Source organism: Acomys russatus, chromosome 14, assembly GCF_903995435.1.
Source record: "Acomys russatus chromosome 14, mAcoRus1.1, whole genome shotgun sequence".
NCBI lineage: Eukaryota > Metazoa > Chordata > Mammalia > Rodentia > Muridae > Acomys > Acomys russatus.
The window spans coordinates 36,525,648-36,664,865 of record NC_067150.1 but is presented as its reverse complement, the minus strand read 5'-3'; the positions used below and the strand labels follow the sequence as shown (position 1 = coordinate 36,664,865).

The 139,218-nt window shown below is 45.1% G+C and overlaps 6 protein-coding genes, 1 non-coding gene and 1 pseudogene across 7 annotated transcripts; 5 read left to right on the top strand and 3 right to left on the bottom strand.

Moving 5' to 3' along the window:
• Positions 1 to 40,188: 40,188 nt before the first annotated feature.
• LOC127197883 (T-cell surface glycoprotein CD3 epsilon chain) lies at positions 40,189 to 43,703 on the top strand (the record flags this gene model as incomplete). The annotated part of the gene is made up of 4 exons (XM_051155721.1): positions 40,189 to 40,513; positions 41,582 to 41,749; positions 42,303 to 42,349; positions 43,142 to 43,703. Coding segments are annotated over 4 exons (597 nt in total), but the record flags the coding sequence as incomplete, so codon positions are not given.
• Positions 43,704 to 48,363: 4,660 nt separating this feature from the next.
• On the bottom strand, positions 48,364 to 52,208 carry LOC127198390 (T-cell surface glycoprotein CD3 delta chain). Its single transcript, XM_051156327.1, has 5 exons — positions 51,993 to 52,208; positions 49,669 to 49,887; positions 49,127 to 49,258; positions 48,680 to 48,723; positions 48,364 to 48,477 (listed from the first exon to the last, which is right to left on the bottom strand). Exons 1-5 carry the CDS (start codon positions 52,045 to 52,047, stop codon positions 48,412 to 48,414), a joined length of 516 nt encoding a protein of 171 aa, XP_051012284.1. The 5' UTR covers positions 52,048 to 52,208; the 3' UTR covers positions 48,364 to 48,411.
• Positions 52,209 to 53,242: 1,034 nt separating this feature from the next.
• LOC127198401 (T-cell surface glycoprotein CD3 gamma chain) lies at positions 53,243 to 61,709 on the top strand. Its single transcript, XM_051156337.1, has 7 exons — positions 53,243 to 53,414; positions 56,773 to 56,807; positions 57,830 to 58,052; positions 58,559 to 58,690; positions 60,095 to 60,138; positions 60,704 to 60,785; positions 61,528 to 61,709. The coding sequence occupies exons 1-6, from the start codon at positions 53,360 to 53,362 to the stop codon at positions 60,767 to 60,769; spliced, it is 555 nt and encodes a 184-aa protein (XP_051012294.1). The 5' UTR covers positions 53,243 to 53,359; the 3' UTR covers positions 60,770 to 60,785; positions 61,528 to 61,709.
• Positions 61,710 to 69,941: 8,232 nt separating this feature from the next.
• Ube4a (ubiquitination factor E4A) lies at positions 69,942 to 111,286 on the top strand. Its single transcript, XM_051156323.1, has 20 exons — positions 69,942 to 70,021; positions 74,991 to 75,152; positions 82,373 to 82,546; positions 83,152 to 83,264; positions 84,642 to 84,794; positions 85,908 to 86,067; positions 86,612 to 86,814; positions 87,303 to 87,494; positions 89,001 to 89,334; positions 91,205 to 91,325; positions 92,627 to 92,931; positions 94,272 to 94,404; positions 95,603 to 95,790; positions 99,419 to 99,519; positions 99,622 to 99,735; positions 102,426 to 102,600; positions 104,760 to 104,940; positions 105,963 to 106,110; positions 107,735 to 107,892; positions 111,117 to 111,286. The coding sequence occupies exons 2-20, from the start codon at positions 75,032 to 75,034 to the stop codon at positions 111,241 to 111,243; spliced, it is 3,201 nt and encodes a 1,066-aa protein (XP_051012280.1). The 5' UTR covers positions 69,942 to 70,021; positions 74,991 to 75,031; the 3' UTR covers positions 111,244 to 111,286.
• LOC127198387 (phosphatidylinositol N-acetylglucosaminyltransferase subunit A-like) lies at positions 77,844 to 79,963 on the bottom strand. The gene has a single exon (XM_051156324.1). It carries the CDS (start codon positions 79,588 to 79,590, stop codon positions 78,121 to 78,123), a length of 1,470 nt encoding a protein of 489 aa, XP_051012281.1. The 5' UTR covers positions 79,591 to 79,963; the 3' UTR covers positions 77,844 to 78,120.
• Positions 111,287 to 116,020: 4,734 nt separating the features above from the next.
• Positions 116,021 to 122,984, top strand: Atp5mg (ATP synthase membrane subunit g). Its single transcript, XM_051156330.1, has 3 exons — positions 116,021 to 116,181; positions 121,438 to 121,598; positions 122,791 to 122,984. Exons 1-3 carry the CDS (start codon positions 116,130 to 116,132, stop codon positions 122,887 to 122,889), a joined length of 312 nt encoding a protein of 103 aa, XP_051012287.1. The 5' UTR covers positions 116,021 to 116,129; the 3' UTR covers positions 122,890 to 122,984.
• Positions 119,440 to 119,546, top strand: LOC127198844 (U6 spliceosomal RNA). Its single transcript, XR_007831882.1, has one exon. It is a non-coding gene; the product is annotated as a U6 spliceosomal RNA (small nuclear RNA).
• An 11,011-nt stretch (positions 122,985 to 133,995) lies between the features above and the next one.
• LOC127198042 (60S ribosomal protein L37-like) lies at positions 133,996 to 134,255 on the bottom strand (annotated as a pseudogene).
• Positions 134,256 to 139,218: the final 4,963 nt, after the last annotated feature.

Here is a 139,218-nt window from a genome sequence, read left to right as displayed (position 1 = left end):
CAACAACAACAAAAAGAAATGAAGAAAAAAGAAAAGCATGAGCGAGAAATGGGACAAAAACTGGCAGACACTCACCCAAACCTACTCATTAAACTGGGGAGCCCAGGGGTTTGCCCCAAAGGGAGATCAGGAGCATGCGGACACCAATGTGTTGCTGTAATGAGTGTTTCTGGACAAAAGGGAGTCTGGCTCCTTCACCAGCCTCTAGAACTAAGAGTCTAGGTCATTCTGACCAGCCCAAACTGAAAATTCTGGGATGCTGAGTGACCTTTTCATGGTGGTAAAATGTAGCCTTTCCTGTATGTAGGTCAGAAGGGGTCAGCTTCAGAAATCGGAGCTAGGGGGGAGGGGTAGTTGAAGGAAACTTGATCTTGGTAGGCTTTCAACTTTTCAGACAAACGAAGTTCCAAAGGGAAAGACAGAGCCAGGGGGAGGTTAGGTTGAGAGCACATTGCAAAATTCAGTGAGAGCTGGAGTTAGCTGAAGGGACACTTTGGAACTCAGCAGGTGAAGAATGAGGGAGGGCAGGAGGAACAGAACAGGAAGCCTGTTGTCCATGCAGAGGAATCCCTCCCTGGTCACCAGAAGCCCTGAGAGCTGGCAGCTAGCCCTGCTCTGAGGGCCGCAGCTGCCCGGATCCCTTTCCTCAGCCCAGGTCAAGTTGTTGGCTTTGTGCTTGGGAACGCCCAGTTCCTTCCAGTTAGTAGGAGAGACTCCAAGTCACTCACTGTTCCCCACCCAAGGGCTGAACCTGTTATGAGAAAGTGACAAATAAGAAGCCTATGGCACCTTGGTATTTCCAAAGGTGCCAGGTGTACAGGACTTAGACCAATAGTTGAGGCTGAGGACAGCCTAAGGAATAGTTTATGTCTAGGCAAATGAGAGAGAGAGAGAGAGAGAGAGAGAGAGAGAGGTGATGCTTAGAAGGAAATGTCCAAAGATTCTGCTTTTCTTTAAACTTTTCCAGAGAAGAGTCTGACTGTCATTAAGGTTTGTAATGTGACCTCAGTTAAAGATGTCATCTGTTCCAAGTGTCAACACAGGTAACTGGAGAATATTTAGACCTCAGCATTCAGGAAATGCACTGGAGGCTTAGACGGCATAAAATAAAGACACTCTCAGCACCAATTATTTGTAAAAACTTAAAATTTCCAGAATCCTGGAGTGGCGAGGGGGGTGGGGGGTTGGCAAGCACAAACAAAAGCACCTGCTATTTTCAACATCAGACGAAGTCAGCATTCTGTGAAGCAAGGAAAAACGTATAATTTAGCTTTTAGGGTTGTCGAAGCAAAGTATTTGTTTACTCAGAGGTTTCTGTCAGAGTCCTACTAAGAGCAACAAACAAAGCATCGAGAGCTTCCTATGGGCTAGGGATGTAGCTCAGTTGGTAGATGCTTGCCTAGCATGTAGGAGGCCGTGGGTTCCATCCTCAACACTGCGTAAAACTGAACACGGAAGGACATACTGTAATCCCAGCTCTCAGGAGGTGGGAGCAGGAGCATCCGAAGGTCAAAGTCCGCCTTGGCTGTGTGTTTGGAACCAAGACTTTGAAGAGAAACTAGAGTTGAGTGAGATTCTGTCTATACATAGAGAGGGGGTCAAAGGAAGAGAGGAAGGAAAGGGGGTGTGGGCACTAAAATGCTTTTCATATGCTAATCTAGACATTCACAGTAGAATAAGGCATTTGGGCCTGGCACCATGGAATTTGGAAGAGTGTCTGGGTATAAACAATTACACTTGTGATTTTTGATTTGGTCCTTAAAAGATATGTAGGAATTCTGGAAAGAAGAAGAAACAGGGCTTTCCTGTTGGGACTGACGGATGGGTTGTGGTGGCAGAATTCTGGGAGAAGCCACATACCAGGGGAAAAGCTGGACATGCTTGGGCAGCATCCTTATTGGTCATCTAAGGAGTGTGGTCCTCATAATTGTCCCAGCTGAAGGTGGCTAACATGTAATGTCCTTGCACAGCCAGGGAGGGTATGGAAGCTCCCCAGGCTTTCCACTCACCTTGCCGTAAACATCTCGTCATTTGCACCATTTGTAGCATCCTTCACACTAAACCAGTAAGGTGTGTGTATGTGGCAGGGTGTGTGTGTGTGTGTGTGTGTGTGTGTGTGTGTGTGTGTGTGTGTGTGTGAAGAAGTCTCTCTAGAGTTGGATTACTTTGCTATTTCTTAGAACCATTCAAAACAAAAGTATTGGGGGTTGGAGAGATGGCTCAGTGGTTAGGACTGCTTGCTGTTTGTATAGAGGACCAGAGTTCTGTTCTAGCGCGCCCATCAAGTAGCTCACAACTACCTGTGACGCCAGCCGCAGGGGATGCAACATCTTCTAGCTTCTGCAGGCATTGCACTCGTGCACACAAAGCCACACGCAGACATATGTAAATAGGTATGTCATCCTTTTAAAAGACATTTAATTTTTTTAAAAATAAAAACCAGGCTCAGACTATGGCTTAGCGGTGGAGTACATGCCTCCCATGCTTGACACCCTGGTTCTGATCTCAACTCACAGGGAGTGAAAAGGGAAGAAGAATGGACTGAGGTGGGCAAGGAAGAAGGAAGCAGAGATGCCAACCAGCACTTAGTCTCCCAGCTTTCTCATGGACTCTGGCCTAGAAGCCAAGATGAAAGTACCTACTTTCAGAAAACTGGAGACTTCCCAGCCTTCCCTAACCAACTGCAAACTGCAGCTTTTTTTTTTTTTTTTTTTTGCCACTCCCTGCTTTAGAGAACATATTCAAGATAAGAAAGGGAGCTGAAACATTTGCTCAACCATGTTCATAGCAGCCTTATTCATAATAGCCAGAAGCTGGAAACAGCCTAAGTGTCCCTCGGTAGAAGAATGGATAAAGAAACTGTGGTACATTTACACTATGTAGTACTACTCAGCTATTAAAAACAAGGAATTTCTGAAATTTGTGGACAAATGGATTGAACTAGAAATGATCATAATGAATGAGTTAACCCAGAAACAGAAAGAGCCAAATGGTATATACTCACTTATATCTGGACACTAGCCCAAGGGGCATGTCCCATGAAAATCTTCACTTACCAGGAAACTGGGACAGAGGGGAGAACATCCGATTGGGACTCTAGGTGAAAGAAGCATGAAAGAATGGGGAAATAGAAGGATCCAGTGGATCCTAGGAACCTATAAGAAGAACATTATGCTAGGCAGATCTGGGCCAGGGGTCCTGCTCAAACTATGGCACCAGACAAGGATAATATGCGCAGTAAATTTCGAACCCCTACCCAAATCTATCCAATGGACAGGACATTCTCCACAACTGAGTGGTGCCCCATATTTGACCACGTCCCCTGGATGGGGAGGCCTGGTGGCACTCAGAGGAAGGATAGCAGGCTACCAAGAAGAGACTTGACACCCTATGAGCATATACAGGGGGAGGAGGTCCCCCTCAGTCACAGTCATAGGGGAGGGGAGTAAGGGGAAAATGGGAGAGAGGGAGGAATGGGAGGATACAAGGGATGGGATAACAATTGAGATGTAACATGAATAAATTAATAAACTATATTTTTTTTAAAAAAAGAAAGAAAGGGAGCTGAAGATGGCAGAGTACTAGCTGAGAGCTGGCCTCTGTGTCCCCAAACTATAGACGTGTCCCCTTTTGTCATCCTCTTCCTTGCCTTGCATATCCTAGACAAACTCCAAATAGAGTCTGAGGCTGAGGCTGGGCTCTATGGATCCATGGAAAGTGGAAGGAGGGACTCTCTCCTACATCCTTGTAGCACATAGTTTACTGCCTCTCCCCTAACCTCCTCTTTTAATTACAGAGTGGAGTCGCCATTCCCTTATTAGTCAGCCCAAGGAAGTGACTTGGAAATTTAACCTCTCACTTACTCCTGAGAGAAGCTAGACGGATGGGCAGCGTGGAGAGATGGGACATCGAAGATAACTTGGAAGCAGCTCGCTAAGCATTTGTCCATGCCCTGAGCCATCCATACTGCGTCAAAATGACAAGGGACAGACAGCTTACTGTCATTATGCCTTCACTAACACCATTTCTATTCTTCTTGTTAATTACTGTATTAAAAGGGCTTACTGTGCCGGGTGACAGTAGCGCATGCCTTTAATCCCAGCACTTGGGAGGCAGAGACAGGCAGATCTCTGAGTTCGAGGCCAGCCTAGTCTACAGAGTAAGTTCCAGGACAGCCAGAGCTACACAGAGAAACCCTATCTTGAAAAAAACAACAAAGAAACAAACAAACAAAGTGGTTACTGTGATCATCTTTCATTCTTAGGAAATCCGCTCATTTCCCATGGAAAGCGAGAGCTGCTTTTCATCCCCTACCGAACTGTAGGAGGCATGAGCCATCAAAGCTGGGGTCTAATCTGCACAGGTTCATCTCAAAGCTCAGCCATATATTCTCTGTGTGACTTCAAGTAGTTATTTAATTTTCTGTTCCTCATTTATCTCAGGTATAAAATGGAAAAAGACAATATGTGCCCACATAGGCAGGTCTAAGGGTAAAGAGGTATGTTCTGTGCTCAGTACACACAGAAAATGTTCAGAAATTTTTGGTTTTACTTGGGGAGAATGGTTAAGAAACTTCCCCATGGCCTTTTTGGGGAAACGCCTAACATTGTCTCATATAGCTAGACCAACAACCACCCCACCCCAGCAATTCTGTTCCAAGGTATTGACCCAAGAGAAATGGAATCTTATGTCAGAAGGAGATTTTCCAGGAGAATGTTCATGGCAGTTTTATCCATTAATATTCCAAACCAGAAACACCCAGGGGACCATCCACACTTCATGGCCCAGGAACTTGTCTGCTCTCTCAGAGCATGCCTTTTTTCCCCCTCTAACTAAATGCAGCCTTCTGCTTTCTACACCTCCTAACAGTAGTATCCAACTATGAATGCATCCATGGATTAATCCACCAAGTAGGCCAGAAGCTTTGTGAACTTATCACCCGCCACGGTACCACCAGGTGAGGACCACACCTTCGACACACAGACCTTCATCTTGGTTCTTGTCAAAACCGCAGTGGATATGCAGCATTATCCACTGGGTTAAAACTCTTTAAACCCTACACTTTTTGGTTGAATGTAACTCTAACATTCAAAAACAGATTCCAGCACTCAGGAGGCAGAGGCAGGAGGGTCTCTGAAAGTTTGAGGCCTGCCTCATCTACATAGTGAATTCCAGGCCAGCCAGGGTTACATAGTACAACTCTGTTAAAAACAACAACAAAAACAAAAAAAAATAAAACAGGATTATAAGAAAATACCAAGTTCTCATTTATTCTGTATCTAGGGGAAAATATGTTTATCTCTGTGTGTTAGTTTTAAAATCCATCCAAGAAAGGAGATGAATTGTTGGGGAATGATCTAATATATTTTGATGCTAGTTACTGCTTGCTGTCTCTATGACCCACCTTTTGATTAATAAAAACCATCCCACCTGGGTAAAGCAAAGGAGCTAGGTGGGCCTAGGAGAGAGAGGAATTCTGGGAAGAAAAAAAATAGAGGGCCATGAGGAGGAAGGAGAGAGACCTGAAGGGAAGAGAGGAGGCCACCATGGGTTAGATGGAGGAGAAACACATGGCTGGAATGGATGGAGAATCCCGCCCAGATGAAGAACATGAGCAAATATTTGGGATTATAGATGGAAGGTAGCTTGATAGAAGTTATTGGAAACAGATGGCATGGGATTGAGACAGGGATCCCATGCCTGCCCCACTATGGGAGGTAGTTTAGAGGATTGATATCAGCCCTGCCCCAGGTTAACTAAGGCTATTTTAAAATATAACAAGTGTCTGTGTCTTGATTGATTGCTAGCCAGGCCTACTGATAATACAAATACTACAGATAATTTAAAAACAATAATGGATGGGTAAATAGATTTGCGGTAAAGAAAACACAGCAGAATGTTATTTGAAGAACCTAGGTGGGATGAGCAGCTGTTCACTGTAAAATCCTCTTTTATGTGCATGTTTGAAATCTTTTTTCATAATAAAATATTGATGGGATTATCTCCTTCGTTCAGTGATTTTTTTTTTTTTTTTTGGTCATTAAATAAGTGTTTGAGGCTTGTTGTCTTACAACTAATAGAATGGTCATAGGTTTTGTTTTGGTTTTTTTTTTTTTTGGTTTTATGTTTGTTTGTTCTTGGGCTTTTTGTTTGTTTGTTTTGTTTTTTTAAGATAGGATCTCTGTGCGGCCTTGGCTGTTCCGGACTGGCTTTGTAGACCAGGCTGGCCTCAAACTCACAGAAATCCCCCTGCCTCTGCCTCCCAAGTGCTGGGATTAAAGGTGAGCACCACCACCACGCCCAGCTAGAACGATGATAGTTTTTAAACAGAAAATTATCACAAATGAAAACTACCAATTAGAAAGCACCTACCATGGACCCAGCACTGTGGCAAGCATTCTACAAATGCTGTGTCTTGTGTCCTAAACCATGAGGTGAGCAGGTCCTCCACATTTTATAGACAAGAAAATCAAGGCTCAGAGAGATTTATTCAAGTATCCGCTATTCTCTCTTGCCAGGCAAGTGTGCTAAGTGTTGTACAGGAGTTTGATTTGCCCTCAAGTTGATATCTGCTGGAAAACACAGTCAAATAAATAGGTGGTCGTAACGCAGTGAGACTAACAAGTTATGATGAGAGAATTGCAGAAGTCCTTAAGCCTCAGAGGCCAGAGGAAGGTTCCCCAGGAGAGGAAGCACCAGCAGAGTTGGCTAGCAGCCATGAGATCTGGAATCAGGTCAGCATAGAGGGGGAACCGCAAGCTTATGCCATTCATTCATTCACTAATAATCACTTCTTAACCACTATGACAAGTCAGGCTCTGTTCTTGGTACAAGAAACACAACCGCAAACAAAGGAGTCTGGGGGTGGTCATGGAAAACCTACTGAACACTTTGACACTTGAGAAGAGTCTGAAGAAAATGAGAAGGAAGAGCAGAGCCAGTCAAAAGCCTGGAATCCCATCACTCAGGAGGCAGAGACAGGTGAATCTCTGTGAGTTCGAGGCCAGCCTGGTCAATAAAGTGAGTCCAGGACAGCCAAGGCTACACAGAGAAACCCTGTGGAGGGGGAGAGAAAAAGAAAAAAGAGAAGGAAGTTTTGGGGAAGAGGAACTCATGAGCGCAGAAGATCGGAGGATGCTTAGACAGGTTAAAGAGAAGCAAGGAGGCCATGGAAACTGCGGCAGAGAAGAGCAGTGGCTCGGAAATCAGGGCAGAGGATAAGAGAAGAGTGGACCACACAGGAGTCCCGTGGACCACACACACACACACACACACACACACACAAACTGCCTTAAACTGGGCATGGCAGTACAAGCCTTTAATCCTGCCATTCGAGGGACAGAGGCAAGAAGATCTCTGTGACTCTGAAGCCAGCCTGGTCTTCATAGTGAGCTAGTTCCAGGCCAACAAGGGCCACACAGTTAACTTAGGCAACTATTAAAAGACCATGAGAAATATGTACAAGCCACATTAAATAAATTACAGACCACAAAGAAATGTTATCTAAAACATAAAAGCACTTTTATAGTGTGCAACAAAATGATTTTAAATGGTCATAGGACTCGGATAGACATCTCTCCAAATAATATATAAAATAACCCCTAAGCTTAGGAAATCATCAGAGAAATACAAACCAAAGCCTTAATTAAAGACCACACCCATTTAGATGGCTATTATTTTATGTTTTGTTTCAAGACAGGGTTTCTCTGTGTAGCCTTGGCTGTCCTGGACTCACTTTGTAGACCAGGCTGGCCTCGAATTCATAGGGATCCACCTGCCTCTGCCTCCCAAGTGCTGGGATTAAAGGTGTGCACCACCACCGCCTGGCTGGCTATTATTTTAAAAACAAAAAATTACTATTAACAAAAAGGTAAAGAAATTGAAATCCTTGCCTATATCTGATGGGACTGTAAAATTACTTCATCACTACAGAAAGCAGTTTGGCAATTAAAAAATTTTTTAAAAGCCCCACGGTGCTCTGGAGGGCTGCTTCAACTGGTAAGAGCCTGTCATGTCTGCACGAAGACCCAAAGAGCTTCAGTTCTCAGTAGCCTGTGCTTGCAGCTCTGGGCAGAAACGGTCCGATCCCAGGCTCCCTGGCCAGCCAGCCTAACTCAGTTGTGAGCGCGCAGTTTTATTGAGAGTCCCTATCTAAAACAAACAAGGGTGGAGAATGTCTGAGGAAAACACTCAGTGTTGACCTCTTTGGCTTATACACACACACACACACACACACACAGGAGCCGAGATTCCTGCAAGCTCATCACAAAAGGACAGAATCTGTATGTTTGATATATCAAGTTCACTGAGTAAACTGGGGCCACCAGAAGCTGTGGGGAGAGGGAGGTGCACAGCGAGCGTTTAATGGTCCGGGTGCTTCCGTTTGGAAGGGTGCACTAGCCCAGGAGGGGGGCAAAAGAGTCCAGCAGGTGACGGTTGCCAAGCAACGCGATTTAAACCTCCTGCTACTTGATGGTTATTGTTGTTGTTGGCATCTAGGGTGCACACTTGTCATGAGGCTCGTGTGAGAGGTCAGGGGACAACTTGCAATCAGTTCTCTCCTGCTACCATGTGAGTCCCAGGTCATCAGACTTGGTGGCCAGCACTTTTACCTGCTGAGCTATGCTACAGATTTTCACTACCTTCCCCAACCACCACCACCACTACCATCACCCTCATCCTCACCCCACCACACCACAACTCCCACCCCACCACACCACCCACCACCACCCCCACCGCACCACACCACACCCCCACCCCACCACCCCACCACCCCCACCCCCACCACCCACCACACCCACCACACCACCACACCACCACACCAACCACCCCCAACACCCACCACACCACCACACCCACCACACCACCACCCCACCCCCACCACACCCACCACACCCACACCCACCACCACCACCCCCACCCCACCACACCCACCACACCCACCACCACCACCACCCACCCCACCCCCACCACCCACCACACCACCCACCCACCACCCCACCCCCACCACAACCACACCCCACCAACCACCACACCACCACCACCACCACCACCACACACCCACCACCACCACCCACTCCACCACACCACCACCACCACACACCACCACACCCACTACCACCACACCACACACCCACCACACCAACCCACCACCCCAACCACCACACCACCCACCACCCACACCACCCACCACCACACCCCACCCACCACAAACCACCCCACCCCCACCCCACCCACCCACCACACCACCACACCCCACCACCCCCACACCCACCCCCCACCACCACCCACCCCACCCACCCACCACCCCCACCCACACCCACCACACCCCCACACCACCACCCCACCACCACCACCACCACCACCACCCTCCCACCCACCCACACACCCACCCCCACACCCACCACACCACCACACACCCCCACCACCCCCACACCCACCACACCCACCACCACCACCACCACCCACCACCACCACCACCCACCACCACCACCACCCACCACCACCACCCACTCCCACCACACCCACCACACCCCCACCACCAACCCCACCCCCACCACCAGCACCACCACACCCACCACTACCACCACCACCACCCACCACCACCACACCACCACCACACCCACCACCACCACCACCCCAAAAAAGAGAAGAAAGGAAAACAAGCAGGCACTGTAGTTTATTAGACAGGATAAAAGCAAGCAAACTCATGTATTAAACAATGGCTCTGGCTGCTACACGGGTCTCTGTGTCTTTTCAAGTATTTAGTGAGAGTAACGAGGGCTTCCTATGGAGAAAAGACCAAAGACAGCTCATCGTTAAGTCGCTTAACACAGAATCACAAATCAGTGCAGTTGTCCAACTGTCCAATTATAAGACAAGCACAAACTAAGCTGTGGAGGTGGGAACGTGGGAGGTGATCCCAAGTAGGGGATAGTATAGTGACAGGAAAGAAGGGCAGCAATTGAAAAGGTTGACTCTGGGTGGAGGACAAGGGATAAAGGTGAGTAGATGAGGAGAGATAAGGCTGGAAATCGAATCTGGAATCCACTCTGATAAGGTTCAGGAATTTGAATTTTATCTAGAGGCATCGGAATGCAAGGAAAAAGTTTAAGGTGTCGGATTTGTGAGTTAGAAAGATCGCTCGGCTGGAAGAGGGTAAGTGGCGGCAAGAGGCCGCTTCCAGCAGGCAGGGAGTGACTCCACCTGAACTGGGGGAGCTAAAAAAAACAAAAACAACAACAACAACAACAAAAAACAACCCGGCAAGGTACTAGGGAGCTAGGATTAGAGAGGCACAGCTGTGGGAAGCTGAAGGCTGATCCTCTGGCTGCCAGCACAGGTGAAAGGGAGCTGCCTCCTCCGAAATAAAGAGTCTAAGGGGTAGTTTGATGTTCCCAGAGGACAGGCAGGCAGAGGTGTTCAAACAAAGCTTACAAGAGGCAGTTGCTTTGAACTAGCCTCCTCCATCAGGCCTGGTGGACCAACAGAACAGACCAGACCAGAACGGAGCAGCCACTGCAAGCAGCCACTTAACCAATCTCAGATGTGCTACGGGCCAATTTAAACCACGGCAACAGCCAGGAGTCTGCACAACCAACTAGAAGAAATGCAACTAACCTGGGCAGGAGACACTGGGACCTCCCCCTCCATCCCTGCCCTATAAGGAAAGTACCTAAGAGTTAAACAGTCTGGCTTTCCTTTCCTGTTTCTAGTTCCTTCAGCCATTTTCTGCCTATAAAGGTCCCTCCTCTCTTTCGTGTGGGAAAGCCTCCAAAGATTGACTTCCATGTCGTAGATCAGTGACTACTAGAGATAGTGCACAGACGGTGCCCAGTAGATCCTGAGGTTGGTGAGCTGCGGAGAAGCCATTTCAATAGAAAAGTGGGGCTGGCCAGGCCACCTGGAGGCAGACTGGGAGGAACTGGAGATAAGCTTTGGTTCAAAGAACAGGACTTACAGAGGCAGCTCAGAGCAGGAGGTATCTGGAAGGGAACTTGAGCTAGAAAAAGCTTCCTAATTTGGGGGATCTGTTAATTCTGGGAACAAAAGACCTTACGGTTGTCAGCAACACACACTTGTAAGAGCTCAGGAAGCTGGGGAGTAGGAGGGTGGCTGAGGGTAGACAGAAAAAAGGAGGGAGGAAGGGGAGGAGAGAGGAGGAAGACTTGTCCAAAGGAGGCTTTAGCGTGTCCAAATGTTGACAGGGATGGGCCAGCAGTTGGAGAAAGTGTGGCCCTTCCACTGAAAGCAGTCAAAGATGTTCTGGTCGCTTAGGCTGTTCCTGGCTTATACCTGTGATCCCACTGTAATGACTGACATATTGCTTTCACCGCCCAGAAGGTAGTTCATACGGTCCATGCAGATGAAAGAAACCCCCCAATAGCTGTGAATATGGGTAACGTAGAAAGCAAGAAGGCCGAGACAGAAAAGTTTGGGTCCTCATTTGTGTTTGGGTAGGGGGGGGGCAGGGGGCAGGGAGCATCCTCCTAAATTAAAAAGTTCTCGCTTAATGGTTTCTATCCTGTTTGTTTTATTTGTATCACAGGAAGGAAAGGTCACTGTTCTAGAGTGAAGGAAGGAGACAAGAGACAGACAAACGTCTTCAGGACAGAGAGTCTAACACAGCTGCTGAGTGGAAAGGTGAGCAGAAGCTGGCCAAAGTAGAAACTTGGAGATCAAGCAGTGTAACCATGGTAACATAACTAATGAGCCAGTCAGATTCAAAACCAGATCTGCCTGACTGGCGGGTCAGCGCCTGAGCCAACTTTGCTTTCTACCACACCGACCTCCCTTCTTAGGATCCACCAGTCCTGTGTGCTGAGGAATTCCCCTCGCCCAACCTCCTCTGCCCTCTGGGGACTCTTCCGAGTTAAGGGAAATAAATATTAAACTCTTCCTCTTCTCAGCATCTCTCCCAAAAGAAAAGAGGCTGATGAGAAAACTCTTGGAAACCTGTGACCACTGGTCTTCTGTAACAAAAGCCAACCAACCACAAAAACAGCTTCGAGCAATGGCCAGGTGTCCTGTGTTCTCGGAATTCAGGGAGGAAGATGATAAGATCTTAGTCCCACAAGGAGAGAGAGAGAGGAGAGACAGAGACAGAGACAGAGAGAGAGATCACATTTCCAGGTGATGTGCATAGGTGCACAGGCAATGGACAACATGAGAATGTTGAGAGGTTAGGTACCTAGGAATCCTGGGAAATAAGGACCAGTTAAAAGAGCAGGGCTCCGAGCCAGGTGTGGTGGGACATGCCTTTAGTCCCAGCACGCAGGAGGCAGAGGCAGAAGGATCACTGTGAGTTGGAGGCCAGCCTGGTCTACAAAGCGAGTCCAGGACAGCCAGGACTACAAGAGAAACCCTGTCTCAGTAAAAACAAAAAAAAAACAGAAAAAAAAAAGAGCAGGGCTCCTTGGGCCAAGGTGAAGATAACTAGGCCCTGGCATTCCTGTCATGTACTCATGTACTAGACCAAGGGCACAGTTACATAAATTCCTTTCACTACCCTCATATTCCACAACCTCCTAAAGCACCTTATCAATCCTTTCACAGGAAGGGACGTGAGGAAATGAAACGACCTGCCTGGGATCACGCTGTAGCCGTGGAAACTGGCAGTTTAAGTCTGAGTCCCAAGACTCTCTCCTCTCCAAAGGAAGCTTAGGGCTAGAGACAGGGCCTAGGGGGCACTGCACGTGCCTGGCATAAGCAAAGACCTGGGTTCAATCCTCAGCTTTACAAACAAACAAACAAGCAAACAAACTTAAACCAAAGCGAAACCCCTACAAATTTAAGATACCAGAGGCAGAACGGCAAGAACACATCGAGCTGAGTCTCCGGTGTGTTCAAAGGCCCTCATCAAATTCTAGTAATTTTGGGGGCAGTCTAATAAGTAGTGGGAATTTTAGGTGAGTGTGAAAGGGAAAAGGAGTAGTGACTTATCAGTGGTACTGAGGGGTAGTGGACCTAAGCACAGTGCTTTGCACACACACAAGGGTTCAAGCAGAGCAAAACAAACACCGCTCCACGAAGCATTCACTGAACCCAAACAGTAGGCAAAGCAGAAGAGAACCTGTCTGTGATTGAAAGATGGATTCTCCTTGAGCACCTTACCTGGCTAGGTAAAATGGAAGAAAAGGTTTGCCCTTAAACATTATACTTTGCAGACACCACTGGGACAGGGCATTCGCCTTTGAAAACAGACATCAGCTTTTGGAAGAAAGCTGAACTCGAAATTAGAGGGCGTACAGAACCACGCAAGCCAAGGGAACTAAAGAAGCTCCCGGCAAGTCGGGTCTTGCCCATCTCATCAGCAAGTTGATGATGAGGTCGAGGTTGGCATCAGCGTCAGCAGCCTTCTGCCCCCCCCCCCCCCACTAGTCCGATGGTGTAATTTTTTTCCCAAGTAGTCATTTCTGGGGAGAAGGGGCTGCGGATACGCTGGCTCACAAGTGTCATGACAAGTGAGTCGTGGGTGGGAGAAGTGGGTGTCTGTAATTCAAACGATAAGAAAAGGCTTGTTGCCAGGGCATAGTTGGACAGAAGAGCCAGCATCAGTGGTCACTCCTATGACTGCAGAAACCCCAGAGGACTGACTCTACACACCTTGACTTCTCAGGCGGGGAGCAGAGATTACAGAAAACGAAAGAGCCTTAACACCTTCACTGTGGTTCTAGGATCCAAATTCTTAACACCTCGCTGTAACCAGCCTGGCAGGAATGAAGACACTCTGAAGAGACACTTGTGTCCCTCCCTCCCGCTGTCCAGCTAGCTGACTAAGGAAACAATGGTCTCCAAGAACCTGGAATTTCACCCAGGAATCTCCTGCTGGGAAGGAGAAGGCCTGAGTGCGCTGCCAGCCAAAGTGGGAACTGCTATCAGGAAAGAGATTTCCTGTGATTCTGATGACTCATCAGACCAACTCACAGGAGGGCCAGAGCCAAGGAAATGCTGGGTCCGTGATGCACAAGACCACATCTGGACCTTCTGGCCCACTTCTTAAACCTAAATCTCAGGACACATAGACAGGCCTGAGTGAGGGAGTGCAAGTGTGTCCAGATGAGGCCATATTGCATAGATGTTCTTTTCCTCACTTTTTCTACTAATTTACCTTTTTCATTGGCCTATTAAGGAAGGGTGCCTATGGTTCCAGAGCACAGGCTGTGATCCAAATAATTCTGATGACATTACCTATTGATCTTCCCAGAGTTCCTGTGTGTGTGTGTGTGTGTGTGTGTGTCTGTCTGTCTGTCTGTCTGTCTGTCTGTGTCTGTGTGTGTCTCTATGTGTGTGTCTGTCTGTCTCTGTGTGTGTGTGTCTGTCTGTCTGTGTCTGTGTGTGTCTCTATGTGTGTATCTGTCTGTCTGTCTGTGTCTCTGTGTGTGTGTGTCTGTCTGTCTGTCTGTGTCTGTGTGTGTCTCTATGTGTGTGTGTGTCTGTCTGTCTGTCTGTGTCTCTGTGTGTGTGTCTGTCTGTCTGTCTCTGTGTGTGTGTGTGTGTGTGTGTGTGTGTGTGTCTGTGTGTGTGTGTTGCACCTTATATAGAGGTCAGAATAGGTTCTCTCCTTTTATTGTGAGTTCCACAGATTGGATTTGAGCTGTCAGGCTCTCCCAACAAGTGCATTTACCCACTGAGCCACCTTGCCAACTCATCTTTCTAGAACTTTGTATTAAGTGTAAAGACTTGGAGAATTACATCCCAAAATATAGGCTGCAGAATATCCAGAAACAATTGCTGAACCTTAAGGAGATGGCCATAAAAATGGATAATTAAAGTTGTTATAATAAGTAGCTGGGTGTTGTGGTTCATGCCTACAATCCCAGCAATCAGAGGACTAAGCCGAGGTGGTCTCAAGTTCAAGGCCAGCCTGGGCTACATAGTAAGACAACATATCGAAAACAAAACAAAGGCCAGGCAGATGTGTCCCAAAGCTTGAACCACAGCACTGGAAAGGTAGATCTCTGCTCAAGGCCAGCCTGGTCTGCAGAGGGAGTTCAGGACAGCCAGGACTATACAGAGAAACCCTGTCTCAATAAACAAAACAAAACAAGCAAACAAACAAAGGAGCTCTGAGAAGGCTTAGTGGATCTCGTGTCTCCTCATCCTGAGCACTGGGGCTACAGGAAGGCCCAGTCAGCACCAACATAGGTTCCAGGGGGCCCAACTCAAGCCACTATATTTGCGGCCTGTGTAAAGGAAGTGCTTTACTTACGCCTAGTTTTGGGGGATTGTTTGTTTGTTTTTAATATGAGTTTTAATTTTCTTTCATTTTTTTATGAGTGTTCTGACTTCATGTATGTCTGTGAACTTTGTGCACTTCTGGTATCCACAGGGTCCAGAAGAGCCATCATGTGGGTGCTGGGAACTGAACTGGGTCCTCTGGAAGAGCACTCTTAACCATCTCTCCAGACTCAAAATCTGAATTATTATGAGAAGTAACCTCTACTACAAACAATGAATTCACAACATGGTTTAAAGCTTTTTTTTTTTTTTGCTTGCTTGCTTGCTTATTTGGAGGTAGGGGGTAAGACATGCCTAGAGGTCAGAGCACAGCTTTCAACAGTTGCTTCTTTCCTACCTTGTGGGTCTGGAGGCTCGAACCTGATGGCCAAGTTTGGTGGCAAGAGGCTTTACCTACTGAGCCATCTTGCTGTCCCAATTGATTTTAAAACCCCGTGGAGATATATATATATATATATATTGTTTGCTTGTTTGTTTTTCAAGACAGGTTCTCTCTGTGTAGCCCTGGCTGTCCTGGACTCACTTTTTAGACCAGGCTGGCCTCGAACTCACAGCGATCTGCCTGTCTCTGCCTCCTGAGTGCCGAGATTAAAGGTGTGCGCCACCATGCCCGGCAACCCTATGGATATTAATTGTGTAAGACCACATTGAATTTAGTGCAAGAAAAACTCATCTGTAGTGGTAGAAGGTAAAATAAGACCTGTCTTTGACAAGGACAGTGACTCCAGGGGGACGCACAGGGCACTGCTAGGTTCTGGAGCTATGCATGTTGGTCTTGGTGCCTCCCACATGGTAGGCCACACATTTCTGTTGCCTGTGTACTTTTCTGAAATAAACAAACAAAAACTGTGACTGAGAAAACAAAAACAGGGCAGAGGCCAGCTCTATAATCCCTTAAAATGTATTTCTTTTTATTTTAAATTATTTGTGTGAGCGAGTGAGAGAGAAAGAAGGATGGCAGAGAAGGGCTATGAGCAAATGAATGCAGCGGTCCTAGGAGGCCAGAGGCATCAGATCTCCCTGAGGCAGGAGTTAGGGGTGGTTATGAGCTACTGACGTGGGTGCTGGGAACTGAACCGAGGGCCTCAGAAAACGCAGTGTGTATTTTATGTGTGCGGGTGTTTGGTTTGCATGCATTCCTGTGCACTACATGCATTCCTGGTGCCCACAGAGGCCAGAGGAGGCCATCAGTTCCCCCTAGGACTGGAGTTACAGATGTTTGAGAGCCACCATGTAGGCACTAGGAATCGAACCTGGGTCTTAACAGCTGAGCCATCTCGCCAATCCCCGGTATGTGGCTATCTTACTGTAAAATACTCAAAGTCCTTCATGGAAGCAGTTGGTGAGATTGTTGCTCTCTCGAGGACTGAACACAGGACCTGACAGTGGTGAGTGTCCGGCTGAGCATCTGTGAGTGAGGACACGGAATCCCAGCCAGCAAAAGTGACAACGTGACAACTTGTAAGACAACAAAATAAGCATGCACTTCCTTCTCTGACAACACAGAGTCAAATTGCTTCATTGAAAAGCCACTGCTGTTTCTCTTTATCCCGATGCGCTTCCTCCGCATTTCCGTGTAAGTGGTCTGTAGCCACCAGTTCATAATAGCCAGACAGAATTTAAGCATAGCACGACAAACTAATGAAAAAAAAAATTTTTTTTGTTTTAATGACCAAGATTTTTTTAAGATGTATTTCTGTCTACAACAAAAACTTGTGAAACAAAAATGGAATTTAGTAATCAAACATCAGAAAGACGTCTGTCGTGTGAGACCCATTCCGGTTTTCATCATTTTTTCACTGTTTCTTTCTCACCTCCATGTCTCACAGTTTTCCACTGTTTTCACTTCTTCTTTTCCCTTATGGTAGGGTGTGAATGATCATATAATTTACTGTCCAACCCAAGACACTTTAAAAAGTAAAGTGGCATTTCTGGTATTTACACTGGAAAAACGAGAAGGACCAGGGCTGTCCCAGGCACACTGGGCTGCACTTACCCCATTTAAACTTTTTGGTCCTCTGGTCCAATTTTGTGAAATAATGGAATTGAACCAAGTGACTTCTAAGACCCTACCAGTCCTTCATTTTCTAAGAGTCTGTTGTTCTGACTGAAAATGTATCACACACTAGGAATCCTTAAACCCTTATCATCCTTTTTTAAAACACTTTTAATCCCAGCACTCGGGAGGCAGAGGCAGGTGGATCACTGTGAGTTCAAGGCCAGCCTGGTCTACAAAGAGAATCCAGGAAAGCCAAGGCTACACAGAGAAACCCTGTCTCAAAAATCCAAGAAAGAAAAAATAAAATAAAATAAAATTATTATTAAATATTTTATTTATTTATTATGTATATGTGTGGGGAGGTCCACATGACATTGCACACATGTGGAGGTCAGAGGACCACTTGTGGGGGTTGGATCTCTATTTTCTTCATCCTGTAGATCCTAGGTCTTTGGTTTGGCAACAGGCCCTGAGCTGGCTCTCCCGCCCCGCCCCTCCCTCCCGGCACCTCCCATCCTTAAAAGTCAGGCTTGATTGACTGTTGGGCTTCACTGTGGATCTGCTGAAGGCAGCAGGAAGCACACTGGTGCCATCTCAGCCAAGGCGTCTGGGCTGGCAGGCTCCCCTCCACTTCCCTTGGAGACCTATGCCTTCCGGGGAGCAAGCAGGTTGGACCGGTCAGCTCAGAAGTGCCTCTGTGGGAAAAAGGACTAGATGTTTGTCCAGGCGATGAGTCTTCCAGAGTGAATCAGGACAAAGTGACAGACCTCCTACCGGCTCAGTCGGGGCCACCCAGAGGCTCAGGTCATCTCTACAGCATTACTCCTTTCCTCCTGTTGACTCTAGTGGCACATCCCCTCTGAGCATTAGTGGCTGCCTAGCTATGCCAATGGTAACCAAGCGGTCTTAGAGGTAGGCAAGGAGAATACCTACCATCAAGCCTAAGGATCTGAGTTCAATCCCCAGGACCCACCCAATGGAAGGCAAAAAAGCAGCTCTCCAAAGTTGTTCTCTGACCTACACACACACACACACACACACACACACACAAAATAGAAATGAATTTTTAATCATTTTGTAAAGAGTCAGGGCTAAGAAATGTTATTTAAAGTGGCCACCTTTGGCCCACACTTCTCATTCTAACAATGCTGACATTATTTCAAACATTTCTAAAGTGACTCTCTTAGAATTGACTTGGAAGTTTGAATCATCTTTTTTCTTTTTGTTTTAATGTACACAACGGCAAACGTTCGCGTTTATGTGGAGAGAGCTTGACTTGTGGACATTTAATGGATCAAATCCAAGAGACAGAAAAGTGAATGCTGGAGCCAAGCACTGACTACTAACTCATGCCGAAGATGATTTTGAAGTGTATAAGTGGTCCCTGGGGGGAGGGGGAGCTATGAAAGATAAAGTCCCCTAACGTCTAGTCGAACAGGTGACACATGCCTATATAAACCCAGCACCTAGATGACTGACCCAAAAGATTGCTGTGAGTTTAAAGCCAGCTTGAGTTGTATCTTGAGACCTAGTTCTAAAAGGAAACACACAGACACACACACACACACACACACACACACACACACACACACACACACACCTATATGTGGGCAACTATAAAAGCACTCCACCCTAGAGTGTAGTAAGTTGAACTCACAGCTCTTCTCATTTTAAAGACTAAGGCCTTTCTTTTTTTTTTTTTTTTGTCTGTATTTTTAAAATTAATTCATTCATATTACATCTCAATTGTTAGCCCATCCCTTCCTCCCTTCCGCTTGCCCCCTACTCCCCTCCCCTATGTCTGTGACTGAGGGGACCTCCTCCCTCTGTATATGCTCATAGGGTATCGTGTCTCTTCTTGGTGGTCTGTTATCCTTCCTCTGAGTGCCACCAGGCCTCCCCATTAAGGGGACATGGTCAGAAATGGGGCCTCATAGTTTGTATGAAAGTCAGACCTCACTCACCACTCAACTGTGGAGAATTTCCTGTCCATCGGCTAGGTCTGGGTAGGGGTTCGAAGTTTACTGCCTATATTTTCCTTGGCTGGTGCCTTAGTTTGAGCAGGAAGGACCCCAGGACCCAGATCCGCCCGTCATAATGTTCTTCTTGTAGGTTTCCAGGACCCTCTGGATCCTTCTATTTCCCCATTCTCCTATGCTTCTCTCACCTAAAGTCCCAATAGGATGTCCTCCCCTCTGACCCACTTTCCTGGTAAGTAAAGTCTTTCATGGGACATGCCCCTTGGACTAGTGTCTTGATATAAGTGAGTATATACCATTTGTCTCTTTTTGCTTCTGGGTGAACTCACTCATTATGATAATTTCTAGTTCAATCCATTTGTCCACAAATTTCGGAAGACTAAGGCCTTTCACGGCGCGGATCCTGTCAGCTCCCCAGCCCTGTTCTGTGCCTTTCACGCCGCGGCTCCGGTCGGCTCCCCAGCCCCGTTCCCGTGTTCTGGCTTGTGCCCATCTCCATGTGTCTGCACCTACTACTGCTCGCTCTGCTTTGTCTGTCTGATGAACCTTACTCTCTTTCACAGCGAAGCTCACGTTCGCTGAAGTCTTCCCTCACTCCTGGAGCCAGAGATAATTAGTCCCTTAGCACTTTGTAACATTTTATTACAGCCATTACACGGTCATTATTTATATGTCGGCCTGCATGCTAGGCTAGAGACCATGTCTTGTCCCTTTCTGTATTCTAAGCGCCAAGAATTGTCAGTCACAGAGCAGGTATTTGCAGAGTGCAAGTAGGTTCTGAGTTACTGGTTCCCCCACCAAATACCCACGGTATAGAGCTCCCTCTGCTGGACCTTAAAGGAGCTACAGCGTGGAAACCTCGACGCCTTATTTCCAAGGCTGGGAAAGTCATGTTGACAAGAGCACCCTGTTCCACTGTATTCAGACTGGGAGCAACCATTAAAGCAAGAATTAAGTGGAATCTATAAATTATATACATATAATAAGTTATATTTGAACGTGTTAACTAATTAATAGGCTAATAATAATAAATGTGTATTATTATTGGGATAACCACATATATCTCTTACTTTCACTCATTCGTTCATTATACATCTTAATTATTGTATGAATGACCAATAAGCCTAGAATTTTAGACCTGCACATTCATCTATTTAGTAAATATTGCTTTAATTAGATAAGAAAACTGTGGCTAAACACTTAAAGAACACCTGCTACATACTGAATGCTATGACATTTTTTTAAATACCAAGGAACTTGAGCCTGAATACCAGAACCTCCTAACTGCAAAGCATCCACATGTGTGGTATCTCTCTTTTATTTTATTTTATTTTATTTTATTTTATTTAGGTTTCTCGAGACATGGTTTCTCTGTGTAACAGGCTTGGCTGTTCTGGACTTGCTTTTGTAGACCAGGCTGGCCTCAAACTCACAGCAATCCACCTGCTTCTGTCTCCTGAGTGCTGGGACTAAAGGCGTGCGCCACCACGCCAAGCTGGTGTCTCTTTTTTAAATTAATTTATTTATGTATTCATTTTACATCCCAATCGCAGCCCCTCCCTCCTCTCCTCCTGGCCCCACCCACATGGTGCCTTTTAATCCTTAGTGTCTATCAGAGGGAGAAACAAGGGTGTCAAAGCAGAACAGGCTACCCAGTTACCAAGCTCATTTCAGTTTAACCCCAGGATTCTGATTCTAAACCCAAAGCTTCTGGTATGAAATCACACAGGGCCCCACAAAGTGAAGGACAACTTGCTTTTAGTTTTGTACTATGCAAAATTGTTATTAGCATACACAGACAGAGATAGAATAAACATTATTTTGCTGTGGTCCTCCCTGACCTCTGACTCTTTCAACCTCCTGCCTCCCCTCTCCCCTTCTTCATTGGTCCCTGAGCTTTGTGAAAGCAACACAGATATTTCTTATATACATTGTATATAGTTGTTATTCTAGGCTGTGTCATCCACTGGCTAGGACAGTTTGTCTTTGAGCAGACAAGGACTCAAGCTGGTGGGAGGCCTGGGAACAGAAATCTGAAAGATAGAAAAAGCAAGAGAAGTGTGTCTACGTGAGCATGCTAAAATAATGCGGATTGGGCTCATAGTTACTTGAAAATTAGCATCAGTTATCCTTTTCTTTGAAATACTTATCTTTATTTATGAGAATAATCCATATTCATTGTGGAAATTTTTAAACATGTAGAAAAATATAGGATGAAAATTCAGATTGCTCTATTTATACCCATGGACCATCTTTGTGGACATTTTGCTGGGTTTTCTCCAATCATATTTTTCTAAATATGCATTCATATGTTATACAGTAAAGATTATACTGTGAAATTCAGCCTTTATGCTTATTTTTAACTTATGAGGCATGTTTATGTCTTGTTTCCCTTTAGGCAATATTTTTTTTCAGGATTGCATTGTCAAAGAATCAACTCTTAAAATGTATATATATTCTGTACAAAAAATAAAATCCAACATCTGGGTTCTGAAAAGTGAATAGCACTTGAAACTGCCCAGTGGCCAGCCAGCACTCTCTTTCTTTTGTTGTCAGTTTGAACTGGTTTGGGCATTTTGTTTAGATTTAGCTGGTGAATCCTCTTTTCTTTCGTAATCATATAAAGGGACAGACACATTGAGATCATGCCTGGTTATATGTGTTTATCATTTTAAAAGGAATTCCCGTGACATCATGTCCTCCTCAGAGCTAGCCTCTGTGCTCTCCTTCACTCTAAAACTCCTCAGAAGAGCTGCTCGCCTCCCAGCTCCTACCTCTTTCACAAGAATGCTTGCTAGTCCTTAGCAAAGAAACATATTTATGTGTGAACCAGGAACTTAAGTTACATAGAGTTAGTTAGCGACTGTCTGGGAACCTGGGAAGCAAACCCAGACCATCTGCAGAAGCAGCAAATGCTCTTAGAGCATGTGAGCGTGTGTGTGTGTATCGAGACAGATCCTCACTTTGCACCCCGGTCGGCCTAGAATTCATTATGTAGACCAAGCTGCCCTCAAACTCATGGAGATCTGTCTACCTCTGCTCTACCTCTGCCTCCCAAATCCTGGAATTAAAGGCGTTCACCACAACACCTGACACTTTTGTTCTGTTTTGTTTTGTTTTGTTTGTGCGTGTTAGCCTTGGCTGTCCTGAACTTGCTTTCTAGACCAGGCTGGCCTCGAACTCACAGCAATCTGCCTCCAAGTGCTGGAATTAAAAGCGTGCGCCACCATGGCCCGCTGCAAGAGATTTATTTACTTATTATGTTTACAATGTTCTGCCCTGCAGGCCAGAAGAGGGCACCAGATCTCATTATAGATGGTTGTGAGCCACCATGTGGTTGCTAGGAATTGAACTCAGGACCTTTGGAAGAACAGGCAGTGCTCTTAACCTCTGAGTCATCTCTCCAGCTCCTAACTTTTTTTTTTTTTTTAAATTTGTATGTGTGTGCCTGAGTGTATGTATGTGTGCCATGTGCGGGCACCCAAGAAAACTGGAAATGGGTATCAGATCCCATTGGAGTTTCAAATGACTGTAAGCTGTCTGACCCGGGTGCTGGGAACTGAACCCAGGTCTTCGTTGAGATTTGTAAGTGGTCTTAACTCCTGAGCCATGTCTCCAGCCCAAGGACAGCTTTTAAAATTCAACTGGGTGAAAGCTCAGAATGAAAACACAGCAACAAAAACAAAACAGCTGAGAAGCCTGCCCCTCTTTAGTCACTTTTTCACTTCAATATTGTTGGATAGTTTTGGTCATTTTTCTGTGTATTTATTTATCTATGTTTATACTTTTTTTTGGGGGGTGAGGTATATTTTACATAGAAGAAAATGCACCTATTTCAACGATATTGCTGCTGGAATTTCGGCAAATATATATACTACCACAATTAAGATGTTTGGTATTCCCATGACCCGTAAAGTTCCCTCAAGACTCTTTGTGACCAGTCTTCCACCTCGCTCCAGCCCCAAGCGACTAATAATCCCCTGCACACTGCTATAAATCCAATTACTGTTGAGAACGCCACCTACAAGGAACCGCAGAGCACCAGGCGCTTGTGTAGGCTTCCTTTTGCCTGAAGCAGACTTTGAGACTGGCTCTTGCTGTGCGCATTCATGGTTCCTTGCATTTTATTGCTTCATGCTATTTGTTATTTATGGCGTTCTGTGTGCATATATGCCTGCAGGCCAGAAAAGGGCCTCAGATCACATTACAGATGGTTGTGAGCCACCATGTGGTTGCCGGGAATTGAACTCAGGACCTCTGGAAGAGCAGCAGGTGCTCTTAACCTCTGAGCCATCTCTCCAGCCTCATGCTATTTCTTTTGTATGAATGTGCTACAATTCGTTTATCCTTTAGTCTATTGTTGGGTGTTTGAAGGTTTTTTTTTTCCAGTTTTAGGCAATTGTGATCAATACTGAGCCACCTCCCCTGCCCCCGTTATTAAGTTTTAAGAGTTCTATATTCAGGACATGGGTCCTTTGTCACTTGTGTGTTATGAATCCTTTCTTCCGTTCTGTGGCTTACCTTTTCACTTCAGTCTTCCAAAACACTAAAGCGTATAATTCCGATGGAGTCTAACTCATGCCTCTTTGCTTTATCTTACTATTTTTGTATCCTAAGGTGGCTTTGCTTACGCCAACCTCATGGAAGTGTTATCTTAGGTTTCCTTCTGAAAGCTTCATAACTTTTGCTTCCACGTTGACTCATCTCAAGTCCTGGACTGGCCTCAAACTCCCAGAGATCTGCCTGCCTCTGCCTCCCGAGTACTGGGATTAAAGGCATGCACCACCACGCCCGGTGGATTTTTGGTTTTGGTTTTGGTTTTGGTTTTAAGATTCATTTGTTTTTGTTTTGTATCTGTGAGTGTTTTGCCTTCAAGTATGCCTGTGCATCACTCGCAAGTAGGAGCCTGCAGAAGCCAGAAAGAAAATGGATCTCTTGGAACTGAAGTTAAGAGGGCAGTGAGCTACCATGTAGGTACTGGGAACTGAACCTAGGTCCTCTGAAAAAGGCAAGTTCTGGGATTAAAGGTGCTCTCCACTGCGCCCAGCTTCTCTTTAGTTGCCCCAAGGCCGTTTGTTAGGATGGCTGTCCTGCCTCTTCTGTATCGCCCTGACTCTCTCACTGAAAATCAATAGACTCTTTGTTGGGGTATATTTCTGAACCCTTTATTATATTCTAATGAATTAAATTTCTTTTCTCATGCTAACCCCAGCAATACACAATACACTTCAAAATAGCCCATAGGTCAAAGATAAATCAGCAGAAATGATAATATAACGTAAACAAATAAGTAAAACATGGCATGTTAAATTGCATGGAATGCGGCCAGAGGAGTGTTTATTAATTATAGGTGCAAATGCACATACAGACACCTCTCAGTTTATGTCCGGATAAGCTCACCCTAATTTAAAATACTGCTCACTAAACACACGTTTAAAATATCCAAGCCACTGAATGTGCTAGCTTGGCCTCGCTTACCTTAAATGTGCTCAGAGCACTTACACCCACCTGCATATGTATCTCAACATAAAGACTCCGCTAAAATGATGTGTTGGACATCTTGTATGCGTGCACAGATGGGCATTTGGAGGCACGATGGGATGTGAAAGCAAAACAGTCTCCCGAAAGTGCTGACAGCACAGTCCACCGCGGACTACCAGTTCTCTACTTCCTTGTCGTGGGGCTAGCGCTGCCTACTGCTAGTTCAGGAAAAGATCAAAACTGAGAAGCAAAGAACAAGTTCTACTAAATATGCACGGCTTTTGTTACCAGAAGATTTCTCCGTGGTGATTCTCTTCCCAAAGTAGAGACACACACAGTTTAAGAAGAAATTTATTTAGCGTGACAAAACAAAGCAAGGGAGTAAAAAACAAACAAACAAACAAACAAACTGGAGCATGCTTAGCAAAGGAGAGTGCGCTGAAATGAATGAGGTGGATGAAGAAACGTTAATAAGTATGAATGAGGTGGGTGGCAAGAGGTTAAAGTGACCCTTCTCCCGTCCCAAACCGTAGTGAGCAAGATCTTACTTCTGGGACTTTTCTTCCTATGATCCTCTTGAAAATTCCATGAGATTGTCAGGCGCGGTGGCGCAAGCCTGTATGTAATCCCAGCCCTCGGGGATGCAGAAGCAGGCAGATCTCTGTGAGTTCGAGGGCAGCCTGGTCTACAAAGCGAGTCCAAGACAGCCAAGGCTACACAGAGAAATCCTGTCTTAAAAACCCAAAAACAAGGAGGAGAAGGAGGAGAAGGAGGAGGAGGAGGAGGAGGAGGAGCAGGAGGAGGAGGAGGAGGAGGAGGAGGAGAAAATCCCCATGAGGTGCAAGCAGGGGTTGGGGGAGCCTTAAAACAGCAGCTTTATAATGCAGCAGTAGGGGCTGGAGAAATAACTCATTAACAAGAACACTGAAGATCCCTTGGAAAGGTCTAGAATTTGTCTCCCAGCACCCACTTCGGTCTGCTCACAACTGCCTGTAACTCCAGTTCCAGGTGACCTGACGCCCCCTGCTGAACACGGAAAGCCTCTGCACTCACAGTACTCTTCCGCCCCACCCCACCCCCACCCCACACATACACGCTTAACTTGAAAAGATGAAAGAAGTCGTCCTTTTTAAAAGTGAAAGCCAGGGTCTTTTGAGGAAGTACCGCTTTGTTAGCGTGTGCGTAAGGCAAATGTAAAGTTCCCGGGCACTTTAGTTTCTGACCTAGCTGGAAGGACCTATCTGCAGGCTCAATGTTTAACCACAAGGGGGCGTTCTGAATATCAAGAGCCACTGCTACCAAACCTCAGCGGCAGTTTCCTCGGACCTCCTTTGAGACCATCATCCATCTACGTTAGGAAAGAACCGTCTCAAGAAGAAACCTGAGTGGCCAAGCACAACAACAAACACCTGTTTGCTGAGGTCCACAGTGAGATACTGCGATTCCTCCCCCAGACAGTAGGAGGGGGAGTGGGGGCAGAGGTTTACCAACGTTACTTGATGTAAGGCCGATGTACCAGAGAGAGGTTGTTAAAAGAATCAGAACCACAGAGAGTATATAAAATAAAGTTTGTTTGTTTGTTTGTTTGTTTGTTTTTGAAGTCTGACTTTATATGATTGTGAAGATGTAAACTAGTGTCAATTTGTTACTCCGGCAAGCCTCATGAAGCTGTATGTGTGGGGCAGGTGGCAAAGAAGGAAAAATGAGCATCAAGAGGGGAAGAGAAAGAAGAGCTGAGATCCTTAAAGATGTGGATTCTTTCCTCGGCCCCAACACTTCACATGGACCAGTATTACACCCAGCCTCCAGTCCTGCAGCCTCCCCTCCATGGATGGCCCTGCCGTGAAACATAGTACTATACTGGGCCCAGCTCCCAAAGAAACAAAGGCAAGGACCCCACAAGGACGCAGGGAGCTGGAAGTCTATCTCTGCCCAGACCCACAAGTCCAGCCTTTCCAGCCCATAGATCTGCAAAACCTTGTTTGAGCTGCTTTAAAAAGCCCTGACCTACATCTGCCTGGGACACAAATAGCAATTGCTTCCTTTACCTCCCGGGCTTTCCAAAGCTGCTCAGGTTTTCTCCTGTGGTGTACCCTAATCAGACAGCACCACATTTTAGTGCGCCCAGTTTCAGCATCTTTCTACACGCTTGTATCAAGCAGGAAATAAACATTTTAAGCATCACTTATAATAACATTAAAAACATAGTATGGGGCCAATGAGGCGGCTCATCAGGGGAAGGAGCTTGCCGCCCAGCTCAAACAACCTAAGTTCAGTTCTGGGGACCTATGTGGTGGAAGGAGAGAACTGACTTCAGAAATTGTCTGCTGGCTCCTATACATTCAAAGTGGCACACATGCACCAACACACATAAACATGGTAGACAGATAGATACATAGATAGATGATTGATAGAGATAGATAGATACATACATACATACATGCATACATACACACATGCACACACACATACATACATACACACACACATACATACATACATGGTAGATAAAAGACAGACAGATCTAATAGAACATATAATCTAACCTGATTCTAACTAAAAGGATGGAAAATATCTACACGAAAGGCTATAGAAACCTTTGAAAGGCATGAAAGATGTCCTAAACAAATGAAGGTTCTAAATGGTATGTTCATGAAGTAGAAGACATGGTATTTGCAACTTGTCTATTTTTTACCAAGTTGGTGGCCAGACTCGCTGTAATAGTGTACTCATAACATTTTCAAATAATACATTTCAGTGGTTTTTTTTTTCATTAGTAGAATTTGATTATTCTAAACTTAAATGGAAAAGCAGAGGACTGAAAACTCCAAAGGAGGAAGAGGAGAAGGAGAGAGGAAAGAAAACATGAGGAGAGAGAGTGAGAATGACAGGTTCAGGTTAATTTATCACTGGTTAAAAGAAGGTGTGAGACTCAGGGGCCACCTTCTCAGCGGCACGTGGAGGCCTTCTTCCTTTGCAGCCAGAGGGCAGACTGAGCTCAGTCCTGCATCCTTAACGTACAGGTTGAATTTCAGAGAAGCTAGGCATGGTGACATCTGCCTATGATACCTGGACTCTGAAGGCAGAGGCAGGAGGATCACCTCAAGTTCAAGGCCAACTTGGACTTGGTCTAGGAAGTTACTTCTACGCTAGCCAGAGCTACAAACATTCACTCACACCTGCACTCTCGCACACTTATTCTCATATACACGTGGCTAGGACTTAATGGACTCAGAGGAATAATAATAATAATGATGATGATGATGATAATAACAACAACAACAAACAAGAGGACATGAAGTCCTAAGCAGGTTGGTGGGCCCAGGAGGACTTCGAGGAGGCAGTAGGTTGGACAAAACCAAAACACATTATATATATGTTTGAAAATTTCAAAGACAAAATAAAATTTTTAGAGAAAACTCCTGGTGAAAGAGGTGCCTCAGGTTAAGAGCACTCGATGCTCATACAGAGCACCTGAGTTCAGTTCCTAGCACCCACACGATGCTAACGACAGTCTTTAACTCCAGTTTCAAGAATCTGATGCCCTGTTCTGGTTTCCTGCACACACGTGCTGCGCCTGCCTGCCTGCTGGCAACAATACTTATATACATAAAATGGCTCTTTTTTTAAAAAGAAAGTAAGTGGAGCATGTGAGTGCTCACCTGTAGTCCCAGCACTCAGGAGAGCAGAGGCAGGTGGATTTCTGTTAGCTCAAGGCCAGCCTGGTCTACAAAGCAAGACTATGACAGCCACAGCTACACGGAAAGAAAGAAATCCTGTCTTGGAAAGGAAGGAAGGGAGGGAGGGAGGGGGGAGGAAGGAAGGAAAGGAGGAAGGAAGGAAAGAAGGGAGAAAAGAATCGAGATCCTGAAAGGGGGTAGTGGCTAGAGAAATGCCTCAGAGGTTAAGAGCACTGACTATTCTTCCAGAGGTCCTGAGTTCAATTCCCAGAAACCACATGGTGGCTCACAACCATCTTTACCAGGATCTGATGCCCTCTTCTGGCCTGCAGGTGTACATGCAGATACAGCACTCATACATAAAATAAATAAACATCTTTTAAAAAACAAAAAAAGAAGAAGAAGAAGAAGAAGATCCTGAAAGGGCTTCTTGAGGATGCGGTGAAGCAGGTGGGTGGAGCAGTGCAGCTGTGAACTGCATGGACCTGTGTAACACCATCTAGGACCCCTCACAACCCCCAGCTGATAGGATTGTTGTCCCCTGAGAGTCACAAACAGCCAGGCCATAGGTACCATCCTCGGGAGAACCTGCTGCCTCACCCAAGCACACGCCCACTCCCAGGAACAGCTTATAAACAACTACCGGGTAATGCGCCCTTTGCCGTAACTCAAGAAAACACTGCGCTCATCACAGTGAGAACACTGAGGCACTATCTGAGCTGCTTCTTCTCTGAAGTTGACCTTCTCTGTCTGCCATAGGGCTTCCCTTCCTCCCTCCCTTGCAGGTGTTCTGCATTCCCATGAGCCACCTGCACACAGATCCCCACCTCAAGGTTCATTTCCCAGAGAACTCTAAGGGTGACAGTGTACATTCTGAGATGTAAAGATAAACTCAGAGGGAAGGAGGTCTGTTCATGTGGTTCTGCCCCTTGAGGAAAGGTGGGGAGGGGTAGGATGAGTGGGGTGTGGCATTCTTGTTACATGGGCCTCCTGTGCTCTTCCTTGTTTTTACAGTGCCCACGTATAACTTGCACATTTCATCTCAGCCAACAGGTCCAAGAAGCAGTGTCGTATCACTTCCGTAATCAAACCTTTTCCATCTGAAAAATCCCCAAGAATCACGTTGGTGAGATGGCTCAGTGGGAAAAGGAACTTGCCACCAAGCCTCATAAAGTAAGTTCAATCCCCCTAGGACCCAGGGAACGTTGAGGAAGAGAGGTCTAAAAGGCTGTAAGAGCCAGCAGGGAGGGAGGAGCGCTGTGAAAGGCCTGTCTCCTTTGTGCTCAGGAGTTCACTGCGGCTAAGGATGCCTGGACCCAGCAACAGGAGCAGGCAGCATTCCAGCAGGCAGCAGCAACTGGACCCCGTGGATTACAGGGCCAAGAAAAATGGGCGTAGAGATGTATTGGGTGACTGAGGGGAATATAAGGGAGAAATTGGGGTGGATATGATCAAGGTGCATTGTATATGTGTATGAAATTATCAGAGAATAAGTAAAAGGTAGTCTTTTTTTTTTTTTTTTTTTTTTTTAAGGGGGAGAGAGTGGGAGCCAGAGAGTGAGATAGCACGGCGGGGTGGGCATCCTGACTCAAAAGTAAGGTAGAGAGGGAGTGAGAAAGAGAATTCAGGATCAACCTCTGGCTCCCACACGCACCCACATACATGTCCATACACTCAAACTCCACACACACATGAAAAGAATCTTTAAAGAATCTGATACCGGCCGTGCGTGGTGGCACACGCCTTTAATCTCAGCACTCTGGAGGCAGAGGCAGGTGGGTGGTTGTGACTTCGAGGCCGGCCCGGTCTACAAAGTGAATCCAGGACAGTCAAGGCTACACAGAGAAACCCTGTCTCAAAAAAAAAAAAAAAAAACAACAACAACAACAAACAAAAGAATCTGATACCATCACTTATCCGGGAGTAGGGAGAGCAAAAAGAGTGTAATAGTAGGAAAATAGGGAGAAGAGCTGTGAAACGCTGTCTTCTGGGCCTGGCACAGCCCATGTAGTCAGAGCTGTGGCTGCCAGCAATGCATCTACACGCAACTGGGCCTAACAACAGTCAATCACAGATTGGGGCGGGACTTGTGGGGCCCTAAGCCTTCCACTGAACTATGGGCTGCTGATGGATTCAGGAAGAAAAGCAGTCATTTTCTTCAGCTCGGTGCCCACTGAGGAACTCATCAGGTTCCCGGGGATAGTTCCAAACCCAGTGTCACACAGATGATCTTCATTAGACTCAGTATACACACCCGTGTGTGTGTGTATGTGCATGCATATGCACACACAGAGCCAGAGAGATACCTCAGCAGATAAAGTTGTTTGTGGTAAAAACCTAAAGACCTGAGTTGAAACCTGGGACTCACATGTTGGAAAGAATCCCTCAAGTTGCCCTCTGACTTACACACACACACTGTGTAATATATATTCCCATACATATACAATAAATAAATGAATGAATGAATAATATAAAAATTTTAATATAAAATAAATGTAGGTAGACTTGTTGAGAAAGAAAAATTACTAACCAAGGCACGTTATACATGAATGAAACTATTAAAGAACAAAGTCAATAAAAGCTCTTTTCAAAGACAAAGACAATTGCTGATAACCTAGAAAGTGCTTTTTGCTAGATTGTAAATACTAATGGTATCAGCTACCCTAGTGGGTATGTGGACACAGCCCTTAGCACAGTGTCAGGACATAGAAGGAGAACTGGGAGGTGTCAGGGTTCAGTATCTGCATAGCATGTGCAATGAAAGGCCAAGATGAGCTACGTACCAAAATCCTGTCTCATGGCTCCGTCCTGCAGCTCAAAGCCAAGGGCACCATCAAAGACACACTGAGTGTTTCAATGTCTTCCTGCCTCAGGGGTTTCGGTGGAATTTCAATGAGGGTTTTAATGGCCGCTGCCTTAAGGGTTACACCTAAGGAAGGCGCCCTCGATGTGGAGGTGCTTTGCACGGGACACAGGTAGGTGTTTTGCACAACACTCTCAGGGCTTGCCAGAGTCCCTTTGCTCATCCTTATGGGAAGGCTGCGAGGCCCAGATTTCCTCAGTTAACCAACGCGGAGGCTTTTGAATATTTTCAAGTGACGTGGGGTAGGCGGGCCCAGAGGCCCCTCTACACTTCCTGTGTGGGGTTCAGACACCTGCCTCCCCTGCCTGTTTCTGGTGCTTTCTTCAGAAATGGTAAGTCTCTTCTTGTAAATTGCAACACACACACACACACACACACACACACACACACACACACACACACACACACACACTTTATCCAATTATTGCAAATGGTGATCCAGAGTCTTTATATGCAGCCAGTATGTTGAAAACGTCATCTGGTTTTCTTTTCAGAAGTAATGAGCTGACTGTGTCCGCCATCTTAGAAGAGAAAGCACTCTGAAAAGATGCAGTGGAACGCTTTCTGGGGAGTTCTGGGCCTGGGCCTCCTAGCAGGTGAGTCGGCTGGGGGGTAGGGGAGAGAAAAGGGTGATGTTTTTCCAGGCCACTGCAGGGGTCACAGCCTTGCCTGGTGCAGCTGGTGCCTCGCTGAGTGGAAGATTCAAGGAACTGTTGGTAATGCCGTTAGGGACGGGGGACTGGCCCAGGTGCCGGGAGACAGTGCAGGAGACAGGCAAAGGAAACCGGTTGGGTTGATTACATCAACTGAAAGACAGGTCTGTCTGTCATTGGGAAGGAACCCATCTGTCAGTAAGCTTAACAGCACTGAGACCTGACACAAAGGAAATGAGCAACAAGGGTGCCTTCCTTGGTTTGGGGGAGACGGTATAGCTAGACCCAGGCCTGTCCCAGCTTAGTATCTTTGAGACAAATACTTTGTAATTTCCAGACTTTTGAAAGTGACCAAGAGATTCCAACTACTTTAGTCCTTTTCCTGAAGCAAGGTAGGATAATGCACACACACGTGCACATGCACGCACACCGTTTGCTAAGTGTGTGTATTGCATAAAGAAAGGGCTTTACATGGGTTAAACAATTTGATTCTTACTTCTTCCCTGGAAGAAAGTTAGTACAGCCTCTGTCTTAACAGATGAAGTGGTCACTGCCGGTCAATGTCAAATAGCCAGCAAGTCCTACAATTGATCTGGGAAACCAAGGATGTCTGTCTACAAGGCCTGTGCTCAGGAAGGCTACATGTACTTTGTGAGCCAAACGCCTCATGAGAATTTTATGTCAAAGACCTAGAAAACACTGTATTTCCACAGAGAGCTTCTCTCACAGAGCCACAGCCATTGTAACTCCATTTCCTGCTTGGTTTTCTCAAGATTAAACATGCACACTCCTTCACGGGGAGCCTGCCTGGTGAGTTGGCTGGCTGCTTGTGAGAGTCAGAGGTTCATGAGGCAGCAGCCCACGCTGGCTGGTCTTAAGCCAATCGTTCCTCTGCCTTAGCCCCGAGAGTGCCGGGGTTCCAAGCTTGTGCCCTCACCTCCTTCAAGAGTCCGTATTGCTAACAAGCTCTTGGGTTTATTAATCTGTGGCTGGTCCAAGGAAGACGCTCTAAGTCTCAAGGGACAGAATATGACTCCTGCAAGAAACAGCAAGGCATTTTCTTAAAAGTCAATGGTACAAATTGTACCCTCTCTTAAATAAAAAAAAAAAAGATAAATAAATAAATAAATGAAAATACATAAATGACAAAAGAAAAGAGGAGAGCCTAGCTTATGAGATGGTTCAGTGGATGAAGGTGCCTGCCACCAAGGCTGACAACCTGGGTTCCATCCCCAGGTCTTACATGTGAAAGGAGAGAACCGATTCCTCCAAGGTGCCCTCTGACCTCCCACATGTGCTATAACACACAGGCACCCACATACATATACACACCATAAGCAAAGGTAAACAATTATAATAAAGGAAAGGATAAAGAGGAACGGGGAAGGCAAGAAGAATATTAAAGACCTAAGCACTGGGGCCGGGTATGGTGGCGCACGCCTTTAATCCCAGCACTCGGGAGGCAGAGGCAGGTAGATCACTGTGAGTTCGAGGCCAGCCTGGTCTACAAAACGAGTCCAGGACAGCCAGGGCTACACAGAGAAACCCTGTCTCGAAAAACAAAAAACAGAAAAGAACAACCACAACAAAAGACCTAAGCACTGTAGAAATGTGCCTTGTCTACCCTGGGGATGAAAGAGCGCCTCACCCTGTGTGGAGGCTATTCATAAACAAAACGCTCAGGCAGTGCAGGAGAAACTGGTCACAGTTACAGACCCACGCCAGTGTGGAGTGGGGGCACCAGGAGAGCCCGGATGTACACCTCTAGTCAACGAGTAGTTGAAGTTTCAAATATTCCCACCTCTGTCTCAAGCAGAAAGCAAATGGAAAACTTGAGATCTCAGGCCACCAGAGACAGAACAGGAAAGAATCCTAGCACCTCTACCCATCAAGGGCTTCGTTTTTTCTTCTGAAGCCAGAGAGCAGTTTTCAAAATGGAGGGTCTGCTACAAAGCTCATTTGCTCTTTCTTGAGCCACCCAGACAGGAGCCTCAAATTGCTTAGCTCCTACTTGTTAAGCACCATGCATTCATGTTCAAAGCTAGATGTTTCCTTCTTCAGCTTCCTCCTGAACTATCTGGGAAGCCTGCCTGATGCCCTGCAGTCAACGTCCTTTACTGTGGTAGGGAAATGACTGTTATCTGATGGTGGGCGGAAAGTGTTTTAGATGCCAGCTATAGGCAGGCAGGCAGGAACACAACTCTTTTGTTTGGAATTTCAGGCAGTGATAGCATTAACTAATTCATGTCTCTATCATTTGTTTTCCAGTTGGCAGTTATCAGGAAGGTAAGATATGATTCTTTTCTTTGCTATGAAAGTCATGCCAATATTCTTGATTCAGCAATCACACTAAATAACAATGCTCCTGCCTGTAACTGATGGATGATATATACAACAGCTGTCCCACACGGCTGTAATGGAACTGGAAAGTTCTCATCACCTGGTATTTCACTGTGTCTTTTCTGTGTGCACATACACAGGTACTTACCATTGTGTTGAGATTGCCTGTTCAGTATAATTACATGCTGTGAAGTCTGTATGCTGGACACAGCATACAGTTATACACTATATAGTCTAGGTGAGCAGTGGACACAGCCCTCTACACTATATAGTCTAGGTGAGCAGTGGACACAGCCCTCTACACTATATAGTCTAGGTGAGCAGTGGGCACAGCCCTCTACACTATATAGTCTAGGTGAGCAGTGGGCACAGCCCTCTACACTATATAGTCTAGGTGAGCAGTGGACACAGCCCTCTACACTATATAGTCTAGGTGAGCAGTGGACACAGCCCTCTACACTATATAGTCTAGGTGAGCAGTGGACACAGCCCTCTACATTATATAGTCTAGGTGAGCAGTGGACACAGCCCTCTACACTATATAGTCTAGGTGAGCAGTGGACACAGCCCTCTACACTATATAGTCTAGGTGAGCAGTGGACACAGCCCTCTACACTATATAGTCTAGGTGAGCAGTGGACACAGCCCTCTACACTATATAGTCTAGGTGAGCAGTGGACACAGCCCTCTACACTATATAGTCTAGGTGAGCAGTGGGCACAGCCCTCTACACTATATAGTTTAGGTGAGCAGTGGACACAGCCCTCTACACTATATAGTCTAAGTGAGTAGTGGGCACAGTCCTCTACACTATATAGTCTAGGTGAGCAGTGGGCACAGCACTCACACTATATAGCCTAGGTGAACAGTGGGCACACACACACTACACTATATAGTCTAGGTGAACTGTGGGCTTTGCCATCTAGGTTTGGGTACATGTATGCCATGACATGCATTCAATAACCAAATCACTTAAGAATGCATTTCTCAGAACTGACTGTATCTGCAGTGCAGTTTTGTCACGGCTTCCCTTAGAGGTTCCACAGACAACTGTGAGGGAGATTTTTCTCCTTCTTCTTTGCTTCAGAGATGTACCCCAGTTTAGAGAACCAACAGACTGCAGAAAACAATGTGTCTGAACAAGTTAAAATGTTTAAAGAAGAGCTGGGAAAGTGACTCAGTTGGTGAAATGTTTGTCTGACAAGAACTCATATGAAAAGTCAGGCACAATCCAAGAACTGGGAAGGCCGAGACAGGAGGATCCCTGGTTTATTGGCCAGTAGGTCTAGCTGATTCATCAAGCTCCAGACTCAGCAAGACACCTTGTCTCTAAAGCAGTAGATGGAAAGCTATTGCAGAAGACACCCAATATGTCTACCTCTACACACACACACACACACACACACACACACACACACACACACACACACACACACAGGAACACTAACATATACACAAAAAGTTGAAAGTATTGATGGTTTCCATTTTTCTGCTTTTTCTGTTTGATCTGAGGTTGGTAGAGAATGTGAGATTTGCCAGAATGCATGCATAGGGTGACCCTGGTTAAGCTTTGGGGTGGCATTTGGCTACACATTTGGAATCACATATTCTCATAGTCTGAATGTGGGTATCTACATGTGCGCCAGCCTGAGTTTTACTTTCTCAGGTTATCCCAGACCTGGAAGCCTCTCTGTTTAGTCAGCACCTCCAAAAGAAGCATCATCATCATCATTGTGTTCAAAAGTAAAAACTGTGCCCGGCTCCTTCTCCTGCACTGTGTGATTGGTGTCCAAATGGCAGCCATTTGGTACATATCCAGCAGCTATAGACTGTAGAGTGTGAGCCAGGCAGTGGTGGCGCACACCTTTAATCCCAGCACTCAGGAGGCAGAGGCAGGCAGGTGGCTGTGAGTTCAAGGCCAGCCTGGTCTACAAAGCGAGTCCAAGGCTACACAGAGAAACCCTGTCTCAAAAACCAACCAAACAAAAAGAATGTAGAATGTAAGACTCCAAACAGCTTGTCATATACAGCCAAGGAAACTTTAAAACCTGTTATGCTCTTAAGATTGAGGGAAGGGTCCTGTCGCACGGGAGCAGGATGGGTCTTAGTCTGTAATAAGACTATTACTAACAGCTTCTAATTGCTTCCCTTTCAGATACCGAGGACTTGGGTAAGAGGATTCACTCCGCGCAGGTCCCTCTCAGACGTGGAACAAGCTAATCAGAGGACAGTCACAGCAGTAACAGTGGGAACCAGAGCTAGTAGAGGGAGGCTAGGGTCATCTGTCTGAGATGTTTCTGGTTGTGTTGCTAGCTTCCATGTCTGGTTAGAGCTATGCAGGTATGATTCCCTGAGCAGACTGTTAAGGAAAAGCACACAGCTGGGCGGGGGGGGGGGGGGGGGGGGGGGGCGGTCAGACCCTCTGATTGTTTACTTGAAGGCCAAGTCCTTGGTGCCTGGCCCGTGGTGGATGGCTCTATGAAGTATACGAGTGAATAAATGAATGGAATATTAACATTTTGCTAGTTCTCAAGAAGCCAACTGTCCTATAAGAGACACAAATATGTGGTGCTACAGTGCACTGCAGGCAATGGGTAGGTGCAGAGGGGAAACAAATGAAGTAAGTATGAAAAGAACGGCAAAGTCTACAAAGTGTAGCTGAGCCAGGCCACAGGGTGGTTCTTGAGTTAAATGTTAAAGGTTGCACTTGTGCTTTAGGGACAAAGGATAGTTGAGGCAGAGGGGACAAGTCTAAGCCTGAGACTTGACTGCCATGTCTAAATCCTGATTGGGTTTCCTCTTCTGGCCTCTGCGAGCACCCACACACACACACACACACATATATATGGATACTACCAAGCAAATATACACATAAAGTTTCTTTTAAATAGTTTTAATAATCTATTTATTTTTATTTTATGTGCATTAGTGTTTTGCCTGCATGTATGTCTGTGTGAGGGAAGTCAGATCTTGGCGTTATAGACAGTTGCGAACTGCCGTGTGGGTGCTGGGAACTGAACCTGAGTCTTCTAGAAAAGCAGTCAGTGATCTTAACTGCTGAGCCATCGCTCCAGCTCCTCTTTTAAATCTTTTTAAAAGAGATTAAATTAGTGTGGTGGTGCATGCCTTTAATCCTAGCACTCTGGAGGCAGAGGCTGGGGTAGATGGAACTCTGTGAACTGGAGGCCAGCTAGGTCTACATAGCAAGTTTCAGGTCAGCCAGGCTGCACAGTGAGACTCTGATTCAGGGTGTGCCACACACACACACACACACACACACACACACACACACACAGATATGTACGTACATATATATCTTGGAAGCTAAGCACAGTCAGACCTGATTAGTAATTGAATAAAGAATAAATGTTGCTAGCTATTGCCCTAAATAAGGAAGGAAAGGCTTAGAAATAAATAAATAGTCCAATCAATGAGGGATAAACAATTTATAGGATGCTCAATTTATTCTTTTTTTTTCAAACACAGATTTTTAAAAAAGATTTATTTATTATTATGAATACAGTGCTCTGTCTGCATGTATACCCTCAGGCCAGAAGAGGGCATAAGATCATATTATAGATGGTTTTGAGCCACCATGTGGTTGCTGGGAATTGAACTCAGGACCTCTGGAAAAGCAGTCAGTGTTCTTAACCTCTGAGCCATCTCTCCAGCCCAGGAAGCTCAATTTCTTAACCGCTGTGAAATGCCACAGGTGTATGTAAAAATGGATGTGCACGAACTCTTCTTGAACACATTTGTGTTTAAGCATGGACATTCTGCCCCTGTATGAGAATGTGTAAACCAACACTCTAACATTGAATGTGGACCGATAAAACTGTAAACAGTTTTCTTTCCCCCATGCTTTCAAACAAACCTCCTAAACACAACATGATGTTTACTTACTTTTTAACTTTATCTTATTTCTGGTTTCTGAATCACATAGACTTTCCAGGAAACATCAGTGGTAAAAGGGATTAAGTCAAAGTAATCTTCTATGACCATTGTATCCGACACCCAGCTGGTGGCTGGTTGGGAGGATCTGCGTGTGTAAAGCCCCAGCCAGGTGGCTGTTAAGCAGCTGGGTTGGAGCTCAGCTGTTTTCCATGGTAGCAGGATCCCAGGAAGGAAGGGAGGGAAGAAAGCAGCATTTTCGTGGGCATCTGCTATGTGTGCCCACTTTCACCTTCAGGATTCCTCTGATCCTCTCAAGTACCTCTGAGGCGGTCATTTTATCTCTTGAGGCCGGGAGCCATGGTGCACACCTGTAATCCTAACACTTGAGAGGCTGGGGCAGGAAGGTTGACTGTGAGGCCAGAGCAGGCGACTTAGCAAGACTCTGTCTTAAATAATAAAGAAACAAACCAAGGCATGGGGAGGTTCAGGACTTGTTCCTGCTCACACAGCCTAGTCTCTGGCTCTTTCCCCTGGAACATGCTGCATCTGAGCCACCCACCACCATTTTCTCTCTTCCAGCTCAGATCCTGTCATATCAGGGCTCTGGCACATTCCAGTAGTGACCAGGATCCAGCCCTAAGTCTCCCGGACAGACCACCAGCCCACCTCAACAACAACGCCCATTACAGGGAGTGTGGGTTTTATAAGCGATTTCTATTGCCTACCCCTGTGGCTCCTCTCTCCAATAAAATAGTGGAGAGTTCACTGTAGTCAGAGATAGTACAACTTCAAGTCATTCTTTACAGAAAGTGCCATTCTCTTAAACTGTGCACCTAAAAAGTATCTTGGGTCATTCAGAAGCAGTATAGAGGAGCATATTTTGTTTGTTTGTTTTTCAAGACAGGGTTTCTCTGTATAATAACCCTGGCTGTCCTGGAACTCTCTTTGTAGACCAGGCTAGCCTTGAACTCACAGAGATCCTCCTGACACTGCCTCCCGAGTGCTGGGATTAAAGGCATGAGCCACCACGCCTGGCAGAGGGGCGTATTTGGAATAAGTCATTTGATCGTCATTACAAGCAGCTTCATTAGCTTTAAGTGGGAAAAATCAGAGGCTGAGGATGTGGCTCAGTCGGCGGAGTGCCTGCCTGACGTACATGAAGCCCTGGGTTCGATTGCCATCAGCACACTAACTGGGCATGGTGGTGTGTACTCAGAATCCTAGAGTTCAGGATTTAAAGGCAGGAGGATCAGAAGTTGAAAGATCACCCTCAGCTTCATAAGAAATTTGAGACCAGCCTTGACTACATGAGACCTTGTCTCGAAACAAGAAGAAATTATGAGAAATACTCAGGCCTTGGTGATTCAAATGCACGGAGGTCTTTATTTCTAAGACTGCGTGACAGCTATCTGGAAGATGCTTCTGGCTGAGTCGGGAGTACCACCCTAGATCTTTCTGTCTTATGTAACACTTTAGTTTCTATAGTTCTGGCTTCTGAACACATGCCCCTGTGTTTTTAAATTTGAAATCTCTGAATTCTCTGTAAACTTATCTTGGGGGCTGAACTCAGACCTCACCTCTGAGCCTTACAGTTCTTGGGGTGTTGGTATCTACTCCCTCTGGAAAATGTTTACCTCAAATTGAAGTTTAAACCAAGATTATTTCCTTACTGTTCTTTCCCTTTTTTTTTTTTTTTTTTTTTTTCATTTACAGATAACGAGGCACAGAAAGGTGAGTTTACAATGTTTTATTTACACCCTGTCAGAAGATACAGACTAATGGGTGGAGGGGAGGAAGCGGATTAAGAGTGAGCAGCCCCCCAAGAACTGAGAACCTCCTGTTATGTTCCCAACATCTATTTTAGAAAGATTTCATATAAGGGTGTTTGTGGGCTTTTCTTTACTTCCACCCTCCCCTTCCCATCGCCCTATGCTCTACTCTAAAGCCACCTTCCAAAGGGCTCTCTGCCCCTCCACCTATACACATATCCCCTCTCCTAATCTCTCTAGTCAGTACACCTCCCTCTGCCAAGCAAACCTCAACGCCCAGTGATAAGTAATTTCCTGGATCTTGTTCCTCCTTGCAGCACTCATGTGTCACCGGTGAAATTTTCCTGGATTTTCCCCTCCAACTTCCTTTCCTTTTCTCCTTTTCCTCAGAATACGAAGTGTCCATCTCAGGAACCACGGTAGAGCTGACGTGCCCTCTAGAGGCTGACGACGACATAAAATGGGAAAAAAATGACAGAATACTGGTTGGTGAGACCGACAAGCACCTGCTGATAAGGGACTTTTCTGAAGTGGAGGACAATGGCTACTACATCTGCTACTCAGACACCAGCCAGAAGGCACAGAAGAACAAGTTCCTCTACCTCAAAGCCAGAGGTAACTCGGGCTGCTCCCTAAGCAGCCTTGTCAAAAATCCCCCAAGCCAAGCCACAGTGCCTATCTTCTCAAAAGCTCCTCCCGCACACCACCTCAGCACCACTGGGGCTACACAGTATCAGTATTTTCTGAAAAATAGATTAAACAGTGGCCTGGAGTTGTCTGGGTAACTTCTGTTGGTACCAGGTATAAAACAGCAACTTTCCCCATCCCCACCCCACCCCTCAGGCAGGCTTTGGTCACTTGCCTTGTGACATACCTGGGATCAGGTTTAACAGCATGAGTTTATGTGATCACTTATTCAGAGACACACTTCATTGGAAGAACTTGCAGAGAGACTCAACACCACTACCTAAAACCTAGGCATCACAATAGGCAATAAGAGCTGCATTTATCAAGTACTGTATTTGTCTTTGGGGTTTTGTTTTTGTTTTTTGGGGGGGGGTTGGTTCTGGTTTTGAGTGTTTGTTTGTTTGTTTGTTTGTTTGTTTTTGCGGGGGTGAGGGGTGGGGACAGGGCTTCCAGTTGTCCCGGGACTCACTCTGTAGACCAGGCTGGCCTCAGACTCTCAGAGATCTGCCTGCCTCTGCCTCTGGAGTGCTGAGATAAAAGGTGTATACCACCACCACCACCACCACCAGGCTAAGTACTATATTTGTAACTGCACACACCTTAGCTGTGCAAGGGCCTGGGGCACACTAGGCAAGCCCTATACCACTGAACTCCACTCACAAGGCCCACACCATGGGATCCTTTCCTGCTATCCCTTTATGAGCCATATAGGTTAAGCACATTTTTAATTCCCTTGAGGAGAAAACATAGGCTGTGTGGACTGAAAATCCCCACAAGTAGTGAGTGATGGAGCTGAGCCTCCAGAGCCTCTACTCACAATCACCCATGCTGCTTTTTATTGTCATCCTGGGCACCATTGTAAGGCAAGGCTCTGGTGCTGGCCGCCATGCAGGTGTCAAAGGAAGGTTGGTCTGCATTTCTTTCTTCCTCTTCTCCCACGGCCTGGTGTTTTCCTTGGGTCATTTCTCTCCTTCCCTCACCCCATGTGCCCTGCAGTATGTAATAACTGTGTGGAGGTGGACCTGACAACAGTAGCCATCATCATCATCGCTGACATCTGCATCACCCTGGGCTTGCTGATGGTAGTTTATTACTGGAGCAAGAACAGGAAGGCCAAGGCCAAGCCTGTGACTCGAGGAGCCGCTGCTGGTGGCAGGCCCAAAGGTAAAACCATACAGCCTGGGTCAGAGGATATCTAGCCTGGGCCAGGATGGGCAGCAAGTCTACAGGAGGTTCCCTACAGCTTCTCTAGCATGTTCTTTGAAATGCCAAGAGCCCTACAGAGGGCCTCTCACTCAAGACCATTCCTCTCCTTCTACCCTAAACAACCCCAAGGACCAACACTGACCAACCAATGCAGTGGGCTTCCTCAAGTGCCTGCAGCACTCTGCAATAGGCAGAGTCTATCCCCAAGCTCTGGGCAGAGAGATCTCAGGGTCTTAGCTCCTTCCTCTTCCTCTCCCTCCCTGCCCCCTCCCATGACCCCCCCCCCAGCAGAGATAATGGGGAGGACCTAACTGGGAGCAGTGATGAGAACAGTGTGGGAGGCTATGGGGATGGGGTGAAGGAAAGAAAAGGAAGGGTAGCTGGGTGGGGAAAGGAGATTAGAAGAAAGAACAGAGGATTGCCCTCCTCTAGGTCACGTCCCCTAGAAGTCATCTTCACTTCAAGACCTGTTTATCATGAAACCAATACTTTCCCCCTCTGTCCTCTGCAGGGCAAAACAAGGAGCGGCCGCCGCCTGTTCCCAACCCAGACTATGAGGTAACAGGATATGGGAAGTGGGAGGGGGGCTCCTTCGAGACAGACCAGCTGGGCCAATCCATCTTATCTGCCAGACACTTTAATCTGCTCGCGCAGGGTTCCCAGGACAGGCTTCCCATGTGCATGGCTTCTCTGCCTTCTTCGCGTTCTGACGGGACCATCTCAAAGGCTGTTTGGCTTCCACAACCATGTAGAGGCAGGGGACTGGAGGAAGAGAGACATGCCTCTTTCTCTTACCAGATATGCAAACGTTAACCAGATAGATAAGGCAAAGAGTGGCGTTTCACCACTGTGCCCCAGTACAGAGAGCCAGTTGTTACAGCAGGGCAGTGTGTGATTAATAATTTAATAAATTAACAGTTTCCCTCCATCACACACCCTCACACAAGCACGTGCACATGCATGCCATCAGTTATCACAGCCCCTCTCCCACCAGGCTGTCGTTTAACTTGGCAATTGGAGAGTTAATGCCCGGCACCAGGACTTCCCTCACTGTGACTGTGTACCAGCAATTGTTAAAGGTTATCTCTATCACGCTGGATAAATTGAATGAATAAAAAGAGAGCACCAAGAATGGGGTACTTCCTGACCGCTCAGTAACTCCAGTGAACCTTGACAAAAGTCCTAGAGGGGAGTCTTTGCAGTCTCCCTGGCTGAGCCAGGGAAGCCGAGGCTTCCTGAGAAGGGTGGCTGGCTCAAGTCTGTGCCAAGGGGCTCCAAGACCCCAGCGGCTTTCTCCCTTCATATCTCCTTCCTCCCACCCTCCTAACCACCTTTCGGTTTCACCCTCAGCCCATCCGCAAAGGCCAACGGGACCTGTATTCTGGCCTGAATCAGAGAGCAGTCTGATGAACAGGAGGAACACTGATTTCCGTGGAGCCAGATCCAGCCCGCTGAGCACCCTGCTATTCCTTGTTCTCTGGACAAATTGTGGACTCCACAGCCTTGCTCTTCAGCCTCCTGGTGAATGCACAGCCTGGAACCCTTTGGCTTCTTCTCCCACCTCCTCTGCTAGTAGCCAGTACTAGGACATTGATGACTCAGCATCCTTTGAACCATGCCTGCTGGTCAGATCTTCCGCCAGCCGTCTTGTTGGGATACTTTTTTCAGCTCATTCCTTGCCAATTCCTCCCTTCTACAGAGATGTTGTCACTGCCTTCAGTCCCCTCCTTTCCCTGCAAATAAATTGGCCCTCATCCCTAGCCCTTTCCTGTAGCTTTATGGTTTTCTCACTGTGTTTTACACTTTTCTCTGGGAATGGACTCCGTGGTCATTGGCGGAGGTCCTGCCCCATTCATAGACCCTGGCCCAGCCTCTGCCCTACGCCCCTCTCCAGGTTTCACCTTAGGTCCTTGAACAGTCATCTGCATCTCCATGAATTTACCAGGCTCCTCTCTGCTAATGCAAAAACAATAAAATGTATTGTCTGGAGAAAAAATACTGTCCCTTTTTTCCTGGAAGGTCCTCAGAAGCAGCCTGTATCCTAAGGCAATTCAGATTCCCCCCAGGAACTCAATGCAGTGCTTGCCTGTTAGAGGAGGTGAGCAATAACAGCCCCCCACACGCACCAAATTATCAAAGGCGCAGACAGTAATGGATGGGTCCCTGGTGTGGAGTGGTCAATCCATAAAATGAATGAGACAGGCAAGGGACCTGAAAGGCAGGTGGAAATACAAGAAAAGAGGGTGCGAAGGGAGTGGGGGCTGAGATGCTGCTTTCTACCAGCTGCCAGGAAACGCTGCTGAGTAGAACCCAGGCACGTGAAGAAAAGCCTCGCTACACAGGTCCCTCCTGCCCTGGAGGCAGCTGCCTGAAGCCCTAGGCACCGGTGGTTATGCCACAGGATGTGGGCTGTGCTGGGAGTGAGGATGAGGAGGCTGTGGTGGCAGCCAGGGACCAGACACTGGAGGCCAGTGATGAGAAGGTTTGGTTCTTGGTCTCCCACACACCCTGCTTGCAAGAGAGAGGAATCCAGAGCCCAAGCAAGCTTTCCTAGGCTGGCTCAAACCACCAGGCTCTCTCCTCTGCCTTTCTTCCCTCAGAAGCATCCCTGCTGACTTCAGGCCATTTATTAGGTGACTTCTGGCATCTGTAACTTTCAGCCCTCCACACACCACTGTCCACACTCAGCATTGGACTTGTGACTACAGCTCCTATTTGTTGGTCTCCACTAAAGTGTCACTTTTTTCTCTCCAGGCATTAATGATTATGTTAAAATGAGTCTTTGTGATTTTGCTCATCAGCAACTACTAATAAGCAGGCTGGGCCAAGGGTGGCAGACTTGACCGAGTCCAGTCAAGGATATTCATAGTTCAGCATGACAAAAGCATTAACATTTGGTGTTTACTGAGCATTTACTACACTCTAGAAGTTGTCATTAGCCCTATAGGTATCATCTCATTTCATCCTTATAGAGACTCTACAGATAGATGTTGTCATCGCCCTTCTATAGTGGACTCGGATAGGTTAAGTCATTTGCTCTTATCATAGTGAAATGCAGGGCTAGAATTAGCAGCCAGGGCTGCTGCCTAACTCCAAGGTGGTTGTTTATTGTTGTTGTTTTGTTTTGTTTTGTTCTGTTGGTTTTTCTAGACAGGGTTTCTCTGTGTAGCCTTCGTTGTCCTGGATTCACTTTGTAGACCAGGCTGGCCTATGAACTCACATCCATCCCCCTGCCTCTGCCACCCGAGTGCTGGGATTAAAGGTGTACAGTGGCGTGCCCTGCTTCTAACCCCAGCACTCTGACACCTCCCCACCACGCTGTGACCTCCCACCGTATGGAAAGATAGAAAAGTTGGAAATGGAGCTGAGTTCCAGAGTCCACTTTCTACCTGGGATGGAGGAGGCAAAGTAGAACAGGATGAAGGCAGAGGCTGTGTCAAGGAGGACAGGAAGGTGTCAGTACAAAACACAGCTCTTGATCCAAAGCAAATAAAAGACAGTTTATTTATTCTGGAGCCGGCAAGATGACTCAGCGGGTGAAGGGGATTGCCACCAAGCCTGAAGACCTGAGTTGGAGCCCCAGAACCTAAATGGGAGGAGAAAACCAATGAGTTTGATCCCAGGACCTAGATGGTAGGAGAAAACCAACTTACATAAATGGTCTTCTGACTGCTAGTCCCACTGGGTGAGAAGAAGACCGCTACCACAATTTTTGAGCCTTGAATAACATGATATAATAAAGAGAATATTTCAGGGCTTCTTACACTTTTTTTCTACTCAAGACACTTTTTGCTTAAGAAATGTTTACACAACCCTGGGTAAATAGATATACAAAATAGGTATATAGATCAAATGTTTACTGACAGATCATAAACTTTTTATTTTAAAACAATTCTTGGCTGTGCAGTGGTGGCACACACCTGTAATCCCAGCACTTGGGAGGCAGAGGCAGGTGGATTGCTGTGATTTCAAGACCAGCCTCGTCTATAAAGCAAGTCCAGGATAGTCAAAGCTCCACAGAGACACACTGTCTCAAAAAACCAAAAATTACAAAAAAAAAAAAAAAAACAATTCTTGGAGTCAGCAGGGTGGCTCAATTTGTAAAGGAGTACACTGCCAATTCTGCAGATGGATTCCCCAGAACCCACGTGGTAGAAGAATCAGCTCCTAAAGTTGTCCTCTAACCTCTGCATGAGGGGCTGGAGAGCTAGATTAGTGATTAAGAACACTTACTGCTCCTAAGGAAGAACTGAGTTTGCGTCCCAGCATTCTCCTGAAGCAACTCACAACCACTATATAACTCCAGCTCTAGGAGATCTGACACCATCTTCTGGTCTCTGCAGGCACACACACAGACACATACACATAATTAAAACTAAAGATAGGTCTTTGTTTTAAGATGAATATGCTTGTTTATTTCTGAAAAAATAACTAAATCTTGAGCCAGGTGGTGGTGGAGCACTCCTTTAATCCCAGCAGAGATTAAAGATTGAGTTCAAGGCCAGCCTGAGCTACAAAGTAAGTTCCAGAACAGCCAGACTACATAGCAAGACCTGTCTCAGAAAAACAAAACAAAAACTAATTTTGGTTGAATATTTTATATCAAGCCGGATGTGATGGTGCAGGCTCTTAATCCCAGCACTCGGGAGGCACAGACAGGAGGATCAGTGTGAGTTGGAGGCCAGCATGGTCTACAAAGTGGGTCCAGGACAGCCAAGGCTACACAGAGAAACCCTGTCTCGAAAAATCAAAACAACAAAAAAAATTTATATCAAAAGATATATAGCATTGTTAGCAGCTAAGTAGCTTCGCAGCCTGCTTCCAGGCTGCCTGGCAAACTATGATGTCATCAACTGCCACATCCAGATGTGTGGCAGAGTATAAAAGGGCAGGCCTGCTCACTCCTGCACTTCTCTCTTGAACTTTCTCTATGGGGAACCCCTCTTCTCTTTCTTTCTCCACTGTCTCTCTACCCTCATGGCCCACTCAGGTTTCAACTCCTCTCCCCTTCCTTTCTCCCCAAATAAATCTCCCCATATCATATAGGTTGTGTGCCATCTCATTTTTGATAACAAGCATCATCAATGTTTTTTAGAGTTAATATTTTTATATTTTTAGGGCTGGGAATGTAACTCAGTTGATAGACTGCTTGCCTAGCATGTATGAGGTCCGTTGTTTGAACCATAGCATTGCAAAGCCAGTGGTATGTGCCTGTAACTCCAACACTGTAAAAGTGAAAGCTACAGGTCACGCATAGCTACATAATATGTTGCAACTACCCTGGGCTACATGAACCTCAACCTCCAATTTTTAAAAATTGTATTATTGCCAATGCTGAGAATGCTGCTTTGCATAAATATGTTACCACAAAATAGCAAAGTATGTTTAGGGTCATCTCAAAATTTGTTGGAAATTCTGTCCTGATCTGAAGCCAAATTTCACTTAACTTTTGTTCTTGAAACTCAACCAGCAACTCAAGGCAACTTGAAAATCAAGCATTTTAACACAGTTACCTAGATGTGCTGATTTGATGCCTGCATCTGAGGGATGATGGGAAAATACTGGAAGTCTTTGTTTTCATATGAAACCACCCTGTTTCTACAGCAGCAGGAAGCTGTGTATGTACAATAAGAACAGTGCAGTCCACAACACCCAGGAGTCTCAAGCCTGAGGCAGTGTGGCTCTGCCGATGTTCGTTGGTGCTTAGTGACCTGACAGCAGACAGGTGCCTAGAGCAAATGCTGTGTCTTCAGGACCAAAGCTGAATGGATTTGCACGGTTGCGAGACAGGCCAGCGCTGCCAGAAACACCTTGAGTTCATTATGCTCTTTATTTCAAATTAATCTGGAGACGGGGTGGAAGGGTGTCTGGCAAGATAGCTCAGTGGGTAAAGGTGCCTTGCAGGTTTGATGACCTCAGTTCAATCCCCAGAATACACATGGTGCAAAGAGTTTCTCTGTGTAACAGCCCTGGCTGCCCTGGACTCGATTTGTAGACCAGGCTGGCCTGAAACTCAGAGATGTGCCTGTCTCTACCTCCCAAGTGCTGGGATTAAAGGTGTGTGCCACCACACCAGGCTAATGAGAGAATTCTTAACAGCTCTCTCTCCCTTTTCCCCTCCTGCTCCCACCCCTCCAACTCCACCCCATCCCAACCCCCCACCACCCTGCCACACACAGACAGAGTGTCCCAACACACTTTGGTGCTCTACCGCCCCCGTTTGTGATGTCATGGAAACTTCTTTGTGGCTCAGCTTCAAAACAGGGCAGCTGTGGTAAGGCCGCAAAACTCTGAAAGAGTTGTTATGCTAGGGGCTGGAACCAACATGCAGCTGAAGGAGAACCGCTGACCTTCCCCACAGGAAACCCACAGGGCTAGAACACCAGGCCAGGATGGACAGAAAGCTATCCACCGTACTGCTGGTGTGGGACTGAGGAAAGGAAACGCTGAAGGGAGACCACAGATGAGCAAAGTCCCAGCCAAGATAGGACAACTTCCAACCCATGCCTTGAAAAACATAGTCGCATACTGACTGAAAGAAAGAACACATCTTTATTAGCTGGGCTAACAAAGGATCCGGGACAATTGATAAGGCACTCTGAGAAGCCCCAGTCTCGAGGTCATTTGTTCCGGGACCAGTTCCCTCCAAGACGGCTGTACTGAGCATCATCGCGATCTCGAAGAGGCTGAGATGAAAAAAAACACAACATCAAGTCACATCTGAGCCCTCTCAGCACCCATACCTGATTTCTCCAGGCATCCAGGGATGAGCCAAGCCCCACCCCCCACCCCCACCCCAGGACTTGCCACACATCTCACAAGCCCTACTGTCAGGTCTCTTAGTCCTCACTCCTGTCTCCCATTCTTGTCTCTTCCCTTGGGACTTACCTGATACAGCTGCTCATTCTTCAACAGGGCTTGAAAGTCAGCAGCTGGAAGCAAGGAAAGAGCATCATTAAAAGCTGGGAAAGGTTAGATGATGACACATACGAATACTGCAGGAGTGCTTTGAAGCCAGTCACATTCTCCCTCATCCTCAGAAGTCTACATGAGCATCACGGGCATACATGTTCTTTCAGCACCCTATGGAATAAGTCCCTAAGACATTGCCAGAGAAGAGAAACTCCCAGATGAAGCCAGCCCTACCACCATCTCCATCCCTCAGCCAGTTCATGAGCTCAATTTCATATACAGAAAGAGAGAGAGAGAGAGAGAGAGAGAGAGAGAGAGAGAGAGAGAGAGAGAAACATTCACACAGAGAGACACACACACTCACACACAGAAAGACAGACAGGCACACACACACTCACACACGCACACACCCCTTCAACTAACCCCCAGAGAGCCTTCCAGTCTCATGTCCTGCAAAGCAGTAGACTCCCAAAGCCAGGAGCAAAGTGGCAATAAGGTCAGTGATGATGACGCCAGCCACAGTGGCTGAATCCAGCTCCACACAGTTCTGGCACACTGTTGGGAAGAAAAGAAAGAGAATTTTCAAGGTCAGGGAGCCATTTATGATCCCAGAGAGACCCTAGGCTCTCCATTCCAAGACACACTTCAGTGAGAAGGTAAATGACCTGCCAACTTCCACCTCCACCCTTATCCCAAGGAACTGCTGGAGAGAAACATGGCATAACTTCAGCTTTGTGAGACTGAGGCATGGACCCAGCCCCGCTCCAAGCCAGCAGTACCAAGCCAGCCCCTGCTGCTCTGTCTCCCATTCTGAAGCACTCCCTGACAAATCTGGTTTGTACTACCCTGAGTACCCTTGGTTTGTTTAGAGAATAAATTGGTTCACCATAGTTGGCTTTTAGCCAGAATATTCTCACATCCTGAGGGCCCGTGACTTCATCCCATTGGGTCCAGGAGGCACATACTTCGGTAATACACTTGTACAGTAGACACCTCCTTTGCCAGCTTATCTGTCCCATTACACAAATACACCCCTCTCGGGTCCAGGATGCCTTTTCCCAATTTCAGTGTTTTATTTTTTGCCATCCATTCCTCCACCGTTCCCTTTAGATGCACGATGCTGGTATTGCAATTCACAAATACTTGGTCCTCATCTTCGGTCACTAGTATCTTGAAAGGGCTTCCTAAGAGGGAAAACACCATTATCAGAGGCAGCTCCCTGGTGTGTGGCCCACCCATCACTTTGCAGAAGCATGTACTTATGGACCACTTGTATAGTAAAGGGATATGATTCCTAGTGAAGGAAGCAAAATCGACCAGAGGGAATCCCCAGGAACTACAGGACCATGGAGGACATGAGGCTGTAGTCCAAGCAGAAAACCGATTGTCCAAATTAACTGTCAGTTCGACTCGCCCTAGAGTGGCCCGAGAAGGGAGTCTCTAACTAAAGGGTCCCCTTCTTCAGATTGGCCCTGTGGCCGTGGCTACAAGGGATTGTCTTGACTATCTTAACTGATGCCGGAGAGCCCAGACCACTGTGGACGGCAGGTGGGCCTGGGTTGTTTAAGAAAGCTAGCTTCAGCCGGGCGTGGTGGCACACACCTTTAATCCCAGCACTCGGGAGGCAGAGGTAGGCGATCTCTGTGAGTTCGAAGCCAGCCTGGTCTACAGAAAGAGTTTCAGGACAGCCAGGGCTAAACAGAGAAACCCTGTAGCGAAAAACAAACAAGCAAAAAAACAAAAAAAACAAAAACAAAACAAGACAAGAAAGCTGTAGCTGTATGTGCAACATAAGCGAGCAGAAGAGCCAGAAAGAGCCTTCTTCCACGGTTTCTACTTTACGCTCTTGCTTGAGTTTCTGCCCTGATGTCCCTTAGTGACAGACTGACCTGGAAGTACAAGCCAAACAAACCCTGTCCAACCTTCAGCTGCTTTCGATTCAAGTATTTTATTACAACAACAGAATTCAAACTAGGACACAGATCCTGAGGGACCTGGGAGCAGGAGAGAGAAAAAAGCCATGAAGCTGGGCTGATCCAAGAACCTTCCTGAAAGTGAGTTCAGACCACCGGTTAGGCTGCCGGGGGGTCCCCAAGAGCCTAAAGAGGTTCTTAGCCTGGCGATTGTACCCGATTGCACCTTTTATACTAAAGGTTTCTGGTTCCTCTTCCTAGCCAGCAACTCTCTCACTTCAGCTCCTCATCCTCTTCCTTCTCTGTTGCCTCTGCCCTAGTATCTGCCAGGGTAAGGAGAGGCTCACTAGGACACACACACACACACACACACACACACACACACACACACACACACGCCAACTCTGTTCCGGAGGCTCCACATAGGTCAAGTCTCATGGGGGCTGTAGGAGCCAGAAATGAGCACAGTGGTCCTTCCCAGACAGCTGCCATGTCTACCTCCAGCCTCAGCAAAGATGGCGTCTGTGTGTCACTGACCTTCACGCTTAGTCACCCATTTGAACACAAGAATATCCTCCAGAAAAACTCCAAAATGGCTGCCCCTGCCTCTGAAGCAGGAGTGTATATGAGCAGGCTAGCGAAGACAGGTACACACAGTTCTCCTCCTACAGCCCTGTCTTCTTTGGAGATTTCCACTAGAAATCTCCAGTGGTGAGGACAGTTCTTGGCGTGTGACCATTTGACCTGGTTCTCCTGAGGCTGCTGAGTTCCTGAGATGTGAGCTTTCCGGGGTTATTTTGGAGTTCGGTTGGTTTGCTTGGGTTTTGTTTTGTTTTCTTTTTGTTTTTGCACTCCTAGAGATCTACCCTGCATTATGTACCCAGGCCACTTTTCTGTTTTAACAGTGAACAAACTGGGAAGAGTTGGCACTTACTGACTTTAATATAACATGCCCTCCATCTGTCTGTCCCACTCAGCTAAGGCTAACTTTTAAAGATTGCTCCTAAATTCTGATCTGTGGCTCCAGGTAGTCACATGACTAAGAATCCTACTCCAAGAGGCCATTTGTCTTAGAAGGTGCAATGGGTATAACTTCTTCCATTACTAGTCTTAGACCTAGACATACAAGAAATGGAACTGTTTCCTAGAGATGTCTGGTCCAAGACCATTGGAGGCACCATCAAGACCAATGTGAGCCTTGACTGGACTAGGTCAAAGCCAAATGCATGCTTCCTATACCCCAGCCCTGCCCCCTTTATTCTCTCCAGCCTGATAAACTGAAGCCAGCATTGAGATGCACTTTCCAGTGTTCATCTTCCAGTGACAATGTCCCTCTCACGCCCCTTCCTCCACACAACAGAAGATGTCTCACTTACCTTGAGGGAGAAAAGCAGCCAGTATCAGACCAGCCAGAATCCTGCTCCGTTCCATCTTCCAGAAGAATTCATCCAACAAATACAGGCAAGCCACAGAATGATCAGCCAGGGTGAGCACTCGCCTCCACTAACAGACTCATGGGTATTCAGAGAAAGGAAGAGTGGGGGAGGAACCAGAAGACATCTGCCTCTCTGCCTTCTGCCTTTGATGGTGGAAGGTTGTCAAGGCAAGAGTAGGCTAGGGGCGGAGAAAGACGGAAACAGGTGCAAATTGCTCTTTCTGGAGCAGAGAGTTTGGGATGAGGCAGAGGCAGAGCAGAGAATGTGAGGGAAGTTCATTCTGATTTCTAGGAGATTCATTCTCCTAGAGTTCATTCTAATCTCTATGGAGATTTAGAATAGCCTTCCCTGGACCACTGGGAACAAAGGAAGAAAAATTTGGGCTTTCCATCAACAACACAACTACAATTACTCACAAATGAGAAAGTGCCTCTTCAAATCCACTGGGAGACCCTATGAGCCCCATTACCCAAGCTGTATTAGAAGTTCTCCTTGTTTCTGGCCAGTCTAGGGACAATATAGACTTTCTCTAGCACAGGCTGTGGGGATCCGAAACTTTCCACACTGCCACAGCCTGGAGACAAAACAATGCTTTGAGACTGGCATCACATAGCAGTTCTGTGAATTTCTGTTATGTATTGACTGGCTGAAGGAGACAAGGTTCTGCGACCCCGGAAATAGTCCAAGGTCATGCACCAAGAAAAACTAGCTGTCCTGTTGGGGTGGACCTACCTAGTCTCTTCCAATGGGTAGTACTTTGATATTCTCCACAAAAAAGTGACAAAAATCTCTTAATGAAGGTCTACTCTAAATTGCTTTCCCTTTTGGAACTCCAGCCCCACACACCTAAAGCCCTGCCTAAATCTATGAGTTCTGGGATCAAATGACAAATCCAGTGCTAGCAAGAACTAGAGGCAGGGACACATTGTCATGAAGGAAAAGGCTCAGGGCAGCCATCATCCTACTAGGGGTATGGGGCTTCTGAATGGGAATCTAGAACATTCGCTCTCACTCCCTGCCACTTGCCACTCTGCAAGCCTTAATAACAACAAAACAGAAATAAGACATGTGCCTGTGCATCAGCATCCCTGCCAAGGCCCCTGGGGCTCACATTGGAGGGGGGAGGGGGAGGGGGGAGAAGGGAGAGGAAGGGGGAGGGGCAGGGGGGAAGCACTGGGTTTTGCCTCTGCTCAGAGACCCAGCTCAGAGGATGCTGGGCGGAGCCAGGCTAGCTGCTGCATAGGCAAGCTGGGAGGCTGGTAGCTAAGGGTCGCTCCACACTCCTACTGAGAAGGAAAGAAACTGACATGGAGCAGGAGAAGGTTCTGGCTGGCCTCATTCTGGTGATCTTTCTTCTTCAAGGTAAGAGTTTACTCGCACGTCTGACAGCATGGGGAAGGTTCATGAGAGGAGGCTGTGACCAGGGAGGCAGGGTTATTGGAATCCTAATTAACCTGGAGCCAGCTTCATCTGTCCTCTTAGAAGTCAAAGAAGGAGAAACAAAAGTGAAGCTTCCTGGGGGCCTAGAGGGCTAACCTCGCTAAAGAGAGGGTGGCTTCGCCGCCATCTTAGGCTTGAATGTCATGGAAAAGGACTGGTGCAGCTCAGTCAGTAAAGTGTTTACCATGCAATAGTTCAATCCCTAGTCCCCTGCTGAAAACAAGAGTGTGGGGGCTCACTCTCGTCATCACAGTGCTAGGTGCTAGGAGGGCAGGGGCGCATGGAGCCCTGAAATTTCTTGTACATAGGGTAAACTCAACAAATCACCACATTCAGGTCAATTAGATACACACACACACACACACACACACACACACCACAGAGAGAGACAGAGACAGAGAGACACAGAAAGACAAAAAGACACAGACAGACAGAGCAGATAAGAAAATTAGGAGAAAAAGGTAAATACAGTGGACCTATGGAACATTTGTCTACAAAGCTGCTTAACTGGTCAATAAATGTGGTGAGATCCAGATATCTGAGACTCTAGAAAATAAAAGATGAACAAAAGCCCCTCTGTTCTCAAGAGCTCAGAGTGCCACTGGCAAGACAGTTTCAGTGCAGAGATGCTGAGTACAAGCTGCAGCATAGGGATGCCTGTTTGAAATATCTGACAGGAAGCAGACCAATTAGGCTGACACCTGGATACGACACCCTGACAGAAGCTAAAGTCACTAAAGTGATTTTATTTGTCTGTCTGTCTGTCTGTTTTGTGTTTAAGTATGAAGGTGTGTGTGGGTGCCATAGTCCATATGTGGAGGGCAGAGGACAACCTGAAGGAATTGTTTTCCCCTTCCTCTTTGTGTACCCTAGAATCAAACTCAGGTCACCAAGCTTGGAAGAAAGCACGTTCACCTGCAGATGCAGACCCATCACAATGCTCCTCCCTCTTCTCCTGTTTAACCGAGTCTAACTGTGTAGGCCTGCTTGGCCTCCAACTTAGGACTCAATCCTCTCACCACAGCCTTCTGAGTGCTGGTGTTATAGGCAGAAGCCACCACACCCAGTTAAAGGACCAAAAACTACAAAACAACTTTTATGATGTGTCAGAAAAAAAAAAAAAAAGCCCTGAGGATGAAGCTGTGAGGAACCAAGACTATGAAACGTTTGCTGGGTATAGCAGCATCTAAACTCGGTACTCAGGAGGTGGAGGCGAGGAGACCAGGAGTTCCAGGGCAAATGCTAGGTCAGCCTCAAAACAACAAAATCCAGGGTATATAATGTTGAACATAGCCCATTATATAACAATATATTTACATTTTAAATTTGTAAAATGAAGATCATGGCTGATTAAAACAGTTTTAGTAGAGTGGTGTGGGTGGATGCCAGACTCGGGGAGGGGGAGGGCAAAGGAGGGGAACTTGAAGGGTGGGTGATGAGAGGAATTGAAATGAAAGGCATAGGAGGTAGAGTAAAATGGGTGAACACTTTTTTTTTTTAGCTAAAGGAGATGGCGATACATAGAACAGAGGTCTAGAGTAGATGTTGGGAAGAGCTGAGGGCAGAGTGCAGGGCACCCAGAGAAGGCAGCGTTACCAAGTGAGAGTGGCAGAATGCAGGTGCAGGGGCTCTTGCCGTGGGCAGGCTTATAATCAGACAGGAAACGGAAGGACAGGGCCACAGCAACAGCGCTGCTCTCAGAACTGCGGAAACTATGTGGGAGACTTGAAGAAAATGGCAAGAGCGGTGAAGTCTGAGAGAAAATGGAGAAAACGAGACAACACAAGCTAGAGGGCAATAATGAAGCCAGAGGGAGGCTTCTGGAACCTGTATCAGGTTGAGCAACAAAACAGCTAACCCTGAGTCCACCTCGGCCACTGTCCTCTGAGCTCAGTGCTCACACTAGGCAACTGGAGCTTAGCCACCCGGACTCTTGACTTTCAAGAGACCACTCAGACATGCAAACATTGACAACGTCCACAGTTCCTGCCACCCCTTTTCCTATTGACTCTGAGTAGAAGGAAGAGTCGCCTTGCTCTCTTAGAGATTAGAGAAAGTAATCTGTCTAGAGGCCAGAGAGATGGTTCAGCATTGGAGAGCACTTACTGCCCTTGCAGAGGACCCAGGTTCCAGTCCCCGCACCCACAAGGTGGCTCACAACTGTCTTTAACTCCAGTTCCAGGAGATTGGGATGCTCTCTTCTGGTTTCCACAGGTACTGGGCATGCACACAGTGCACATCTACATGTGCAAGCATATGCTCATATACATAAAATAAGTCTTTTGTTTGTTTGCTTGCTTGCTTGTTTTTCGAGACAGGGTCTCTCTGTGAGGGGTTAGTTGCAGGAATGTGAGTAGCCTCAAAACTGCTACACCACTGCAAAGTCCCAACCCATTACAGATAACAAAACTATACAAGATGCACCATGGAGTCTTCTATCATCTTTTATAGGCATTCGTGTAAGCACCAGGGCTAATAGCAGCTTCAAAATCCTAATCCTCTAGATCAGTGGCTCTCAACCTGTGGGTCTCAACCCCATTGGGGATCAAGCAACATTTTCACAGGGGTCATGTATCAGATGGTTCCATTAGGATTCATACCTAGCAAAATTACATTTATGAAGTAGCAACAAAAATACTTTTATGGTTGGGGGCGTCACCACAACATGAGGAACTGTATTAAAGGATTGCAGCATTAGGAAGGTTGAGAACCAGTGGTCTAAATGGTACATCTTGACCAGCCTCATCCCAAGTCATCTCCTTAGCGTCAAGTCAGAGTAGCCAAGAGCCTACTACGAACAACAAAGGTGAGCTCATCACTTATGAAATCCCAGAAGTTTAGAAACTCCAACACAGAGGGCCCGGTTAAGAGCACATTCTGCTCTTGCAGAGGACCAGAGTTTGGTTCCCAGCATCTAAGCACCAACTTCCTATAACTCCAGCTCCAGAGGATCTGACGCCTCTGACCAACACAAGCAGCAGCACTCTCATACACACATAGACTTGTTCTGATGTCCACACACAGATACACACAACTGAAAATAAGGTAAATCTTAGGAAGGAAGGAAGTCCACCCAGAAAGGTAGGGCAAAGACCAAACACAGTCATGGTTAACTCAGTTTGGTGATTTAGGCTACATCCAAGAAAGAAACACAGATACAGCCATTGTCGTGGGCTAGCATCTTTCCTGATCTTGACCTCAAGTGACCATGCAGATGCCCTGGCCAATCAGAACTACTCCATGCCCAACTGATCTTTTATCTTTCTTCTGTTTTTTCCAGGTACTGGGGCCCAGTCAAAACAAGGTAAGAGAAATGTTTTCTCTCTATTATTCTGAGACACTTCATACAGGCATGGCTTCCTACAGCAGCGGTCTCAGGGCCTGAGGAGTTGGTTCAGCAGTCAAGAGCACATCTTACTTTCCAGAAGACCTAAGTTCAGTTTCAAGCACCCACATGGGATGACTCACAACTGCCTGTTGCTCCAGCTCCAGGACATCCAGCCACCTCTTCTAGCCTTTGCGGGCACCTGTACATATGTGACACACACTCATACAAACACTTACACACACTCATTCTTTAAAAATCAATAGTCTCAGCCAGGTGCCGTGGTGCATGCATGTAATCCCAGCACTCAGGGAGGCAGAAACAAACAGATCTCTATGAGTTCGAGGCCAGCTTGGACCACAAAGCGAGTCCAGGACAGCCAAGGCTACACAGAGAAACCAAACAAACAAATAAAAAATAAAAAAGAAAGAAAAGAAAAAAATCAATAGTCTCATAATTTAGAAAGGGAGCAGTTTGAAAAGATGAGATGGTTAGAGGTAAAGATCCAACATTTCCATTGTCAACCAAATCAATGTCCTGTTGGGAGCCATTCTGTGCAGCTTTCCTAGCCCTAAGCAATGAGTTATCTGCTTCTTGCAGTAGAAATAGAACCCTAGTAACTACTCATGTCTCAAAATATAGCTGAGCCAGCAGTGTTAGCATCACCCAGGAGCACCGTTAGTAACAGATCTCACCCCCAGAAGTACCAAATGAAATTCTAGCTTGAGCCACATGTGACTTATGTGCACATTAACAGCAGAGAAGCCAACAGTGGTGGTGCATGCCTTTAGTCTCAGCACTGGGAGGCAATGGCAGGAGAATCTCTGTGAGTTCGAGGCCACCCTGGTCTACAAAGTGAGTTCCAGGACAGCCAGGGCTATACAGAGAAGCCCTGTCTCGAAAATACAGAACAAACAAACCAAAACCTAGGAAACACTGTTCCAATGGTCTCCTCCTGATACAATTCCAAAGGCCATTAACCAAACCACACCTTTTCCCCTTTCCAGAAAAGAATTTGGTAAGAGTGGATGACAGTCAAGGAGACGGCTCTGTACTTCTGACTTGTGGCTTCACAGAAAAGACTATCACGTGGCTTAAAGACGGCAGCGTAATAAGTCTTCCAAATGCAACTAAAAACACGTGGAATCTAGGAAGTAGTGCCAAAGACCCTCGAGGCATTTATCAGTGCCGAGGAGCGAAGGGCAACTCAAAGCTGCTCCAAGTGTATTATAGAAGTACGTAACTCCTTCCTATGTTTGTTGGGGATTCAGTAGTGCTTGCCAATTCTGGTGGGCTTACCATCCAGGATGAGGTGGGAATAGACGCTCAGCAGCTATCTATGGCAATAGTAGCTGTTTCTATTCATCTGGGCTTACTACTCTTTAAACCAACATTCCCCACAGTTTCTTGAGAAAGCACAGCCCTGTACAACCTGCTTTTAACCCTTGGGTGGGTCTCATGGATTACAGCAAAAATCAGCTGGGGGAGGGAGGAAGGCCTGGGGTTGATGAGCAGCGTAGAGGAGGGCAGGGCTGTTAAGAGTAGTCACCAGGTCTTCCTTCCACTTTACCTAGCTCCTGACTATAGGACAGTTTAGGCTTCCCTGGGACTTCGCAAAGAGGAACAGCCAGGCCAGAGGTGTTAGTGCTGGTGGGCAGGAGAAAGGAAAAAAAAAAAAAAATGCAAGAATGCCTTACATCCTAAAAGAGGACTGTCCCTTCCTGTGCCTTGTTCCCCACAGTGTGTGAGAACTGCATTAAGGTAAATGTAGGCACCATATCCGGCTTTATCTTCGCTGAAATCATCAGCATTTTCTTCCTTGCTGTCGGTATATACTTCATTGCTGGGCAGGATGGAGTTCGCCAGTCAAGAGGTAAGAGAAGCTAGGTGGGATGTATATATGCCTGTAACCCTAGGAGGCTGAGGTCCCTAGGGCCCCGAGTTCAAGGCTTGGCAAGGCCACAGAGCAATACTCTGTTTTAAAACAAAATCTGTGAAGGGCTAGGAGCTGGAGATAGACCTCAGTTAGAAGAGTGCTTATCTAGTTTAGGGGGTGCCTAAGGCCTAACCCCCAGAATGCCATAAACTAGACGTGATAGCATATGCCTACAGTCTCAACACTCAAGAGACCAGGGCCAGAGAATCAGAAGTTCAAGGTCGTCTTCAGCTGCATACAGACTTGAGGTCAGCCTGGTCTACGTAAGACCCTGTCTCAAAAAGAAGAGGGAGGAGCTGGGGGGCGTAGCTTGGTTAGTGGAGCACATGCTTACCCTGCTTCGAGATGTGGATTCAGTTGTTCGCAGTGAATAAAACTCGCCATGGTGACATGAGCCTGTAATCCCAGTATTTGGGAGGTAGTGACAGAAGGGTCCAAAGTTCAAGGTCATTCAAGGCTATATAGTGAATTCAGAGTCAGTCCAGGCTATATGAGACCCTGTCTCACTAAACAAACAAGCCAGGGATGTAGCTCAGTGTAAAACACTTCCAGGCATGCGTGAAGCCCTGAGATCATTTCTAGGTCCTGGAAGATGAAAGAAGAAAAAGAATGCCCTTAGCTGAGAGGTCGGGCCGACTGAGACCCTTGGCTTCTTCCTTATCAAAACAGACCCAACGGGGGAGACTGAGTTGGTGCATATTGCTAATGTGCGTAATTGATGACTCTATGCCTCTGAGGGACAGGAAATAAAGACGTTTCTTATTACCCCAGCGTTTTTTCCTGGCCTGAAATAAAAAAGCATCTTAAGCCAGGCATGCCTTTAATCCCAGCACTCAGGGCAGCAGAGGCAAGTGGATCCCTGTGAGTTCGAGGCCAGCCTGCTCTACAAAGTGAGTCCGGGATAGCCAGGGCTACACAGCAAAACTCTGTCTGGAAAAACCAAAAATAAATAAATAATAAGTAAAATAAAATAAAGTGAGTCACAAGAATACAGACAAAAAAAAAATTTAACAAAACAAACGTATTCATTCACCTGGTATGAGAGAGTGTTATCAGTACCACAGAAGCCTCACTGACAGTCATTTCCAGCCACTTCCTGTTCCCAAGCAGGAGCACTGTCTGGACCTCTGCACACAGAGATGTTTTGCTTGGTTCTAGTTTTGCGGAAACGGATTTGTGCGGTTCATATTTTTGTGTGTAGCTTCTTCTGCTTTTCAAAAGCAGCCCATGTTCTTGTGTGCAGATGGTCCTTATACTACTGAGAATTCCATCGTGGGCATAATTCAATTGACTGTCATTCTGTCTTTGAATATATATTTTTTTGTCTATTTTTTTGTGCAGCTTCAGACAAGCAGACCCTGTTGCAAAATGAACAGCTCTACCAGGTAAAGAGCCAGGGACGAGGGAAACAGCGTTGCAGCTGGTTGGGGTGGATCTTTGGAATTGGGGGCAAATGATTTGGAAGCTACCGCAGGGAATAAAGAGCAACTAACAGAGCCAGGCATGGTGGCACACACCTTTAATCCCAGCACTTGAGAGGCAGAGGCAGGCAGATCTCTGTGAGTTCGAGGCCAGCCTGGTCTACCAAGTGAGTCCAGGACAGCCGAGGCTACACAGAGAAACCCTGTCTTGAAAAACAAAACAAAACAAAAAAAGAAGCAACTAACAGCATGCCACATAACAGAATGGTTGTGGGATAGCATGGGGGCAAATAAAGAGGGGAACTGAGAGAGACCAGGGTGAGGATCTAGTGAGAAAAAGCTGAAGAACACGCCGACCGAGAAAGACACACTAAGAAACTCCACACAGGCCCTCCCTCCCCTCATTCTCTTTTGGCTCCTAACACTCACTCCAAAGTTTTGTTCATAAAAATAGTAAATGACCATGCTTTAATGACCATTGATTAATGAAGGATGGGACAATGAGTTGATGCTGCTGCTGTCTCCTCAGCCCCTCAAGGATCGGGAAGATGACCAGTACAGCCATCTCCAAGGAAACCAGCTGAGGAAGAAGTGAGCACAACAAGACTAAAGTATGTAGGTTCTTCACCATTGACCCGGGGGGGGTATCTCTGCATCATCTGCTGCTGAATCTTTTTTATTTTTATTTTTCCAGTAAGAATGAGAAGGAGGTGGGAGTTGGCTGTGGAGCCGCTCTTTTAAAGTCACTGGGAGCAGGTCTGACTACCTTGGCCTACGGATTCATGGGTGCTGTGTGTGTCTGTAGTCCTCCAAGAGCCGGGTCTCATGCTAGAGATGCTGAGCATTATTCCGGCCCTCATTAAGTTCTCTCAACATCCACGGTTTTTCTTTGTGATAGGAAACTGTCCTGCCCATTACAAGAACATCCTTGGCTTTACCTACCCGAAGGCACTGGTACACCCCACCCTTCAGTGTGATGAGCAAAGATGTATTAAACACTACTTAGTGTCCCCTCTAAGGGAAAATGGCCATTAAAAAGTAAAGACCAAACTGGGCATTGCAGAACACACCTTTAATCCCAGCTGTCCAAAAGCAGGGGTGTTTCTCTGTGTGTTCCTGGTTAGCTTGGTCTAGTAGAAAGTTCCATGTCAAAAATAAATAAATATATAGTTTTTAAAAGTGGGGAGAGGAGAGGGAGAGAAAGAGAGGTAAAGACCCTAAAAACCTGTATTACCTTTTAGTCAGCCTAGCAACCAGTCAGAAGCTCAAATTCAGCCCTTCACAAGTCTCAGTCAGGAAGATAGATTTGAAAACAGTTTTCTCACCAGTTGTAAATTTTCTTTCTCATTCCAGGTGTTCTCCCTTCTATCCAGTACCCAGAGTCAAAGCAATGCATTTTGGAGAGAGTCCGGGACAGAGATTTTTTTTTTCCCCCGGCCCTATAGTTAGACTTTACTTCTACAAAGGTGGCAAAGAGAAAGAACTGTCAGAGAAATTTTGGTCATTTTCCAAAATAAAGTAAAAGTCCAAGCTTTCGCGAGGTGTCTGTGTAATTCAGAGGTAGAGGACTTGTCAAGCTTGCTCTAGGCTCTGGGTTAGCTTCTCAGCACCTACACCTAGACCACCTCTCCCCACCCATACCCCCACCCCACAAAAACAAAACAAAACAAAACAAAAAACCAGTGAGGCAAAAAACTTCTTGGCTGTATTCTTAAGCATCTAAGAATACGTTCACACCAGAGTGTGGTGGCGCACACCTGTAATCCCAGCACTCAGGAGGCAGAGGCAGGTGGATCGCTGGTGAGTCCAAGGCCAGCCTGGTCTACAAAGTTAGTCCAGGACAGTCAAGGCTACACAGAGAAACCCTGTCTCAAAAAAACAGAACAAAACAACAAAGTTCTCAAGTACACTTTCTTCTCCCTTGCCCTATGCTTCACACCAATGACCTAACACTATCTATCTTACACTTTCTCCTAATCCAACCTGAAATTTTTGAAATAGAATGAGGTAGAAACAACCAATTACTAGCTATTGATTTATTGGTTGGTTTGGCGACTCGTTTAGAGCACTGCTTCTACTGCCTGTGTGCCAAGGACAACCTCACCAGCTATCTGGGACAGCGTCGTTGCCCTTAACAACATGCTGACTGGCACGTAAGCTTCCATAAAGTGCTTGCCCGCCCCACCTTGTGGCTTTAGAATATAAAATGAGAGTGCAACCTAGACTGGGCATGGAAGCCTTTCAGGAGCGGTTCTGGCTTGGGTCCACCAGTGACTGCTCCTCACTCCCACTCTCACTGGTGCCAGAGCACTATTCCAGAAAGATCCCCACAACATTTCTAGAGAGATCTAAGGAGATCTTCTTCACTTGACCCCAGCTGGTCCAGAAAGGTGGCCACTCCGGGGTCTCTCAGCTCACCAAAGGTCTCTGGAACTGGGAAGGGCATACCTCTGATGGTTTTCTAGGGTCCAAGTGGCCAAGGGGACTGTGAGACCCAGGACTGAGTGCACTATGAGAGCCGACCCAGACTGCCCTCTGCAGTTGACCATCTTAAAACAATCTCAGAATAGAGACATGAGCTCAGCGCCTACTCTGCTTCTGTGTGTCCTTCCCAGGGACATATCTCCAAGCCAGCCCTTTCTCAGAGAGCTGACCTTGTGACATAAATTAATCTGGAGAGCAACCTTGTCACCTTAGAGTGTGCTTCTACTGAGGAATGGTCCAGCCACGGGCCATCCCTCCACACTCCTCATGCTGTGATTGGAACTGCCCACACCAATAAAAACAGACTGTGATTCCTTGTGAAGATGGCCCCAGCCAGTGACAGCCTATGGACAAGTGGTCAGAGGACAAAAGAACAAATTGTGGATTGAGGAGAGGTGTTGGTTCTACCTTAAATACTGGTCATAGCTGGATGGTGGTGGTGCACACCTTTAATCCCAGCACTTGGGAGGCAGAGGCAGGCAGATCTCTGAGTTCGAGGCCAGCCTGGCCTACAGAGTGTGTTCCAGGATAGCCAAGGCTACACAGAGAAACCCTGCGTGGACAAACAAAAACAAAAACAAAACAAAAAACAAAAAAGCCCTCCACCTGAGAAAGGCATGCCTTAAAATGCTGGCTTTAGTAAATGTCAGCCATGAGCTCATTTGCCTGTCAGGACTGCTCAGTGTGTTTACATACAAGCCAAGTTATTTATACTGCAGTGTGAATGATTAACCAAAGCCTGACTAACAACACAAAAGGAGTGTGTTCAACAGGACCGCCTGATCAGGTCATAAGCCCAAAGTATAGGAAATGAAAAAGGCTGTACCAGACCAGTTAAAAGAACAATAGCCTTGAAGACACTTACTTTGCGTGCCCCAAAGGTATTACACCTGTTACCCCAGTTGCAGACTGGTACATTTAGGCCCTGATGTAGATGTGCTCCTGGGAAGCGAGGTTCAGCAACACTTACATCCCTTAGATTAAAGAAATAAGAGAACTCCTATGCTTTTACTAGTCCTTCTAGAAATGGCCTTGACAGGGTCATGACTGCTGGTGCCACTAGAATAGTCAGCCAACAAGTTCAGCATAGCTAGCTCTGTACTCAGACCAAGAAAAACTTAAGTATTGTTCGGGAAAACATAGTCACTCTTCGGAATGAAATAGATTCATGGACAGCAACAGTCCTCCAAAAGCCTAGAGGATTAGACTTGATTCCCACTAAGCAATTTTTTTTAAAACAAGGATTTAAACGAGGAACGCTGATTTTATGCTAATCATCAGGAATATCGCAAAATGCAGAAAAGTAATTTTTTTTTAAAGAATTAAGGCTAAAAGTACAAATGAGAGCTGCTGGAGCACAATACAGCTCCAAGAGCGCCATCCCACTTCTTCAGATAGATTCATAAGGTGTTATGAAGGTGATGAGGAACGAATGGAGTGGAATATGATATGAAAGACCAACTGTTATTGATTGATTTAGTGGCTGGCTTAATGCATCGCCTGGACTGCATATTTGCCAAGCCTGACTTCATTTGCTATCTGGAACAAAATGGCCCAGAGAAATAGCTCAAACAATAGGTCATATGTAAAATAAAATAAAATAATAAAAAACTTATTTTGGAGGGCTAGGGAGATGGTTTAGAGATTAAAAGCATTGGCTGCTCTTCCAGAGGACACCAGTTCCAATCCCAGCAACCACATGGCATCTCAGAACTGTCTGTAACCAATCTGACACCCTCACACAGATATAACTGCAGGCAAAACACCAGGCCACACAAAACAAGAGTAAATAGGTCATTTTAAAAAGTTTAAGAAAAAACTTTTCAGAACCGGGTGTGGTGGTACATGCCTTTAATCCCAGCACTTGGGAAGCAGAGACAGAACTCTGTGAGTTCAAGGCCAGCCTGGTTTACAAAGCGAGTCCAGGACAGCCAAGGCTACACAGAGAAACCCTGTCTCAAAAACAAAAACAAATGTTTAAGAAAATACTTTTCTATGCAGCCTCACTATAAATTCCCTAGCCAGTGTACCCCCCATGGTGGCTTACAACAGTGTATAATTCCAGTTCCAGGCACCTAGCTCCTCTTCTGACCTCACAGGGCAGCAGGCATGCATGTGATGCGCACACACTCATATGTACATCTGGCAAACACCTATACCCACAAAATAAAAAAAAACAAGAATAAAACCATAAAAAGCTACAGTGATGTATAAGGAACGAATGCTGATATTTGCCGATTTTAAGTGATTTCACCTGTTCTCAGAATTTTTTAGTAAATTCACCCCTCCCATAGCCCAAGTTGAAACCGCGCCCACCGCCACCCTAATATCCCTTGTGTTGCTTACAGGTTGTTCTCTATTCTGACCCTTAACCCCAAGTAGCCACAAATCTCTGTCTCTTCAGGTTTTCCTTTTCTGAACATTCCATATGAAGTTGTGTGATTTGAGGCCACTGTGTCTTTTTAGCGAGTTTCCAGGGCTCATCTACGTTGTGCGAATAGCTTTACAAATCTTCAGTTTATTTTTCACCTTTTAAAGTAGGGTCTTGTTATCTAGCTAGCCTTGAACTCCTAGGATGTATATTTTTCGTTTCTTTCCTTTTTTTTTTTACTTTTTTATTAAATATTTTTATATTTATATGTATAATTATATTATTACACATATATACAATGAACTACCTACAGCAAGAAGAACCATGAAACAATCAGGAATTACATAAATGTTATATTCTTAGTGGTTTGTCTACCTATATTTGGCAGCCTTGAGGAAAACATCTTTCCTATCTTGGTGCATCTAAAATTCTGAATGTAAATCAATATCTATCATAGCTTATCTTGTCAACTTAAACCATCTATCTAGACCCAAAAACATCTTAACTGCTAAACAACTAAGCTTGATTGTAAAACTAAACTATCTGGTCATCAACCCCATCAGAGACTTGAGAAGGATTAAAATTAATTACCTGAGTATATGGGGGTGCAGAGTAGCAGCTTCCCAAATGAGAAGACGACAGAGACAGTTTGCGACCTGAGCAGTCACCTAAAACTCTATAATGCTGGAGCATTGTCTTCAGCCTTCTGGCCCAATAATACTGACAGACATATTTGTGAGGTAGGAATGATTGAGGACTTGCTTACCCTGTCTTGTATATTTTGTTTCTTGTTGTTGCTGAAAAGCTATTTCATGTATAATCCACTTCTTGCTCATCGATGTCGCATTCAAAGGACATCTGGATGGTTCCATTTAGTGGCTATTATAAGCATTGCTGCAATGACCATTCTTTTACCATGCTCTTTGTTTGTTTTTGGCTTTTCCTACTGTAGACATGGCTGGCCTCAGACTCACAGAGATCTGCCTGCCTCTGCCTCCCAAATACTGGGATTAAAGGCATGCACTGCCACTTCCTGGCTTGCAAGATCTTTATGCAACTATAATTTCATTTCTCTGGGGTTCATGCTGAGGAATAAAGAATCTCCAGATCATATGCCAAATTCATGTTCAGCTCTTAAAGAAACTGCCAAACTCTTTTCTAAATTAACAGCACCATTTTACATGCCTACGAACAAGGTATGAAGGCTTTTGTTTTTATGACTCTTGAGTCTTCACCAATATATGTCACTATTTCAATATAGCCAAGATTTATTTTGTATTATTTTTATTTTGCGTGTGTGGGTGTTAGGGCTGTAGGTCTCTTTGCACCACGTGCATGCAGTGCCAATGGAGGCCAGAAGAGGGCATTGTATCCCTGAGGCTAGAGTTAGTATTGTGCACTGGCAAGTACATAAATCCAGAGTGTTTTGGAAAAACAGGCAATGCTCTTAAATTGCAAGCCATCACTTCAGTCCAACGCACTTGCTTTTTACATGCTTTTTATTGTATTAGATTAATACAATATTAAGCTTTGCCCCAACCTCACTTTCTTAATAGTGACTTTTTGAAGTGCAGAAGTCTTTTTAATTATGATAAATTTCATTTTATAGGTTTTGTTTCATTGGGGGGTCATTCTGACAAATCTTTACCAAATACAGTCACGAGATTGTCTCCTATGTCTTGTTTTTTGTATATCTTTAATTTTAGAATTTTATTGTTTTAACTTTACCAATAAATGTCATTTTGAACATGTGTAAAGTATTAGTAAGAAATGGGAGTAAAAGGTATGGTTAGAAATATCTGCACTTGTAATTTTATTAAAGTAAAACTCACTTCATAATGGTTATATCAATGTACACTACCAATTATAGCAAACAAATGTCTGTTACTCCCATGCATATGTGTTACCAATCTCTTGCTGAGGTGTGTCAATATAATTTTCAATATAATTGAGCTGTGCCAATAATTTTTAAGGGGGTATCTCAGAATAGGGCGGGGTTTTTGTTTGCTCGTCTAGTTGGTAGGTTTGAAGTAGCCTAGGTTAGCCTCAAACTCACTGGATAGTACAGGATGACGTTGACCGCTCAATACTCCTGCCTCCATGTCCCAAGTGCTGGAATTACAGCATACTCCACCTTGCCCCACTCAGTACAATTTTAATTTTCATTTTCCTTATTAAAACTAAGCATTAACCAGGATGCTTAGTTGTAGGATGTTTACTCTTACCACTGTATAAATAAAACTAAGTCCAATCCAAAATAGCACACTACCTGGCACCTAATATCTGATCAAAACTTCTTTTTTTTTTTTTTTAAACTTCTTAGACATTGTCATTGTTACTACTTCTAAGCTACGAAGAGCGGAACAGCTCCAAAAAGCCATAGGACACGTGGGAGCGTGAAAAAGCAGAAAGCCAGTCTGTGTGCAGAGCACAATATTGTATCCGTCCTCAAGCGATGGTTTTCCAAGGTGCAACTTCACATTCCTTTAAACGCCAAACCACTTAGCCATCGCCAGCCCCGCCCCACCCCGCCCTGCCGACTAGCCCAATCCCAAAGCCACTTCCGGCCCGCCCCCATGCTAGCCGCCCCCGAGCAGGGGGCGTGCGCGTGCGCGTGCGCCTTATCAGTGTTTTGACTGCCCTTAGTAGGCGAGGACCGACAACGCCCTACTTCCGGCGCGGACCCAACGAGCGCGGCGCTCAGCGATGACGTCAGCTCCGGTTGTCTTGCTGAGTCGGAAGTGGGAACCTTTAGGTCGCTGTGGCTGTGAGGTGTCGTTGCTGTCCTTTCAGGCTCTGGTAAGAGAGAAGGTATCTTGAGGCGGGGAGATGTTAAGACCGCGACCGTGGTTTCTCTTAAGCTATAGCCAGTCCAGGTCTCTGCATACTTGCTGTCCTCCAATGCTTGCCTGACCTGGGTCCCTCTTGAACTTCGACCCTGTCTGATCTAGAAACCCTTACGGTACTCCAGCGTCGGGTGTCTGCGCACATTTCCTTCTTTTTTTTTTTGTCAACCCCCTGCTAGAAAAGGCCCGAGTGTGTGCTGTGGCTGTCTATCAAGGTCCTGTGCAGGGTGGGTGGGTCTCCCTCTTGCCCACGAATCTCTTCCTGAACTCCAAAGGATGAAATACGAAGCGTGAACACAGAGAGCCAGATGCCAAGGAAACGAAATGAAGCTCGAGACTTAGTAATCAAACCAGTTGAGTGCGTGTTAACAAGATGTTGACGTTCAAGGCGAGTGATGGGTTCGTCGCTGTAACTTCTCAGTTTTGCTCGAGTTTTTCTTGCATTGAGAAGACATTTCTCTCTCTTTTAAAAAAATATTTATTTATTTATTACATATATAGTGTTCTGCCTGCATGTATATCTGTACACCAGAAGAGGGCCTTAGATCACATTATAGATGATTGTGAGCCACCATGTGGTTGCTGGGAATTGAACTCAGGACCTTTGGAAGAGCATCCAGTGCTCTTAACCTCTGAGCCATCTCCCCAGCCCCAAGAGAAGACATTTCTGAAATTGAGTGACCACAACTCAAAAGTTTTGTATTTAGTGGTGTTCCCTTTAGGATCCGTTTTTGTCTCCTAGAGCAAGAATGAGTTTCGTCTCGCTGTCATTGACTTTTTAATCCCAGATAGAAGACTACATAAGATAATATGAGACCCATGACGGAATGCTAGGGTTTGTTGGAAGTGGGTTTTTTTGTTTCTTTCTTTCTTTGTTTTGTTTTTCGGTCGTTTTTGTGTTTGATGAGGTCCTTCTAGATGGCAGATAAATGTGTTACAAGGATTTTTGTTAACGCATATAGTACTGAAGGTATTTCTAGATAGACATGTTACAGTGGGGACATTTTAAAATTCCAAAATAGAGACTTTATGGAGTATGGTTTAATAAAGCCTAATTTGGGCTGGGGGAAGAGGGTTGCTGGGATTGGAACCCAAGCCCTGGCGCATACTAAGTTCTCTAACACTATACCACCCCAAACCCCACCCTACCCCACCCCACACCACTCCACCTCATGCATAGAGCTTGGTTTCAACAGTCACAGTTTCTCAGTGTTACAGATAGTTCTACTTTAAAACTGGATCAGACATGACCTTAAAATATTTTCCTATAAAAGTAGACTTTTGCAGTAGGTATACAGAGTGAAATTACTTACTGAAAATGGGACGACTCCAAAAGCTTTGAAGGGCTGGTGCATGTACCCTCCCAAAAGCTTACAAGAGAGTGGGGGTGCTTCTGTATGGCAACTGAAAACAAGAGGTTTGTTTTCATTATTGTTACTCTTTCTTTTTAAGAAGAAGACTTTACTTTTTATGTATGTGTGCATGTGTGTTTCTGTGTTTGTGTACTATGCATGTGTGCAAGTGCCCCCACAAGTAGAGGAGATTGGATCTCCAAAAGCTGGAGTTACAGAAAGTTGTGAGCTGCCCAACATGGGCGCTGGGAACTGAACTCTGGCCCTGTAGAAGAGCAGCAAGTGCTCTCAGCCACTGGGCCAGTCCTCTTTCTCTCTTGTAACGGGTTTATTTACGGTGCACATCTGTAAGAGTGTGTGGATGCCCACAGAGCAGAAGCAGCCGTCAGAGCTCTTGGAGTTGCAGGCATTTGGGTGCCGCTCTGTTATGGGGACCAGGATCCAGACTCTGGCCCTCTGCTAGAGCGGTGACCTCTCCTAAATGAGCCGTCTCTTCAAGCCCTTACTTACTTATTTCTGAGTCAGGGTCTCACTGTGTCGCCCCGACTGGCCTTGACACCAAGAGCCTCCTGCTTCCACTCCCCAAATGCAAGGGTTGCAGGATGCACCACTATCCTCACACTGAGAAATTTGAAATAGGTAAAGTGAGTGTGAAAACAAATGTCGAAGTTCCATTTCACCAGGCTTTTCTTTTCTTTACAGGCGCTTTCATGTCCATGTGTAAGCTCAATGACTAAGTCTAGCCTGGAATCCCCACAGAGGTTCTCGCCAGGTGACCGGCCCTTCCTTTTCCCGTAAGTTGCTACACAATTTAGCCTTGCTTCTAAAGAAAGATATCCTCTGTACCGACTTAGAGTGGAAATGAAAAAGACATTCAGTGGGGTAGGCAAAGCCATTTCCTGTTTTTACCAGTTGTTCTCATCTTCCTTTTTGTTCTTATTATGAACCACGCTGCTCATAAGCAACCGAAAGGAGGAAAAAGATTGTTCGTACACTTCCAGGTCACAGTCTGTCACTGAGGGAGGTCAGGGCAAGAGTATAAGCTAGGCCTTGAAGCAGAAACTGTGGAGAAACTCTGCTTGCTGGCTGACGTACAGCTAGCTTTCTTACGCATCCCAGGATTGCCTGCCCAGGAAATGGTGCCGCTCCCGGGGCCGAGCCCTCCTGTACCAATTCACAGGCAAGACAATTCCCCGCAAAGAAATGTCCACGGGCCAGTCTGATCTGGGCGATCTCTCAGTCAAGGCTCTCCTCTTAGAGGACTCCAGGCTGTGTCAAAGATGACATGCTGACTAGGACAGAATTTGAGGTGACAGCAGGCTTATTTTCATTCTCTCTTCTACACACGCTGAGGTACTGAAGAGCCACAGTATCTGGCCTGGGAGCTTGACCTGCTGCTGTATCTCCAGTCAAGTAATAAGTGTGTACCTTGAAGTAGATTTTGAGTAATGCTGTGGTTACACGGGGCTCAGAAGTAACCCCTGGAAGATAGAGCCATTCAGTGAACAATTGCTCAGTCGTTGTGGTTTTGAAGGGTAGTGTCAGCACAGAAGAAATAATAATCAGATAGGAACTTATATTCAAGGCTCCTGGAGTCTAGCAAAGCAGATCTGCATAGGAGTGCAGTGTAGAAGTTTTTAAATCCCACTATAAGCAGGGATAAGATGTAATAGAAAGTTAGCATCTTTTTAAAAGGAAGAGTATAGAACTGACATGGAAACTATCCCATTTCTGGAGCTGGGCTCTCTCTTGATAGTCTGGAGAGCCTGGGTCCTATGTTCTATATTCCTGGCTCTCAGCGTCATTTTACATTTGTGATACAGATCATTGTCTCCCGTCTTATGATCTGGACCCTTCAGTTGTTTTTTTTTTTTTTTTTTTTTTAATGTAAAATAACTCAAGCCAGACATTGTGAGACGTGCTTATAATCTTAGCACTTGGAGACTGAAGCAGAAGAATCACTTAGGTTCAAGGACAGCCTGGGCTACACAGTGAGACCCTGGATGCCTCAGTGGGTGGGTAAGAGCTAGTGATATGCAAACATGAGGACCTGAGTTCAAATCCTATACAGAGCTATATTTGTCTACATGTACAGCTGTACCCCTAGCACTATGGGGAGTGGAGACAGGAGGATGGATAGTGCTTTCTGGCTGTCATCTTTGCTCCAGGTTGAATAAGCGAGCCTGTCTCAAGGAAATAAGGAGAGTGATGGAGCAGGACCCCAGCATCCTCCATTGGCCTCCAAACCTGCATACATGTATGCCACACACCTGTATCACACGAACATACACACTTATATCACACATACATACACACACAGAATTGGAACAACCTTATTTAACTGGGTAATTTGTTGTCTTTAATAACTGAAAAGTCTGGAAAGTTCTGTTTTCCTGTGTGGTAGCTTAATTTAGGAGTAGGCATTTTTAGATGGTATAAAGTAGCAACTCTAGGGTTTTGTTTTACTAACCCAGCAACTCAAGAAGAAAAAGAGTTCCCTTCTCTATAGATTCAGCCCAAAGTCAAAGACAGTGTTCGCTGATTCCTAGAAGCTGGATAAGAGTCTTTTGCCCACTCTTGGATCCATCACTTTGTCTTCCATGCTCCTTCCTGGGGCTTATGGATGAGATCAACACATCTGGACATATGCTTGAATGGTGTTAGCGTACTTTTAAAAACCTATTTTAATATAGCTTTTTACGCCTGTACCTCCCTTCTCCACCCCTTATCCCTTCCTACACCAGGTGGGAGAGAAAGAAGACTAGTGGGGAGATGGGGTATAGTTCTCCTAGACTGCTTCCTGCTGCTGAGGGTCGTCAGGCTCCTTGGGGCAAGTCCAGTCTTCATCCCGGGAGGTCTCCAATTTCTCGTCAAATGCATTAACAGCACCCAGGAGCAGCAGGCAGAGCAGCGGGCTTCCTCCTCAGAGTCCCCTCCTTCTGTCCTGCTCTAGCATTATTTCCTCTCAGAGTCCTCAGAATTAACCTATCTGCAGCCAGCAAAGAGCCCCTCTCAGAGCCCGCAGGAGGTAGATAGTCTGCTGCTGTGGACAATCTGAATCAGCCCATATCCCGCACCTGGGATCAAAACAAAACCATAACCGAGTTTTGAAAACACCAAAACTTATTGATGCTTAGAGGGAAAAACCAAGGGTTGTCGCGTTGAGGGGAAGAGTGGTAATAGTCCAGAGACAAAACAACAAGAATTCACTATACTTCCTGCCATCTTGTAGAATCCAGGATACCTTGGGTAGGGGCAACAGTGATAGTCTGCCAACAACAGACAGGTCAGGATGGCATCACGTGAATTAAAGGTGAATTAAGCTTATCCACTGGTTAATAGACAAATGGCCTCTCAAGGACTGCTAATTCCAATATAAAAACGATAATTTTTATTAAGCTAAACTCAATATGCATGGCCAAAAAAAAAAAAAAAAAAAGCAAAGCAGCTCTAACAGTTCATTTCCCTGCACCATTCTGAGAGGAGACTAACCCAGCTAGCTGTCACTGCGGCTACTTAGCTTTTCGCTCTTATGCAGAAAAAATAGCAGAGGCCTGAAGTAACTGATGGAAATACTCCAAAGTGCCATGAAGTATTATAAATTCTTCAATAACTAAGGGTAACCTTTCCAACTTGTGTTAGCTTTTGTTAATGTGATTGTATAAGGAATGGACTGAACGTAAGCTAAGCATGGTGATTTGTTCCTGTAATCTCAGCACTGGAGGGGCTGAACAAGAGGATCATGAGTTTAGGCCAGCCTTGGCAAGACTGGCCGTGCTAGCACTCAGGAGGCAGAGGCAGGAGAGTCATAAGCCATCGAGTTCCAGGGAACCTTCGGCTTTATAGTGGGGCCCTGTCTCAAAAACACAGACTAATTAATTAGCTAAAGGTAGCTCAAGTGTTTTTCCTCCTCTCTATCCTTGTAGCCTCATCTCTGAGCTGTTATATCTGCTTTACTGTCTAGTCTGCCTGACAGCTGAATTTGTTTCTTGAATTTAAAAAAAAAAAAAGATAAGCAATAAAAATTAATATAGGATCAAACAAAGATTAGGCAGACATGATGCATGCTAGAAACCCCAGTACTCTGGAGGCTGAGGCAGGAGGATCATGAGTTCAAGGCCAACCTAGGCTATATAACGAGATCCTGTCCCATTTTAACAGAAAAGAATAAAAATACCAAACAAAAGAATGTTTAGGTTTTAGTTGAAAGGTCTGTAGTTTTTTTTTTAATTATGTATTTATTTTATGTGTATGGATGTTTTGCCTGCACATATGTCTGTGTACCATATGCATGCCTGGTGCCTCAGAAGAGGACATCAGATACTGGGGCCTAGAGTTAGAGACAGTAGTGAACTGCCATGTGGGTGCTGGGTATTGGACCTAAGTCTTCTTGAAGAGGAGCAGTTGTTTATAGTCCCTGAGCCATCTCTTCGGCTGCAGATCGTTAGTTTTAAACCTGTAAGTAGAATTAGGTTAGGTTACTTAATATGGATAAGAGATCCACACACAGCTAATCTGATTCGGGCCTTGATTTAGCATTCCAGATCTGAGTGTCAAGCCAGACGTGGGTGGTGCATGCTTGTAATCCTAGCACTTAGGTGAAGGCGGAAGAATTAGGAGTTTAAGATCTTCCTCATCTACATAGTGAATTTGAGGCCCATCTTTGTATCATGAAAACCAGCCTTTTAAAAAAGAAGACATCTGGCCAGGCATGGTGGCGCACTCCTTTAATCCTGCACTCTGGAGGCAGAGGCAGGCAGATCACTGAGTTCAAGGCCAGCGAGGACAGCCAAGGCTACACAGAGAAACCCTGTCTTGGAAGGAAAAAAAAAAGACAGATCTGAGTTTCTGTGCAGCTAAGGAAGTCCCAGCTGCAACCCTGAGTTGTAGCAGTCTGGGCAGGTGCCGCTTGTCCTCCGCATATGAATGAAATGCATGCAGCTGTGGAAACCAGATACACAAGAATTCCTCTTTAAAAAGAGAGGGTGTGAACGTGAATGGCAGCTAGTCTGTCAGCTTGAGGCTTGTGGAAATCCATAATTCTCAGTGTATGTCACAGTGCTGCGTTTAATGAGAAATTGCAGTAGTCCTTTCTTTTTAACCTATTTTTCTCTCTCTTTTTTTCTTTTTTGGTTTGTTTGTTTGTTTGTTTTGAGATAGGGTTTCTTTGTGTAGCCCTGGCTGTCCTGGACTCAGTTTGTAGAGGAGGCTGGCCTCAAACTCACAGCAATCCACCTACCTCTGCCTCCGGAGTAGCCTTTCTTTCTTTCTTTTCTTTTCTTTTCTTTTTTTTTTTTTTTTTTTTTTGTTGTTGTTGTTGTTGTTGTTGTTGTTGTTTGTTTGGTTTTGGTTTTTTGTTTTGGTTTTTGGAGACAGGGATTCTCTGTGTAGTCCTGGCTGTCCTGGACTCAGTAGCCCAGGCTGGCCTCGAACTCACAGCAATAGCCTGCCTCTGCCTCCCGAGAGCTGGGATTAAAGGTGGGCACCACCACACCGGGCTCGAGTAGCCTTTCTTATAGGTATAGGAAATGGAAACATGGCAGCCAATCAGTGTAGTCACTAACTCTTCAGCCTTTTGAGTTTTAGCTGTGTCTAGTTGGTAGGTTTGTAACCATCTTGCCAAAAATGTCTTGAGTTTGAGAACAGGAATGGTCCAAAGTATTTTCAATGTATAGTTTTCAAGAATTAGGAAAAGAAACAGTGGTGTGTATATTACGATTGTGTTTTCTGCCCTTCTGAGTCTAATTCCTGTCCTTTACGTAGCCCCTCCTCCTAGGTCTGGATGGAGGATACCTTAAAGTGAAATGACAGACCAGGACAATAACAACAACATCTCGAGTAACCCCTTTGCTGCTCTTTTTGGCTCCCTGGCTGATGCCAAGCAGTTCGCAGCAATCCAAAAAGAGCAGCTGAAGCAGCAGTCCGGTGAGTAGATGAGCCAAAAGCAGCAGATGCCACGGCCTGGAACCAGGCCTTCCCAGAGAAAGGGGTCTTTTGGGACATTAACCACAATTAGAACTTAAGTTTAGGGCAGAAGTTGATTTGCTTTTATTTTCTGTCTGTCTGTCTTGTCTTTTTGTGAAGGCAAAAGTTGGTTTGTTCCTGGTTTTCATAGCTGGTTTCGTTTGGGACCCTCCCCCTGTGCTGTCCTCTCCCTTGCATGAAAAGAGATGGGCTAACAGGGGCTTCACAGGGCACTGGCCAGTTGTGATCCCAGAGCTGTCAAATTGTTCAATCAAAGGGAAAAAGTGGTTTGTTAGTAGATTTTTAACATAGGATACCAAAGTGGTGTGGTAAGTAAGCACTCAGGGTAGGGGCCACCTTGTCCTCGCATATGAATGAAGTGCATGCAGTTGTAGAAACCAGATATACAAGAATTATTTTTTAAAAAAGAGAGAGAGAGTAGTTCCTAACCCAGCACTTTATAAGCCCTCGGTGAAGTGTGTCTTTGCTTCCGCTGAGTTCTCCTTTGAGGCTCACTGCTGTTGGGACAGACTGCTGAGAATCAGATCCTTAGCTTTAATATGAAAAAGAGAAAACAAAACTCCGAATAATCCTTTGCTACCCAGAAAAATGGCTTTCCTCATTTGGAACTAAATGTAAAATTGAGGACAGCTTCTATCTATTTGGAGACAGAACAAAGGAATTAGAATACATTTCTTCTTTTTTTTTTTTTTAAGATTTATTTATTTATTACATATACAGTGTTTTGCCTGTGTATGCACCTGCACATCAGAAGAGGGCACCAGATCTCGTTTGAGATGATTGTGAATTATCATGTGGTTTCTGGGAAATGAACTCAGGACCTTTAGAAGACTAGATAGTGCTCTTAACCTCTGAGCCATCTCTCCAGCTCCCTAGAATGCATTTCTAAAACACATTGTCCCCTGGGGAAAAAAATCACAATCTTTCAAACTAAAAATGACCTCCCCCTTCCCTCAAAATAGTGTTTTTTATTTTGATAAAAGGAGAAACGGCTTACATTTTCCCTTCATTTACTTAAAAAGTATATAGTTCAGGTGTGTTGCTGAGTTTTGGCCTTAGAGAGTGGAATTAAATAAACAGGAGTGAAAAAGCAGAGAGATAAGAAAAGGTTATAGGTGAAGTGAGTGAAAGTAAGTGCTCGGTGTTTTTAACTGGCCATAAACAGGCTCAAGGCTGGGCTGAGAGCATCAAGAAACCAGACAGTGGCGACGAGGCAGGCACATGTTACTGTCTTGGTATGTCATCACCTTAGTTTGTTTACACCGAGTTCATCATGCCACTAGGTCCAACCTGTTTGTCACCAGCAATTAGTATTCTGCCAGAACCTTTGGCCTCCTGTGCTGAGCTCAGGTCTACTCATCTCACACATGGAAGTATCTCTTACTTCTGAGTTTGCTCCAGATTTTCAGAATACCACTTTGTCAATAAAGAAAAGCAGTTGTAAACCTGTGTAGTTCCTAGTGACTAGCACTACCTTTATAAGGGCATTTCTGTGAGTGCCCTTGAGGCAGTCTTTGAGGTGTTCTATAAAACATTAAAGGAATTCAGTTGATAAGGAAAAAGAAAAAAAGAAAAAAAAGCTAGAAGACAAAATGTAACAATTTAAATATCAAATGATAAAAATTCCAGTCCCAGTAGTCTATAGAAAAGTGCCCATTAAAACTACAGTTAGGAGCTGGCGGTGGCTCAGTGACTGAAGGCACCTGCTCCCAAACCTGAGGTCCTGAGCTCAGTCCCTGGGACCCACATGGTAGAAAAAAAAGAAAGAAAAAAGACTTCAACAAGTTGTCCTCTGAACTTGCATGTGCTCTGTAGCAGGCATGAAACCATATATACCCACTCTAAATAAATGTAATTTTAAAAAATTAAACGATTAGATTCTTGTTTGTTTGTTTAAAACCTCATTCCCATCTTTATTTTTGGTCATAAGCATGTTTTAACAGCCCCAGTTCATGTATATAACTTTTAACATCAAAAGCAATACAATCTTTTTAGAAAATTGCTTAATATTCACTTCACTTTCAAATAATTGTTAGTAACAGAGTGGACCAGTCTGTTTCCACATAATACTGTCAGTTACAGTCAAGGTGAAGACACAGAAACATACTGTTCTGCCCTGTCATACACGCACAGCAATAAGTTCTTGATTTTTAAGTGGAGGTTTGCCTACTTTAGCATCAACAGTGGTACCAGCCCCTAGAACTTGAAAAGCAAAATCTCTTCATACACATGATGATGTGTATGTCCACCTCGGAAAATGCACTCAGCAGAATTAGCGAGGTACTTGGACAGTGTAGTGGTGGCATTTTTCTCAAGTAGCTTGAGCATTTGGGGGATGTAAGTTAGCTTTTTAACACTGCCCACTTCCCATCCCTTAGTGGCAGGTACCACCTAGTTCAGCATTTCAAACAGCGGGTGCTCAATATGCTGGCAACCTCCCCATACTGTGTGGTATGCTTACTGAGTGGACCCATGTGAAAGAGTGTGATTTCAGGGTCCAATTAAGGTACATGAACCATGGACGTGACTTAAAATAGTTCATATAACTCTCCCTAAAGAAAGCTTGTTAGTGCCTGGTGGGTGTCAAATTGATGGTATAGTGTTAAAACTGGCCAAAAAAAAAAAAAAAAAAGACCCAGCACCCAAGGCTCCCAAAACATAATGTTGAACCATCTCCACTGGAGGCTGTCAGTAATCAGAAGCTTTCACACCTGAGGGGCCAGACTTCTCTCTGAAGTGTACAGAAGTGTGAGGAGCTTCCATGCTCAGGGATTGTGAGTGTTTAGTTTTCTTCAAGTGAAACAGCTAGTGCTACAGAGGTGATATAACTTACCAAGTTCACTTTGAAGTCCCAGACAAAAGAACAAGGTTATTTATTTTCAACTGTATCGCTAGACCTGTCTAAAGTTTATAATTCAGGCTCGCTTCTACCTGCTTTCGATGTCTCATCAATCTCATCTTTTGTATCATGAGGATATTGATATGTCCAAACTCCCTTTGGCCCAGTGGCATCTATTGCCACATCAATGACCGAATCGGGAGTGACCCATCTCAGGAACAAGAGGAGGAGATAGCTGAACACAGCCAGCAAAGCAAAAATGTGGCCTGTGACTGGGCCACAGTGAGAGGTGAGCCTGTTCAGCCTCCTGTGCATCGGCAGCACGGTTTCATTTGCCACCCTCTCATACACCTTCTCAGTTCGCTCTGCCACGTTCCGCCAGGTGTAGCAAGCCTTTACTACTCTGTGGATATTTTCTGGAGCTGGCAATGTCCCTGACTTCACTTGGGAAATAGCTTTTTCCAGCCCTTCACACAAAGATTTTACCGAAGGCTCACATAAAATAATAAGGTTCTCCGGAAGGACTTCAGGAATCCCACCAACCTTGGTGCTGACGACCTGTAGACCACAGCTGGCAGCTTCCAGGATACCCATGCAGAAGGCTTCAGTCAGGGAGGTGTTAAGAAAAATATGTCCTTGGATTAAGACATTTCTGACATCCTTGTGTTCTAAAGCTCCCAAAAGATGCACCCTGGAATGTAGTTGGTATCTTTCCCGTACTTCTTCCAAAATGATACTCTTTGGTCCCTCTCCTCCAATTAAGAAGGTTAGCTCAGGATATTTCTGACAGAGTTCAGGTATTATGCCACTGAGCAGATCGATGCCTTTTCTGTAAGTGAGTCTGCTGATGACAGCAATAGTTACCATACTGCTGGGCTTCCTAAGTGGTCCTGGGGTGAAGTCAGTAGGATCTACAGCGTTAGGAATGACGGACACTCTTTCAGGATTCAGTGCTGCTCTTAGTACAGTGTTTTCCTTACTGGTGTAAGAGACACAAATGATGTGGTTTGTGTCCCCAAGAGACACAGTTAGAAGCTTGTTTGTAAGCACAGCGCTGACATCAGCAAATCCAAAAAGGGAATGGTCCGTGAAGACTGTCTGAAGCCCCATTGTCTTGGCGTGGAAGAGAGCATCATGGGCCATGGCAGAAAAAGAACTGTGAGAATGGACGATTGTAACTCTCTCCCGAACAAATATGTACCTGAGCAATGGCAGACTGTGAAAGAGAGTCGTGGCTGTAGATTGGTTGTACATGACTTTGAGAGGCAAATAATAAACTTTGAGGCCATTGGTGAGATAACGGATGCCTTTTCGATTTCCATAAGCATGGGTGATAATTATAACCTTGTGCCCTCTCTCAATGAGGCACTGAGAGAGCTGGTAAATGTGGCTTTCCACACCTCCCATGTTTGGGTAGAAAAAGTCTGACACCATGCATATATTATGTGAAGGGGTCCTGTTATTGGAAAGATTTCGAGAGCTAAACTGGGAAGGCCTCACTGAGGGAGGCTGGCCATGCCCACCTCCTTTATAGGCCATGCTGAGTTGGTTCAAGAATCAGTTCCCAATGTAAGCCAGTTAAGAAATGTGTCTTCTGAGCCAGGCATGGTGGTGCACGCCTTCAATCCCAGCACTCGGGAGGCAGAAGCAGGTGGCTCTCTGTGAGTTCGAGGCCAACCTGGTCTACAAAGTGAGTCCAGAACAGCCAAGACTATAAGAGAAACCCTGTCTCAAACCTGCCCTCGTTAAGTGTGTCTTCTGTCACTTGGAGTTCATACTACATTCAGTGTTCTCCTTAGTGAAGGGTAGTAATGCTCAAATGGTCCTTCACTTTTTTTTCTTGACCTTCCTTGTGGTTATGTAGGTCTTTCCTCCATGAGCACCCTCTTCTCAGTGTAGATTCCACTATTCCCAGGCCGCCTCTGTAATTAGATGGAATTTTATTAAAATTAAAAGGGATATTTCCTTACTCCTAGCTAAGTGTGTAGAAAAAAGCAGTTTCTCTGAGAACAACTTTAAAATGCTTAAGCTTTTTCAAAGTTTCAAAGTATTACATCCATTTAGTGTGTATGTATGTGCACGAGTAAGGAGGATCACTTGCCGTATTCGGTTCTTGCCTTCCACCAATGGGTTCCAAGGGCTGAACTCAGGCCACCAGCTTCGCAGCAAATGCCTTTATCTGCTAAGCGATCACACCCACCCTCAGGTTCTCACGCTCTCTGAGCCAGCAAAACTACTCACCCAAATGAACAAAAACAACTAGACCACATTCAGTGCTGCCTTCCTAAGACCATGAAGCCCCGGGCGGCTCGCAAGCTCCTGCGATGAATAAGCATTGGCCTTAAGTGGCTAGCAAAGTCATAAGAAAGGCAAAAATATATGGCAGTGCACCTGTTAACAGGAATGAGGTGAGCTGGGCCTGCTGCTAGTATAGGCCTGTAATCCCAGCTCCTGGAAAGGCTAAGGTAGGACCAGGAATTCAGGCTATCTTCCTCTATGTAGTTTAAGGCTGGCCTGGGCAACATAAGACACTGTTTCAGAAAAACAAAAAACAGGGCTGGGGATAGAGTTCACTTGGTGAAGTTCTTGCCTAGCTCTGAGTTTAACCCCTGGAGCCACTAAGAACAGGCATGGTGTGCACCCCTTTAATTCTAGTAATTTGGTGGTAGAGACAGGGATTAGAAGGATTACATTATCCTTCCAGGAAGTTTGAGGAAAAACAGGAGACCTTGTTTCAAAAAACAAAATTTAAAGCTAATTGAAGGACTAAAGAGATAACCCCGTGGTTAAGAGCACCGACTGCTCTTCCAGAGGTCCCAGGTTCAATTCCTCACACCCACATGGTGTCTCACAAGAATCTATAACTGCAGTCCCATGGGATCTGATGCCCTCTTCTGGTGTGCAGGAAACACCTGTATACACGAAAATAAATAAATAAATTTTTAAAGCCAGTTGAGAGGCTGGTAAGATAATTCAGTGGGCAAAGGCACTTGGTTCCAGTCCTGATGACCTGAGTACAATCCTTGGAAGGAGAGAAAGGGCTCCCCCAGTTGTTCTGTGATCTCCAAGTGTATGTTATAACACACAAACACACAACACACAAAAATAGGTGAATGGGGAGAATGTTTTACAGCATGGTATTGATCTGTCATTAAAACAAAGATGGAGAGACGCCTCAGCATGTGCGTCTCCATACGCATACACAGCACTGAAAATGCATCTTTTAAAACATTAGAGCCAGGCATGGTGGTGCACGCCTTTAATCCCAGCACTCGAGAGACAGGGGCAGGTGGATCACTGTGAGTTCGAGGCCAGCCTGGTCTACAAAGCGAATCTAGGACAGCTAAGGCTAACACAGAGAGACCCTGTCTCGAAAAACCAAAAAATAAAAAAATAAAAATAAAGCGATGTCTCCACAGGTGAAGGTACCTGCCACCTCATCTGAATGCCTGAGTTCGATCCTCAGGACCCATATAAAAGGAGAAGGCTGGCAGCTACAAACTCCTCTCACCTCCACAAGCATACTGACACATGTTGTCCACACACAAAATGTCAAAGTGACAGGGAGGGACAGCTGAAAAGCACAACAGGTTTTTTGGGGTTTTGTGGGGGTTTTTTTGTTGTTTTGATTTTTCAAAATAGGATTTCTCTGCTGTCCTGGAACTATCTTTGTAGACCAGGCTGGCCTCGAACTCACAGAGATCTGCCTGCCTCTGCCTCCCAAGTGCTGGGATTAAAGGTGTGCACCACCACACCAGGCCCACAACAGTTTTTTTGAAAATAAGAAACAATGGTGTTGAGTATGAGCACAGGAGTCTGGAACATTGCAAAAATTAAGCAGCTCTTTCTCTGTAGGGAGCTGGTTCAAGGAGCCCTTGTATGGGATATATTCCTGTGTGCAAAATTACCAAAACAAATGTGCTCTTTAGGGAAAGGCCATACATATAAAATAATTACAGTCACTTGGCCTAGTTGGTAATTCCTTTTTCTCTCAGATTTGCAGGTTAGGTGGTGTTGCTAGTTTTGGCAAGGTGGTACAGTTGTGGCCTGAGTAGTAAAGCTTATTGTGTAGAACAAGACAAGCTATGTAGCCGGGATTGCAGACCCCTGCACTGCACTCGCCTGCCTTGAGGTGCTCTCTAATGACATGAATCATTTGTTTCACATGCGCAGTTGTCCTTCGGAAAGTTACATTCACTCTGGGTCTGTGTTTGCCTCTAAGGGAGAAGCACACTGTAAGAGCTTATATGTTCCATTCACTCTGGGTCTGTGTTTGGCTCTAAGGGAGGAGCACACTGTAAGAGCTTATATGTTCCGGCAGATGAGCTCCCAGCAAGTCCAGATGACTCGGACAACAGTGTGTCAGAGAGCCTGGACGAATTTGACTACTCAGTGTCTGAGATCAGCCGCTCCTTCCGGTCACAGCAAGAAATATGTGAACAACTCAACATCAATCACATGATCCAAAGGATCTTCCTCATTACTCTAGACAACAGTGAGTCGCAGACTTGCACCCCTTGTGTGTTCTTCCCTCTTGGCTTAGGCTAGGGACTACTTCAGCTGTTAGAAAACTGCTATGTCTAATGTTTAAAACCACTCCTGTACTCCCTGGAACACCGGGTTTTTTAAGTAAGCTTTTTAATTACTTAAAAACAGTATTTCAACAGATCTAACTGTTGCCATGTTGGTACTGACTGAGCTATGTGACTACTTGTCTGTACTACCTTAAAAAATGACATGGAAAGAGTGGCTAATCCTATCTTCTTCTGTGGATACTGAGAGGTTCAGACGTGTTTTACCTCTGTGCCCTGTCTGGAATTCAACCCTAAAGTTAATGCTGGTGTCTAGAATTCTCTTAATACTGAGAATCCACAACAGTCCATGCTCTGTAACTACGTTGTATATCAAGATCGGTTGTTAGAAGCTGAGCATAGCTGTACATGCTTTCAGTCTCCAGTTCTGAGGAGGGACCTAGGTTGAGGACCAACCTAGGCAACATAGCAAGACCCTGTCTCAAAAAAACAAAACAAAACAAAACGAAAACAGTGTAATGAAGACAGGAACATTACCCTTAACCTACAGGTTAAAACTGCTTCACAGGTGACCCAAGCTTGAGAAGCGGGAATGGCATCCCCAGCCGGTGTGTGTATTTGGAGGAAATGGCAGTGGAGCTGGAGGATCAAGACTGGCTTGACATGAGCAACGTTGAGCAGGTACCATTCCTGATTCTGTGCTCTCAGTGAGACAGCCATGCAGCTGAGTCCTGTCCATTCGTGACTCTGCTTGCCTGTGCCTCTTCCACCGTGCGTGGTATTATTCCCAGATGAACTCTTCCTGTCCATCCTACCCACACGTCCAGATCCACCCATTGTTTAAGAACCAGTAAAACTGTCCTCTAAGTTGCCAGAAAAGAGTTGTCACTCCCTCTTCAGAGTTCATTATCCTATGCATTTCTGTCTCTTGTGGCTTTTTAATGAACCTGTATTATTACTCCTATTAGATTCTTAAGTTCCTAAGACAAGGCCCATCTCTCATATATACTTTCCAAAGGCCAAAAGCAGGCTGGGGAGACAGCCCAGGAACAAGTCTAGCTGCCCAGCCCCCACATACAGCTAATCGTGCCATGTGGGATGCAACCTCAGTGCTACAAATGAGTGGGTTAGATTGCAGGGCATCTCTGGGGCCTTGCTGACCATCAGCCTAGATGAAAAGTAGTAAGCTCCAGGCTTAATCAGAGCTGAGGGGCAGGAGGTGGAGTGTGACAGGGCAGGACACCAATGTCCTGCTTTGGCCTCCGTCGAGTCCTTGGGAGGTCAAGTGCAGAAAGCCAACATCCATCACATAGGACTCCCAGGGTATCGGAGCCCACAATGAAGGACTGTACGTTTGAAGAACTGGCTGGGCATGGTGACAAATAATTTTAACCCCAGCATTAGAAGGCAGGCAGGCAGAGCGCTGAGTTCCAGGCCAGCCAGGCTACAGGAGAGCCCCTGTTTTAGAACAGAAATAAGGGCCCTAGAGAGATGGCTCAGCTGTTAAGAACTTATGCTGCTCTTACAGAGGACCCAATTCAGTTTCTAGCATCCACATCATGTGACTTACAACTGCCTGTAACTCCAGCTCCAGGGGGAAGCAGTGTCCCTGGCTACCATGAGCACCTTCACTTCTGTGCACAGACCCACACAGAGACACAGCACACACACACACAAATTAAAAATAATAATAAATGTTCAAAAAAATTGAAAGGCTGATAAAAGCATTTAATTTTCATGTTTAAAGTATCTTTAAGCCCAGCGATCAGACAGAAAAGTAGATTTTACATGTAGGTTTTATCATTGATTGTTTATAGCATTCATCAAGTAACTATTTGGTGTTTACTCTGTGCTGTGACTATCCCAGACACTTGGGTAAACGTTGTGTGTATAGTTAGTTCCCAGTATTTCTAAAGAAATAAGAACAACCCCCCGCCCCACCTTATTCTGAACTACACCTGATTCTTGCCAAAGCAGGTGCCAAATTTTTTATACCTTAGTGCTTGCTCTAAGATGTACCTTGCAGTAGTTTAGTATTTTGTTTGTTTTTCTTAATAGGCCATCTTTGCTCGGTTACTGCTTCAAGATCCAGGAAACCACTTGATCAGCATGACTTCCTCCACAACATTAAATCTCTCTGCTGACCGAGATGCAGGAGAGAAGCACATCTTTTGTTACCTTTACTCCTGTTTCCAAAGAGCCAAGGAAGAGGTAAATGGATAAGCTTCATGGAATTGTAGATTATCCCCTTAAGTAACTTTAGCATGTGAGAGCTGGATCACTGTCTGTTTGTTTTCTTTTTCTTTTTTTTTTATTTTAATTTTTTTATTTTTTGGTTTTTTGAGAAAGGATTTCTCTGTGTAGCCTTGACTGTCCTGGACTCACTTTGTAGACCAGGCTGGCCTCGAACTCATATCGATCCACCTGCCTCTGCCTCCTAAGTGCTGGGATTAAAGGCCTGTGCCACCACCGCCCGGCCTTGGATCACTGTCTTTCGTGCCATAATATGTATGTATATTCTATGGTATACTTAGTATTATGAGATTGCCAGAGAGCCTTGGTCTCCTTTTGTGGCTTAGGGTCCATCTCTCTTCACAGTTAACCAGTGCCTCCTGTTCTCTGTACAAATCTCTCTAGAAACCATACCCTTAAAAAGGAGAAGGAAAAAAAAAAAAAAAAAGCTAGGCATAGTGGCACACACCTTTAATCCCAGCATTTAGGAGGCAGAGGCAGGGGGTTCTCTTGAGTTTGTGGCCAGCCTGGTCTACAAAGTGAGTTCCAAGACATCCAGGACTACACAGAGAGACCCTGTCTCCAAAAACCCTAAATACCAGATCAGTCAGGTGTGGTAGCACATGCCTGTAATTCCAGCACTCGTGAGAGACAGGCACAAAGATTGCTGCAAGTTCAGTACCAGCCTGGTCTACATAGCTGCACAGTGAGTTCCGGGCCAGCCTACACTATGGTGAGACCAAAATAAACAAGATGAACCAAACAAAATCCCAATCTGCTACCATTTTCAATGAGATAGGAATTCTGAATTTGAGCCTTTAAGCCAAGTCTGGCTTGAATTCAGTCCCCAAGAAGCCAATACTGCCAGATAGCACGCCTTTAATCCCAGAACTCAGGTGGATCTCTGGATTTGAGGCCAGCCTGGCCTACAGAGTGAGTTCCAGGACAGCCAGGGCTACACAGAGAAACCTTGTCTTGAAAAAAACAAACAAAGCCATCCTGTTTGGGGGATAGGGTGTGTTCTCCATCCTGTTTACTGTTTAACTTTGCTCCATGGTTCAAGAGTTGCCCACTTTTCTTTCTTCACTGCAGATTACCAAAGTTCCAGAAAACCTGCTCCCCTTTGCAGTGCAGTGCAGGAACCTCACTGTGTCCAACGCTCGGACAGTTCTCCTCACCCCAGAGATCTATGTTGATCAAAACATCCATGAGCAGCTGGTAGATTTGATGTTGGGAGCCATTCAGGGAGCCCGTGAGTATAGAAGCAATATCTTTGAACATCTACATTTAGAGTACAAATTTGAAACTCCTAGGAGTAAGAGAGGGTCGCAGAGTCAGGAAGAAAGCTTACACCTTGATCTTTAGGCCTCAGTACTAGCAGAATTCTCAAAAATACCAAAGAGGGGTTGGAGAGATGGCTCAAAGGTTGAGAGCACTTCTAGCTGCTTTACAGAGGACCCCAGTTCAATTCTCAGCATCCACATGTTGGCTCACAACTGTTAACTCCAGTTCCAAGGGATCCACTGCCCTCTTCTGGCCTCCACAGGTACTGCATGCACTTAGTACATAGATTTACATGAAGGCAAAACACTCATATACATAAAATAAAGGTAACTAAATCCTAAAAAGCCCTTGTTTGGAAGTGAGTACATAGGTCAGGGCCGGGCACTAGTGGAACAGCTGCCTAGCTTTCACCAGGTCTTCAGTTCAGTCCGGGCACCACAGAGAAAACATGAAGCAGTGTTAAAGACAGACGCTGACCCGGCCTCTTTCCTTTCTCACCTGTCTTCTGTTAGATTTTGAAGATGTGACTGAGTTTTTAGAAGAGGTCATTGAAGCCTTGCTGTTGGACGAGGAAGTTCGAACATTTCCTGAAGTCATGATTCCAGTGTTTGACATTTTACTAGGCCGAATAAAAGATGTAGAGCTCTGCCAGATGCTGCTGTATGCGTATCTGGATATTCTTCTCTATTTCACTAGGCAAAAGGATATGGCCAAGGTGGGTCTCAAAGCACTGTGTGCTCAGGGTGCTCACCGCTTAGTGCTTCCTGTCCTGAGGGCACTGTAGCATTGCCTATAGAAAGCCAGGGATGGTATCACACGCCTGGAATCCTAGCACCTGGGAAGTCAAGACAGGAGAATCAACGCTACCCTCAGATACACAGCGAATTTGGGGCCCTTAAGCCAGGGCTGCTGAGATGGCTCAGTGGATAAGGCATTTGCCATGAAGCCCAAAGAGCTAAATTTGATCCCCAGAACCTACGTGGGGGAAGAAAAGAACCAACCCACATACACAAGTTGTCCTCTAACCTCCATACTGTGCTCATGGTTTTCATACACACACACACACACACACACACACACACACACACACACACACACACACATACACACAGCTGTGTAAGACTTAATTCTTTCAAACCCTTGCACCTTGTTCCCTTTATCTGGCCATACAGATGAATGAGTAGGACTTGTTCTCTCCTACAGGTCTTCTTAGAATACATTCAGCCCAAGGACCCCAGCAATGGCCAGGCGTATCAGAAGACCTTGCTGGGAGTCATTCTGAGTATCTCCTGCTTGTTGAAGACTCCGGGTGTGGTAGAAAATCATGGCTACTTCCTGAATCCATCTCGTTCCAGTCCTCAGGAGATCAAAGTGCAGGAGGCCAACATCCATCAGGTGAAACTGTTTCCCAGGGTGTCAGCCGCTGACTTGAGATAATGAAGGGACCATGTAGGGATAAGGCTGCTTCAGCCTCTTTGGAAAACAAACTGGTCTGGTTGGCTTTTGTCATAATAACAATGCAAGTGCCCTCTTGTTGAGGCGGACGGGCCAGCACATGCTTGTGCTACTACTCAGCAGTCAGGGGATCAGGAGCTTGGGGTCGTCCTGAGCTGCGCAGCCAATACTAGGCAAACCCGCACACCATGAGAGAATGCCTCAGAAGTAAAGGAAGGAAGCAAAGACGTCACCCTCCATGCACATCTCTAAACTCAGCACACAGAGGCTGACAGGCCTTCTCTACATAGTGAGCTCCAGGACAGCCAGGGTCATGTAAAGAGACCCTGTCTCAAAAAAGAAAAGAAAAGAAAAGAAAAGAAATCACCCTCTTTATGTCGTTCACTAAGAAGAGAGGATGAGCTTTGGTGTGGGTGAAAACTTACCCCGTGTGACAGTGCTGCACATCCCCTTCAGTCCTTGTCCTTCTCACCAAGATACTCACTGTCACTTAGCTCATAAACCTTTTAAGTAAATGCCGCTTTATATGTCTCTTTCCCTGACCTCCTCTTTAGGTATAGGCCTCCTAACATAAAACTTAGCAGAGGTCGAGGCTAGAGAGATGGCTCAGTGGTTAAGAGCACTGGCTGCTCTTCCAGAGGACCCAGGTTTAAATCCTAGCACCCACATGACAGTCAGAATTGTCTCCCAAAATGCAGTTCCAGGGGATCTGACACCCTCACACAGACATACATAGAGACAAAACATAAATGGAAATAAAAAACTTAGCAGAAGTCTGACTGTGAGGCACTAGATGACTAAATGGAGCAGTTAAAGTGTCTCATCTACTGGTTAATTATCACGGTGCTGCCAATCAAGTGTTCAGCAAACTACAACAATGACCAAACCCAACTGTCCATGGTTTTTGTTTGTCCAGCCTGACCACTTGAGTCTGTTCTCCAGGACCCTCCCACATAGTAGGCAGAGAGAACCTAGTCCCAAACATACTCACACTTGCTCCATTGCATGCCCCTCCTATATACTAAATACATTGACATTAAATAAATGTAATATAAAAATTAAAATATTTACTTACTGTAGCCACATCTGTTTATATTGTTTATGGCTGAGTGTCACATTGCACTGGTAGAGTTGAGTCATTGCTATGAAAGCCGTTTGACAAGCAGAGCCACAGACTTAGCCTCTAACACTTTACAGAAACTCCCCACTGTAGAACCTGTTAAATCTCTGAAGCTTGGCAGCTAACCAGGAAATGTCTCCTAAGTATCCAGTAATACATATTTTTTTAAAAATCAGAATCAAGGAATAAGGTGCAAGAAAAATAAAAGCGAAAGATTAAGGTTAGCATCTACTTAGAAATATGTGTTTCCTAGGGCTTAAGAGTGAAAAAGAATACCAAGGTTGTGAAATTGCAATGGTGTGTGGTTGTGTTTTCCGGTTAAACAGTTCATGGCTCAGTTCCATGAAAAGATCTACCAGATGCTGAAGAACTTGCTCCAGCTCTCTCCAGAAACCAAGCATGGTATCATGTTCTGGCTTGGAAACTGTCTGCATGCAAATGCAGGCCGCACCAAAATTTGGGCCAATCAGATGCCCGGAATCTTCTTCCAAATGTATGCCTCGGATGCCTTCTTTCTGAATCTGGGTGCTGCTCTCCTGAAGCTGTGCCAGCCCTTCTGCAAACCCAGATCCTCTCGGCTCCTCACCTTCAACCCCACCTACTGTGTCCTCAAGGAGTTGAATGATGAAGAACGAAAAATTAAAAATGTACACATGAGAGGTAGGCGGGGAACTGGGCTTCTCAAAACGGTGTTTGTGTGTGTGTCGCCCCCCTGAGGCATTTGCTCCCTTAGCCTTTGAGAAAGTGCCTTTTGTTCAAAACAGATGAGGCACAGTGGAGAACTAGTTAAGTGATTTAAAAATGGATTCTTGAAAAACAACTGTTATCTTTTAAATGTTAGGCATTGGTGAGACCTTCTGTCTGGTTTTGGCAACCCTAGATGTTCATTTCGTCATCTTTTATATTATAAAATGAAGCAATGCACAGCCACCATCCTTTCTGAACTCAGGGGTTCCAGGAGAGGGCAGACAGATCAACACAGTGGAACAGCATAGGAGGAGTGAGTGAGCAGCTCTGTAGACACTGGCATCTTCGTAGCTAATTCTTGAAAGACAATTCAGGGTTTACCAGCAAAAGAGCAGGGTGTCAGACAGGACAGTAATGGGGTGTAGAGGTAAAGATCTGTGCAAGGAGCACTGGGCATTATGGTGCACACCTTTAATCCAAGCACTTGGTTGAGAGGAGAGGCAGGTGGATCTTTGAGTTTGAGGCTGTCTAGAAAAAAAACCTGTAGAAAGATTTTATTGAGGATGAGAAGTTCCATGTAGTTAGAGCAGGGGGTATGGGGTAAAGAGTAAGAGGCAGGGAGTGGGAAAGAAGAAAGCTGATAACAGCTTGGAGAAAACTTGAATATAGAAAGTGAAAAGAAGAAAATTAATCAGCCCTGATTCTGTCACTCAGAGTGAATCCTCAGTTTTGATTGATTTACTTCTAGATTTTTAGAGTTTTTTAAATCATCTTACAATTAAAAAACTAATATCTACACAAAAGCAACTTATCGTAAACATAGATAAGTGGAAATGGCCAGGTGGTAGTGTTGGCCACAGCACACACCTTTAATCCCAGCACTTGGGAGACAGAGGTAGGCAGATCTCTGAGTTCAAGGCTAGCCTGGTCTACAGAGGACAGCTACAGGACAGCAAGGGCTACACAGAAAAACTCTATCCCCAAAGAACAACACATACACACACACACACACACACACACACACACACACACACACACACACGGAAATAAAGGAAATGGCCCGTTGCCTATTACTTGGAAAAATATACAGTATTACCACTCATTTTAGTTTTTACTGCTTTCATTAGATTCAGCAAAAGAGATTTAACTATTTCTATAGATAGGTAGAAAGCCAAAAAGTGTTTTGTTTTTTTTAAAGATTTACTTACTTATTATGTATACAGTGTTCTGTCTGCATGTATGCCTGCAGATCATATTATAGATGGTTGTGAGCCACCATGTGGTTGCTGGGAGTTGAACTCAGGACCTCTGGAAGAACAGCCAGTGCTCTTAACCTCTGAGCCCACAGTGGCTTACACCTGTAACCCCAGCAGTCAGGGAGGCAGAGGCAGATGGATCTCTATGAATTCGAGGCCAGCCTACTCTATAAAGTGAATCCAGGACAGCCAAGACTACACAGAGAAACCTTGTCTCTCGAAAATATATTACACACACACACACACACACACACACACACACACACACACAGACACACGGGGAGGTGAACACACCTTTAATCCCAGCACTAGGGAGGCAGAGGCAGGGGGACCTCTGAGTTCGAGGCCAGCCTGGTCTACAAAGCAAGTCCAGGACAGCCAAGGCTACACAGAGAAACCTTGTCTCTCAAAAAACAAAACAAAACTAAAACACAAACAAACAAAAAGCATTTTTAGAGTAGGAAGTAGCTGGAGGTGTGTTGTGAGGAAGATATTGTAGCAGTTTGGAAGCTGAGCAAAAGTAAAGGGAGACTGAGACCCAAGGCAGACGTCTGGCGAGCGATCACCATTCCTTTCACTTCCTCGAGGTTTGGACAAGGAGACCTGTTTGATCCCAGCTGTGCAGGAGCCAATGTTCCCCCAGAGCTACAACCTTGTGACAGAGAACCTGGCCCTGACAGAGTATACCTTGTTCTTGGGATTTCACAGGTAACTCCTTTGATGTCTTTGGAAAAGCACTGTTTGTGAAGAACTAGTTAGCTGTCCTGACAGTGAGTCTAAAGGCTCATGTTAGGCTCCACAGGGCTACCAGAACTCATGTGCACTTCCTTAAGTCTGCGTCAGTCTACTCTGTGTAGACTATGTACAGTGTGCTAATATTCTTTCCACATTTTGCCAACTTTTCCTTTTTTTTTTTTTGGTTTTTCAAGGCAGGGAGACAGGGTTCTAGCTGTCCTGGAACTCGCTCTGTAGACCAGACTGGCCTCGAACTTTTGCCAACTTGTCAATCCCTATCTTTCTGTTCTTATTTAGGAACATCTAATTGTTTTCATTATATGTTTCACTTTCTAGTCTTGAATTCTTATTATTCCTTCTGCTCAAAGACCAAGAGACAAAACTGGCCAGGCTCGGTGGCGCACACTTGTAATCCCAGCACTCAGGAGGCAGAGGCAGGTTTCTGCCTCCTGAGTGCTGGGATTACAGGTGTGCATCACATGCCTGGCCTGGAATACAAATTTTTTTTTTATCTTCTTATGATGTTTAAATTAATGTTAAGATTTTTTAAAAAGAATTCCTTCTTGGAAAAAAATAAAAGTATGTCTCTATTAGACAGTGTTTCTGACCTGTTGACATTTGAAATATGGTGACAGAAGTTCAGCATGTGCTTGATCTAAACTGAGACCCAGGGATGCCAGGCATCTAGTGTTGCTGTCAATAGCCCTAGTCGCGGTCTGTGAGAACCAAGGGAGTGGTTTAGGATTGTAGGCACAGAACCAGTTATCAATGGCTCTTAGTTCTAGGTCTTCCTTTCAATATTTGAGTGAATATTAGTGAATAGTAATTGTTGCATGCTAAACAGCAGAGGGCTGGAGGCTGCTGTTAGGTTGTGTGCCAAGTGGTGGCTGCTTTATGTGTGGTTGCTGTGATGGAGCCCTTTTCACCCGCTTAGAGTTCCACTGCAGAGGCCATCCGCTGAGCCCACCTGTGTTCGCTAAAGCTCCTGCTGGGTGCTCAGACGCTGCCTCATTAAAATGACTATTTTCAGTAGTAACCACTCACCCCAGCCTGCTCATGTCAGAGGCTGCTGGTTCAGATCCGTTGAGTACATGGTAACATTTTCTCAGAGCAGTGCACTTTGTGAGCGCCTTCTGTGTCATTGGACCTGCCACTTTCTACAGCCTTAGAATACTAAAATAAACACATGAGGATTTGCTTTTCAGTGTGGTCTGTTCTACATTGCCCTCACATGAGCCTCCCTGATCTAGTCTCTTCTGCTTTCTTGGGGGCAGGTTGCATGATCAGATGGTAAAAATCAACCAAAATCTGCATCGGCTGCAGGTTGCCTGGCGAGATGCTCAGCAGAGTTCTAGCCCTGCTGCTGACAATCTTCGTGAGCAGTTTGAACGTCTGATGACCATCTATCTTTCCACCAAGACTGCCATGACTGAACCCCAGATGCTGCAAAACTGCCTGAATTTGCAGGTGTCCATGGCTGTTCTGCTGGTTCAACTGGCCATCGGCAATGAGGGCTCACAGCCAATAGAGCTAAGTTTTCCTTTGTCAGATGACTACAGCTCTTTGGCTTATGTACCAGGTAAGCAGCCTGTCCCTTGGGAACATTCTATTAATAGCCACCTAAGTTTAACTGGGTCACCTTGGAAACTTAGTCCTCAAAATTCCTTCCTTAGTTGTCATTCCATTGTTTTTAGAAAAACTACTCAAACTTGCAAGTGTCTCCTGGCCAAAGTGTAAGGCACTAACAGTTGCTTCTCCTGCTTTGTCTCCAGTGGTGGGACTATCAGAAAACAGCCTCCAAAAGATGAACTGCAATCAGGGTTTTCACAGCGCCTTGGTTCTCTCATTAATACTGTTTGTCTTTCAACTCATTAATTTGTCTGTCTAACTCTCCCTGAGGTTTTGTGGCTTTTGTTTTGTTTGTTTTTTGGTTTTTTGAGACAGGTTTTCTCTGTGTAGCCTTGGCTGTCCTGGACTCACTTTGTAGACCAGGCTGGCCTCGAACTCACAGAGATCCACCTGCCTCTGCCTCCTGAGTGCTGGGATAAAAGGCATGTGCCATTACCACCCGGCCTTCCTGAGGTTTTTTTTAGGAAAAAAAAAAAAACAAAAAAACAGATCCCCTCTTGTTAACTCAGAAGGGAGACTGTGTGTATGTGTATGTCAGTGAGGGGTCAGAAGATGGTCACCAATCAGATTAAATGTCCATGAACACTGCTGGCCTCATATTGCTGTGTAACAAGTTACCCCCCAAGCATAGCTGCTTAAAACAACAAACATTCTTTCACATAGTCTTCTGCATCAGAAATCCAGGAGCACTTGGCTGTATGATTCTAGCTCAGAGTATTAATGAGATGTGGCCAAGCTGTCAGTCAGAGCCAGAGGACTCTGAGGACTCAATGGGGGCTGGCAGACCCACTTGCAAGCCCAGTCACATCACTGTCAGCAGGCCTGAGTTGCTTGCCAAAAGCCCCACGCATCTCTTCTTAGAGTCACACACAATATGGCAGCACAGGTGACCAAAACAAAAGCTTCAGACTTCTACAACTAATGCATACTCCACTGCACACATCAGGATTTCTCCTGGCCTAGTGTAATGCAGAAAGGGACTCAGCAAAGGTATGCGTGCCAAAGGGTGGTTGGAGGGCCATCCTAGTGTAACTAGCCACACCTAAGGGGTGGCTTAAACTGTGACCAGCCTTTAGGGACATTCATACCAGTGTTGACAGTACTTTGTGTCACTATTGTTCATGTATTTACTCAGATAAAAATAAAGCCCGATACACATGTAACAGACCGACCCTACAGTTAGTAACTTATCACCATCCCTGGTACATAAAAGACTTGGATTTAATTAACTGGGATGTTGTTTGGGACCAATGAACAGATGTTTGCCTAATTCCAGTGGATCTTTTTCAGAATTTTTTGCAGATAACCTGGGTGATTTCCTCATCTTTCTGCGGCGCTTTGCTGAGGACACCTTGGAGACATCAGCAGACTCCCTGGAGCATGTCCTTCACTTCATCACCATTTTCACTGGGAGCATAGAAAGGTGACATGGTGGAAGCTTGCCCCAGGCACTGGTTAGCGCTACAAACATTCCGGCTGCTGTGGTGAGGCTTAATAAGCAAAGGGCTTTGCTCACAGAGAATCTGAAGCTGCATATAAGGTTCCTGATGGGAATTCCACTGCTGGTGCCTGGTTAAGTAGTTATCCCGTGGCAGCCAGGTGCTACACCCTTCTAATTATGTGAACCAAAGCTTGCTCCTGTGCCCTGAGTTGGATAAGCAGTAACCTGGGGTGATGTTACTTCTAGCCTTTACTCAGAAACAGAGGTACTATGGTTTTTAGAATTGCTTCCCTGATTTTCTTTTGTGGGAGGGATGTTATGTGTGTAGGCTAAAAGATACAATTTATATGCACAAAAGGATACATTTGCTGCAAAATAAAAAGCCCCCAATTCACCAGGGCATATCAATGAGAAATACGAGGAAGTCAAACCTTCTGAGGAGACCTAAGGGGAAGTCATAAGCCAAAAGGCATTAATTAGATGCACAGGATAGGGATTATGAGTGCTGTCAGATAACTATGACCTAACCTTTGCCCTCAGAAAGCTTGGGAAGGCAAATTTATTCAAGATGAACCTGTCAGAGAAGAGAACATAATAAATAGTACATTGTTATAGATAAGAGAATTGAATGTCTTAAGCATTACATGGAAACTGAAGTGCTCCCTCACTCATGGTAAGCTGTCATCTCAAGAGTTAAATGGGCAGCATAACTGGGTTTGGGAGGCAGAGGCAGATAGTTCGAGGCCAGCCTTGTCTACAAAGTGAGTCTAGGTCAGCCAAGGCTACACAGAGAAACCATGTCTTGAACTACAAAACAAAACAAAAATGCATGAAGTGCTCCCTCATTTATGGTAAGCTGTCATGTCATCTCAAGAATTAAAGAGGCAGACATAATAGTGTATATCTTTAATCCCAGCACTCAGGAAGCAGAGACAGGCATATTGCCACAAGTTCAAAGCCAGACTGGTCTGCATAGGGAGTTTCAAGCCAGCCAGGACTATGTAGTAAAACCATCTCAAAATATGTTACACAGTATACCCTGCACCAGAGCACTGAGAAATTAAAACAGGTCTGACTTTCACATATTTAATAGTGGTATAGTGTGCACTAGCCCCTTACATAGAGCAGAATCGTGTCAGGGAGTTATGTCTTCCTGCTCATTGTGCTCTCTACCCTGCAGAATGAAGAATCCCCACCTGAGGGCCAAACTAGCAGAGGTATTGGAAGCAGTGATGCCTCACCTGGACCCAGCCCCAAGCCCCTTGGTGTCCAGTGTGTTCCACCGGAAACGTGTGTTCTGCAACTTTCCACATGCTCCCCAACTTTCAGAAGCCTTAATCAAGGTTTTTGTGGACATTGAATTTACAGGTAAAGAAGTCCCATGGCCAGCTCTAGCTAAGAACTAAGAGTTTCACAGCTTGGTCACTGTTGACAGGCATACAAATGTCAACCAGCATTTCTTGGGTACTTACTGAATGCAGAGTGCTTTATTTGTCTATCTGAAAAGTTTATCTATATTGTTCTCACCTTATATGTAAGAGTACAGATGCTAAAAATGTTTGGGTTTTTTTTTTTTTTTTTTTTTTTTTTTTTTTTTTGTGCATATCATATAACTAAAAGTGGTAGAACCAGCTCTGTCTTAAAAAAAACAAACAAGAACAAAAAAATCCTGTCTGCATACACTGGTAATCAAAACAAACACCAGAACCTAGAATGAACCTTAAAATCTCAAGTTTTAAAAAGCCAGATGCAGCATCATGTACCCATGATCCAGTTCTAGAGAGGCAGAGACAGGAGGATGCTTGGGGCCCGATGGCCATCCACTCTGGCCAAATCAGCTCTGATTTTAATGAGAGACTCTGAGTTCCAGCCCAGCCTGGTCTATCAAGTGACAACCAGATCTACACAGAAAAACCCTGTCTCAAAAACAAAAACAGAAGTGGAGAGCAATTGAGAAATACACTAGGTGTAGACCTTCAGCTACCACATGTGCATGTGCAAACAGACACATGTATGGACACACACAAACATATATATCCACCACATATACATACACATAAAAAAAAAAAGTTAAAATAAAGAGTACCAGTATACAACATTGTCTTTCTCTTCAGTCCTGAGCCTGAGTTTTGATTAAGCAGAACTTTGTCTGAACTAGTAGGCAAGATACCTTAAGCCGTTGCATAGTCTTTTTAGAGGGGATTTCTGCTTTTGGTAGGATATACAATTAGCATTTAAAGAGACATTTAACTTTTGTTTCGTTTTCGGTTTTTCGAGACAGAGTCTCTCTGTGTAGCCTTGGCCATCCTGGACTCACTTTGTAGACCAGGCTGGCCTCGAACTCACAGTGATCTGCCTGCCTCTGCCTCTCAAGTGCTAGGACTACAGGTGTGTGCCACCATACCCGGCAGCATTTAACTTTTTATTAGTTAACTTTCCACATTTGTTTTCTGCCTCTGTCTCTTACTTTCCTCTGGGTCTCAATTTCTCACATATAAAATGAGCCAAGATGATGATTCAGCGACATAGTGGGTGTAAGCCTTCAACTACACTGGGGAGCTGCACAGCAGATCACTGTGGTGACCTCACTGTGTGGTGTGCAACCAGAGAATGGTAATGGAATTATAACTCCCTTAATCTAAGGGAGTGAATGTTGGAAAAGGCTTGGTCAGCCAAGCATGGTGATGCAGAACTGTTGTAATCTCAATACCTGAGAGGCAGAGGCAAAAAGACTTAGTTGGAAAATAACATAGGGCCAGGTGTGGTGGCACACAACTTTTTCCCAGTACTCACGAGGCAGATGTAGGTGCTCTGTGACTGACTGGTCTGTGTAGCAAGTTCCAGGAGAGTCAGGGTTACATAGAGAGACCCTGTCTCAAAAAAGCAAGGGCCAGTGTGGTGGCACACACCTGTAATCCCAGAACTCGGGAGGCAGAGACAGGTGGATCCCTGTGAGTTAGAGGCCAGCCTACAAAGTGAGTCCAGGACAGCCAGGGATACACACAGAGAAACCCTGTCTCAAAAAAAAAAAAAAAAAAGTAAGGGAGGGAGGAAAGAAGAGGACAGGAAAGGAAAAAGAAACCATATTGGAGCAGGGTGTGGTGGCTCATGCCTTTAATCCCAACACTCGGGAGGCAGAGGCAGAGGCTGTGAGTTCAAGGCCAGCCTGGTCTACACAGCGAGTCTGGGACAGCCAAGGCTAACAGAGAGACCCTGTCTCGGAAAAAAAAGAAAGAAAGAAAGAAAAAGAAACCACATTGGGGGGCTGGAGAGATGGCTTAGTAGTTAAGAACATTCCTTGGCTCGTCTTCCAGAAGACTCAGGTTTAATCCCTAGCACCCACATAGCAGCCCACAACTGTCTGTAACTCCAGTTCCAGAGGATCTAACACCCTCACACAGACATACATGAAGGTCAAATACCAAATGTACATAAAAAATTTTTAATAATAATAAATTATTTTTTTTTAAAAACACTTTCGGTTATATAGTAAGAGCTTTCTTAAAATAAATGAATGAGGGCTGTAGAGATGGCTCGGAGGTTAGGAGCACTGCTTGCTCTCCCAAAGGTCCTGAGTTCAAGTTCCAGAAACCACATGGTGGCTCACAACCATCTATAGTGAGATCTGGAGCTCCCTTCTAGTATACATGCAGGCAGAACAGTGGATACTGAATAAATAAATAAATCTTTTAAAAATAAAGAAAAGGAATAAAAATAAAGAAAAGAAAGGAAGAAAGGAGGAGTGGGGAGGGAGGCTAGGAGACTTGGCATTAAGCAGGAGGAAACCTGGGCCTGTAATGCCAGCTATTGTATCTGTCTGTCCAGCTTCATTCTTCATTTATGATATGAGCCATTTTGAAGAGGTCTTACAGTATGGCAATTCAAACACTGTATAAGACTCGGACTTTTTGTTCTTGGCATGATTTTTTTTGGAATAGTCAAGAGCCAATTGGCCCTCAGATATTGTCTATAGAGATCATTTAGTGTCCCATTCTGCACATGACTTTGCTGCTGTGGTGGCCTCTCAGGTCTCACTGCATGCTTCATATTTGGATACAGAAGTATCTGTTCTTGACTTTTTTTGAAGTCAGCTTGGTCCTGATTCTTTGCTAAGTGGGCTGTTCTTGAGAGATATTTCCTCTTGTTGTGTCAATCAGACAAACTCTTGGCCTAATTCTAGGCCTTAGAACTTGGTAGAGAGGGGCTGGAGAGATGGCTCAGTGGTCAAGAACACTGACTGCTCTTCCACAGGTCCTGAGTTCAATTTCCAGCACCCACATAGCAGCTCACAACTAGCTCCAAGATCTGACACTGTCTCATAGACATACATGCAGGCAAAACACTAATGCACATAAAATAAAAATTAAAAATATTTTAAAAAAAAAGAAATTGATAGAAAAAGCTGAGCATAGTGGCATAGCCTTTAATCATAGCAGTCTGGAAGCAGATGGATCTCTGAGTTTGATGCCAGTCTGGCCTGCAGAGTCAGTTCCTGGACAGCCAGGGATACACAGAGGAACCTTCTCTTGGGGTGGGGCGGGGCTGGGAGTCCCAGTAAAGGCTGGTAGCACACTTGTCTAACATACACAAAGCTTATGTTTTTGTGTTTTCATGTGTTTTAATATAATATCTTTATTTATTCTTTAACACTTTCATACATGTAAAGAATGCTTGATCATACCCATCCCCAACTCTCTCCTCCCACTTTCACTGGGAACTCCCAACACATTCCCTTCCCCCTTTCACATCTGCTCCTTTTTTGTTCATAACCCACTGAATCTAGTTAGTGCTACCCGTTGGAATGGTGACTGGCTTGTAGACATGATCCTACACAGATGATTGTAGCTACAGCCTAGGAGTACGGGCTGGGGGAACTCCCAGGGAAGATTTTGGCAGCAACCTTGACATTCAGAGTAAAGAAAGTACATACTCCTAAGCTCCTGCTCATTCTCCACTAGACCTCTCTTGCTGATTTCTCATTCTTGCCTTACTCCAGGGGACCCCCATCAATTTGAACAGAAGTTTAATTACCGCCGCCCTATGTATCCCATCCTAAGATACATGTGGGGGACAGAGAGCTATCGAGAAAGCATTAAGGTAAAAGAGGTTTTCATGAAACCAATTGCTTCAGTCAGCCTCCTCAGTACACTTGTCATTTGGTACTAAAATATCTTCTTCTTCTTGGGCTGGAACTTACAGGATTTGGCTGACTATGCCTCTAAGAATTTAGAAGCTATGAATCCCCCGCTGTTCCTCCGATTTCTTAACCTGTTAATGAATGATGCTATCTTCCTTTTGGATGAAGCCATACAGGTGAGAGAGAGAGAGAGAGAGAGAGAGAGAGAGAGAGAGAGAGAGAGAGAACTGTACATGTTCCTGTTCTATCTGCAGTGGTTTCAATGAGAAAGGCATCAACATTGATGGTGGTGGGGTGGTGGTGATAGTGTTCGGTGTGTGTGTGTGTGTGTGTGTGTGTGTGTGTGTGTGTGTGTGTGTGTGTTTAGACAAGTTCTCTTTCTTTATCCCAAGCTGACCTCAAACTCATAGGAATCCTTTCACTTTAGCCTCCCAGAGTTTTGGAGTTACAGACATGAACCATTACACTTCACAGAGTATATTCTTTTGACCTTTTAATTATGATAGAGTAATCCTTTTTGGGTTTTTTTGTTTGGTTGGTTGGTTGGTTGGTTTTTGAGACAGGGTTTCTCTGTGTAGCCTTGACTGTCCTGGACCCACTTTGTAGACCAGGCTTGCCTCTAACTCACAGTGATCCACCTGCCTCTGCCTCCCAAGTGCTGGGATTAGAGGCGTGCACCACCACACCCAGCTTCTAGAACATTCTTGCACACCAAAAGTGTATGTGTAATAGTGTTCCCCCACACTTGACATTACACAGCTTTCTACGTTTGTCATTTCATCAGAGGGAAGATCAAGGGTTATTATTAAAGCTTGATGGGCTTGGAGTTTAAAAGATAGTGGTGGAATCTGGGCGTGATGGTGCGTGCCTGTGATCCCAGCACTCGGGAGGCAGAGGCAGGTAGATCTCTGAGTTCAAGGCCAGGACAGCAAGAGCCACACAGAGAAACCCTGTCTCAAAAAAATCAAAAATAAATAATAAAATAAAAATAAAGATGGTGTTGGGCTAGAGAAATGGCTTAGTGGTTAAGAGCAATTATTACTTTTGCAGAGGACCTGGGTTCAGTTCCCAGCACCCACATGGTAGCTCACAACCACCTGTAACTCCAGTTCCAAGGGATCCAGTACCATCTTCTGACCTTCACAGACTCTTGCAGACATGTGGTACACATACATGCACATAAATACTTTTTTAAGTGTGATAAAGCCAAACTAGGGTATACCGATAGGTCAGCAACGCAGAAAGAAATCACAGGATCGTGGTTTTGGTCAGTGACTGTCAGACTTGTTATGACAGAGTCCCTGAGAAAAGCAACCTAAAGAAGGAAGTGTTTTTTTTAGCTCATAGTTGCAGAGGTTTTAGTCCAGGCTTAGCGTGTGCTCTACATTGGGCCTATGGTGAAACAGGATCTCTAGGTAGGGGCAGGAGCATCAGTATGACTAGGCAGTGACCCTCAGGAAGATGATGGATGCTGGTTAGTCTGAGAGTAGCCTACTGGACAGTCAGGTGCTCTTACTGATAACCCGGAGTAACTTATGTGTGGTTTGAGAGGAGTCTGGCCTGCACTCTGGGATTTACCATAGGTTCTCCGAGGAAATGAGAATAGCCCTATTATAAACAGTAAGGATAGTGTAACTCAGGAAGTGAGGCAGATGGTATTCTCTTGAGATTGTTTGCTGCAGCACTAAGGATGAGAGGTGAGGAGTTCTAGATAATTATACTTCCCTCTAGATATCATGTTTATAGAACTTTGGTTTGTTAGGCAAGTTTTGAACATTTTGTGTTGTCGTTTTAGGAAGGACTCCTTTTGGTGGTGGCCTGGTGTTTTAGCCAGGGTTCTGTCTGCGGCTCTACTGATTCTGCTCTCCATCTCCAGATACTATCCTAGTTCCAGGCAGTTGTCTGGCAGTTTGCTCAAGCCAAGATAATCTGTATGAGGACACTATTCCTTTCCAAAAGTCCTCTAAAAATTTAATTTCAAAGCTGGGCCGTGGTGGTGCATTCCTTTAATCCCAACACTCGGGAGGCAGAGGCTGGTGGATCACTGTGAGTTCGAGGCCAACCTGGTCTACAAAGTGAGTCCAGGGCAGACAAAGCTACACAGAGAAATCCCCGTCTCAAAAAAAAAAAAAAATCAGTTTCACATGTGTGTGTACCCTTGCCACAGTGCACATGTGGAGGTTGGAGGACAACTTGTGGGAGTCTGTTTTCTCCTTTCACCATGAGGGTTCTGGGGATCAAATGCAGGTCATCAGCCTTGGTAGCAAGTACCTCACCCACTGAAGCTTCTGGCTGGTCCTCTCAAAGTTCTTTAACCCTGCACTGTCAGAGGCTCATGACCTTCATATGGTCTCTGGTTTCCCAGCTTAGCTGGCTGGGTTTGGACTTTTTAAGGTTTCTGTGTATGGGTGTTTTGTTTCCTTGTGTGTAACTACAGCACATGCATGCAGGTACCTGAGGAGGCTAAAAGAAGTCGTTGCATCTCTTGGAGCTAGAGCTACAGGTGGCTGTCAGCTGCTATTTGGAAGAACAAGTGCTCCTAATCTCCGAGCCTCTCCTTACAGGCTCTGGATTTTTTTTAAAAACTATGTATGAGTGTTTTGTCTGACTGTATGTAAATGCATACAGTGCCCTTGACGGCCACAAATGGGCATCCGGTTCCTGGGACTGGAGTCACAGCTGATTGGGAGCCATGGTGTTGGTGCTAGGAATAAACCCTGATCCTCGGCAAGAACAGCAAGAGCTTTTAACCATTGAGCCACCCATCCAAACCCAGATGATTGGATTTTAATTATGCCCTCTTAAATGTCATGGCCCTTCATTTGCATTTCTCTTATCTGATGTATCAGGTTTCTTGTTTCCATAGTATTTGAGCAAGATAAAGATTCAACAGATCGAGAAAGACCGAGGAGAATGGGAGAGTCTGACACCAGAAGCTCGCCGAGAAAAAGAGGCAGGTCTGCAGATGTTTGGGCAGCTGGCACGTTTCCATAACATTATGTCCAATGAAACAATTGGTACCCTCTCCTTCCTGACATCAGGTAAGAACCTGAAAGTCTGCTTTCCCTCCAAAATATTAAGAATCAAGGTCTGTTTCACTGCAGCATCAGCCCAGCTCAAAATAAGAGTTTAGGCCAGGCATGGTGACCCATGCCTTTAATCCAGCACTTGGAAGGCAGAGGCAGGTGGATCAATGTGAGTTCGAGACCTGCCTGGTCTACAAAGTGAGGCCAGGACAGCCAGCGCTACACAAAGAAACCCTGTCTCCAAAAAAACAACCAACCAAAAAGTAAGAGTTTAGAATCTGGGAGAGGTGGTGTAGCTCAGCCAGTAGAATGCTTGCCTCACCTGCATGAAACCCTGCATGGTGGCCCATACCTGTAATGCCAACGCTCTGCACTGAGACTGGAAGACCGGAGGTTCCAGGTCATCCTCATCTACATAGTAAGTTCCTGAACACTTTGGGATGCATGAGGCCCTATCCAAAAGAAAATTGGCTGTGGTGACTGTAACTTTTATATCTGAGAGTGAAACAAACCAGAGAAACTTCAAAAAAGAATGGTGGTCCCCATTACATGCCAGAAAATACAAAGTTGGTTTCTTGAAGGAGTGGGGAGTACAGCTTAGTAGTAGAGCACATGCTTAGCATGTGTAAAGGCCTAAGTTCAAACCCTACCACCCAGAAAACTGTGAGGACCAGTTAGCCATTGAGAGAGAGAGAGAGAGAGAGAGAGAGAGAGAGAGAGAGAGAGAGTGTGTGTGTGTGTGTGTGTGCGCGCGCGCGCGCGCACCATATATGTTCATGTATGAGTACATGTATTAATCTGGAAAGTCTCTCTCTTTTTTTTTAGATCTTTATTTATTTATTTATTATGAATACAGTGCTCTGTCTGCATGTACACCCGCAGGCCAGAAGAGGGCATCAGATCATATTATAGATGGTTATGAGCTACCATGTGGTTGCTGGGAACTAAACTCAGGACCTCTGGAGGAGCAGTCATTGCCCTTAACCTCTGAGCCATCTCTCCAGCCCCCTTGGAAAATATCTTATTTCCACTCTCATCCCCGCAACACTGCCCTGTTCAATAACCAGATTGCCACATTTAGCCATCAAGCATTTACAATATGGGTAGTCAGAATTAAAGTATGCTATGTTTGTAAAATCCATACTGTTAAGATGTGTGTGTCTGTGTGTGTGTTATAAAAACAAAAAAATTGAGGCATGGTGTGGCATCCTTTTGGGACATGAAGACAGAAGGACTCTGAGTCCCAAGCCAGCCTGAGCTACTTATGACAGCCTATAGCAAATAACAGCAAGTGAGGGAGGGAAAGACCAGGAAATAATTTGCATTCAATGATTAAATTTAGTGTGATATGGCAGCCAAAGAGCAGGAGTAAAAGGAAACCTAATGAGAAACACAGAAATAGATTTTTAAAACTTTAAAAGTTTTTTAAGAAACTTTATCAAATTATGGAAATCAGAGAAGATAAGGCAGCCACAAGCCAAGGACAAAAGCCACAAAGGACAGAAAAGATGTTTTGAATATTGAATATATGTTTTTAAAACTTTAAATATTCAGTGAAAGGATTTAAAAAAAAAAAAACAAAAAAACCTCAAGGAAGGCTCTCATTAAAGTGGAACAGAAAAAAATGAGATGGAAACTAGGAGAGAAAGGATAAGAAAATGAAGAGTGGATTTAGAGAAGTCTCAAATTCAAGTCAGATGTGGAGCAGTGGGTAAAGGCACTTGCCAGCAAGTCTGACAGCCTGGGTTTGATCCCTGGTACCCACATAGTGGCAGAGAGAACTGGCTCCCACATGTTTTCACTGTAACACACATAGGTGCACTCAAAATGTATTTTTTAACTATTTTAACAATGTTCATGTCTGGATAGTAGCTTTTGTTTCCTGTTTGTTTGTTTTTTGCTTGTCTATATTTTTTTCACTGAAAATGTCTTGTGTAATTAAAACTCCTCAGAGGTCATCAATATAATTAGATATAAAGAGAAAAATCGGCACTCGGGAGGCAGAGGCAGGTGGATTGCTGTGAGTTCAAGGCCAGCCTGGTCTACAAAGTGTGTCCATGACAGCCAAGGCTACACAGAGAAACCCTGGAGAGAGAGAGAGAGAGAGAGACAGAGACAGAGAGACAGAGAGAGAGTGAATTACTGCTGCATTGCATTCTGGACTTCTTTTCCAGAGATCAAGTCACTGTTTGTGCACCCCTTCCTGGCAGAGCGCATCATCTCCATGCTGAACTACTTCCTGCAGCACCTGGTTGGCCCCAAGATGGGCGCTCTCAAAGTCAAGGACTTCAGCGAATTTGACTTCAAACCTCAGCAGCTTGTGTCAGACATCTGCACTATCTACTTAAATCTCGGGTATCTGAGACTGGCGTTGAGCAAGCCCTGGGGAGCTAATGTTTTGGTAGTAGAGTGGCTGGCTGGCTACTGTGTGAAGATAGTGGGGGAAGGACGGCGTGATTTCTAGCCAATAGATGAAATAATCTTCCATAGTTTTAAATAGATTTTATCTGATCCATGGGATGTTGTGCAGGATTCTAACATTCTGCCTTGATCTGTGCAAAGATAAACTTACTGGTTATACTACTGTTTGTGAAAGTATTTTTGTTTTGTTTTCTCCAAGACAGAGTTTCTCTGTGTAGCCTTGACTGTCCTGAACCCTTTGTAGACCAGGCTAGCCTGGAAGGCAGACTGCCTCTGCCTCCCGAGTGCTGGGATTAAAGGCATGGGCCACCATGCCCAGCTATGAAAGTATTTTTTATGGCTATGGAATACTTCATAACGATATCCTTACTAGAAAATTAGATGCAGTGGCACACACTTTTAATTCCAGTGCTTGGAAGCCAGAGGCAGGTGGATCTCTAAATTCAATGCTAGTCTGATCTACAGAATCAGCTCCATGATTTGCCAGAGCTACACGGAGAAACCCTGTCTCAAAAACACAGAAAAGAACATGCGTGCTTGCCGCACAACGTGAGGGTCTGAGTTCAGATCCCTAGAGTCCACCTAAGAAGCTGCATGTGGTAGCATGCACCTGTAAGCCCAGTACTGGGTCAGCAACAACAGGAAGCGCCCTGAAGCTTACTAGCCATTCAGCCTAATGAAACTGATGAGGACCAGTGAGAGTCCATGTCTCAAAAATATCTGGAGGAAGACACCCAAATTGACCTCTGGCCTCCACACATGCAGACACAATTATACATGTATATACATATACATGCACTATGCACAGAGATATACAAGATAAATGAAATACCCTTCTAGTTGAAAAGAGCACATGTGGCTTGTAAGTGATGGGATGACAATTATGCAGCCCATCTGCTAGCTCCCCGTTGACCTATGCGCTGATGCCCCATTTCTTTCTAATGCTGACCTTTCAGGGATGAAGAGAATTTCTGTGCCACTGTGCCCAAGGATGGACGTTCCTATTCCCCTACTCTCTTTGCACAGACAGTCCGAGTCCTGAAGAAAATCAATAAGCCGGGGAATATGATCGTGGCTTTCAGTAACTTAGCAGAGAGAATCAAGGTGAGGAAGAGGACAGTCTGTTTTCTCACATATGCAGTAAGAAACACCATCCTGTCACTACAGCTCTGCTGCTTTTGCCCTATCTCAGGGAGGAAAGGGTACTTCCTAGAGGCATTAGAAACAAATACTTCTTAGTCAGTAAATAACTGGAGCAGCCATCTTGCTCAAGATTACCCCTGCTAAGACAGAGTAAGACCAGAGATTGAAGATGTTTCTACCAGGTGAAAAGAATGTGCATTTGTGAAGTCTTTCTTACCACGAATCTTTATGTCCCAGTGTTAGGAAAGATTGGAAAACCTAGTGTTAACACAGAAGAAATTTTTGGAATAAAATTCAGAAGGAAGGGCAAGGCTTGATAGTGCATGGCCATAACTTAGCACTTACCCAGGTGAGGCAGGAGAATTGCAAGTTCAAGGCTAGCTTGGGCAACCTAATGAGTTCCTAACTCAAAATAAATAAAAGCTGAACAAAGATGAGTAGTTCACAGAGACTGATTTATACTGCTTTTCTCTAGTCTCTTCATTTCTCCTGGTGGTTGGTTTCTACTGAAATGCATTTTAGAGACTAAAATACTCCATGTGCTCAACTAATCCCTTCAGTTGACAACAGTAACGCTCCTTTAGAAGTGGGGAGAAGCCGGGCAGTGGTGGCACACGCCTTAATCCCAGCACTCGGGAGGCAGAGGCAGGTGGATCTCTGTGAGGCCAGCCTGGTCTACAAAGTGAGTCCAGGACAGCCAAGGCTACACAGAGAAGCCCTGTCTCAAAGGAAAAAAAAAAGTGGGGGGAAAAGCACAGAAGTCTCATAGAAAACCTTCTAGGCTGGGTGGTGGTGGCGGCGCACGCCTTTAATCCCAGCACTTGGGAGGCAGAGGCAGGAGGATCTCTCTGAGTTCAAGAACAGCCAGGGCTACACAGAGAAACCATCTCCAAAAACAAAACTTTCTTTACTGGTGTTAGTCTTTCCTCAATGAGTTTCTTTCTTTCTTTTTCTTTCTTTCTTTCTTAATTTCTTTCTTTTTTTTTTTTTTTTTTTTTTTGAGACTTTCTCTGTGTAGTTCTGGCTGTCCTGTATCTCACTCTATAGACCAGGCTGGCCTCTAACTCAGAGATCTGCCTGCCTCTGCCTTCTGAGTGCTGGGATCAAAGGTATGCACCACTGCCCAGCTGAGTTTATTTTTTGAGGTAGGCTTGATGTTGACCTACAGCTTAGCAAGATAAAGCCCTAAGGAAGTGGAGTTACCATAGCCAAATGCACTTTTACGTTTTTTAGCCTGCTTATATCAGAAATTGCTATTCCAGCACAGGCTCAATAATTACAGCCCTGCCACCCTTTCTCCTTTCAAATGCCAGCATTCACAACAGAATGCTGCCGGAAAGTTGCGCTCCCCTTCTGCTGATGTTTACATCCACTGCCAGCTATGACTCCCAGCAGCCGAGCCAACCTGAGTCAGAAGTAACTTTGCCTCTCAAACATGGATCTAGTCCTTGTCCTTGAAGAAATAAAATCATCTGTCTGTGTCACTGTGGAGGGTTTGTGCTGACCGTGTTTAAGTGTAGCAGTTACTGAGCAGGCTGAAGCTGCACTGTGAGTTTGCTTTAGAAACCTGCTGTTGTTGCCTCAGTCTCTTGCAGACCTCCAGCAACAGGAAGAGGAGACTTACGCAGATGCCTGTGACGAGTTCCTGGATCCCATCATGAGCACACTGATGTCTGACCCTGTGGTGCTCCCATCTTCCAGAGTCACTGTGGACAGGTCCACCATTGCCAGGCATTTGCTCAGGTATATGCCCACCCACAGAACCGCCTCAGGGCGCAGCTGTGTTAGCTTCCCAGCAGCACTTTGCACAGCCCATACCTCATACAGTAGATACATGGATGGAGGATTTTCATATCACCTGTTGATGGCTTTAAAGACTGGTGTACTAACTCTGGTGAGAAGTACTGGCTCTTCCTTCTTCCCTCCTTAAGTCCTTAGCCAGGTGTGGAGCAGGAGCCTGGAATTGCGTTTAAGAGACAGAGGCAGGAGGATTACCAGAACTTTGAAGCTGTCGTGGTCTACATTGCAAGTTATAGGCTAGCCAGAGCTACATACACAGTGAGACCCTATCTCAAAAAACAAAATAATTTTATCTACATTATAGAATATGTCAACATAAAATGTACTCTGGCATGAAATTGTTTTAATTTTATTTAAATTGTAAAAATGTGAAAGGAGGAGGCAGTTTAGCTCAGATTTTACACCCCATTCACTTACTGTATTTGTTTTGGGTGTGGTAGCATAAACTTCACCAAGCTCAGTGCTGTTTGCACAATCACCCTGTGCAAATGCAGGTGTCGAGAGAACAGACAGGAGGGCAGGGATAAGTGGAAGCTAGTCAGTACCCAAGCAGCCCTTGCCTTGGCTTTTAGAAGCGCATAGTGCATTCGAGGAAGGGAGGCGAGTAACTGGAGTTTTATGCTGTGGCCCCTGCAGCCAACTGTTTATTTATTTTAATGTGTGTGAGTGTTCAGGGTACATGTATGTATGTGTACCACATACATGTTCAGTGTCTTTGAAAGTCAGCAGGTGTTGGATCCCCTGCAACTGCATGATGGTTATGTCACCCAGTGGGCATTGGGGACAAAACCCAGGTCCCCTACAAGAGCAGCATGAACTCACAACTGCTGACCCAACTCTGTAGCCCCCAACTTCTTTACTTATTTAATTTTGAGATGGGGTCATGCTGTGTTGCCCAGGCTGTTTTCAAACTCCTGAGCTCCAGCAATCTGACTGCTTCAGCTTCCTAAGTAACTAGAACTACAGTTAACACCACTGCACCCAGCTTACCCCACCCACTGTTTGTCTTTAAAGGTAACATGTCATGTAGCCCCATGCCATCCTCAAATTTACTTTGTAGACGGAATGACCCTGAACTCATAATCCTCTCCCATATCAAGCAAGTCCCACTGTTGCTTGACTTGGCCCCTTACCTTTTTTTTTTTTTTTTTAAGTGCAAGATTAGATAGAAAAGGGTACTGAGAGACCATAGTGCCTATTTAAAATGCAAGTAAGTTGACTCAAATTTAAGGAATTTTTTAATATTTAAAAATTAATTTTGTTTCATTTTGCATTCTTGCACTTTCATTGTATGATACTGTGCTAAGTGATGTCAGTGAAAATCATGGTGCGCTCAGATCTGTGGATCAGTCTTTAAAGTATACCATGAATCTTGCTTTGTTTTAGAATCAGGGTTTCATGTAACCCAGGTTTGAACTTGCTGTGTAGCTGAGGATGACTCAGCTTTGATCATCCTATCTCCCCCTCCTGAGTGCTGAAATCACAGACATGCACCGTCATGCATGGCTTATGTGGTGCTGGGGACGCAACTCAGGGCTATGAGCATACCAGACAAGCACTCTGCCAGCGGAGCTACATCCCCAGCCAGTCTTGGGTCGTTCTAGTTTGTTTTTGGTTTTGTTTTAGGTATTTTATGTATTTGAGTGCTCTGTCTTCATATACATCTACACCAGAAGACGCAGCAGATCCCATTACAGAGGGTTGCGAGCCACCATGTGGTGGCTGGGAATTGAACTCAGGACCTCTGGAAGAGCAAGCAGTGCTCTTACTGTTGAGCCATCTCTCCAGCCCCTTTGCTGAAGTTTTTAAATTACATTTATTTGTTGGTTTTGTGTGTGTGTGTCTGTCTGTCTGTCTGTCTGTCTCTGTGTGTCTGTGTCTGTCTGTCTGTCTGCACTAGCACACATGTGTACTTGCAAGTATAGAGGTAAGACAACTTACAAGAATTAGCTCTTTTCTTCAGCCTTGTGGGAATCAAACTCAGATCTACAGCTTTGGCAGCATCATTGCACACTGAACCATACTGCTGGTCCCAGCTTTGCTTATTGTAATGCTTGGAATCAAACCTAGGACCTTGTGCATGCTAAGCCACTATCTATACTCTCAGCATTAAACCCATAATCTGCGTTTACTTGTATAGCAATCAGCTAATTTAATCAAATGTCAGTTAAAGGCCTTATCTCTTAACTGTTCCAAGAATCTGTCACTAAAATTACAAGTAGTAAATCTGATTCGGTGATGCTTATCTATGGCCCCAGCTTCCTGGGACTTTTAGACAGGGAGGTTATTGGTGCCCAGGAATTTGAAGCCAACTTGGACATCATAACAAAATCCCATTTCTTTCTTTTTTTTTTTTTCAAAAGGGTGGGGGACTACAAATGTTGATTTACGATAACACAAGTGTCTAGGATCTCTGACTTAGAGAAATTCTAAAGGCTGATGACAAAGATAGCATTTAAAAATTTTTTTAGGCCGTGAGTGATGGTGCATGCCTTTAATCCCAGCACTCGGGAGGCAGAGGCAGGTGGATCCTTGTGAGTTCGAGGCCAGCCTGGTCTACAAAGCGAGTCCAGGACAGCCAGAGATACACACAGAGAAACCCTGTCTCAAAAAACAAAAATAAATAAATTTTTTAGATTCTTTTACCTATGCATTTGAATGTTTTGTCTACGTATGTGTAGGTATACCATGTGTGTGCCAGGTGCCCACAGGGGTCAGAAAAAGACTCCCCTGTAACTAGAGTTACAGATGGTTATGAAGCTCCATATAGATACTGGAAATTGAATCCAACTCCTCAAGAAAAGAAGCCAATGCTCTTATGGCTAAGCCATCTCTCCAGCCCCAAAACTGGAGCCCTGGCTACAGCCTTGGTTGTCCTGGAACTTACTCTGTGTAGACCAGGCTGGCCTGGAATTCACAGAGATTCGCCTGCCTTTGCCTCCTAAGTGCTGGGATTAAAGGTGTGTGCCACCACTGCCCACCATGAAAACTCTCAAATCACACTTTTTTCATTTTCTTCTTTCTAACCCCAGAGTCAGCTTTTGACTCAGAGTTAGAGTGCGTCCTGTCTTGAGTCACAGGGCAGGTGGGGTGCTGAGATGCTCTGCTTGGCCTTAGGGTATCAGATTCTCAGAATTAACTCACTTTTCATTCTTTTCTTCTCCTAGTGACCAAACAGACCCTTTTAACCGTAGTCCCCTTACCATGGACCAGATCCGGCCAAACACAGAACTGAAAGAAAAAATACAACGGTGGCTGGCAGAGAGGAAGCAACAAAAGGAGCAACTTGAATAAACACTGTGAACAAAACAACCCAAGCCAGCCCAGAGTGTAAACTGTTGTGGTTTCTCTCTTCCTGACGCTGAACCTTTCCTTTTTCTTTCTTTCTGTGTTTTGTTTTTCGGTTTTGATTTATTTCATTCTTTGTTGTTTTTCCTTTACTAAATTAGAAAATTGTTCTTGTGCAAATTATGATACTTAAGATTCTTAAGACTTTGTTGTTTGCCTGGCTTGCAGGAAATTCTCCTTCTCAAAGCATCTTTATAAATCATCACTAATTTTCAAGCTCGGTTTTCCTATTCCCCTTGTTTCATTTTCTATCCTAAATTAAGTCCAACAACAAAAATGTCCTGCCCTTTATTCCTTCCCTTCCCAAGTACCCTTGAGACATTTTTTAGTAAGCACTGCTTTTAAGACTATGATGTCAGCTACTTCAGTGACCACTAGTTGCATCCAAAAGCCCTGCTATCCTGTTTATTTATTAGCCCGGAAGGTGTGGACTTAAACCCCTGTCCTTCCTATAGCTCTGTAATATTACAGAGTAAATTTCCAGATAAATGCAAATACCTTCATATGTGTATACATTTTTGGCTGATGGATAAGATGGGGGAACCTTACACAACTTCTGTTGGTATCTCTTAATTTTGTATTGTCTTGTAACTTAAAGATACCATCACAAATACTCCTATGAGGTTCTCACTACCAAAAACTTAGCTGTGCCATCTTTTAATGAGTGACACTAGTGGTTGAAACCTCCAGTAAGAGGATAAGTAAGAAACTATTGGACCCTTTTCTCTTTTGTGCTCCAAGGACTAGGCCTAGAAAAAATAGGCAATAAATATTGTATCTATGAAAATGTCACTTCAGGACACTCACTGCAGTACATCTCAGTGTGTATTTGTTATACACAGATACTGTGTCCTTTTTTTTATTGGTCTCATTTAATTGAGTACCACTTATATCGTGCCCTCCATGGTAAGATGTATGAAGTCCATGGCAATGTTTTCTCACATATTCATTCTAGTCAAGTAAAATTCTAAGACTATGAAATGTATATAGCTAATGTTTGGGCCGTGACCTGGCGTCTAAGAGCTGCTTCTCATCGAGCCTTAGTTTATCAATTAACAAAGTAAAGATTGGGGCAAGATCCTGTCCACAAGCCATTTTAAGTCAGCTGAGCTCTGGCTAATTAGTAAGTGGGTCAGTCCCACTTCTCCAGCTGTTTTGCTATTAGAGACTCAGTCCTCCATGAGGTGTTTTTCTATCAGTCCCAATCTCAGCCCAGAGGTGTAAAGGACAAGAGGGTGGCTTCCTTTCCAGAACATTACTGTCACAAAAGCAGTGTTTCAGTATTCCAACACAAGTCCTTTGTGTGTTTTTTCACGGTATCAACTGGAAAACCTGACCAGAGAGCATCTCACTCTGGCTATGAAATAAGTGTTACCTGTTGCTGTGCTTGTCTGTGGACAGGGAAGCCAAGACACATTGTAAATGCCAGAATGCTAGCCCGGGGCCTTTGGTACAGGTTGACAGGATTTCTTTTCTTCAAAAAACTTAATTTACGTGTGTATTATTCTTTCCCTCTCTGGAATTGGACTGCATATGAAATAAGCTTCTAGCTGCTGCATTTATTTTCCCAAAGCTAATGTGATAGGTTGCTTGTATGTGAAAAAGAGGGAAGACCAGAGTTTTGCAAGTAGAAAATGGGTACAAACCCTCAAGAAGACAGCCGCTCCAAGCAGCCTCTAGCTAATGACCTCTATGCCACCTCCAGTGTCTGTCTGTATTCTACTTCTGAAGCAAACCTTCAGATTGTAAGCCTTTTTTTGGCGAGTTTGTGTTTTGTTTTGTTTTCAAGCTCTTCTGAAACTTTACTATGAATGGCTGTGACGCCACTGCTGCTGCTGAATACTGTATCACAAAAGCAAGAGTGTAGCTTCAGGCCACTATTGGTAAGGAAACCAAGTGTCCTCTGTGCCTTCTTTCTTTCTTTCTGTGAACTGATTTAAAAACATCTAGAAAAAAGAACTCTAAATTAGACTACCAGCCTTGTCCAGTGAGATGCATATGTGAGTCTGCAAAGGTAAAGGGGTATCTTGTCTGGAACTCAGCAGCAGCTGTAACCCTGGCAAGACTTCCCGACATACCTAGTTTTACATGAGGACTTGGCTCAAGTAGGAAAGGAAAGACTTCAGTCAGCGCTGTTATTGCTCATAACTCACCAAGAGGCTAATACTAAACTTGGAAATCTAGAGTTCAAGCAGCTGTTTGTTTAATATTGCTTTCCATGGCGTGTGAAAGGTGAGGGACACTTGAGAAGTAGAGGTGAAGGTGCCAATTGCTGCACGGTACCACACTCTACAAAAGCTTTTTCTGGTTGCTAAGCAGCCATTGGGCAAACCCTAAGACTGTTCCTTTACAAGACAGGCTGATGCTGCACCGGGAGGAAATGGGGTACATGTTTTAAGTGTTAAATGGGAAAAGAACCTAGAGACAGAAAATGAAGAACAGAACACAAAAAAGGTTGACTGAAATCAAAATCAACATAACTGTATTTGAAACATTCCAGGAAGGTTCCTTCTTGTCAAACTTGCCTGGGGGTGTTTGTTCAAAACTTGTATTTAATAAATGAGCACCTGACTTAGCACCTTTGTTATCCCTTTATTACAGCACTAAAAGCTAGTGGCAGCCTGATACAGTAGTGCGTGCCTGTATTCCCAGCTACTAATGATAGCACGATTGGAGGGCAAGGCCTGCCAGGGCTACCTAGTGAGTTCAAAGCCACTCCAGGCATCTTATCAAGATGTTTCAAAGTAAAATTTGGTAGAGAGTTTTCCCACATACACATTGGCTAAATTCAGTCCCCATACCTTCACCACAGAAAGAAAAAGCTAGTGACAGTTTCAAAAGTCTCTCTGACAACCTAGCAAATTTTGACACTTTCTCAAAGGCAAAGTACTAGCAAATGTGTATGACCTGGCTCACCTAACCAGTCTTACCATAGACGCCTAGAGCAGCAACTCTCAACCTGTGTGTCGCCTGAGACCATTGGAAAACACAGATGTTTACATTACAGTTCACAACAGAAGAAAAATTACAGTTATAAAGAAGCAGTGAAAATAATTGTATGATTGGGGGTCAATACACCATGAGGAGCTGTATTAAAGGATTGTAGCATTAAGTTGAGAACCTCTGTTCTAGAGGGATCTTAGGGCTACCCTCGGGAGACAAGTCTCAAGGAATGCTTTTCCACCTAATTAGCTCCCTTATGGCTTCACTTTATCGAGCCTAAACATCAGACCTTTTAATAATTTGCTCTCATGCTCTTATTCCCTGTTTCTATGCCTATGACATGCAGGATCTCAGCCTGGGTTAATTTAACCATTAGCCTCTGCTCCGGTATCTAAGGACAGGCAGCTGTTGGGTGAAAACAGCAAAATCTTAAGAATGCTGCCATCACAAACCTATGGGCTCCAACCTTCTCCACAAGTCCTCTGTGCATCCCTAAGACATGACATTTAGCTTTGCTCATCTGAAATTCTCCCACTTAGTTTTTACACTCAGGTGGCATCCATCAGATTCCTCACTTTGAAACTTTTCTCCCATAACCCCATGTAAGGGAAGACCCCATTAATCTTCTACCTCCTTTGCTGTACCCTGGTTTTGATAATTCCCCTTCTCCAAGCTTCAGTCTCTCCTCAGTTCCACATCCCTCTTGCGCTGTCTGACTTACATTCTCTTCCATATTTCTTCACCAGTGCATTCTGGATAGTTAGCTCCTTGTCTTCCCCCCAAATACATAGTCACCCTAGCCAGACTGACCTGAAACTTGCAATCCTCAGGGTCCTGGATGCTGGTTTAGTGTGGATTTCACCACCCAAGTTATCTTTCCTGCCTTAATTTGACTTCAATTGTGAAGCAGTTTGTCTCTTCCCTCATTGAAATGTCCTTGACTCTACGCTCCCGGTTCTAATCAGTTTTACTTCTAAAGCTTAGGCTTTTCCAGAACTTGTCCTTCTCATCAAATGTCACCTTCCTACATCGATTTTTTTTTTTTTAAGTCATAATGTCAAAGTTTCAGCCCTTTGGAATGTGTATGTCTTCTTAGACATCAGTGATCTCTAAGTCTTCCCAGATCAGCATCATGCCTAATCTTATGTTCCTCTCTGTATCTTCCAACTCTGATGATACTCCTTATATGATGACCGTTTAGGAATCTCGGTCTCTAAGGGGACAATACCCAAAGCATGCTTCCACTGAATTACAAAATGCCAGACATAGTATACACCCTCAATACATGTGACTTTCTTCCTCCTGTATGCATAGTTCCTTGTGACTTGTTTGGGGAAATGGGATTTTAAAAAGTCAATTAAGTATTGATTGGGTGAGTCTTGTAAGTTGGGTTATGTGACGCCTACATGTCCCCTTAAAGCTCCTATTCGGCCTTGGACCTGCTATACCTCTAAAACACTTCGGCCCACAAGCATCCCGAGTAGCCTTCCAGACTCAATTTTCATGTTCTCTGAAAAGCTACGAAACTGTCGCAAGCAAAGTGGAAATCAAGCCAAGAAAACCAACGACGCATGCGTATTTCCTCACCTCAACGGTCTTCTGGGCTGCCGTGAATAGCTGTCCCAAGTTATGCCTGTTTCCTGAGTAATTCTATTATTCTCCACATGTTATCTTACCTCATTTCTTTCATATCTACATTTTTACTTGTGCTGAACAAAATAAAATACTAATGAGATTCCACAAAAACGGAAGTGATACCTGTATTTTTTGAGCAGGCACTAGGAAGGGCAGCTTGACCTTGGAAGAGTGGGGCAGGGGTCCTGCCGCGGGTCCTTCCGGGGGTGACATTCAGCGGGCCGTTCGGGGAGACGGACCTTCCACCTTAGACCATGGCGAAGTTCGTCCGTAACTTCGTAGAGAAGGCTCCGGCGCTGGCAACCGGTGAGCGCGGGCCTGGGGAGGCTCGTAAGGGAAAGGAGTGTGCTGCGGCACAAAGGGGGCCCGCGGGCGGTGGGACAGCCGCTAGGAGGCCGCAGCCTCGCCTGGCTTCGCAGGGCTCACTAGCTGCAGCGTCCCGGCCGTGGCCCGGAAGAGGGTCGTGGGGAAAAGGCCGGTGTCACTCCGCCGCGAACGCCTTGACGCCCCCTTATCCCCCAGGACTGCTGGGAAGGGGAGGACGGAAACAGGTCTCATAGGTGGCCTGGGTCTCAGCGAAGTGTTTGAAAGTCATCAGAAATTTTTTTAAGACGGATAAGAGACCTTTGAAGGTTGTGTTTGCTTACGGTCCAGGTCGGGTCCTAGAGAGCTCTGCGCCCCACGAAGGGAAGTTGGAAGGTGGGGATGAGTATCCCTGCCCCAGTCAGCAGAGGAAGCGCCGTCTGTCATAAGCCGTCTTTAATCACGATGGCTTGGCATTCATGGGCTTATTTAGTTTGAAAAGTCTGGCAGACCGCTGTATCTCAGATGAACACTGCATAGTCACAACCCGAGCAGTATAGTCTATCGGTACAGTTTTCTGAACAGCAAATTATAGTATTTCTGAAGTGGAAGGTAAAATTTACATTTCTTTTCTGTATTGAAGTAAGTGGTTTAAGGTCAGATTTCTTTTTTAGAATGTTGTATTTAGTTTTTAGTTTATGTGCATTGGTGTGAGGGTGTCAGATCTTAGAGTTACAGACAGTTGTGAGCTGCCATGTGGGTGCTGGGAATTGAACCCGGGTCCTTTGGAAGAACAGGCAGTACTCTTAACCACTGAGCCATCTCTCCAGCCCCTAAGGTCAGATTTCTAAATAGCTAAATTTCTAAATGTTTAGATTTGGTTTTAAAATGTGAATAGAAAGTGATTTTTAAAAATATGTAACGCTCCTTGAGCCTGTTTTGCTGTCTTTGGATACTTAGTAATTCCTTTTCTCCTCCCCTCTGTCACCAGCCAAACAATAATGAGCTATTGAAAAACTTAAAAGTGTCAGACTTTATAAATACTGGATTCCCTCCTGGGGAACCCTAGATTCCCAGGGAGCCATTTTCCACATTTTTCCAAAGAATTTCATGTTTTCATCTTTCACTTTATTAAGATAATCAGGCTATCTGTAGCAAAGTGCTACTACAGTTAATACAACCAGAAGGCTTCAGTGGCTTGAGGTGCAATTTTATTTTATTTTATTTTTTATTTTTGTTTAGTAATTCGTAGGGAATATCTTCCTAGCTCTGTGAATTTTGTGTCTGTTAGGTAGCTTGTATTCAGGCTGTTTTTTGTTTTTTGATTTTTCAAAAACAAAAACAGGGTTTCTCTGTGTCGCTTTGGCTGTCCTGGACTCGCTTTGTAGCCCAGGCTGGCCTCAAACTCACAGAGAGCTGCCTGCCTCTGCCTCCTGAGTGCTGGGATTAAAGGCGTGTGCCACGGTGCCCAGCTTAATCCAAAAAGACATTGCCAAGGTAAACCCTTTCCACTGTAGTACCTGTAAGGTAACTTGTTCTTCCAGAAGAAAAAGGAAGGCTCTGAGGGAGCCCGAATGTTAAGGAACTTTGCTGTCCAGCCACTGTATCAAATGTGAATGTGATTACTGACTAGATCTCTCACCTAAGCTCCCTAGGGCATGTAGCGTATAGAAGTTGGTAACTTTATCATCAGACGCCCCCAGAGAGGCCAGTGTTTCCTCTCCCTTAGCTAGGCTGTACATTTTACGTGGGTCTTACCAGTGTTTCCACTAGTCTCTGTGAATTCTAGGTCCCAATCTAGGGTGTTATCTTCCAGTTAGTTACCATGCCTCTCCAGTCTCCTCTTTCTTGTGTCTGGTCTTTGATGATTCAGCCACTTTAAGGTATCTGCCTAGATACCCTGAAGAATGTTCCCCAAATTGGTTATCTTAGATGTCTCTAGTGATTCGCCTGGAATTAGGAATTTTAGGAAGAATCACAGAGATGAATCACCCTGATCACATGTTAGAGGGTTCATGATATTCATACCCCTCTCGGTCTAAATAAGGTCTTCCACTGTAAAACTATTGTTTTCGCTTTCTGCACCTTTTATTTTTTGACAGTTTCATACATTTATACAATAAATTTTAGTCATTTTCACATGAACACATTACCCCTCTTCTCCTACCTTCATCCCCACATCCAGCCTCAAAAACAGAGTGTTATTTTACAACGACATAATAGTGGTGACAGCCTATGTCTTCTTTGGTGTCTACAGCCATTCTCCTCTCCCCCCCCCCCCCCCCCCCCATCCCAGCCCCCTCCCTCCTCTGCTTCCAGTCCCAACCTCATGTCCCGCCCCTTTTTTTTCCTCAGAGAAGGGAAGGCTCCCCCATGGGAGCCAAGCCACCCTAGCACTCAAGTCACTAAGAGCTTCCATCCTCTCCCACTGAGGCTGGACAAGGCAGAGCAGCTGGGGGAAAGGGATGCAGAGGCAGCCAGCGGACTCAGAGACGGCCCTGCTCCAGTTGCTAAGGGACCAGCATGACGACCAAGCTGCACATCTGCCGCTCACGTGTGAAGCGGATCTAGGTCCAGCATGCTCTTTGAGCCTGCAACTTTTTTGTGTTTTGTTTTGTTGGTTTTGGTTTTTGAAGACGAGGTTTCTCTGTGTAGCCCTGGCTGACCTGGAATTCAATCAGTAGACCAGGCTGGCCTCAAACTCAGAGAGATCCACCTGCCTCTGTCTCCTGAGTACTGCGATTAAAGGTGTTCACTACCACTGCCTGACCCACAACTATTCTTTACAAGCAAGTTACCAGAAGGAGGGTTTTCTGTTAGAGTGGTGGGTGGGTCAATCTTCTACATATTTTAGGTGGAATTCTGTGAGAAAGATCTGGGTCTTTTGGTAGGTCTAGTTTTTCAATTGTACGTTGCACTGACCCACTTCAGTCTACTCGTGCTTCTCGTGTCTGATTCTGTGTCACTCACTGCTGAGGTGCTGCCATCATTGGCTGGCTGTAGGTCTTGGCACCTCTGCCCCCTCTGACATGCCTCCTTGGTTTTTTGTTTTACATAATGAATCATCTTTTTGTTTTCTCTGCGCAGCCTTAGACTTGGCAATTTCTCCAAGGAGCCCTGTTTCCTTTTATTAAACAGTAGAATTCACAAATTACCATCTAGGTGCCAGGTTTATTCCTTGCTTCTATAGTTCATTTCAAACCTCTCAGTGGATAGGCATCTTAGTTTAGTCTCTTCTGCTCTGCTAAAACACCATAACCAGTGCTCGCTTCAGCAGCACATATACTAAAATTGGAACGATACAGAGAAGATTAGCATGGCCCCTGCGCAAGGGTGACACACAAATTCATGAAGCACTCCATATTTTTAAAAAAGAACAAAAACCAAAAACACCATGACCAAAAGTGGCTTGGGGAGGAAAGGACTTGTTTCATTTTTACGGCTTGAAATCCATCATCTAGGGAAGTCAGGGCAGCAACCTGGAGTCAGGGGCCGAAGCAGAGATTGTGGAGGAGCGTACTGACTTGCTCCGCAGGGCTTGTCCAGCCTGCTTTTTTATGGTACCCAGGACTGCCAGCCCAGGAGTAGCACCACCCTGAGTGAGCTGGGCCCTCTCACATCAGTCACCAATCAAGAAAATGCACCACAGGCCAAACTAGTACGGGTGTTTTCTCAATTGAGGTTCCTCCTTAGCAGATAACTCTAGCCTGTGTTAAGTTAACACAAAACTAGCAAACACAGCAGGTATTCAGACACATACCTGGATTTGCATGTTACTCTGTGTCTATAAATACTTGTTTCTAGGCCTGAAGGATGGCTCAGTAGTTAAGAGCACATGTTGCTCTGGTAACTGAAACTACAGTTCTAGTTCCAGAGATCTGGTGCCCTCTTCTGATTTGTGTGAGCACTACACACATGGTGCATATGCATACATACAGGCAAAACACTCATACACAAAATAAAGTAAATCTTAAAATAAGAGTAAGGATAAGCCTTTAGCCCCAGCACTCAGGAGGTGGAGGCAGAGGCAGGCGGATCACTGTGAGTTTGAGGCCAGGCTGATCTACAGAGTGAGTTCCATGGGGTGGGGGGGGAGGGGGAGGGAGTTGGAGAAGAAAAAAAGAAGAGAGCGAAGAGGGGGGGAAAGAGAGAGGAAGGGCGACAGAGGGGGCGTGAGAGAATGAGAATGATTAATTAGTGACTGGTGTTTTTATGCCGCTCTATGTACATGCACGTAACTCGACTCCAGTAGCATCAGACTCCTGCCCCTCCCACCAGACGTCGCTGTGTCTATGTCCATCGCTCTCCTCGGTTTGTGTGTCTCTGTCTCTGCTACAGCTTCAGCCCAGAACCTTGCACATAGTGCTCTACCACTGCGCTATACCCCACGACCCTGTGCTGCTTTTGTCATTATTTCTCCTGCTGAGTTCATTGATTGGAAACAGTGACTACATCAAGGAACTTCAGCTTAATAGCAGATTCTAGGGAGTATTTTGTTTTGTTTTCGACGAGGTTTCTTGTGTAGCCTTGGCTATCAATGTGTAGACCAGGCTGGCCTTAAACTCAGATCCACCTGCCTCTGCCTCTCCAGTACTGGAATTAAAGAATCTACCACCTAGCATAGATTCTGAGTTTTTAATGCCCTTACCAATGAATGTAAGTTTTATTTTTATTATGAGTGCAGTTTTTGGAAGGGGAGCAGCTGTGCTCTGGTAAGAGAGATTTAAGCCAGCACATATTGCTAAGGATACCAAAAATGGATACTAATTGGTATAATTCCATCTGGACTTGTGGCCAATATTGTGATGAGCCACACTCTTATTGTTCAAAAAATGCTATTTTACATAGTTTCTTCCGCATCTGGACCCCTTCTCTTCAAGATACAGTGTTTCTACAAAGAAAAATGAATAAATTGCTTTGTCTTTGTTTTCAAATCTAGCTACGAGAAACTTTACACTTAATTAGATTTACCATTCAGAGGTGAATAGCAGTACTAGCTAGCCACTAGTGAGTTCTGGCATAATTGACGGCTTAGAGCTTCCTGCCTGGCTGAGTGTCCCTGTGACACAGGTGTTCTGCGTCTTTAAAAGCCTCTTGTTACCAGGGAGCAGCAGCTCTGACTTCACAGCGAGTGCACATTCAGTCTAAGCAGTTAGTGGATGTGATACATGAATAAATATTTGTGTCCAGCCCACACATCTGCTTCTTTCCATCTCTAGTGAGTTCACCCTGGATTTTGTGTTTTGTTTTGTTTTCCAGCTGCCGTGACTTACTCGAAGCCTCGATTGGCCACATTTTGGCAGTACGCCAAGGTTGAGCTGGTTCCCCCAACCCCTGCTGAAATCCCTACAGCTATTCAGAGCATAAAAAAAATAATTGAAAGTGCTAAAACTGGTAGCTTCAAACAGCTTACAGTTAAGGTAACTATGCACTAAATGAAAAAGTATGCTTGTGATTGAAAATGTCTTCCCTGGGGATTTTTCCAGTTCTTTTGATTAATATATTTGTTTTCCAATAAGGCAGAATCCAACATAATGAGAGATAATCTCTTTTTTGGCTGCAAAGACACCTTCTTTACTTATTTTGTAATATAGACAGAAGTAATTCAGCTGTTCTTTGTCTTGGTCTAGTTGGGGTCTTAGAGCAAAAAGGTCGGTCATCTTAAATGACTGGGAACCTTGCTCTCCTTCCTAGTGTCAGCTAGTGTATTATAACTGATGGCTGCCTTTGCTGCCCTGTTGTCTTTTTAGTCCTAGAATTATCCTCATTTCAGCTAAAGCCCTCTAGGGAACAAAAATGCCAAAGTCTGGGTTTTCAGATTGGATGCAGATTAAAGGAACTTGAGTTTTAAGTGCCTGGTATCTAGTAACTGCTAGGGCTAGACCCTTCGCTTGGGGCAAGGCGACAGTCAGGAGACTTCAGTAGCCTCTGCTATAACTGAAGGAGGAAATTGACCTCCAGAAATGTTTTTATTAATAGTAGTAGAAGGGTCCAATTTGTTTATAAAGGTATTTTTTTTTCTGAACTTGAATTTCTAGATCTAACTTTGTGTTTGCATCTAGCAATGCTTTGTGGAACCATGTGTGGGTTTTTTCTTTCTTTCTTTTTTTGGTCAGGAACATAAAATAGATACTGAATACTTGAAAAGTATTAAACTAAATAGTAGTTAATAAAAATGGAGTAAGTGGGGTATAAGAGGAGAGAAGAGTCCTTCATCTTTGAGAGACAGAAGTTTTTATTCAAAAACAAGCCTTCCTATGAATGCCCTGTCTAATGTGTGAGCCACTTCCAGGGTGTGGGTTGATTAGAGCCCATAAAGTGTTTCATAAACTAATAATGAAAGGGTTAAGTCAGTTCAGGTCTTTAAAGAGCTCTTTCAAAGAGTTTATAAGCTCAGACCCGTTTGCCTCACAAAATTGAAAGTTCTAGGCTCTTAGAAGTTGAACAATGAATGTCAGTAATTCCTGGCTTGGGCTAAAATCTTTGCTATAGTTTTAAATGGCATCCTTATATTCTCTGCCAATCCTGAGAGAGAATAGTTTCAAATATGTATTGGGTTTTTGTTTGTTTGTTTCTTAAAGTGCCTTAAAATTTGTGCTTTTTCTTTTCCAGGAAGCTGTTTTGAATGGCTTGGTGGCCACTGAGGTGTGGATGTGGTTTTATGTCGGAGAGATCATAGGCAAACGTGGTATTGTCGGCTATGATGTTTGAAGACCAATTTTTAATATCTGATTTTGAGCTCTTACTTGGGTATTCTTGGACCATGTGTAATGAGACTGCTATCCAAATAAAGTACTAGCTGTGAATAGCAGTGTTTTCTCTGTCAAATACAACAGTCATAGTTTTTCTCCCTGAGAGTAAGTTGAGTTGTCTTTGGCCTTGCTACATTGGTTTAAATGTGTATCTGTTCAACCTGCAGTTAGAAAAGGCCAATGTGAGCATATCCGCCTGGTACATGAATATGACAGTAAAATTTGAATTGACAGGTTTAAAACATTAGCCAATGCCGGGAGGTGGTGGTGCACACTTTTTTGTTTTTGTTTTTGTTTTGTTGTTTGTTATTGTTTTTCAATACAAGATTTCTCCGTGTAGCCTTGGCTGTCCTAGACTCACTTTGTAAACCAGGCTGGCCTCGAACTCAGAGTGATCCACCTGCCTCTGCCTCCCGAATGCTGGGATTAAAGGCGGACGCCACTACGCCCAGCTGGTGGTGCACGCTTTTAATCCCAGCATTTAGGAGGCAGAGATAGGCAGATCTCTGAGTCCGAAGCCAGCCTGGTCTACAGAGTGAGTTCAGGACAGCCAGAGCTACACAGGGAAAACCCTGTGTCCAAAAACAAACCTAAGAAACAAAAAACATTAGCCAAGCTTAGCCCATGTCTGAAAGCCTAGCAGTTGAGAGGTAGATTTGAAGCCAACTTGATCTACATAGTTCCATGATAGTCATGGTTATACAATGAAACTCTTGTCTCTAAAAGAGAGGGGGAGAGAGAGAGAGGGAGAGAGAGGGAGAGAGAGAGACCAAAATTAAGAAGTGGTGGCATATACCCAGCAACAGAAAAGAATGTCATAAGATCACTTGACTCAAGGAGTTGAAGACCAGCCTAAGCATATAATATAATCAAACCTCATCTCAAAAAGAAGTATGTAGGAGGGGCAGGAGTTTAAGGCCGACTTGGGCTATATGAGACTTCATCTCAAAAACAAATTACAAAAAAAAAAAAATAGGATTCTTTTTCAACAGTTCTGTAAAGATGCTGGAGGTACTTGTCAATTTGAATATTTCCCTCAAGAAAGAAAAAGGAGTATTCTTGGATGTATAACATCTTGGACAGTAGAGCAGTGTGAAGGAGCCATGTAACTGGGATGGTCTGGTGTGGCACACACCTCTCACCCTAGCACGCAGGAGGCAGAGGCAGGCAGGTTTCTGAGTTCAAAGCCATTCTGGTCAACATGTTCAGGTCTAGGACAGCCAGGGCTACACAGACAGACCCTGTTTCTCTCTTTAAAGAATAACTGGGATGTTTTAATCTGGTGTTGTGACTGATAGCTTTGTAAGATCCAGCAGATAATGGTTACAGCAGTGTCATCCAAGGGTCTTAAGTGGTGTGTTATGTCCTAAAATAAACAGTAATCGCATCAGTTTGTCGTGAAGTGGCTTGTGGGGTGTGAGAGGAGAGACCAGTATTGCCTTTTGCTGCAGACCCTACAAAGTATGTGGTCCACAGTACAGCACTGATCCTTCAGTAGTGTTGGCTTTTGTCCTCTCAATCTCACATTTACATCTTAATTGGAACACAGCTCCAATACCTTAATGAAGAAATGGCACAGCTCTTCTAGAGATGTCTCCAAGGAGACTGCTACTCTTCCAAAATAAGTTATGTTCAAAGGAACACAGGTGATCAAAACTGAGGCCACCCTGTTTCCAGAAGTATTTCGTCATTTAAATATAGCAAGGAACTGCACAGATACTTCTATGGCAATTTAGGTGAGTTTCTTTTCCATGTAGTGCATGACTAGTAAAATTAACAAGGAAAAAAAAAAACACAAAAAAGGTATGAAATCAGCCAGTGCCTGTTGTAACATACAGAAACTTAGGTGGTTCATAAATTGTAATGCTCGTTTTTTTAAAGCAACAGTCACAGCAGAAGACAAAACAGTTTCTACTCCACTACATCCTCCTTACCCCACAACACACCTCTATGACTCACACTGTGTGTCTGGATTTTCTTAGATTAAAATAGCAGAGGGCTGCTTATAGTGATCGGTGGATTATAGATTTCACCAGGCTTCTTGTCCTTACCGTTTCCACATAATCTTGTTTGTTGAGAGTTTCATGGAGTTTGTGAGTACTGGGTGGGTTTTCTTTTTTCTTTTTCATTGCTGTTCAGTTGTTTGTGTGTGCCCTCTATGTGTGCCCTCAGTTGTTTATGTGTGCTGAGTCCTAAACATAGAAACCTGTTTAACACTGTTCCCTAGTCTGAGAGCTCAGTTTGGTTTTAAGATGAGGACCCTGGAAGATAAACTTGAAAGAGGCTAACGTAGGCTACTTTGAGAAGATGAATCAAGAGAGGTGGTCTGGAGATGACCTAAAATAAACCAGGGAGGCATACTTGCTCTCAGTCGCATCACTCAAGTCTGAGGCAGGAGGTTCAAGAGTATGAGGCCAGTCTAGGCTCCTTGGCGCCCCAGTCTCAAAGCAGGAGAATGCAACCCAAGAAGAATGGAACAGAGTATGGATCAACCACAAAGCTAGTCTATGGAGAAACAAAAACAAGTGGGCATCTGTAATGCCAACAAGGAAAGTGGAACTGGCTGGTCAAAAGGTCACAATCGGGCTGGAGAGATGGCTCAGAGGTTAAGAGTACTGACTTTCAGAGGTCCTGAGTTCAATTCCTAACAACCACATGGTGGCTCACAACCATCTGTATTGTGATCTGATGCCCTCTTTAGCACTGTGTACATAATAAGTCCTTTGGGGGCAAAACGTCAAAGTCAGGGCTAGAAGAGAAGGCTCATCAGTTAACAGCTCACAAGCTGGGGGCCTGTTTGCAGGAAGCTCAAAAGTTGGTTAGCCTCTTGTAGTCTCAATCTCTTCCAGGCAGCAGCTCAGTCTAGGGGGACTCTCATCTTTTACTGTTTACACTAGCAGGGAGAGGCCTGGTGAATCTGGCCAGTTTCAGAGACTTCCTAAAGCTCTTTTTGAGTTGCTTACCTTCCTCCTTAAGAAGCTTCCCTGAAGCCAGGCAGTGGTGACGCACACCTTTAATCCCAGCACTTAGCAGGCACAGGCAGGTGGGTCACTGTGAGTTCAATGCCAGCCTGGTCTACAAAGCAAGTCCAGGACAGCCAAGGCTACATAGAAACCTTGTCTCAATAAAAGGAAAAAAAAAAAAAAAAAAAAAAGAAGAGAAGAAGAAGAAGAAGAAGAAGAAGCTTTTCTGTAGGATGGAATGTTTCAATCTAGACAGTTTGGACTATTAAAAAAAGTTAGGGTCATGTTTGGCTATATAGCAAGGAAACTGGCCAGTAATACATTGATACTCTGTCTTAATGTAGAAAAAGGGGGCTGAAGAGATGGCTCCAGGGTTAAGAACACTGCCTGTTCTCCCAGTGGACCCAGGGGTTCAATTCCTAACACCCACATGGCAGCTCACAACTGTCTGTGACTGCAGTTCCAGGAGATCTGACACTCTCATACAGGCAAACACTGCAAACACTGATGCACATAAAATAAATCTTTTTTTTTTTTTTTTTTTTTTTTTTTTTTTTTTTTTGAGACAGGGTTTCTCTGTGTAGCCTTGGCCATCCTGGACTCACTTTGTAGACCAGGCTGGCCTCGAACTCACAGCGATCCGCCTGCCTCTGCCTCCCGAGTGCTGGGACTAAAGGCATGTGCCACCACGCCCGGCCAGCAGGCAGGCATTACTCTTAACCTCTGAGCCATCTCTCCAGCCCAAATAAATCCTTAAAGAAAAGAAAGAGAAAAATCAGCACTGTGAAATTTTTGACATCGTGGTGAAAGAATGCCAGAGTGTCTGAAGCAGTGGAGAGAGGGCAGTAGCAAGAGATTAAGCCAGAATGCTGAGAAGAACATGAAATATCTTTTATGCAGCTATATTGAGAATTGCACTGCCTGGAGCTGGGTGTAGTGGTGCATGCTTGTAATCCCAGCACTCTGGTGGCAAGAGGCAGGTGAGTTTGAGGCCAGCCTGGTCTACATATTGAATTCCAAATCAGAGCTACATAACGAGACTCTGTCTTTGAAAAAAGGAATTGCACTGCCTGGTTGAGGCCAGCATGCGCTATACCATGGAGCCAGTAACATGACTCAGTGGCCAAAGGTACTTGCCACCAAACCTGACCACGTGGCTGAAGGAAAGAACCAACTCCTGCAAATTGCCCGCTGACTTCCACATGTCTTAGCTGTACCTGTCTGCCAACACAATTTTTATATAATGTATGTACGCCTTCAGGCCAGAAGAGGGCACCAGATCACATTACAGATAGTTGTGAGCCACCATGTAGTTGCTGAGAATTGAACTCAGGACCTCTGGAAGAGCAGTCAGTGCTCTTATGCTCTGAGCCATCTCTCCAGGCCCCACAATTATATATATATATTTTAGGAAAAGGATTGGATTGGGGCTGGAGATATAGTTCAGTTGATAGAATTCTTGCCTAACATGCCCAAAGCCTTGGGCTGGCTTTCCTGCATTGCACAAACCAGGCCTGTGTCCCATGGCCTGTAATCCCAGCGTTTGAAGGTGGGGAAAAGACAAGCAGAAGTTTTAAATCCTGCTTGCCCACATAAGAAGTTTGAGACCAGCCAGGCGTGGTGGTGCACACCTATAACCCCAGCACTCCAGGAGGTCTCGAAAACAAAACAAAACAAAAGTTTAATAATAAAAATATATTTTTAAAAAGAAGAAGAAGTTTGAGACCAACTTGGGATGCTTGACTCCAAACACTGACTGGATTCAGCCAGGTGGGTGGCAAGCTTTTTTAAGCCCAGGGCTCAAGGTTGAGGCAGAAGGATCAAGAGCTCCAGCCCAGCTTAGGTTACCCACTGGCTCAAGTCCAGTCTGAGCTACACAGTGAGATCCTTTCTCAGAGAGACAGAGGCTGTTAGATACTGCGCTGAGGATGTAGCGTAATGACCTTGCTTGCCTAGCATACACACGGCCCTGCCTTTGATCCCAACACCAGAATAAATAAATAAATAAGATCCTACTATTTGAAGAACAGTAAAAAAATCAAAAAATTATTTGAAAAGAGATTTTTCCAGGCATGGTGGCACACACCTTTAATCCCAGCACTCAGGAAGCAGAGGCAGGTGGATCACTGTGAGTTCCAGTCTGGTCTACAAAGTGAGTCCAGGACAGCCCAGGCTATGCAGAAAAACCCTGTCTCAGGAAAAAAAAAAAGAAAGAAAGAAAGAGAGAAAAAAGATTTTAACAAGCTGGCATGCTAGCTAGTCCATGCCTCTTGGAAAGCAAAGACAAGTAGAAATCTGTGATCTATATAAACTGAGTTCCAGGACATCCAGGGCTACACAGTGAGACCTTGGGTTTTTGTTGTTTTGTTTTGTGTTTTTTGTTTAGTTGGGGTTTTTTTTGGTGTGTGTGTGTGTGTGTGTGTGTGTGTGTGTGTGTTGATTTGGTTTTGGTTTTTCAAGACAGGGTTTCTCTGTGTAGCCCTTGCTGTCCTGGACTCACTTTGTAGACCAGGCTGACCTCAAACTCAGAGCAATCTGCCTGCCTCTGCCTCCCTGAGTTCTGGGATTACAGGTGTGTTCCACCATGCCTGGTGATATATTTTTAAAGCACTTGTACTAGCCCTGCACTTTCTCTAAGGCACATTACATACAGGATTGACCCACCTACCAGGTCTAGAGCTGAGATGGAGGGACAGTGAAGACTGACTAGGACCTGTGGATAGTAAGTGATGAAGCATGCGTAGGGTCCACGCAGTGGTCATGCGTAGGGTCCATGCAGTGGTCATGCGTAGGGTCCATGCAGTGGTCATGAGTAGGGTCCATGCAGTGGTCATGAGTAGGGTCCATGCAGTGGTCATGCGTAGGGTCCATGCAGTGGTCATGACTAGGGTCCACGCAGTGGTCATGACTAGGGTCCACGCAGTGGTCATGAGTAGGGTCCACGCAGTGGTCATAACTAGAGTCCGTGCAATGGTCATGAGTAGGGTCCATGCAGTGGTCATGAGTAGGGTCCATGCAGTGGTCATGAGTAGGGTCCATGCAGTGGTCATGAGTAGGGTCCATGCAGTGGTCATGAGTAGGGTCCACGCAGTGGTCATAACTAGAGTCTGTGCAGTGGTCATGAGTAGGGTCCATGCAGTGGTCATGAGTAGGGTCCACGCAGTGGTCATGAGTAGGGTCCACGCAGTGGTCATAACTAGAGTCCGTGCAATGGTCATAAGTAGGGTCCATGCATTGGTCATGAGTAGGGTCCATGCAGTGGTCATGAGTAGGGTCCATGCAGTGGTCATGAGTAGGGTCCATGCATTGTCATGAGTAGGTCATAGAGAAGGAGTAGGTCCATGCAGTGGTCATGATTAGGGTCCATGCAGTGGTCTGAGTAGGGTCCATGCAGTGGTCATGAGTTAGGGTCCATGCAGTGGTCATGGAGGAGGGTTCCATGCAGTTGGTCATGAGTAGGGTCCATGCAGTGTGGTCATAGTAGGTCATGCAGGTGAGTAGGGTCCATGCAGTGGTCATAGTAGGGTCCATGCAGTGGTCATGAGTAGGGTCCATGCAGTGGTCATGAGTAGGGTCCATGCAGTGGTCATGAGTAGGGTCCATGCAGTGGTCATGAGTAGGGTCCATGCAGTGGTCATGAGTAGGGTCCATGCAGTGGTCATGAGTAGGGTCCATGCAGTGGGTCATGAGTAGGGTCCATGCAGTGGTCATGAGTAGGGCCATCAGTGGTCATGAGTAGGGTCCATGCAGTGGTCATGAGTAGGTCCATGCAGTGGTCATGAGTAGGGTCCAGTGCAGGTTGGGTCAATGAGGTAGGGTCCATGCAGTGGTCATGAGTAGGGTCCATGCAGTGGTCATGATTAGGGTCCATGCAAGTGGTCATGAGTAGGGTCCATGCAGTGGTCATGAGTAGGGTCATGCAGTGGTCATGAGTAGGGTCCATGCAGTGGTCATGAGTAGGGTCCATGCAGTGGTCATGAGTAGGGTCCATGCAGTGGTCATGAGTAGGGTCCATGCAGTGGTCATGAGTAGGGTCCATGCAGTGGTGCTACTGTAGTGTGTGTCCCGGCTTTACTCATGGTCCCCTTGTAGGCCTCTCTGATGTGTATCTCCACCACTCATCCTGTACTGCTTTCATACAGTCTCAACTCTGTTTTGTTCTACTCTCAAGCTATGCTAAGGTTGGTTGTCTTTTAGATATTAAGCTTCCTAACCCTAAATGCTACATTGCATTGTGGGGCTTCTTATTCCCTAATTAGTTTGATTTTTATTTCTACCAGGATTGTGATCACTCTTGCGATGAGTACCAACACAGTCTAACAGGGCCATGCCTTCGCAGTGCACTTGCCTGCACCTGCTCCCCACACTAATTAGAACACTCATTTGCATGGCCCTTGACAATCTACCTTTGACCTTGCCTTAATACCATTTTGGCTGCCAAATATTGTTTAGCCACACAGTTTCTAATCAGTCCTCGTTTTTTAAATTAGTTTTTAAATATTAAGTCATGTGATTATACACGGCCGCCCCTGGTTGCCTACATGTCACCAGGTCACTCCCTTTTCTCTCTCGGCTATTTTGTCTTCTGGTTCATTGTTACTCTACAACATAGTGAGTCTCAATCTTCCTAACTCTGTGATCCTTTAATACAGTTCCTCATTGTTGCTACTTCATAACTGTAATTTTGCTGCTATGAATCATAATGTAAATATTTGATATGCTACCCTCTGGGGGTTGAGACCCAAAGGTTAAGAACCACTTCTACTTGGCAATTTCAGCATATATGTGGGTTATTGATTTAAAAAATAATAAAAAATAAAATAAAAGGTCCCTGAACCACTGCAGCAACCCTACCACTAAAGATCTTTTTAGAAAATCATTTATTTTAGCCAGATGTGGTGGCACACACCTTTAATCCCAGCACTCAGGAGGCAGAGGTAGGCAGAGCGCTGTGAGTTTGAGGCTAGCCTGGTCTACAAAGTGAGTCCAGGACAACCAGAGATATTACATAGAGAAACCCTGTCTTGAAAAAACATAGACAGAAATGTATTTATTTTGTATGTTTGTGTAACACGTGGCGTTCAGAGCACAACATGTGGGAGTTATCTCCTAAGATATGGCTGCAGGGATCAAGCTCAGGTCTCCAGACTGAAAGGCAGGCTCCCTTACCCACTGAGCCATCTTGCCAGCCCTCACCAAGGACCTTAGAAATGAAAGCTCCCAGGCTATCTCAGCTCTTCTCCAAACTCCCAACAATTCGCCTTTCATCTTCCTTTAGCACTGCTTCCGTGTCCTTAGGAAACCAGCATCCTTTTCAAACCGCCTACCAGCCTGACCCCTGCAATGAACAACTACATTTATTTGAATACACTTTGACTATGAGCAGATTGATCTCCATAACCTTGGCTTTCCCCTCACTTCCCAAACTTATTTATAGGCTATAGTCCATGGTTATCATTCTTTTCAGCATACCTTCAACCCCCTTGCCTCTCACCATGGAACTTGCCAAAACCACATCCTTGGCTTAATCCAACCGCCTAACTGCACTGTGCTTCACCCATGAAGCTAAGTGGAGCTCGAGGAAACCATTGAGACAACTAGTTTCATTTTATACTCACAACCATCACCTTGAGACAGCCCTTCCGTAAGACCTGCCAATCATATTGTACTTCTTTTCCTTAGGCCATGATTATTTCTATCAACAGACGATCTTGCTTCCCACTTGACTAAGAAAATGTAAGCAGTTGGAGAGCTTCCACTTCCGAGACATCATTTATACACCTACCACTGTTTGCACCCATATAAATATAGATGCAGGAGTGACTCAGCTGGCACCAGCTCGGGAGCAGTCTCAGCCTGCAGGCCTTCAGGAAGCGAGTCCCCTCTGTGGCAGACTGCCACCAAAGCCTGCTGTTTATCAGCCAGGGACCAAACAGAGCAAGTGGGTACACTTTGCCTGAACTAGGTGCTGCAGATTACAAGCTCCAAGCACACAGAACTCACTCGTATAAATTGATAGGTAAAAGCAACTTACCCATTCAGGATCTGTGTTTCACAAATGCTTCTCCTGCCGGGCGTGGTGGCGCACGCCTTTAATCCTAGCACTCGGGAGGCAGAGGCAGGCAGATCGCTGTGAGTTCGAGACCAGCCTGGTCTACAAAGCGAGTCCAGGACAGCCAAGGCTACATAGAGAAACCCTGTCTCGTAAAACCAAAAAAACAAAAACCAAAAAAAAAAAAAACCAAATGCTTCTCCTTCTGCCTGTGGTCCCGGCCTCTTCTCTCCTTGGCACATCTCTGTTTCCTCTTCTTTAGCTCATCACCTCTTATTCGTTGTTGTTGTTGTTTGTTTCATTTTTGTTTTTGTTGTTTGTTTTAGTTTTTCGAGACAGGGTTTCTCTGTGTAGCCTTGGTTGGTCTGGACTCTCTTTGTAGACCAGGCTGGCTTGGAACTCACAGAGATCCGCCTGCCTCTGCTTCTGACTGCTGGGGTTAAAGGTGTGTGTCACCACGCCCAGCTAGCTCATCCTCTCTTTTGAGAAGTCTTTTCAGATTTCTTCAAACTGTCCCCTTGTCCTCTTATGGATGCTCTGTACAACCCACGTCATGTCACTCTAATGCCGTTTTACCTTTATTTCCCTCACTAGGCTGTAAGCTGCTTAAGAAAGATAGGGTATCCAAGTCACCTTTGCAATCCTAGCCTGTCACAGTATCTGACTTGTGTATAGTAGGATTTCAAAATATGAGAGAAGCAGACTGTACTTGCTGTGTTTGGTCCCTGGCTGATAAACAGCAGGCTTCGGTGGCAGTCTGCCACATTGGGAGATGCAGGCCTGGGGGACTCGCTTCCTGACGGCCTGCAGGCTGAGACTGCTCCCGAGCTGGTGCCAGCTCAGTCACTCCTGTATCTCAACCTCCTGCACTTGAACAGATTTGGATCCTGATTCACTGTGTGGCTTGCTGGCTGTTGGCACAGAGCCGCTTCTGCCTGAGGGCTAGGAAGGAAGAAGAGGCAGGAGGTGGGCAGCTGAAGGGCCCCTACAGAGGGCTTGCTTATGCAATAGACTCCTGAAAATCCCTGGAATGCCTCAGAAACTTACCATCTGAACTCTTTCTCTGCCAAGCCTGCATTTCAGGGTACATCCTCCGTGCAGCTGAAAGAACTGTCATAAACAGCATGTTTTTCCCTATAGGGTTTTCAACGTGCAACCCATACATTGTCTTTGATGAGAATTATACCCTGAGCTACTTGCATGAAACAAGAGAGATTATCTTCAAAAACTCCAATTTCAGTGTTGTCAAATCCAAAAGCAATTAAAATACTGTTGTGTGGTTTGGAATTATAGCTTGCATGTTAAAATAGCTACCATTTCCCCTAAGGACAGCCTGCATTTTTACCCTGATGTCATCTCACTCTGGGTCTCAAGAGGGTAGGGAACTCAATAAAACAAGTTACTTAAGCCAAGTGTGATAGCACGCACCTATAATGCCAGCGCTCTGAAAGCGGCCACAAGAGGACTGCTCCAAGTTCAATCCCAGCCAGTCACCATAGTTCATTCTAAGATACTGTCTCAAACAAAAGTGAGCGTTCCAAGACACCACCAATAAGAACACCATGGAAGAGCTGCTACCCAGTGTAGGAGCACTCATAATCGCAGAGGGAAGATGAAAGCATCAGTGATCAAGTAAACATTAAGAGTGGGGGTTCACTCATTGCCTTACCTTGAACCTCATTACAGCTTTGTCTACCTTATGTACATTAGTTTGTTATACGATATTCAAGTCACTGCCAGAGCCTACAATGACAAACTAATTTTCTTTCTTTCATTATTTATGTCTTTAGTTCTGGTTTTTGTTTTGTTTGTTGTTTGGTTTGTTTGGTTTTTGGGGCGGGGTTGTCTTTGTTTTTGGTTTTGGTTTTTTTGAAACAAGGTTTCTCTGTGTAGCCTTGGCTGTCTTGAACTCGCTTTGTAGACCAAGCTGGCCTCAATCACAGTGGTCCACCTGCCTCTGCTGCCCAAGTGCTGGGATTAAAGGCGTGCGCCACCATGCTGGGCTTCTTTGTTGTTTTAAATCAGAGCATTTATTCTATGACTGAAATCCTCAAGACGAACTGGATGCTGCAACAGCTGCCCTCTTGGGTTTACGCGTTGTTCCTTCACGAAATCCATGTCTGAATCTTCAGTAGACAATTTTTAGGTGTCTCATCCGCCCGGTCCCGGTTGTGTTTCGCCTCCTTAGCCTTGGCACTCCAGTTATACTTTCTCTTGCGCTTGGCAGGGTAGCCACGTTCGCCACAGGTGGACTTCTGAAGGTGGCATCTTATGGCGCCGCTTTCCAAAGGATGACGTCCCTCTCGCCATCTTGCTTCTGCTGCCGAGGCCAAAGAGTTGTTCGTTGTTTTTTGGGACAGGGTCTCACTATGTAACTCTGGTAACTCATTTTGTAGACCAGGCTGTCTTGGAACTCACAGAGATCCTCCTGCCTCTGCCCGAGTGCTGCAATTAACAGTGTGCGCAAACTGATTTTCAGTTCTGGCATCCAAACTTCACGCCCACTGCACCAGAGGTAAGTGATGAAGCCAAGGGATGGAGCCCCTGAGCTTGTTTGCTCAACCAAAGTCATCTGGCCCAGCTGCCCCACGGCCACCCACGCCAGGAGGCAGCGCCTCGAAGAACTGAGTAGTAATTCTCTCAAAAGTTCTTGTGAGGGATGGAGAGATGGCTCAGAGGTTAAGAGCACTGGCTGCTCTTCCAGAGGTCCTAAGTTCAATTCCCAGCAACCACATGGTGGCTCACAACCATCTATAATGAGATCTGGTGCCCTCTTCTGGTGTGCAGGCACATATGCAGGCAGAACACTGTATATGTAATTAAATAAATCTTAAAAAAAAAAAATTTAATTTTTTGGAGACAGGGCTTCTCTCATATCGCAAGCGATAGCTGTCTATGCAGATCTTTGCTGGCCCACAACTTACAGTGATTCTCCTGCCCCACTTCACACGTGCTGAGTTTACAAGCATATGCCACCCCATGTCCTCAGCTTTCCGCTGCCATTTGTCTCAGTGAAGGTTCTTATTGCTTCTTCTTTTTTAAAAAATGTATTTATTTATTATTTATTATGCATACAGTATTTTGCCTGCACTCCATAAACGGGCATCAGATTACATTATAGCTGGTTATGAACCACTATGTGGTTGTTAGGAATTGGATGCAGGACCTTTGGAAGAGCAGCCAGTGCTCTTAACTTCTGAGCCATCTCTCCAGCCCAGTTTCTATTGCTTCAGTGAAACACCATGACCAAAAGCCAGTTGGGGAGGAAAGGGTTTATTTGGCTTGTACTTCCAGATCATAGTCCATCACTGGAGGAAGTCATGACAGGAAGTCAAACGGGATGGGACCTGGAGGCAGGAGCTGATGCAGAATCCTTAGAGGGGTGCTGCTTGCTCAACCTGCTTTTTTTTTTTTTTTTGGTTTTTCGAGACAGGGTTTCTCTGTGTAGCCCTGGCCATCCTGGACTCACTTTGTAGACCAGACTGGCCTCGAACTCACAGTGATCTGCCTGCCTCTCTCCCTCCCGAGTGCTGGGATTAAAGGCGTGCGCCACCACGCCCGGCTCTGCTTTTTTTTTTTTTTTTTTTTTTTTTTTGAGACAGGGTTTTTCTGTAGCCTTGGCTGTCCTGGACTCACTTTGTAGACCAGGTGGGCCTCAAACTCACAGTGATCCACCTGACTCCACCTCCTGAGTGCTGGGATTAAAGGTGTGTGCCACCACGACCGCTTCAACCTGTTTTCTTATAGAACCCAGGACCCGCTCTCCAAGGATAGCACCACTCAATGGGCTGGGCCCTCTTCCATTAATCACTAAGAAAATGCCTTACAGCTGTAACCTATCAATGCATTCTCTCTTTCTTTCTCTCTGTTTTGGTTTTTCTTTGTTTTTTGAGACAGGGTTTCTCTATGTAGCCTAGACCAGGCTGGCATGAAATTCACATGGATGCATTTTCTTAATTGAGCTTCCTTCCTTTCAGATAACTACAGCTTGTGTCAAATTGACATAAGACACACATAAGCCAGCACATCATTGTTTATCTGGTTTGGATTATAGAGGTGGGGTTCTCAATGTGTAGCTCAGGCTGGTCTCACAGCAATCCTCCTGCCTGGGGCTCCTCCAAGATTATAGAAGCAAGCCACTATACCTGGCTTAGGGCTGAAAATAGGAAGATAGCTCAATCAGCACCCATATTCAAAAGCCAAGTATGCTAGAAGTGGTGGCACATACCTTTAATCCCAGTACTGGAGAGACTGAGGCAGGCCGAGCTCCGTGAATTCCAGGCCAGCCTGATCAACATAGAGTTTCAGCCCATGAGACTTTGAGACTTATAAGACTTTGTCTCAGAAAACAAACAACAACAAATGTCTTTTTTTTTTTTTTTTTTTTTTTAGACAGGGTTTCTCTGTGTAACAGCCCTGGCTATCCTAGACTCACTTTGTAGACCAGGCTGGCCTCAAACATACTGCAATCCACCTGCCTCTGTCTCCCAAAGAGTCTTTGTCTTTTTTTTTTTTTTTAAAGATTTATTTATTTATTATGTACACCAGAAGAGAGCACCAGATCTCATTATAGATGGTTGCAAGCCTCCCAAGTGCTGGGATTATTGCTACCACCCATCTGGCAATAATTTCTAGTCTTAAAAATTAACAAAATAGCCAGGTGGTGGTGGCACATGCCTTGAATCTCAGGAACTCAGGAGACAGAGGCAGGCGGATCTATGTGAGTTCAAGGCCAGCCTGGTCTACTAAGCAAGTTCCAGGACAGCCAAGGCTACACAGAGAAACCCTGTCTCAAAAAACAAAAAAAAAAAAAACAAATAAATGCAGTGGGCCCAGTAATATGGCTCATCAGGTAAAGGAGCTTGCCTCAAGCCTAGCGGTCCATCCCTGAAACACATGTAATGGAAAGAGGAAATTAGATCTCACAAATCGTCCTCTGGCCTCCAAATGCACAAATTTTGTGGCACTCTTGTAGACACACACACATAATGTTAACAAATTTAATGTTTTAAAAGTATGCATTATGATATAAATTCAAAAACATGCCAAGGGGCTGGGAACGTAGCCCTTTATAACATGTTGAGTCGATAGCATTGGCCTGGTATATGCAAGGCCCTTGGTGCTATTCTTAGCACTTTAAACAACCAAACCATGCCAAAGCCTTTACCAAACTGGTCTTGAGAGTGATGGCTTTTGGGAAATCTTTCAGGCCAGTTATGATTGCTGGAAAGAAAATAACCAAATCCTTGTTCAAAGCTCTTTTTTAATGATGATTTCTAGTCACTCAGCATTGGCACTGTTCCCTATGGAACACATCTCAGAACTCTAGAACTCTAAAGCAAGCTTCTAAGAGCGTCCCTCAATCAACGTGCTGTCCACCTAGCTAAGGGACAGCTTCCTGGAATTAAGGCAGCAGAACCTAGGTTATAATTAACTCAGACTTCCTTCTCTTCTTGTACCTTGGCCATGACCTTAATCCTCACCTAGATTTTTTCCATCCCACTTATGGATAAAAATTTGTTCTGAATTAGATCAACTTAGCTGTGGTCCTCTTAGCCTTAGAGAATTGTCCAGATGGCTGCTGGGAGTCTTAGACCATGTATGTAGATTTAAGCATGACTTATATAAACAGGCAGACATCTCATTTAGGGATAATATTGTCAGTTTTATCCCTTTATTATTATTTTTTAACTTGTATTAAAAACAAAGCAAACATTACTTGGTAAGGATAGATCAAGTGAACTTTTTCAAGGTAATTTAGAGCAAACACAATGTTTTCAGTTCCTGGAACCACAGCCGTGACAATACAAAGGAAGAACAAGCAGGGGTGATAAAAATGGGAATGGCTTGAGGATGGAGCCACTTCCTGCTGGATGGATTTCACGTCAGACTGAAATGAGAGTCTGTGGGCCCACTGCTACCTACTAAAGTACTCAACGCCCTACCCTACATGAGCTCCTTGGTCCCCGCATCTTATTTTTAAATATTTATTAATTGTGCATATGTCTATGTGTGAACATGAGAGTGGGTGGTCACAGAGACCAGAGGCATAAGATTGCCCTGGGGCTGGAGATTACAGACAGTTGTGAGCTGCCCAACATGAGTGCTGGGGACTGAGCCCAGGTCCTCTGCAACAGCAATACATACTACAAGTCGTCTCTCCAGCCTCGGACCTCATGATGCGGAAGATGAATTCATCAGATTAAAGAACAGAATGAAGGGGCTGGAGAGATGGCTCAGTGGTTAAGAGTACTGCCTGTCTTTCCAAAGGACCCGGGTTCAATTCCCAGCCCCCACATGGCAGCTCACAATTGTTTGTAACTCCAACATCTGACACCCTCACACCAATGCACATAGATTAAAATTAAATAAAATACTGTAAAAAGAGAACAGAATGAAGAATTTTAATTTACTTACTTTTATTGTATGTGTATGGACATGTTGCTTGTATGTATGTCTGTGTGCCACATGTGTGCCTGGTGGCTATGAAGGCCAGAGGAGGGCTGGACTCCTCAGAGCTGGAGTTACCGTTGTGAGCTGCCATGTGGGTGCCAAGAATCGAACTCGAATCATCTGAAAAAGCAGTTAGTGCTCTCAACCACTTAGTCATTTCTCAGTACTATTTATTTAGATGTTGAGACAGGGTTTTGTGTAGCCCAGACTGGTCTAGAAGTTACTATGTAGTCAAGGCCGGTCTTAAACTTCCCATCCTGCTTCTACCTCCACCTGCTAGGATTACAGGCCCGCACCATCCTGCCTGGCCCAAAAGAAGAAAGACTAACACTGCTGACAGAGAGAAGCAGGCACTTCTCAGGACAGCCTCTCCAGTTCCCTTCCTCATTTCCAGCTGAGTCTCCTGTCTGGCTGTGCTTCCTGCCTTCCTTTTTTTGTTTGTTTTTCGAGACAGGGTTTCTGCGTGTAGCTTTGGCCGTCTCTCTAGTTATATACATCACGTCACGTGTTCACTTAATGATCAACAGAGTATTATATGCCTGCTACGTATTTATATATTAGGATAACTGGTTGCGATTCTGAGGAGTGTGTGTGTGTGTGTGTGTGTGTGTGTGTGTTGTATATGTGTGCGGTATGATCACAGAGGCCAGAGAAGAACATCAGCTGTCCTACTTTCTCACTCTCCAGTTTGTTCCCTTGAGACAGGGTCTCTCAATGAATGGAACGAGGCTGGCAGCCAGCAAGTCCTCATGGTCCAGCTCTGAGCCCGCTCCTGGGGCTGCTTTTTTTGTTTTTGTTTTTTGCATATATGCAGCCAATC

Coding starts and splice junctions, on each gene's coding strand:
- LOC127198387 (XM_051156324.1), bottom strand. CDS start 79,590: ATGGCCTATAAAGGAGGTGGGCATGGCCAGCCTCCCTCAGTGAGGCCT.
- Ube4a (XM_051156323.1), top strand. CDS start 75,032: ATGACAGACCAGGACAATAACAACAACATCTCGAGTAACCCCTTTGCT. Junction 83,265..84,641: donor ACATGAGCAACGTTGAGCAG/GTACCATTCCTG, acceptor TTTTCTTAATAG/GCCATCTTTGCTCGGTTACT. Junction 99,736..102,425: donor TTTTGGATGAAGCCATACAG/GTGAGAGAGAGA, acceptor TTGTTTCCATAG/TATTTGAGCAAGATAAAGAT.
- LOC127198390 (XM_051156327.1), bottom strand. CDS start 52,047: ATGGAACGGAGCAGGATTCTGGCTGGTCTGATACTGGCTGCTTTTCTC. Junction 48,724..49,126: donor GACTGGAAGGCTCTCTGGGG/GTTAGTTGAAGG, acceptor CCTTGCTTCCAG/CTGCTGACTTTCAAGCCCTG. Junction 48,478..48,679: donor AGAATGAGCAGCTGTATCAG/GTAAGTCCCAAG, acceptor TTTTCATCTCAG/CCTCTTCGAGATCGCGATGA.
- LOC127198401 (XM_051156337.1), top strand. CDS start 53,360: ATGGAGCAGGAGAAGGTTCTGGCTGGCCTCATTCTGGTGATCTTTCTT. Junction 56,808..57,829: donor CAAAACAAGGTAAGAGAAAT/GTTTTCTCTCTA, acceptor TTTCCAGAAAAG/AATTTGGTAAGAGTGGATGA. Junction 58,053..58,558: donor GCTCCAAGTGTATTATAGAA/GTACGTAACTCC, acceptor TGTTCCCCACAG/TGTGTGAGAACTGCATTAAG.
- Atp5mg (XM_051156330.1), top strand. CDS start 116,130: ATGGCGAAGTTCGTCCGTAACTTCGTAGAGAAGGCTCCGGCGCTGGCA. Junction 116,182..121,437: donor GGCTCCGGCGCTGGCAACCG/GTGAGCGCGGGC, acceptor TTTGTTTTCCAG/CTGCCGTGACTTACTCGAAG. Junction 121,599..122,790: donor TCAAACAGCTTACAGTTAAG/GTAACTATGCAC, acceptor TTTCTTTTCCAG/GAAGCTGTTTTGAATGGCTT.